This window comes from Columba livia, unplaced genomic scaffold (genome assembly GCF_036013475.1).
Source record: "Columba livia isolate bColLiv1 breed racing homer unplaced genomic scaffold, bColLiv1.pat.W.v2 Scaffold_177, whole genome shotgun sequence".
Taxonomy (NCBI): domain Eukaryota; kingdom Metazoa; phylum Chordata; class Aves; order Columbiformes; family Columbidae; genus Columba; species Columba livia.
Genome location: NW_027043077.1, coordinates 152,493 through 293,451, shown reverse-complemented (window position 1 = coordinate 293,451; position 140,959 = coordinate 152,493).

The following is a 140,959-nucleotide window of genomic DNA, read 5'->3' as shown; positions in this document are numbered from 1 at the left end:
TCTACATTCCTTCTTACTTCTTTCTTTCTTCTTTCTTACTTCTTTCTTACTTCTTTCTTCTTTCTTTCTTACTTCTTTCTTACTTCTTTCTTACTACTTTCTTACTTCTTATTTTCTTCTTTCTTACTTGTTTATTTCTTCTTTCTTACTTCTTTCTTTCTTACTTCTTTCTTACTTCTTCTTACTTCTTTCTTACTTCTTTCTTACTTGTTTCTTACTTCTTCTAACTTCTTTCTTACTTCTTTCTTACTTCTTTCTAACTTCTTTCTTACTTCTTTCTTACTCCTTTCTTTCTTACTTCTTTCTTGCTTCTTTCATACTTCTTTCTTTCTTCTTCCTTACTTCTCTCTCCTTTCTTTCTTACATCTTTTTTACTTCTTTCTTACTTCTTTCATACTTCTTTCTTACTTCTTTCTTACTACATTTTTCCTTACTTCTTTCTTATTTCTTTCTTACTTCTTTCTTACTTCTTTCTTACTTCTTTCTTACTTCTTTCTTTCTTCTTCCTTACTTCTTTCTCCTTTCTTTCTTACATATTTCTTACTTCTTTCTTACTTCTTTCATACTTCTTTCTTACTTCTTTCTTACTACATTCTTCCTTACTTCTTTCTTATTTCTTTCTTACTTCTTTCTTACTTCTTTCTTACTTCTTTCTTACTTCTTTCTTCTTTCTTTCTCACTTCTTTCTTACTTCTTTCTTCTTTCTCTTTCTTACTTCTTTCTTACTTCTTGCTTACTTCTTTCTTTCTTCTTTCTTACTTCTTCCTTTCTTCTTTCTTACTTCTTTCTTACTTCTTTCTTCATTCCTTCTTACTTCTTTCTTTCTTACTTCTTTCTTACTTCTTTCATACTTCTTTCTTTCTTCTTTCTTACTTCTTTCTTCATTCGTTCTTACTTCTTTCTTTCTTCTTTCTTCATTCCTTCTTACTTCTTTCTTTCTTATTTCTTTCTTACTTCTTTCTTACTTCTTTCTTACTTCTTTCTTTCTTCTTTCTTACTTCTTTCCTTCTTCTTTCTTACTTCTTTCTTACTTCTTTCTTTCTTACTTCTTTCTTACTTCTTTCTTACTTATTTGTAACTTCTTTCTAACTTCTTTCTTACTTCTTTCTTACTTCTTTCTAACTTCTTTCTTACTTCTTTCTTACTTCTTTCATACTTATTTGTAACTTCTTTCTAACTTCTTTCTTACTTCTTTCTTCCTTACTTCTTTCTTACTTCTTCCTTACTTCTTTCTTACTTCTTTCTTATTTCTTTCTTACTTCTTTCTTACTTCTTTCTTACTCTTTCTTACTTCATTCTTACTTCTTTCTTAATTCTTTGTTCTGTTCTTTCATACTTCTTTCTTACTTCTTTCTTACTTCTTTCTTTCTTCTTTCTTACTTCTTTCATACTTCTTTCTTACTTCTTCCTTTCTTCTTTCTTACTCCTTTCTTACTTCTTTCTTACTTCTTTCCTCTTTCTTTCTTACTTCTTTCTTACTTCTTTCTTACTTCTTTCTTACTTCTTTCTTCATTCCTTCTTACTTCTTTCTTACTTCATTCTTACTTCTTTCTTACTTCTTTCTTACTTCTTTCTTTCTTCTTTCTTCTTTCTTTCTTACTTCTTTCTTACTTCTTTCTTACTTCTTTCTTACTTCTTTCTTTCTTCTTTCTTACTTCTTTCATACTTCTTTCTTACTTCTTTCTTACTTCTTTCTTCCTTACTTCTTTCTTACTTCTTTCTTACTTCTTTCTTACTTCTTTCTTACTTCTTTCTTACTTCTTTCTTACTTCTTTCTTTCTTCTTTGTTCTTTCTTTCTTTCTTTTTACTTTCTTCTTTCTTACTTCTTTCTTACGTCTTTCTTACTTCTTTCTAACTTCTTTTTTCTTCTTTCTTACTTCTTTCTTACTTCTTTCTTACTTCTTTCTTACTTCTTTCTTACTTCTTTCTTACTTCTTTCTTTCTTACTTCTTTCTTACTTCTTTCATACTTCTTTTTTTCTTCTTCCTTACTTCTTTCTTTTTTCTTTCTTACATCTTTCTTACTTCTTTCTTACTTCTTTCTTACTTCTTTCTTCATTCCTTCTTACTTCTTTCTTACTTCTTTCTTAACTCTTTCTTACTTCTTGATTCTTTCTTACTTTCTTCTTTCTTACTTCTTTCTTTCTTACTTCTTTCTTTCTTCTTTATTACTTCTTTCTAACCTCTTTCTTACTTCTTTCTTATTTCCTTCTAACTTCTTTTTTCTTCTTTCTTACTTCTTTCTTACTTCTTTCTTACTTTTTTCTTCCTTCTCTCTTACTTCTTTCTTACTTCTTTCTTACTTCTTTCTTACTTCTTTCTTACTTCTTTCTAACTTCTTTCTTACTTCATTGTTACTTCTTTCTTTATTCTTTCTTACTTCTTTCATACTTCTTTCTTTCTTCTTTCTTACTTCTTTCTTCATTCCTTCTTACTTCTTTCTTTCTTCTTTCTTTCTTCTTTCTTACTTCTTTCTTCTTTCTTTCTTACTTCTTTCTTACTTCTTTCTTCTTTCTTTCTTACGTCTTTCTTACTTCTTTCTTTCTTCTTTCTTACTTCTTTCTTTCTTCTTTCTTACTTCTTTCTTACTTCTTTCTTTCTTACTTCTTTCTTACTTCTTTCTTACTTCTTTCATACTTATTTGTAACTTCTTTCTAACTTCTTTCTTACTTCTTTCTTCTTTCTAACTTCTTTCTAACTTCTTTCTTACTTCTTTCATACTTCTTTCTTTCTTCTTTCTTACTTCTTTCTTCATTCCTTCTTACTTCTTTCTTTCTTCTTTCTTCATTCCTTCTTACTTCTTTCTTTCTTATTTCTTTCTTACTTCTTTCTTACTTCTTTCTTACTTCTTTCTTTCTTCTTTCTTTCTTCTTTCTTACTTCTTTCTTTCTTACTTCTTTCTTACTTCTTTCATACTTATTTGTAACTTCTTTCTTACTTCTTTCTTACTTCTTTCTTACTTCTTTCTTACTTCTTTCTTTCTTACTTCTTTCTTACTTCTTTCATACTTCTTTCTTTCTTCTTTCTTACTTCTTTCTTCATTCCTTCTTACTTCTTTCTTTCTTCTTTCTTCATTCCTTCTTACTTCTTTCTTTCTTATTTCTTTCTTACTTCTTTCTTAAATCTTTCTTACTTCTTTCTTTCTTCTTTCTTACTTCCTTCCTTCTTCTTTCTTACTTCTTTCTTACTTCTTTCTTTCTTACTTCTTTCTTACTACTTTCTAACTTATTTGTAACTTCTTTCTAACTTCTTTCTTACTTCTTTCTTACTTCTTTCTATCTTCTTTCTTACTTCTTTCTTACTTCTTTCATACTTATTTGTAACTTCTTTCTAACTTCTTTCTTACTTCTTTCTTCCTTACTTCTTTCTTACTTCTTCCTTACTTCTTTCTTACTTCTTTCTTACTTCTTTCTTACTTCTTTCTTACTTCTTTCTTACTCTTTCTTACTTCATTCTTACTTCTTTCTTACTTCTTTGTTCTGTTCTTTCATACTTCTTTCTTACTTCTTTCTTACTTCTTTCTTTCTTCTATCTTACTTCTTTCATACTTCTTTCTTACTTCTTTCTTTCTTCTTTCTTACTTCTTTCTTACTTCTTTCTTAATTCTTTCTTCTTTCTTTCTTACTTCTTTCTTACTTCTTTCTTACTTCTTTCTTACTTCTTTCTTCATTCCTTCTTACTTCTTTCTTACTTCATTCTTACTTCTTTCTTACTTCTTTCTTACTTCTTTCTTTCTTCTTTCTTCTTTCTTTCTTACTTCTTTCTTACTTCTTTCTTACTTCTTTCTTACTTCTTTCTTTCTTCTTTCTTACTTCTTTCATACTTCTTTCTTACTTCTTTCTTACTTCTTTCTTCATTCCTTCTTACTTCTTTCTTTCTTCTTTCTTTCTTCTTTCTTACTTCTTTCTTTCTTACTTCTTTCTTACTTCTTTCTTACTTCTTTCATACTTATTTGTAACTTCTTTCTAACTTCTTTCTTACTTCTTTCTTACTTCTTTCTAACTTCTTTCTTACTTCTTTCTTTCTTCTTTCTTACTTCTTTCATACTTCTTTCTTACTTCTTTCTTACTTCTTTCTTCCTTACTTCTTTCTTACTTCTTTCTTACTTCTTTCTTACTTCTTTCTTACTTCTTTCTTACTTCTTTCTTACTTCTTTCTTACTTCTTTCTTACTTCTTTCTTACTTCTTTGTTCTGTTCTTTCTTTCTTCTTACTTTCTTCTTTCTTACTTCTTTCATACTTCTTTCTTTCTTCTTTCTTCCTTCTTTCTTCATTCCTTCTTACTTCTTTCTTTCTTCTTTCTTACTTCTTTCTTACTTCTTTCTTCTTTCTTTCTTACTTCTTTCTTACTTCTTTCTTACTACTTTCTTACTTCTTTCTTTCTTCTTTCTTACTTGTTTATTTCTTCTTTCTTACTTCTTTCTTTCTTACTTCTTTCTTACTTCTTCTTACTTCTTTCTTACTTCTTTCTTACTTATTTCTTACTTCTTCTAACTTCTTTCTTACTACTTTCTTACTTCTTTCTAACTTCTTTCTTACTTCTTTCTTACTCCTTTCTTTCTTACTTCTTTCTTGCTTCTTTCATACTTCTTTCTTTCTTTCTTCTTCCTTACTTCTTTCTCCTTTCTTTCTTACTTCTTTCTTACTTCTTTCTTACTTCTTTCTTACTTCTTTCTTCATTCCTTCTTACTTCTTTCTTACTTCTTTCTTACTTCTTTCTTACTTCTTTCTTACTTCTTTATACTTCTTTCTTACTTCTTTCTTCATTCCTTCTAACATCTTTCAAACTTCTTTCTTACTTCTTTCTTACTTCTTTTTTACTTCTTTCTTACTTCTTTCTTACTTCTTTCTTTCTTCTTTCTTACTTCTTTCATACTTCTTTCTTACTTCTTTCTAACCTCTTTTTTCTTCTTTCTTACTTCTTTCTTACTTCTTTCTTACTTCTTTCTTACTTCTTTCTTCTTTCTTTCTCACTTCTTTCTTACTTCTTTCTTCTTTCTCTTTCTTACTTCTTTCTTACTTCTTGCTTACTTCTTTCTTTCTTCTTTCTTACTTCTTCCTTTCTTCTTTCTTACTTCTTTCTTACTTCTTTCTTCATTCCTTCTTACTTCTTTCTTACTTCTTTCTTACTTCTTTCTTACTTCTTTCTTACTTCTTTCTTACTTCTTGATTCTTTCTTTCTTTCTTCTTTCTTACTTCTTTCTATCTTACTTCTTTCTTACTTCTTTATTACTTCATTCTAACCTCTTTCTTACTTCTTTCTTACTTCCTTGTAACTTCTTTTTTCTTCTTTCTTACTTCTTTCTTTCTTCTTTCTTACTTCTTTCATACCTCTTTCTTACTTCTTTCTTTCTTCTTTCTTACTTCTTTCTTACTTCTTTCTTTCTTCTTTCTTCTTTCTTACTTCTTTCTTACTTCTTTCTTACTTCTTTCTTACTTCTTTCTAACTTCTTTCTTACTTCTTTCTTACTTCTTTCTTACTTCTTTCTTTCTTCTTTCTTACTTCTTTCATACTTCTTTCTTTCTTCTTTCTTACTTCTTTCTTACTTCTTTCTTACTTCTTTCTTCTTTCTTTCTTACTTCTTTCTTACTTCTTTCTTACTTCTTTCTTACTTCTTTCTTCATTCCTTCTTACTTCTTTCTTACTTCATTCTTACTTCTTTCTTACTTCTTTCTTACTTCTTTCTTACTTCTTTCTTTCTTCTTTCTTCTTTCTTTCTTACTTCTTTCTTACATCTTTCTTACTTCTTTCTTTCTTCTTTCTTTCTTCTTTTTTACTTCTTTCACACTTCTTTCTTACTTCTTTCTTACTTCTTTCTTCCTTCTTTCTTACTTCTTTCTTACTTCTTTCTTACTTCTTTCTTACTTCTTTCTTACTTCTTTCTTTCTTCTTTGTTCTTTCTTTCTTTCTTCTTACTTTCTTCTTTCTTACTTCTTTCTTACGTCTTTCTTACTTCTTTCTAACTTCTTTTTTCTTTTTTCTTACTTCTTTCTTACTTCTTTCTTACTTCTTTCTTACTTCTTTCTTACTTCTTTCTTACTTCTTTCTTTCTTACTTCTTTCTTACTTCTTTCATACTTCTTTCTTTCTTCTTTCTTACTTCTTTCATACTTCTTTCTTACTTCTTTCTTTCTTCTTTCTTACTTCTTTCTTACTTCTTTCTTACTTCTTTCTTCTTTCTTTCTTACTTCTTTCTTACTTCTTTCTTACTTCTTTCTTACTTCTTTCTTCATTCCTTCTTACTTCTTTCTTACTTCATTCTTACTTCTTTCTTACTTCTTTCTTACTTCTTTCTTTCTTCTTTCTTCTTTCTTTCTTACTTCTTTCTTACTTCTTTCTTACTTCTTTCTTACTTCTTTCTTTCTTCTTTCTTACTTCTTTCATACTTCTTTCTTACTTCTTTCTTACTTCTTTCTTCCTTACTTCTTTCTTACTTCTTTCTTACTTCTTTCTTACTTCTTTCTTACTTCTTTCTTTCTTCTTTGTTCTTTCTTTCTTTCTTCTTACTTTCTTCTTTCTTAATTCTTTCTTACGTCTTTCTTACTTCTTTCTAACTTCTTTTTTCTTCTTTCTTACTTCTTTCTTACTTCTTTCTTACTTCTTTCTTACTTCTTTCTTACTTCTTTCTTACTTCTTTCTTTCTTACTTCTTTCTTACTTCTTTCATACTTCTTTCTTTCTTCTTTCTTACTTCTTTCTTCATTCCTTCTTACTTCTTTCTTTCTTCTTTCTTCATTCCTTCTTACTTCTTTCTTTCTTATTTCTTTCTTACTTCTTTCTTACTTCTTTCTTACTTCTTTCTTTCTTCTTTCTTACTTCTTTCCTTCTTCTTTCTTACTTCTTTCTTACTTCTTTCTTTCTTACTTCTTTCTTACTTCTTTCTTACTTATTTGTAACTTCTTTCTAACTTCTTTCTTACTTCTTTCTTACTTCTTTCTAACTTCTTTCTTACTTCTTTCTTACTTCTTTCATACTTATTTGTAACTTCTTTCTAACTTCTTTCTTACTTCTTTCTTCCTTACTTCTTTCTTACTTCTTCCTTACTTCTTTCTTACTTCTTTCTTACTTCTTTCTTACTTCTTTCTCACTTCTTTCTTACTCTTTCTTACTTCATTCTTACTTCTTTCTTACTTCTTTGTTCTGTTCTTTCATACTTCTTTCTTACTTCTTTCTTACTTCTTTCTTTCTTCTTTCTTACTTCTTTCATACTTCTTTCTTACTTCTTTCTTTCTTCTTTCTTACTTCTTTCTTACTTCTTTCTTACTTCTTTCTTCTTTCTTTCTTACTTCTTTCTTACTTCTTTCTTGCTTCTTTCTTACTTCTTTCTTCATTCCTTCTTACTTCTTTCTTACTTCATTCTTACTTCTTTCTTACTTCTTTCTTACTTCTTTCTTTCTTCTTTCTTCTTTCTTTCTTACTTCTTTCTTACTTCTTTCTTACTTCTTTCTTTCTTCTTTCTTACTTCTTTCATACTTCTTTCTTACTTCTTTCTTACTTCTTTCTTCCTTACTTCTTTCTTACTTCTTTCTTACTTCTTTCTTACTTCTTTATACTTCTTTCTTACTTCTTTCTTTCTTCTTTGTTCTTTCTTTCTTTCTTCTTACTTTCTTCTTTCTTACTTCTTTCTTACGTCTTTCTTACTTCTTTCTAACTTCTTTTTTCTTCTTTCTTACTTCTTTCTTACTTCTTTCTTACTTCTTTCTTACTTCTTTCTTACTTCTTTCTTACTTCTTTCTTACTTCTTTCTTACTTCTTTCTTTCTTACTTCTTTCTTAATTCTTTCATACTTCTTTTTTTCTTCTTCCTTACTTCTTTCTTTTTTCTTTCTTACATCTTTCTTACTTCTTTCTTACTTCTTTCTTACTTCTTTCTTCATTCCTTCTTACTTCTTTCTTACTTCTTTCTTAACTCTTTCTTACTTCTTGATTCTTTCTTACTTTCTTCTTTCTTACTATTTTCTTTCTTACTTCTTTCTTTCTTCTTTATTACTTCTTTCTAACCTCTTTCTTACTTCTTTCTTATTTCCTTCTAACTTCTTTTTTCTTCTTTCTTACTTCTTTCTTACTTCTTTCTTACTTTTTTCTTCCTTCTCTCTTACTTCTTTCTTACTTATTTCTTACTTCTTTCTTACTTCTTTCTTACTTCTTTCTAACTTCTTTCTTACTTCTTTCTTACTTCTTTCTAACTTCTTTCTTACTTCTTTCTTACTTCTTTCATACTTATTTGTAACTTCTTTCTAACTTCTTTCTTACTTCTTTCTTCCTTACTTCTTTCTTACTTCTTCCTTACTTCTTTCTTACTTCTTTCTTACTTCTTTCTTACTTCTTTCTCACTTCTTTCTTACTCTTTCTTACTTCATTCTTACTTCTTTCTTACTTCTTTGTTCTGTTCTTTCATACTTCTTTCTTACTTCTTTCTTACTTCTTTCTTTCTTCTTTCTTACTTCTTTCATACTTCTTTCTTACTTCTTTCTTTCTTCTTTCTTACTTCTTTCTTACTTCTTTCTTACTTCTTTCTTCTTTCTTTCTTACTTCTTTCTTACTTCTTTCTTACTTCTTTCTTACTTCTTTGTTCTGTTCTTTCTTTCTTCTTACTTTCTTCTTTCTTACTTCTTTCATACTTCTTTCTTTCTTCTTTCTTCCTTCTTTCTTCATTCCTTCTTACTTCTTTCTTTCTTCTTTCTTACTTCTTTCTTACTTCTTTCTTCTTTCTTTCTTACTTCTTTCTTACTTCTTTCTTACTACTTTCTTACTTCTTTCTTTCTTCTTTCTTACTTGTTTATTTCTTCTTTCTTACTTCTTTCTTTCTTACTTCTTTCTTACTTCTTCTTACTTCTTTCTTACTTCTTTCTTACTTATTTCTTACTTCTTCTAACTTCTTTCTTACTACTTTCTTACTTCTTTCTAACTTCTTTCTTACTTCTTTCTTACTCCTTTCTTTCTTACTTCTTTCTTGCTTCTTTCATACTTCTTTCTTTCTTTCTTCTTCCTTACTTCTTTCTCCTTTCTTTCTTACTTCTTTCTTACTTCTTTCTTACTTCTTTCTTACTTCTTTCTTCATTCCTTCTTACTTCTTTCTTACTTCTTTCTTACTTCTTTCTTACTTCTTTCTTACTTCTTTATACTTCTTTCTTACTTCTTTCTTCATTCCTTCTAACATCTTTCAAACTTCTTTCTTACTTCTTTCTTACTTCTTTTTTACTTCTTTCTTACTTCTTTCTTACTTCTTTCTTTCTTCTTTCTTACTTCTTTCATACTTCTTTCTTACTTCTTTCTAACCTCTTTTTTCTTCTTTCTTACTTCTTTCTTACTTCTTTCTTACTTCTTTCTTACTTCTTTCTTCTTTCTTTCTCACTTCTTTCTTACTTCTTTCTTCTTTCTCTTTCTTACTTCTTTCTTACTTCTTGCTTACTTCTTTCTTTCTTCTTTCTTACTTCTTCCTTTCTTCTTTCTTACTTCTTTCTTACTTCTTTCTTCATTCCTTCTTACTTCTTTCTTACTTCTTTCTTACTTCTTTCTTACTTCTTTCTTACTTCTTTCTTACTTCTTGATTCTTTCTTTCTTTCTTCTTTCTTACTTCTTTCTATCTTACTTCTTTCTTACTTCTTTATTACTTCATTCTAACCTCTTTCTTACTTCTTTCTTACTTCCTTGTAACTTCTTTTTTCTTCTTTCTTACTTCTTTCTTTCTTCTTTCTTACTTCTTTCATACCTCTTTCTTACTTCTTTCTTTCTTCTTTCTTACTTCTTTCTTACTTCTTTCTTTCTTCTTTCTTCTTTCTTACTTCTTTCTTACTTCTTTCTTACTTCTTTCTTACTTCTTTCTAACTTCTTTCTTACTTCTTTCTTACTTCTTTCTTACTTCTTTCTTTCTTCTTTCTTACTTCTTTCATACTTCTTTCTTTCTTCTTTCTTACTTCTTTCTTACTTCTTTCTTACTTCTTTCTTCTTTCTTTCTTACTTCTTTCTTACTTCTTTCTTACTTCTTTCTTACTTCTTTCTTCATTCCTTCTTACTTCTTTCTTACTTCATTCTTACTTCTTTCTTACTTCTTTCTTACTTCTTTCTTACTTCTTTCTTTCTTCTTTCTTCTTTCTTTCTTACTTCTTTCTTACATCTTTCTTACTTCTTTCTTTCTTCTTTCTTTCTTCTTTTTTACTTCTTTCACACTTCTTTCTTACTTCTTTCTTACTTCTTTCTTCCTTCTTTCTTACTTCTTTCTTACTTCTTTCTTACTTCTTTCTTACTTCTTTCTTACTTCTTTCTTTCTTCTTTGTTCTTTCTTTCTTTCTTCTTACTTTCTTCTTTCTTACTTCTTTCTTACGTCTTTCTTACTTCTTTCTAACTTCTTTTTTCTTTTTTCTTACTTCTTTCTTACTTCTTTCTTACTTCTTTCTTACTTCTTTCTTACTTCTTTCTTACTTCTTTCTTTCTTACTTCTTTCTTACTTCTTTCATACTTCTTTCTTTCTTCTTTCTTACTTCTTTCATACTTCTTTCTTACTTCTTTCTTTCTTCTTTCTTACTTCTTTCTTACTTCTTTCTTACTTCTTTCTTCTTTCTTTCTTACTTCTTTCTTACTTCTTTCTTACTTCTTTCTTACTTCTTTCTTCATTCCTTCTTACTTCTTTCTTACTTCATTCTTACTTCTTTCTTACTTCTTTCTTACTTCTTTCTTTCTTCTTTCTTCTTTCTTTCTTACTTCTTTCTTACTTCTTTCTTACTTCTTTCTTACTTCTTTCTTTCTTCTTTCTTACTTCTTTCATACTTCTTTCTTACTTCTTTCTTACTTCTTTCTTCCTTACTTCTTTCTTACTTCTTTCTTACTTCTTTCTTACTTCTTTCTTACTTCTTTCTTTCTTCTTTGTTCTTTCTTTCTTTCTTCTTACTTTCTTCTTTCTTAATTCTTTCTTACGTCTTTCTTACTTCTTTCTAACTTCTTTTTTCTTCTTTCTTACTTCTTTCTTACTTCTTTCTTACTTCTTTCTTACTTCTTTCTTACTTCTTTCTTACTTCTTTCTTTCTTACTTCTTTCTTACTTCTTTCATACTTCTTTCTTTCTTCTTTCTTACTTCTTTCTTCATTCCTTCTTACTTCTTTCTTTCTTCTTTCTTCATTCCTTCTTACTTCTTTCTTTCTTATTTCTTTCTTACTTCTTTCTTACTTCTTTCTTACTTCTTTCTTTCTTCTTTCTTACTTCTTTCCTTCTTCTTTCTTACTTCTTTCTTACTTCTTTCTTTCTTACTTCTTTCTTACTTCTTTCTTACTTATTTGTAACTTCTTTCTAACTTCTTTCTTACTTCTTTCTTACTTCTTTCTAACTTCTTTCTTACTTCTTTCTTACTTCTTTCATACTTATTTGTAACTTCTTTCTAACTTCTTTCTTACTTCTTTCTTCCTTACTTCTTTCTTACTTCTTCCTTACTTCTTTCTTACTTCTTTCTTACTTCTTTCTTACTTCTTTCTCACTTCTTTCTTACTCTTTCTTACTTCATTCTTACTTCTTTCTTACTTCTTTGTTCTGTTCTTTCATACTTCTTTCTTACTTCTTTCTTACTTCTTTCTTTCTTCTTTCTTACTTCTTTCATACTTCTTTCTTACTTCTTTCTTTCTTCTTTCTTACTTCTTTCTTACTTCTTTCTTACTTCTTTCTTCTTTCTTTCTTACTTCTTTCTTACTTCTTTCTTGCTTCTTTCTTACTTCTTTCTTCATTCCTTCTTACTTCTTTCTTACTTCATTCTTACTTCTTTCTTACTTCTTTCTTACTTCTTTCTTTCTTCTTTCTTCTTTCTTTCTTACTTCTTTCTTACTTCTTTCTTACTTCTTTCTTTCTTCTTTCTTACTTCTTTCATACTTCTTTCTTACTTCTTTCTTACTTCTTTCTTCCTTACTTCTTTCTTACTTCTTTCTTACTTCTTTCTTACTTCTTTATACTTCTTTCTTACTTCTTTCTTTCTTCTTTGTTCTTTCTTTCTTTCTTCTTACTTTCTTCTTTCTTACTTCTTTCTTACGTCTTTCTTACTTCTTTCTAACTTCTTTTTTCTTCTTTCTTACTTCTTTCTTACTTCTTTCTTACTTCTTTCTTACTTCTTTCTTACTTCTTTCTTACTTCTTTCTTACTTCTTTCTTACTTCTTTCTTTCTTACTTCTTTCTTAATTCTTTCATACTTCTTTTTTTCTTCTTCCTTACTTCTTTCTTTTTTCTTTCTTACATCTTTCTTACTTCTTTCTTACTTCTTTCTTACTTCTTTCTTCATTCCTTCTTACTTCTTTCTTACTTCTTTCTTAACTCTTTCTTACTTCTTGATTCTTTCTTACTTTCTTCTTTCTTACTATTTTCTTTCTTACTTCTTTCTTTCTTCTTTATTACTTCTTTCTAACCTCTTTCTTACTTCTTTCTTATTTCCTTCTAACTTCTTTTTTCTTCTTTCTTACTTCTTTCTTACTTCTTTCTTACTTTTTTCTTCCTTCTCTCTTACTTCTTTCTTACTTATTTCTTACTTCTTTCTTACTTCTTTCTTACTTCTTTCTAACTTCTTTCTTACTTCTTTCTTACTTCTTTCTAACTTCTTTCTTACTTCTTTCTTACTTCTTTCATACTTATTTGTAACTTCTTTCTAACTTCTTTCTTACTTCTTTCTTCCTTACTTCTTTCTTACTTCTTCCTTACTTCTTTCTTACTTCTTTCTTACTTCTTTCTTACTTCTTTCTCACTTCTTTCTTACTCTTTCTTACTTCATTCTTACTTCTTTCTTACTTCTTTGTTCTGTTCTTTCATACTTCTTTCTTACTTCTTTCTTACTTCTTTCTTTCTTCTTTCTTACTTCTTTCATACTTCTTTCTTACTTCTTTCTTTCTTCTTTCTTACTTCTTTCTTACTTCTTTCTTACTTCTTTCTTCTTTCTTTCTTACTTCTTTCTTACTTCTTTCTTGCTTCTTTCTTACTTCTTTCTTCATTCCTTCTTACTTCTTTCTTACTTCATTCTTACTTCTTTCTTACTTCTTTCTTACTTCTTTCTTTCTTCTTTCTTCTTTCTTTCTTACTTCTTTCTTACTTCTTTCTTACTTCTTTCTTTCTTCTTTCTTACTTCTTTCATACTTCTTTCTTACTTCTTTCTTACTTCTTTCTTCCTTACTTCTTTCTTACTTCTTTCTTACTTCTTTCTTACTTCTTTATACTTCTTTCTTACTTCTTTCTTTCTTCTTTGTTCTTTCTTTCTTTCTTCTTACTTTCTTCTTTCTTACTTCTTTCTTACGTCTTTCTTACTTCTTTCTAACTTCTTTTTTCTTCTTTCTTACTTCTTTCTTACTTCTTTCTTACTTCTTTCTTACTTCTTTCTTACTTCTTTCTTACTTCTTTCTTACTTCTTTCTTTCTTACTTCTTTCTTAATTCTTTCATACTTCTTTTTTTCTTCTTCCTTACTTCTTTCTTTTTTCTTTCTTACATCTTTCTTACTTCTTTCTTACTTCTTTCTTACTTCTTTCTTCATTCCTTCTTACTTCTTTCTTACTTCTTTCTTAACTCTTTCTTACTTCTTGATTCTTTCTTACTTTCTTCTTTCTTACTATTTTCTTTCTTACTTCTTTCTTTCTTCTTTATTACTTCTTTCTAACCTCTTTCTTACTTCTTTCTTATTTCCTTCTAACTTCTTTTTTCTTCTTTCTTACTTCTTTCTTACTTCTTTCTTACTTTTTTCTTCCTTCTCTCTTACTTCTTTCTTACTTATTTCTTACTTCTTTCTTACTTCTTTCTTACTTCTTTCTAACTTCTTTCTTACTTCATTGTTACTTCTTTCTTACTTCTTTCTTACTTCTTTCTTTCTTACTTCTTTCTTACTTCTTTCATACTTCTTTCTTTCTTCTTTCTTACTTCTTTCTTCATTCCTTCTTACTTCTTTCTTTCTTCTTTCTTTCTTCTTTCTTACTTCTTTCTTCTTTCTTTCTTACTTCTTTCTTACTTCTTTCTTCTTTCTTTCTTACGTCTTTCTTCTTTCTTTCTTACGTCTTTCTTACTTATTTATTACTTCTTTCTTACTTCTTTCTTTCTTCTTTCTTACTTCTTTCTTACTTCTTTCTTTCTTACTTCTTTCTTACTTCTTTCTTACTTCTTTCATACTTATTTGTAACTTCTTTCTAACTTCTTTCTTACTTCTTTCTTACTTCTTTCTAACTTCTTTCTTACTTCTTTCTTTCTTCTTTCTTACTTCTTTCATACTTCTTTCTTACTTCTCTCTTACTTCTTTCTTACTTCTTTCTTACTTCTTTCTTACTTCTTTCTTACTTCTTTCTTACTTCTTTCTTACTTCTTTGTTCTGTTCTTTCTTTCTTCTTACTTTCTTCTTTTTTACTTCTTTCATACTTCTTTCTTTCTTCTTTCTTCCTTCTTTCTTCATTCCTTCTTACTTCTTTCTTTCTTCTTTCTTACTTCTTTCTTACTTCTTTCTTCTTTCTTTCTTACTTCTTTCTTACTTCTTTCTTACTACTTTCTTACTTCTTTCTTTCTTCTTTCTTACTTGTTTATTTCTTCTTTCTTACTTCTTTCTTTCTTACTTCTTTCTTACTTCTTCTTACTTCTTTCTTACTTCTTTCTTACTTATTTCTTACTTCTTCTAACTTCTTTCTTACTACTTTCTTACTTCTTTCTAACTTCTTTCTTACTTCTTTCTTACTCCTTTCTTTCTTACTTCTTTCTTGCATCTTTCATACTTCTTTCTTTCTTTCTTCTTCCTTACTTCTTTCTCCTTTCTTTCTTACATCTTTCTTACTTCTTTCTTACTTCTTTCTTACTTCTTTCTTACTTCTTTCTTCATTCCTTCTTACTTCTTTCTTACTTCTTTCTTACTTCTTTCTTACTTCTTTCTTACTTCTTTATACTTCTTTCTTACTTCTTTCTTCATTCCTTCTAACATCTTTCAAACTTCTTTCTTACTTCTTTCTTACTTCTTTTTTACTTCTTTCTTACTTCTTTCTTACTTCTTTCTTTCTTCTTTCTTACTTCTTTCATACTTCTTTCTTACTTCTTTCTAACCTCTTTTTTCTTCTTTCTTACTTCTTTCTTACTTCTTTCTTACTTCTTTCTTCTTTCTTTCTCACTTCTTTCTTACTTCTTTCTTCGTTCTCTTTCTTACTTCTTTCTTACTTCTTGCTTACTTCTTTCTTTCTTCTTTCTTACTTCTTCCTTTCTTCTTTCTTACTTCTTTCTTACTTCTTTCTTCATTCCTTCTTACTTCTTTCATACTTCTTTCTTACTTCTTTCTTTCTTCTTTCTTACTTCTTTCTTACTACTTTCTTACTTCTTTCTTCTTTCTTACTTCTTTCTTACTTCTTTCTTACTTCTTTCTTACTTCTTTCTAACTTCTTTCTTACTTCTTTCTTACTTCTTTCTTACTTCTTTCTTACTTCTTTCTTACTTCTTTCTTCATTCCTTCTTACTTCTTTCTTACATCTTTCTTACTTCTTTCTTACTTCTTTCTCCTTTCTTCTTTCTTTCTTACTTCATTCTTACTTCTTTCTTACTTCTTTCTTACTTCTTTCTTTCTTCTTTCTTACTTCTTTCATACTTCTTTCTTACTTCTTTCTTACTTCATTCTTCCTTACTTCTTTCTTACTTCTTTCTTACTTCTTTCTTACTTCTTTCTTACTTCTTTTTTCTTCTTTCTTACTTCTTTCTTACTTCTTTCTTACTTTTTTCTTCTTTCTCTCTTACATATTTCTTACTTCTTTCTTACTCCTTTCTTACTTCTTTCTTTCTTCTTTCTTACTTCTTTCTTTCTTCTTTCTTACTTCTTTCTTACTTCTTTCTTATTTCTTTCTTACTTCTTTCTTACTTCTTTCTTACTTCTTTATTCATTCCTTCTTACTTCTTTCTTACTTCTTGCTTACTTCTTTCATTCTTCTTTCCTACTTCTTTCTTACTTCTTTCTTAATTCTTTCTTACTTCTTTCATACTTCTTTCTTACTTCTTTCTTACTGCATTCTTCCTTACTTCTTTCTTACTTCTTTCTTACTTCTTTCTTACTTCTTTCTTACTTCTTTTTTCTTCTTTCTTACTTCTTTCTTACTTCTTTCTTACTTTTTTCTTCTTTCTCTCTTACATATTTCTTACTTCTTTCTTACTCCTTTCTTACTTCTTTCTTTCTTCTTTCTTACTTCTTTCTTTCTTCTTTCTTACTTCTTTCTTACTTCTTTCTTACTTCTTTCTTCTTTCTTTCTTACTTCTTTCTTACTTCTTTCTTACTTCTTGCTTACTTCTTTCATTCTTCTTTCCTACTTCTTTCTTACTTCTTTCTTACTTCTTTATTACTTCTTTCTTCTTTCTTTCTTACTTCTTTCTTACTTCTTTCTTACTTCTTTCTTCTTTCTTTCTTTCTTCTTTCTTTCTTATTTCTTACTTCTTTCTTACTTCTTTCTTACTTCTTTCTAACTTCTTTTTTCTTCTTTCTTACTTCTTTCTTACTTCTCTCTTACTTCTTTCTTACTTCTTTCTTTCTAACTTCTTTCTTACTTCTTTCTTACTTCTTTCTTCTTTCTTTCTTTCTTCTTTCTTTCTTCTTTCTTACTTCTTTCTTACTTCTTTCTTACTTCTTTCTAACTTCTTTTTTCTTCTTTCTTACTTCTTTCTTACTTCTTTCTTACTTCTTTCTTACTTCTTTCTTTCTTACTTCTTTCTTACTTCTTTCTTACTTCTTTCTTACTTCTTTCTTTCTTCTTTCTTACCTCTTTCATACTTCTTTCTTACTTCTTTCTTTCTTCTTTCTTACTTCTTTCTTACTTCTTTCTTACTTCTTTCTTCTTTCTTACTTCTTTCTTACTTCTTTCTTACTTCTTACTTCTTTCTAACTTCTTTCTTACTTCTGTCTTACTTCTTTCTTACTTCTTTCTTACTTCTTTCTTCATTCCTTCTTACTTCTTTCTTACTTCTTTCTTACTTCTTTCTTAATTCTTTCTTACTTCTTTCTCCTTTCTTCTTTCTTTCTTACTTCTTTCTTACTTCATTCTTACTTCCTTCTTACTTCTTTCTTTCTTCTTTGTTACTTCTTTCTTTCTTACTTCTTTCTTACTTCTTTGTTCTGTTCTTTCTTCTTACTTTCTACTTTCTTACTTCTTTCTTACTTCTTTCTTACTTCTTTCTAACTACTTTTTTATTCTTTCTTACTTCTTTCTTACTTCTTTCTTACTTCTTTCTTACTTCTTTCTTTCTTACTTCTTTCTTACTTCTTTCTAACTTCTTTCTTACTTATTTCTTACTTCTTTCTTACTTCTTTCTTACTTTTTCTAACTTCTTTCTTACTTCTTTGTTACTTCTTTCTTACTTCTTTCTTACTTCTTTCTTTCTTACTTCTTTCTTACTTCTTTCATACTTCTTTCTTTCTTCTTTCTTACTTCTTTCTTCATTCCTTCTTACTTCTTTCTTTCTTTTTTCTTCATTCCTTCTTACTTCTTTCTTTCTTATTTCTTTCTTACTTCTTTCTTATTTCTTTCTTACTTCTTTCTTTCTTCTTTCTTACTTCTTTCCTTCTTCTTTCTTACTTCTTTCTTACTTCTTTCTTTCTTACTTCTTTCTTACTTCTTTCTTACTTATTTGTAACTTCTTTCTAACTTCTTTCTTACTTCTTTCTTACTTCTTTCTAACTTTTCTTACTTCTTTCTTACTTCTTTCATACTTATTTGTAACTTCTTTCTAACTTCTTTCTTACTTCTTTCTTCCTTACTTCTTTCTTACTTCTTCCTTACTTCTTTCTTACTTCTTTCTTACTTCTTTCTTACTTCTTTCTTACTTCTTTCTTACTTCTTTCTTACTCTTTCTTACTTCATTCTTACTTCTTTCTTACTTCTTTGTTCTGTTCTTTCATACTTCTTACTTACTTCTTTCTTTCCTCTTTCTTTCTTCTTTCTTACTTCTTTCATACTTCTTTCTTACTTCTTTCTTTATTCTTTCTTACTTCTTTCTTACTTCTTTCTTACTTCTTTCTTCTTTCTTTCTTACTTCTTTCTTACTTCTTTCTTACTTCTTTCTTACTTCTTTCTTCATTCCTTCTTACTTCTTTCTTACTTCATTCTTACTTCTTTCTTACTTCTTTCTTACTTCTTTCTTTCTTCTTTCTTCTTTCTTTCTTACTTCTTTCTTACTTCTTTCTTACTTCTTTCTTACTTCTTTCTTTCTTCTTTCTTACTTCTTTCATACTTCTTTCTTACTTCTTTCTTACTTCTTTCTTCCTTACTTCTTTCTTACTTCTTTCTTACTTCTTTCTTACTTCTTTCTTACTTCTTTCTTACTTCTTTCTTTCTTCTTTGTTCTTTCTTTCTTTCTTCTTACTTTCTTCTTTCTTACTTCTTTCTTACGTCTTTCTTACTTCTTTCTAACTTCTTTTTTCTTCTTTCTTACTTCTTTCTTACTTCTTTCTTACTTCTTTCTTACTTGTTTCTCTCTTACTTCTTTCTTACTTCTTTCATACTTCTTTTTTTCTTCTTCCTTACTTCTTTCTTTTTTCTTTCTTACATCTTTCTTACTTCTTTCTTACTTCTTTCTTACTTCTTTCTTCATTCCTTCTTACTTCTTTCTTACTTCTTTCTTACTTTTTCTTACTTCTTTCTTACTTCTTTCTTCATTCCTTCTTACCTCTTTCAAACTTCTTTCTTTCTTCTTTCTTACTTCTTTCTTACTTCTTTCTTACTTCTTTCTTTCTTCTTTCTTCTTTCTTCTTTCCTTCTTACTTCTTTCTTACTTCTTTCTTACTTCTTTCTTACTTCGTTCTTTCTTCTTTCTTACTTCTTTCATACTTCTTTCTTACTTCTTTCTTACTTCTTTCTTTCTTACTTCTTTCTTACTTATTTCTTACTTCTTTCTTACTTCTTTCTTACTTCTTTCTTACTTCTTTCTAACTTCTTTCTTACTTCTTTCTTACTTCTTTCTTACTTCTTTCTTTCTTACTTCTTTCTTACTTCTTTCTAACTTCTTTTTTCTTCTTTCTTACTTCTTTCTTACTTCTTTCTTACTTCTTTCTTACTTCTTTCTTTCTTACTTCTTTCTTACTTCTTTCTTACTTCTTTCTTACTTCTTTCTTACTTCTTTCTTTCTTACTTCTTTCATACTTCTTTCTTACTTCTTTCTTACTTCTTTCTTCTTTCTTCATTCCTTCTTACTTCGTTCTTACTGCTTTCTTACTTCTTTCTTTATTCCTTCTTACTTCTTTCAAACTTCTTTCTTACTTCTTTCTTACTTCTTTCTCACTTCTTCATTTCTTACTTCTTTCTTACTTCTTTCTTACTTCTTTCTTACTTCTTTCTTCTTTCTTTGTTACTTATTTCTTACTTCTTTCTTACTTCTTTCTTACTTCTTTCTTCTTTCTTTCTTTCTTCTTTCTTTCTTCTTTCTTACTTCTTTCTTCATCCTTCTTACTTCTTTCTTACTTCTTTCTTACTTCTTTCTTACTTCTTTCTTACTTCTTTCTTACTTCTTTCTTTCTTACTTCTTTCTTACTTCTTTCTTACTTCTTTCATACTTCTTTCTTACTTCTTTCTTTCTTCTTTCTTACTTCTTTCTTACTTCTTTCTGAGTTCTTTCTTCTTTCTTTCTTACTTCTTTCTTACTTCTTTCTTACTTCTTTCTTACTTCTTTCTTCATTACTTCTTACTTCTTTCTTACTTTATTCTTACTTCTTTCTTACTTCTTTCTTACTTCTTTCTTTCTTCTTTCTTCTTTCTTTCTCACTTCTTTCTTACTTCTTTCTTACTTCTTTCTTACTTATTTCTTTCTTCTTTCTTACTTCTTTCGTACTTCTTCCTTACTTCTTTCTTACTTCTTTCTTCCTTACTTCTTTCTTACTTCTTTCTTACTTCTTTCTTACTTCTTTCTTCATTCCTTCTTACTTCTTTCTTACTTCTTTCTTACTTCTTTCTTCATTCCTTCTTACTCCTTTCAAACTTCTTTCTTACTTCTTTCTTACTTCTTTCTTACTTCTTTCTTTCTTACTTCTTTATTACTTCTTTATTACTTCTTTCTAACTTCTTTTTTCTTCTTTCTTACTTCTTTCTTACTTCTTTCTTACTTCTTTCTTCATTCCTTCTTACTTCTTTCTTACTTCTTTCTTACTTATTTCTTACTTCTTTCTTCCTTCTTTCTTCATTCCTCCTTACCTCTTTCTTACTTCTTTCTTACTTCTTTCTTACTTCTTTCTTACTTCTTTCTTACTTCTTTCTTACTTCTTTCTTCTTTCTCTCTTACTTCTTTCTTACTTCTATCTTACTTCTTTCTTACTTCTTTCTTTCTTCTTTCTTACTTCTTTCTTTCTTCTTTCTTACTTCTTTCTTACTTCTTTCTTACTTCTTTATTCATTCCTTCTTACATCTTTCTTCTTTTTTACTTCTTGCTTACTTCTTTCTTTCTTCTTTCTTCTTTCTTTCTTACTTCTTTCTTACTTCTTTCTTACTTCGTTCTTTCTTCTTTCATTCTTCTTTCCTACTTCTTTCTTACTTCTTTCTTACTTCTTTATTACTTCTTTCTTCTTTCTTTCTTACTTCTTTCTTACTTCTTTCTTACTTCTTTCTTCTTTCTTTCTTTCTTCTTTCTTTCTTATTTCTTACTTCTTTCTTACTTCTTTCTTACTTCTTTCTAACTTCTTTTTTCTTCTTTCTTACTTCTTTCTTACTTCTCTCTTACTTCTTTCTTACTTCTTTCTTTCTAACTTCTTTCTTACTTCTTTCTTACTTCTTTCTTCTTTCTTTCTTTCTTCTTTCTTTCTTCTTTCTTACTTCTTTCTTACTTCTTTCTTACTTCTTTCTAACTTCTTTTTTCTTCTTTCTTACTTCTTTCTTACTTCTTTCTTACTTCTTTCTTACTTCTTTCTTTCTTACTTCTTTCTTACTTCTTTCTTACTTCTTTCTTACTTCTTTCTTTCTTCTTTCTTACCTCTTTCATACTTCTTTCTTACTTCTTTCTTTCTTCTTTCTTACTTCTTTCTTACTTCTTTCTTACTTCTTTCTTCTTTCTTACTTCTTTCTTACTTCTTTCTTACTTCTTACTTCTTTCTAACTTCTTTCTTACTTCTTTCTTACTTCTTTCTTACTTCTTTCTTACTTCTTTCTTCATTCCTTCTTACTTCTTTCTTACTTCTTTCTTACTTCTTTCTTAATTCTTTCTTACTTCTTTCTCCTTTCTTCTTTCTTTCTTACTTCTTTCTTACTTCATTCTTACTTCCTTCTTACTTCTTTCTTTCTTCTTTGTTACTTCTTTCTTTCTTACTTCTTTCTTACTTCTTTGTTCTGTTCTGTCTTCTTACTTTCTACTTTCTTACTTCTTTCTTACTTCTTTCTTACTTCTTTCTAACTACTTTTTTATTCTTTCTTACTTCTTTCTTACTTCTTTCTTACTTCTTTCTTACTTCTTTCTTTCTTACTTCTTTCTTACTTCTTTCTAACTTCTTTCTTACTTTTTCTAACTTCTTTCTTACTTCTTTGTTACTTCTTTCTTACTTCTTTCTTACTTCTTTCTTTCTTACTTCTTTCTTACTTCTTTCATACTTCTTTCTTTCTTCTTTCTTACTTCTTTCTTCATTCCTTCTTACTTCTTTCTTTCTTTTTTCTTCATTCCTTCTTACTTCTTTCTTTCTTATTTCTTTCTTACTTCTTTCTTATTTCTTTCTTACTTCTTTCTTTCTTCTTTCTTACTTCTTTCCTTCTTCTTTCTTACTTCTTTCTTACTTCTTTCTTTCTTACTTCTTTCTTACTTCTTTCTTACTTATTTGTAACTTCTTTCTAACTTCTTTCTTACTTCTTTCTTACTTCTTTCTAACCTTTCTTACTTCTTTCTTACTTCTTTCATACTTATTTGTAACTTCTTTCTAACTTCTTTCTTACTTCTTTCTTCCTTACTTCTTTCTTACTTCTTCCTTACTTCTTTCTTACTTCTTTCTTACTTCTTTCTTACTTCTTTCTTACTTCTTTCTTACTCTTTCTTACTTCATTCTTACTTCTTTCTTACTTCTTTGTTCTGTTCTTTCATACTTCTTACTTACTTCTTTCTTTCCTCTTTCTTTCTTCTTTCTTACTTCTTTCATACTTCTTTCTTACTTCTTTCTTTATTCTTTCTTACTTCTTTCTTACTTCTTTCTTACTTCTTTCTTCTTTCTTTCTTACTTCTTTCTTACTTCTTTCTTACTTCTTTCTTACTTCTTTCTTCATTCCTTCTTACTTCTTTCTTACTTCATTCTTACTTCTTTCTTACTTCTTTCTTACTTCTTTCTTTCTTCTTTCTTCTTTCTTTCTTACTTCTTTCTTACTTCTTTCTTACTTCTTTCTTACTTCTTTCTTTCTTCTTTCTTACTTCTTTCATACTTCTTTCTTACTTCTTTCTTACTTCTTTCTTCCTTACTTCTTTCTTACTTCTTTCTTACTTCTTTCTTACTACTTTCTTACTTCTTTCTTACTTCTTTCTTTCTTCTTTGTTCTTTCTTTCTTTCTTCTTACTTTCTTCTTTCTTACTTCTTTCTTACGTCTTTCTTACTTCTTTCTAACTTCTTTTTTCTTCTTTCTTACTTCTTTCTTACTTCTTTCTTACTTCTTTCTTACTTGTTTCTCTCTTACTTCTTTCTTACTTCTTTCATACTTCTTTTTTTCTTCTTCCTTACTTCTTTCTTTTTTCTTTCTTACATCTTTCTTACTTCTTTCTTACTTCTTTCTTACTTCTTTCTTCATTCCTTCTTACTTCTTTCTTACTTCTTTCTTACTTTTTCTTACTTCTTTCTTACTTCTTTCTTCATTCCTTCTTACCTCTTTCAAACTTCTTTCTTTCTTCTTTCTTACTTCTTTCTTACTTCTTTCTTACTTCTTTCTTTCTTCTTTCTTCTTTCTTCTTTCCTTCTTACTTCTTTCTTACTTCTTTCTTACTTCTTTCTTACTTCTTTCTTACTTCGTTCTTTCTTCTTTCTTACTTCTTTCATACTTCTTTCTTACTTCTTTCTTACTTCTTTCTTTCTTACTTCTTTCTTACTTATTTCTTACTTCTTTCTTACTTCTTTCTTACTTCTTTCTTACTTCTTTCTAACTTCTTTCTTACTTCTTTCTTACTTCTTTCTTACTTCTTTCTTTCTTACTTCTTTCTTACTTCTTTCTAACTTCTTTTTTCTTCTTTCTTACTTCTTTCTTACTTCTTTCTTACTTCTTTCTTACTTCTTTCTTTCTTACTTCTTTCTTACTTCTTTCTTACTTCTTTCTTACTTCTTTCTTACTTCTTTCTTTCTTACTTCTTTCATACTTCTTTCTTACTTCTTTCTTACTTCTTTCTTCTTTCTTCATTCCTTCTTACTTCGTTCTTACTTCTTTCTTACTTCTTTCTTTATTCCTTCTTACTTCTTTCAAACTTCTTTCTTACTTCTTTCTTACTTCTTTCTCACTTCTTCATTTCTTACTTCTTTCTTACTTCTTTCTTACTTCTTTCTTACTTCTTTCTTCTTTCTTTGTTACTTATTTCTTACTTCTTTCTTACTTCTTTCTTACTTCTTTCTTCTTTCTTTCTTTCTTCTTTCTTTCTTCTTTCTTACTTCTTTCTTCATCCTTCTTACTTCTTTCTTACTTCTTTCTTACTTCTTTCTTACTTCTTTCTTACTTCTTTCTTACTTCTTTCTTTCTTACTTCTTTCTTACTTCTTTCTTACTTCTTTCATACTTCTTTCTTACTTCTTTCTTACTTCTTTCTTTCTTCTTTCTTACTTCTTTCATACTTCTTTCTTACTTCTTTCTTTCTTCTTTCTTACTTCTTTCTTACTTCTTTCTGAGTTCTTTCTTCTTTCTTTCTTACTTCTTTCTTACTTCTTTCGTACTTCTTCCTTACTTCTTTCTTACTTCTTTCTTCCTTACTTCTTTCTTACTTCTTTCTTACTTCTTTCTTACTTCTTTCTTCATTCCTTCTTACTTCTTTCTTACTTCTTTCTTACTTCTTTCTTCATTCCTTCTTACTCCTTTCAAACTTCTTTCTTACTTCTTTCTTACTTCTTTCTTACTTCTTTCTTTCTTACTTCTTTATTACTTCTTTATTACTTCTTTCTAACTTCTTTTTTCTTCTTTCTTACTTCTTTCTTACTTCTTTCTTACTTCTTTCTTCATTCCTTCTTACTTCTTTCTTACTTCTTTCTTACTTCTTTCTTACTTCTTTCTTCCTTCTTTCTTCATTCCTCCTTACCTCTTTCTCACTTCTTTCTTACTTCTTTCTTACTTCTTTCTTACTTCTTTCTTACTTCTTTCTTACTTCTTTCTTCTTTCTCTCTTACTTCTTTCTTACTTCTATCTTACTTCTTTCTTACTTCTTTCTTTCTTCTTTCTTACTTCTTTCTTTCTTCTTTCTTACTTCTTTCTTACTTCTTTCTTACTTCTTTATTCATTCCTTCTTACATCTTTCTTCTTTTTTACTTCTTGCTTACTTCTTTCTTTCTTCTTTCTTCTTTCTTTCTTACTTCTTTCTTACTTCTTTCTTACTTCGTTCTTTCTTCTTTCTTACTTCTTTCATACTTCTTTCTTACTTCTTTCTTACTTCTTTCTTTCTTACTTCTTTCTTACTTATTTCTTACTTCTTTCTTACTTCTTTCTTACTTCTTTCTTACTTCTTTCTAACTTCTTTCTTACTTCTTTCTTACTTCTTTCTTACTTCTTTCTTACTTCTTTCTTTCTTACTTCTTTCTTACTTCTTTCTAACTTCTTTTTTCTTCTTTCTTACTTCTTTCTTACTTCTTTCTTACTTCTTTCTTACTTCTTTCTTTCTTACTTCTTTCTGACTTCTTTCTTACTTCTTTCTTACTTCATTCTTACTTCTTTGTTCTGTTCTTTCTTTCTTCTTACTTTCTTCTTTCTTACTTCTTTCTTACTTCTTTCTAACTTCTTTTTTCTTCTTTCTTACTTCTTTCTTACTTCTTTCATACTTCTTTCTTACTTCTTTCTTACTTCTTTCTTCATTCCTTCTTACTTCTTTCTTACTTCTTTCTTACTTCTTTCTTACTTCTTTCTTACTTCTTTCTTACTTCTTTCTTACTTCTTTCTTACTTCTTTCTTCTTTCTTACTTCTTTCTTACTTATTTCTTACTTCTTTCTTACTTCTTTCTTACTTCTTTCTTCTTTCTTTCTTTCTTCTTTCTTTCTTCTTTCTTACTTCTTTCTTCATTCCTTCTTACTTCTTTCTTACTTCTTTCTTACTTCTTTCTAACTTCTTTCTTACTTCTTTCTTACTTCTTTCTTACTTCTTTCTTTCTTACTTCTTTCTTACTTCTTTCTTACTTCTTTCTTACTTCTTTCTTCTTTCTTTCTTTCTTCTTTCTTTCTTCTTTCTTACTTCTTTCTTCATTCCTTCTTACTTCTTTCTTACTTCTTTCTTACTTCTTTCTTACTTCTTTCTTACTTCTTTCTTACTTCTTTCTTACTTCTTCATTTCTTACTTCTTTCTTACTTCTTTCCTACTTCTTTCTTACTTCTTTCTTCTTTCTTTCTTACTTATTTCTTACTTCTTTCTTACTTCTTTCTTACTTCTTTCTTCTTTCTTTCTTTCTTCTTTCTTTCTTCTTTCTTACTTCTTTCTTCATTCCTTCTTACTTCTTTCTTACTTCTTTCTTACTTCTTTCTTACTTCTTTCTTACTTCTTTCTTACTTCTTTCTTTCTTACTTCTTTCTTACTTCTTTCTTACTTCTTTCATACTTCTTTCTTACTTCTTTCTTGCTTCTTTCTTTCTTCTTTCTTACTTCTTTCATACTTCTTTCTTACTTCTTTCTTTCTTCTTTCTTACTTCTTTCTTACTTCTTTCTGACTTCTTTCTTCTTTCTTTCTTACTTCTTTCTTACTTCTTTCTTACTTCTTTCTTACTTCTTTCTTCATTCCTTCTTACTTCTTTCTTACTTTATTCTTACTTCTTTCTTACTTCTTTCTTACTTCTTTCTTTCTTCTTTCTTCTTTCTTTCTCACTTCTTTCTTACTTCTTTCTTACTTCTTTCTTACTTCTTTCTTTCTTCTTTCTTACTTCTTTCGTACTTCTTTCTTACTTCTTTCTTACTTCTTTCTTCCTTACTTCTTTCTTACATCTTTATTACTTCTTTCTTACTTCTTTCTTCATTCCTTCTTACTTCTTTCTTACTTCTTTCTTACTTCTTTCTTCATTCCTTCTTACTTCTTTCAAACTTCTTTCTTACTTCTTTCTTACTTCTTTCTTACTTCTTTCTTTCTTACTTCTTTATTACTTCTTTATTACTTCTTTCTAACTTCTTTTTTCTTCTTTCTTACTTCTTTCTTACTTCTTTCTTACTTCTTTCTTACTTCTTTCTTCATTCCTTCTTACTTCTTTCTTACTTCTTTCTTACTTCTTTCTTCCTTCTTTCTTCATTCCTTCTTACCTCTTTCTTACTTCTATCTTACTTCTTTCTTACTTCTTTCTTTCTTCTTTCTTACTTCTTTCTTTCTTCTTTCTTACTTCTTTCTTACTTCTTTCTTACTTCTTTCTTCTTTCTTTCTTACATCTTTCTTACTTCTTTCTTCTTTCTTACTTCTTTCTTACTTCTTTCTTACTTCTTTATTCATTCCTTCTTACATCTTTCTTTCTTCTTTTTTACTTCTTGCTTACTTCTTTCTTTCTTCTTCTTTCTTACTTCTTTCTTACTTCTTTCTTACTTCTTTCTTACTTCTTTCTTTCTTCTTTCTTACTTCTTTCATACTTCTTTCTTACTTCTTTCATTCTTCTTTCTTACTTCTTTCTTACTTCTTTCTTCTTTCTTTCTTTCTGCTTTCTTTCTTCTTTCTTACTTCTTTCTTACTTCTTTCCAACTTCTTTTTTCTTCTTTCTTACTTCTTTCTTACTTCTTTCTTACTTCTTTCTTCTTTCTTTCTTACTTCTTTCTTACTTATTTCTTACTTCTTTCTTCTTTCTTACTTCTTTCTTACTTCTTTCTTACTTCTTTCTTACTTCTTTCTTCTTTCTTACTTCTTTGTTCTGTTCTTTCTTTCTTCTTACTTTCTTCATTCTTACTTCTTTCTTACTTCTTTCTAACTTCTTTTTTCTTCTTTCTTACTTCTTTCTTACTTTTTTCTTACATCTTTCTTACTTCTTTCTTTCTTACTTCTTTCTTACTTCTTTCTTCTTTCTTACTTATTTCTTACTTCTTTCTTACTTCTTTCTTACTTCTTTCTAACTTCTTTTTTACTTCATTGTTACTTCTTACTTCTTTCTTACTTCTTTCTTTCTTACTTCTTTCTTACTTCTTTCATACTTCTTTCTTTCTTCTTTCTTACTTCTTTCTTTCTTACTTCTTTCTGACTTCTTTCTTCTTTCTTTCTTACTTCTTTCTTACTTCTTTCTTACTTCTTTCTTACTTCTTTCTTCTTTCTTTGTTACTTATTTCTTACTTCTTTCTTACTTCTTTCTTACTTCTTTCTTCTTTCTTTCTTTCTTCTTTCTTTCTTCTTTCTTACTTCTTTCTTCATCCTTCTTACTTCTTTCTTACTTCTTTCTTACTTCTTTCTTACTTCTTTCTTACTTCTTTCTTACTTCTTTCTTTCTTACTTCTTTCTTACTTCTTTCTTACTTCTTTCATACTTCTTTCTTACTTCTTTCTTACTTCTTTCTTTCTTCTTTCTTACTTCTTTCATACTTCTTTCTTACTTCTTTCTTTCTTCTTTCTTACTTCTTTCTTACTTCTTTCTGAGTTCTTTCTTCTTTCTTTCTTACTTCTTTCTTACTTCTTTCGTACTTCTTCCTTACTTCTTTCTTACTTCTTTCTTCCTTACTTCTTTCTTACTTCTTTCTTACTTCTTTCTTACTTCTTTCTTCATTCCTTCTTACTTCTTTCTTACTTCTTTCTTACTTCTTTCTTCATTCCTTCTTACTCCTTTCAAACTTCTTTCTTACTTCTTTCTTACTTCTTTCTTACTTCTTTCTTTCTTACTTCTTTATTACTTCTTTATTACTTCTTTCTAACTTCTTTTTTCTTCTTTCTTACTTCTTTCTTACTTCTTTCTTACTTCTTTCTTCATTCCTTCTTACTTCTTTCTTACTTCTTTCTTACTTCTTTCTTACTTTTTTCTTCCTTCTTTCTTCATTCCTCCTTACCTCTTTCTTACTTCTTTCTTACTTCTTTCTTACTTCTTTCTTACTTCTTTCTTACTTCTTTCTTACTTCTTTCTTCTTTCTCTCTTACTTCTTTCTTACTTCTATCTTACTTCTTTCTTACTTCTTTCTTTCTTCTTTCTTACTTCTTTCTTTCTTCTTTCTTACTTCTTTCTTACTTCTTTCTTACTTCTTTATTCATTCCTTCTTACATCTTTCTTCTTTTTTACTTCTTGCTTACTTCTTTCTTTCTTCTTTCTTCTTTCTTTCTTACTTCTTTCTTACTTCTTTCTTACTTCGTTCTTTCTTCTTTCTTCCTTCTTTCATACTTCTTTCTTACTTCTTTCTTACTTCTTTCTTTCTTACTTCTTTCTTACTTATTTCTTACTTCTTTCTTACTTCTTTCTTACTTCTTTCTTACTTCTTTCTAACTTCTTTCTTACTTCTTTCTTACTTCTTTCTTACTTCTTTCTTACTTCTTTCTTTCTTACTTCTTTCTTACTTCTTTCTAACTTCTTTTTTCTTCTTTCTTACTTCTTTCTTACTTCTTTCTTACTTCTTTCTTACTTCTTTCTTTCTTACTTCTTTCTGACTTCTTTCTTACTTCTTTCTTACTTCATTCTTACTTCTTTGTTCTGTTCTTTCTTTCTTCTTACTTTCTTCTTTCTTCTTTCTTTCTTACTTCTTTCTAACTTCTTTTTTCTTCTTTCTTTCTTCTTTCTTACTTCTTTCATACTTCTTTCTTACTTCTTTCTTACTTCTTTCTTCATTCCTTCTTACTTCTTTCTTACTTCTTTCTTACTTCTTTCTTACTTCTTTCTTACTTCTTTCTTACTTCTTTCTTACTTCTTTCTTCTTTCTCTCTTACTTCTTTCTTACTTCTATCTTACTTCTTTCTTACTTCTTTCTTACTTCTTTCTTACTTCTTTCTTCTTTCTTTCTTTCTTCTTTCTTTCTTCTTTCTTACTTCTTTCTTCATTCCTTCTTACTTCTTTCTTACTTCTTTCTTACTTCTTTCTAACTTCTTTCTTACTTCTTTCTTACTTCTTTCTTACTTCTTTCTTTCTTACTTCTTTCTTACTTCTTTCTTACTTCTTTCTTACTTCTTTCTTCTTTCTTTCTTTCTTCTTTCTTTCTTCTTTCTTACTTCTTTCTTCATTCCTTCTTACTTCTTTCTTACTTCTTTCTTACTTCTTTCTTACTTCTTTCTTACTTCTTTCTTACTTCTTTCTTACTTCTTCATTTCTTACTTCTTTCTTACTTCTTTCCTACTTCTTTCTTACTTCTTTCTTCTTTCTTTCTTACTTATTTCTTACTTCTTTCTTACTTCTTTCTTACTTCTTTCTTCTTTCTTTCTTTCTTCTTTCTTTCTTCTTTCTTACTTCTTTCTTCATTCCTTCTTACTTCTTTCTTACTTCTTTCTTACTTCTTTCTTACTTCTTTCTTACTTCTTTCTTACTTCTTTCTTTCTTACTTCTTTCTTACTTCTTTCTTACTTCTTTCATACTTCTTTCTTACTTCTTTCTTACTTCTTTCTTTCTTCTTTCTTACTTCTTTCATACTTCTTTCTTACTTCTTTCTTTCTTCTTTCTTACTTCTTTCTTACTTCTTTCTGACTTCTTTCTTCTTTCTTTCTTACTTCTTTCTTACTTCTTTCTTACTTCTTTCTTACTTCTTTCTTCATTCCTTCTTACTTCTTTCTTACTTTATTCTTACTTCTTTCTTACTTCTTTCTTACTTCTTTCTTTCTTCTTTCTTCTTTCTTTCTCACTTCTTTCTTACTTCTTTCTTACTTCTTTCTTACTTCTTTCTTTCTTCTTTCTTACTTCTTTCGTACTTCTTTCTTACTTCTTTCTTACTTCTTTCTTCCTTACTTCTTTCTTACATCTTTATTACTTCTTTCTTACTTCTTTCTTCATTCCTTCTTACTTCTTTCAAACTTCTTTCTTACTTCTTTCTTACTTCTTTCTTACTTCTTTCTTTCTTACTTCTTTATTACTTCTTTATTACTTCTTTCTAACTTCTTTTTTCTTCTTTCTTACTTCTTTCTTACTTCTTTCTTACTTCTTTCTTCATTCCTTCTTACTTCTTTCTTACTTCTTTCTTACTTCTTTCTTCCTTCTTTCTTCATTCCTTCTTACCTCTTTCTTACTTCTATCTTACTTCTTTCTTACTTCTTTCTTTCTTCTTTCTTACTTCTTTCTTTCTTCTTTCTTACTTCTTTCTTACTTCTTTCTTACTTCTTTCTTCTTTCTTTCTTACATCTTTCTTACTTCTTTCTTCTTTCTTACTTCTTTCTTACTTCTTTCTTACTTCTTTATTCATTCCTTCTTACATCTTTCTTTCTTCTTTTTTACTTCTTGCTTACTTCTTTCTTTCTTCTTCTTTCTTACTTCTTTCTTACTTCTTTCTTACTTCTTTCTTACTTCTTTCTTTCTTCTTTCTTACTTCTTTCATACTTCTTTCTTACTTCTTTCATTCTTCTTTCTTACTTCTTTCTTACTTCTTTCTTCTTTCTTTCTTTCTTCTTTCTTTCTTCTTTCTTACTTCTTTCTTACTTCTTTCCAACTTCTTTTTTCTTCTTTCTTACTTCTTTCTTACTTCTTTCTTACTTCTTTCTTCTTTCTTTCTTACTTCTTTCTTGCTTCTTTCTTACTTCTTTCTTCTTTCTTACTTCTTTCTTACTTCTTTCTTACTTCTTTCTTACTTCTTTCTTCTTTCTTACTTCTTTGTTCTGTTCTTTCTTTCTTCTTACTTTCTTCATTCTTACTTCTTTCTTACTTCTTTCTAACTTCTTTTTTCTTCTTTCTTACTTCTTTCTTACATTTTTCTTACATCTTTCTTACTTCTTTCTTTCTTACTTCTTTCTTACTTCTTTCTTCTTTCTTACTTATTTCTTACTTCTTTCTTACTTCTTTCTTACTTCTTTCTAACTTCTTTTTTACTTCATTGTTACTTCTTACTTCTTTCTTACTTCTTTCTTTCTTACTTCTTTCTTACTTCTTTCATACTTCTTTCTTTCTTCTTTCTTACTTCTTTCTTTCTTACTTCTTTCTGACTTCTTTCTTCTTTCTTTCTTACTTCTTTCTTACTTCTTTCTTACTTCTTTCTTACTTCTTTCTTCTTTCTTTGTTACTTATTTCTTACTTCTTTCTTACTTCTTTCTTACTTCTTTCTTCTTTCTTTCTTTCTTCTTTCTTTCTTCTTTCTTACTTCTTTCTTCATCCTTCTTACTTCTTTCTTACTTCTTTCTTACTTCTTTCTTACTTCTTTCTTACTTCTTTCTTACTTCTTTCTTTCTTACTTCTTTCTTACTTCTTTCTTACTTCTTTCATACTTCTTTCTTACTTCTTTCTTACTTCTTTCTTTCTTCTTTCTTACTTCTTTCATACTTCTTTCTTACTTCTTTCTTTCTTCTTTCTTACTTCTTTCTTACTTCTTTCTGAGTTCTTTCTTCTTTCTTTCTTACTTCTTTCTTACTTCTTTCGTACTTCTTCCTTACTTCTTTCTTACTTCTTTCTTCCTTACTTCTTTCTTACTTCTTTCTTACTTCTTTCTTACTTCTTTCTTCATTCCTTCTTACTTCTTTCTTACTTCTTTCTTACTTCTTTCTTCATTCCTTCTTACTCCTTTCAAACTTCTTTCTTACTTCTTTCTTACTTCTTTCTTACTTCTTTCTTTCTTACTTCTTTATTACTTCTTTATTACTTCTTTCTAACTTCTTTTTTCTTCTTTCTTACTTCTTTCTTACTTCTTTCTTACTTCTTTCTTCATTCCTTCTTACTTCTTTCTTACTTCTTTCTTACTTCTTTCTTACTTCTTTCTTCCTTCTTTCTTCATTCCTCCTTACCTCTTTCTTACTTCTTTCTTACTTCTTTCTTACTTCTTTCTTACTTCTTTCTTACTTCTTTCTTCTTTCTCTCTTACTTCTTTCTTACTTCTATCTTACTTCTTTCTTACTTCTTTCTCTCTTCTTTCTTACTTCTTTCTTTCTTCTTTCTTACTTCTTTCTTACTTCTTTCTTACTTCTTTATTCATTCCTTCTTACATCTTTCTTCTTTTTTACTTCTTGCTTACTTCTTTCTTTCTTCTTTCTTCTTTCTTTCTTACTTCTTTCTTACTTCTTTCTTACTTCGTTCTTTCTTCTTTCTTACTTCTTTCATACTTCTTTCTTACTTCTTTCTTACTTCTTTCTTTCTTACTTCTTTCTTACTTATTTCTTACTTCTTTCTTACTTCTTTCTTACTTCTTTCTTACTTCTTTCTAACTTCTTTCTTACTTCTTTCTTACTTCTTTCTTACTTCTTTCTTACTTCTTTCTTTCTTACTTCTTTCTTACTTCTTTCTAACTTCTTTTTTCTTCTTTCTTACTTCTTTCTTACTTCTTTCTTACTTCTTTCTTACTTCTTTCTTTCTTACTTCTTTCTGACTTCTTTCTTACTTCTTTCTTACTTCATTCTTACTTCTTTGTTCTGTTCTTTCTTTCTTCTTACTTTCTTCTTTCTTCTTTCTTTCTTACTTCTTTCTAACTTCTTTTTTCTTCTTTCTTACTTCTTTCTTACTTCTTTCATACTTCTTTCTTACTTCTTTCTTACTTCTTTCTTCATTCCTTCTTACTTCTTTCTTACTTCTTTCTTACTTCTTTCTTACTTCTTTCTTACTTCTTTCTTACTTCTTTCTTACTTCTTTCTTACTTCTTTCTTACTTATTTCTTACTTCTTTCTTACTTCTTTCTTACTTCTTTCTTCTTTCTTTCTTTCTTCTTTCTTACTTCTTTCTTCATTCCTTCTTACTTCTTTCTTACTTCTTTCTTACTTCTTTCTAACTTCTTTCTTACTTCTTTCTTACTTCTTTCTTACTTCTTTCTTTCTTACTTCTTTCTTACTTCTTTCTTACTTCTTTCTTACTTCTTTCTTCTTTCTTTCTTTCTTCTTTCTTTCTTCTTTCTTACTTCTTTCTTCATTCCTTCTTACTTCTTTCTTACTTCTTTCTTACTTCTTTCTTACTTCTTTCTTACTTCTTTCTTACTTCTTTCTTACTTCTTCATTTCTTACTTCTTTCTTACTTCTTTCCTACTTCTTTCTTACTTCTTTCTTCTTTCTTTCTTACTTATTTCTTACTTCTTTCTTACTTCTTTCTTACTTCTTTCTTCTTTCTTTCTTTCTTCTTTCTTTCTTCTTTCTTACTTCTTTCTTCATTCCTTCTTACTTCTTTCTTACTTCTTTCTTACTTCTTTCTTACTTCTTTCTTACTTCTTTCTTTCTTACTTCTTTCTTACTTCTTTCTTACTTCTTTCATACTTCTTTCTTACTTCTTTCTTACTTCTTTCTTTCTTCTTTCTTACTTCTTTCATACTTCTTTCTTACTTCTTTCTTTCTTCTTTCTTACTTCTTTCTTACTTCTTTCTGACTTCTTTCTTCTTTCTTTCTTACTTCTTTCTTACTTCTTTCTTACTTCTTTCTTACTTCTTTCTTCATTCCTTCTTACTTCTTTCTTACTTTATTCTTACTTCTTTCTTACTTCTTTCTTACTTCTTTCTTTCTTCTTTCTTCTTTCTTTCTCACTTCTTTCTTACTTCTTTCTTACTTCTTTCTTACTTCTTTCTTTCTTCTTTCTTACTTCTTTCGTACTTCTTTCTTACTTCTTTCTTACTTCTTTCTTCCTTACTTCTTTCTTACATCTTTATTACTTCTTTCTTACTTCTTTCTTCATTCCTTCTTACTTCTTTCTTACTTCTTTCTTACTTCTTTCTTCATTCCTTCTTACTTCTTTCAAACTTCTTTCTTACTTCTTTCTTACTTCTTTCTTACTTCTTTCTTTCTTACTTCTTTATTACTTCTTTATTACTTCTTTCTAACTTCTTTTTTCTTCTTTCTTACTTCTTTCTTACTTCTTTCTTACTTCTTTCTTACTTCTTTCTTCATTCCTTCTTACTTCTTTCTTACTTCTTTCTTCCTTCTTTCTTCATTCCTTCTTACCTCTTTCTTACTTCTATCTTACTTCTTTCTTACTTCTTTCTTTCTTCTTTCTTACTTCTTTCTTTCTTCTTTCTTACTTCTTTCTTACTTCTTTCTTACTTCTTTCTTCTTTCTTTCTTACATCTTTCTTACTTCTTTCTTCTTTCTTACTTCTTTCTTACTTCTTTCTTACTTCTTTATTCATTCCTTCTTACATCTTTCTTTCTTCTTTTTTACTTCTTGCTTACTTCTTTCTTTCTTCTTCTTTCTTACTTCTTTCTTACTTCTTTCTTACTTCTTTCTTACTTCTTTCTTTCTTCTTTCTTACTTCTTTCATACTTCTTTCTTACTTCTTTCATTCTTCTTTCTTACTTCTTTCTTACTTCTTTCTTCTTTCTTTCTTTCTTCTTTCTTTCTTCTTTCTTACTTCTTTCTTACTTCTTTCCAACTTCTTTTTTCTTCTTTCTTACTTCTTTCTTACTTCTTTCTTACTTCTTTCTTCTTTCTTTCTTACTTCTTTCTTACTTCTTTCTTACTTCTTTCTTCTTTCTTACTTCTTTCTTACTTCTTTCTTACTTCTTTCTTACTTCTTTCTTCTTTCTTACTTCTTTGTTCTGTTCTTTCTTTCTTCTTACTTTCTTCATTCTTACTTCTTTCTTACTTCTTTCTAACTTCTTTTTTCTTCTTTCTTACTTCTTTCTTACTTTTTTCTTACATCTTTCTTACTTCTTTCTTTCTTACTTCTTTCTTACTTCTTTCTTCTTTCTTACTTATTTCTTACTTCTTTCTTACTTCTTTCTTACTTCTTTCTAACTTCTTTTTTACTTCATTGTTACTTCTTACTTCTTTCTTACTTCTTTCTTTCTTACTTCTTTCTTACTTCTTTCATACTTCTTTCTTTCTTCTTTCTTACTTCTTTCTTTCTTACTTCTTTCTGACTTCTTTCTTCTTTCTTTCTTACTTCTTTCTTACTTCTTTCTTACTTCTTTCTTACTTCTTTCTTCATTCCTTCTTACTTCTTTCTTACTTCTTTCTTACTTCTTTCTTCCTTCTTTCTTCATTCCTCCTTACCTCTTTCTTACTTCTTTCTTACTTCTTTCTTACTTCTTTCTTACTTCTTTCTTACTTCTTTCTTACTTCTTTCTTCTTTCTCTCTTACTTCTTTCTTAATTCTATCTTACTTCTTTCTTACTTCTTTCTTTCTTCTTTCTTACTTCTTTCTTTCTTCTTTCTTACTTCTTTCTTACTTCTTTCTTACTTCTTTATTCATTCCTTCTTACATCTTTCTTCTTTTTTACTTCTTGCTTACTTCTTTCTTTCTTCTTTCTTCTTTCTTTCTTACTTCTTTCTTACTTCTTTCTTACTTCGTTCTTTCTTCTTTCTTACTTCTTTCATACTTCTTTCTTACTTCTTTCTTACTTCTTTCTTTCTTACTTCTTTCTTACTTATTTCTTACTTCTTTCTTACTTCTTTCTTACTTCTTTCTTACTTCTTTCTAACTTCTTTCTTACTTCTTTCTTACTTCTTTCTTACTTCTTTCTTACTTCTTTCTTTCTTACTTCTTTCTTACTTCTTTCTAACTTCTTTTTTCTTCTTTCTTACTTCTTTCTTACTTCTTTCTTACTTCTTTCTTACTTCTTTCTTTCTTACTTCTTTCTGACTTCTTTCTTACTTCTTTCTTACTTCATTCTTACTTCTTTGTTCTGTTCTTTCTTTCTTCTTACTTTCTTCTTTCTTACTTCTTTCTTACTTCTTTCTAACTTCTTTTTTCTTCTTTCTTACTTCTTTCTTACTTCTTTCATACTTCTTTCTTACTTCTTTCTTACTTCTTTCTTCATTCCTTCTTACTTCTTTCTTACTTCTTTCTTACTTCTTTCTTACTTCTTTCTTACTTCTTTCTTACTTCTTTCTTACTTCTTTCTTACTTCTTTCTTACTTATTTCTTACTTATTTCTTACTTCTTTCTTACTTCTTTCTTCTTTCTTTCTTTCTTCTTTCTTTCTTCTTTCTTACTTCTTTCTTCATTCCTTCTTACTTCTTTCTTACTTCTTTCTTACTTCTTTCTAACTTCTTTCTTACTTCTTTCTTACTTCTTTCTTACTTCTTTCTTTCTTACTTCTTTCTTACTTCTTTCATACTTCTTTCTTACTTCTTTCTTCTTTCTTTCTTTCTTTCTTCTTTCTTTCTTCTTTCTTACTTCTTTCTTCATTCCTTCTTACTTCTTTCTTACTTCTTTCTTACTTCTTTCTTACTTCTTTCTTACTTCTTTCTTACTTCTTTCTTACTTCTTCATTTCTTACTTCTTTCTTACTTCTTTCCTACTCCTTTCTTACTTCTTTCTTCTTTCTTTCTTACTTATTTCTTACTTCTTTCTTACTTCTTTCTTACTTCTTTCTTCTTTCTTTCTTTCTTCTTTCTTTCTTCTTTCTTACTTCTTTCTTCATTCCTTCTTACTTCTTTCTTACTTCTTTCTTACTTCTTTCTTACTTCTTTCTTACTTCTTTCTTACTTCTTTCTTTCTTACTTCTTTCTTACTTCTTTCTTACTTCTTTCATACTTCTTTCTTACTTCTTTCTTACTTCTTTCTTTCTTCTTTCTTACTTCTTTCATACTTCTTTCTTACTTCTTTCTTTCTTCTTTCTTACTTCTTTCTTACTTCTTTCTGACTTCTTTCTTCTTTCTTTCTTACTTCTTTCTTACTTCTTTCTTACTTCTTTCTTACTTCTTTCTTCATTCCTTCTTACTTCTTTCTTACTTTATTCTTACTTCTTTCTTACTTCTTTCTTACTTCTTTCTTTCTTCTTTCTTCTTTCTTTCTCACTTCTTTCTTACTTCTTTCTTACTTCTTTCTTACTTCTTTCTTTCTTCTTTCTTACTTCTTTCGTACTTCTTTCTTACTTCTTTCTTACTTCTTTCTTCCTTACTTCTTTCTTACATCTTTATTACTTCTTTCTTACTTCTTTCTTCATTCCTTCTTACTTCTTTCTTACTTCTTTCTTACTTCTTTCTTCATTCCTTCTTACTTCTTTCAAACTTCTTTCTTACTTCTTTCTTACTTCTTTCTTACTTCTTTCTTACTTCTTTATTACTTCTTTATTACTTCTTTCTAACTTCTTTTTTCTTCTTTCTTACTTCTTTCTTACTTCTTTCTTACTTCTTTCTTACTTCTTTCTTCATTCCTTCTTACTTCTTTCTTACTTCTTTCTTACTTCTTTCTTCCTTCTTTCTTCATTCCTTCTTACCTCTTTCTTACTTCTATCTTACTTCTTTCTTACTTCTTTCTTTCTTCTTTCTTACTTCTTTCTTTCTTCTTTCTTACTTCTTTCTTACTTCTTTCTTACTTCTTTCTTCTTTCTTTCTTACATCTTTCTTACTTCTTTCTTCTTTCTTACTTCTTTCTTACTTCTTTCTTACTTCTTTATTCATTCCTTCTTACATCTTTCTTTCTTCTTTTTTACTTCTTGCTTACTTCTTTCTTTCTTCTTCTTTCTTACTTCTTTCTTACTTCTTTCTTACTTCTTTCTTACTTCTTTCTTTCTTCTTTCTTACTTCTTTCATACTTCTTTCTTACTTCTTTCATTCTTCTTTCTTACTTCTTTCTTACTTCTTTCTTCTTTCTTTCTTTCTTCTTTCTTTCTTCTTTCTTACTTCTTTCTTACTTCTTTCCAACTTCTTTTTTCTTCTTTCTTACTTCTTTCTTACTTCTTTCTTACTTCTTTCTTCTTTCTTTCTTACTTCTTTCTTACTTCTTTCTTACTTCTTTCTTCTTTCTTACTTCTTTCTTACTTCTTTCTTACTTCTTTCTTACTTCTTTCTTCTTTCTTACTTCTTTGTTCTGTTCTTTCTTTCTTCTTACTTTCTTCATTCTTACTTCTTTCTTACTTCTTTCTAACTTCTTTTTTCTTCTTTCTTACTTCTTTCTTACTTTTTTCTTACATCTTTCTTACTTCTTTCTTTCTTAATTCTTTCTTACTTCTTTCTTACTTCTTTCTTACTTATTTCTTACTTCTTTCTTACTTCTTTCTTACTTCTTTCTAACTTCTTTTTTACTTCATTGTTACTTCTTACTTCTTTCTTACTTCTTTCTTTCTTACTTCTTTCTTACTTCTTTCATACTTCTTTCTTTCTTCTTTCTTACTTCTTTCTTTCTTACTTCTTTCTGACTTCTTTCTTCTTTCTTTCTTACTTCTTTCTTACTTCTTTCTTACTTCTTTCTTACTTCTTTCTTCATTCCTTCTTACTTCTTTCTTACTTCTTTCTTACTTCTTTCTTCCTTCTTTCTTCATTCCTCCTTACCTCTTTCTTACTTCTTTCTTACTTCTTTCTTACTTCTTTCTTACTTCTTTCTTACTTCTTTCTTACTTCTTTCTTACTTCTTTCTTCTTTCTCTCTTACTTCTTTCTTACTTCTATCTTACTTCTTTCTTACTTCTTTCTTTCTTCTTTCTTACTTCTTTCTTTCTTCTTTCTTACTTCTTTCTTACTTCTTTCTTACTTCTTTATTCATTCCTTCTTACATCTTTCTTCTTTTTTACTTCTTGCTTACTTCTTTCTTTCTTCTTTCTTCTTTCTTTCTTACTTCTTTCTTACTTCTTTCTTACTTCGTTCTTTCTTCTTTCTTACTTCTTTCATACTTCTTTCTTACTTCTTTCTTACTTCTTTCTTTCTTACTTCTTTCTTACTTATTTCTTACTTCTTTCTTACTTCTTTCTTACTTCTTTCTTACTTCTTTCTAACTTCTTTCTTACTTCTTTCTTACTTCTTTCTTACTTCTTTCTTCTTTCTTACTTCTTTGTTCTGTTCTTTCTTTCTTCTTACTTTCTTCATTCTTACTTCTTTCTTACTTCTTTCTAACTTCTTTTTTCTTCTTTCTTACTTCTTTCTTACTTTTTTCTTACATCTTTCTTACTTCTTTCTTTCTTACTTCTTTCTTACTTCTTTCTTACTTCTTTCTTACTTATTTCTTACTTCTTTCTTACTTCTTTCTTACTTCTTTCTAACTTCTTTTTTACTTCATTGTTACTTCTTACTTCTTTCTTACCTCTTTCTTTCTTACTTCTTTCTTACTTCTTTCATACTTCTTTCTTTCTTCTTTCTTACTTCTTTCTTTCTTACTTCTTTCTGACTTCTTTCTTCTTTCTTTCTTACTTCTTTCTTACTTCTTTCTTACTTCTTTCTTACTTCTTTCTTCATTCCTTCTTACTTCTTTCTTACTTCTTTCTTACTTCTTTCTTACTTCTTTCTTCCTTCTTTCTTCATTCCTCCTTACCTCTTTCTTACTTCTTTCTTACTTCTTTCTTACTTCTTTCTTACTTCTTTCTTACTTCTTTCTTACTTCTTTCTTCTTTCTCTCTTACTTCTTTCTTACTTCTATCTTACTTCTTTCTTACTTCATTCTTTCTTCTTTCTTACTTCTTTCTTTCTTCTTTCTTACTTCTTTCTTACTTCTTTCTTACTTCTTTATTCATTCCTTCTTACATCTTTCTTCTTTTTTACTTCTTGCTTACTTCTTTCTTTCTTCTTTCTTCTTTCTTTCTTACTTCTTTCTTACTTCTTTCTTACTTCGTTCTTTCTTCTTTCTTACTTCTTTCATACTTCTTTCTTACTTCTTTCTTACTTCTTTCTTTCTTACTTCTTTCTTACTTATTTCTTACTTCTTTCTTACTTCTTTCTTACTTCTTTCTTACTTCTTTCTAACTTCTTTCTTACTTCTTTCTTACTTCTTTCTTACTTCTTTCTTACTTCTTTCTTTCTTACTTCTTTCTTACTTCTTTCTAACTTCTTTTTTCTTCTTTCTTACTTCTTTCTTACTTCTTTCTTACTTCTTTCTTACTTCTTTCTTTCTTACTTCTTTCTGACTTCTTTCTTACTTCTTTCTTACTTCATTCTTACTTCTTTGTTCTGTTCTTTCTTTCTTCTTACTTTCTTCTTTCTTACTTCTTTCTTACTTCTTTCTAACTTCTTTTTTCTTCTTTCTTACTTCTTTCTTACTTCTTTCATACTTCTTTCTTACTTCTTTCTTACTTCTTTCTTCATTCCTTCTTACTTCTTTCTTACTTCTTTCTTACTTCTTTCTTACTTCTTTCTTACTTCTTTCTTACTTCTTTCTTACTTCTTTCTTACTTCTTTCTTACTTCTTTCTTCTTTCTTTCTTACTTATTTCTTACTTCTTTCTTACTTCTTTCTTACTTCTTTCTTCTTTCTTTCTTTCTTCTTTCTTTCTTCTTTCTTACTTCTTTCTTCATTCCTTACTTCTTTCTTACTTCTTTCTTACTTCTTTCTAACTTCTTTCTTACTTCTTTCTTACTTCTTTCTTACTTCTTTCTTTCTTACTTCTTTCTTACTTCTTTCATACTTCTTTCTTACTTCTTTCTTCTTTCTTTCTTTCTTCTTTCTTTCTTCTTTCTTACTTCTTTCTTCATTCCTTCTTACTTCTTTCTTACTTCTTTCTTACTTCTTTCTTACTTCTTTCTTACTTCTTTCTTACTTCTTTCTTACTTCTTCATTTCTTACTTCTTTCTTACTTCTTTCCTACTTCTTTCTTACTTCTTTCTTCTTTCTTTCTTACTTATTTCTTACTTCTTTCTTACTTCTTTCTTACTTCTTTCTTCTTTCTTTCTTTCTTCTTTCTTTCTTCTTTCTTACTTCTTTCTTCATTCCTTCTTACTTCTTTCTTACTTCTTTCTTACTTCTTTCTTACTTCTTTCTTTCTTACTTCTTTCTTACTTCTTTCTTACTTCTTTCATACTTCTTTCTTACTTCTTTCTTACTTCTTTCTTTCTTCTTTCTTACTTCTTTCATACTTCTTTCTTACTTCTTTCTTTCTTCTTTCTTACTTCTTTCTTACTTCTTTCTGACTTCTTTCTTCTTTCTTTCTTACTTCTTTCTTACTTCTTTCTTACTTCTTTCTTACTTCTTTCTTCATTCCTTCTTACTTCTTTCTTACTTTATTCTTACTTCTTTCTTACTTCTTTCTTACTTCTTTCTTTCTTCTTTCTTCTTTCTTTCTCACTTCTTTCTTACTTCTTTCTTACTTCTTTCTTACTTCTTTCTTTCTTCTTTCTTACTTCTTTCGTACTTCTTTCTTACTTCTTTCTTACTTCTTTCTTCCTTAATTCTTTCTTACCTCTTTATTACTTCTTTCTTACTTCTTTCTTCATTCCTTCTTACTTCTTTCTTACTTCTTTCTTACTTCTTTCTTCATTCCTTCTTACTTCTTTCAAACTTCTTTCTTACTTCTTTCTTACTTCTTTCTTACTTCTTTCTTTCTTACTTCTTTATTACTTCTTTATTACTTCTTTCTAACTTCTTTTTTCTTCTTTCTTACTTCTTTCTTACTTCTTTCTTACTTCTTTCTTCATTCCTTCTTACTTCTTTCTTACTTCTTTCTTACTTCTTTCTTACTTCTTTCTTCCTTCTTTCTTCATTCCTTCTTACCTCTTTCTTACTTCTATCTTACTTCTTTCTTACTTCTTTCTTTCTTCTTTCTTACTTCTTTCTTTCTTCTTTCTTACTTCTTTCTTACTTCTTTCTTACTTCTTTCTTCTTTCTTTCTTACATCTTTCTTACTTCTTTCTTCTTTCTTACTTCTTTCTTACTTCTTTCTTACTTCTTTATTCATTCCTTCTTACATCTTTCTTTCTTCTTTTTTACTTCTTGCTTACTTCTTTCTTTCTTCTTCTTTCTTACTTCTTTCTTACTTCTTTCTTACTTCTTTCTTACTTCTTTCTTTCTTCTTTCTTACTTCTTTCATACTTCTTTCTTACTTCTTTCATTCTTCTTTCTTACTTCTTTCTTACTTCTTTCTTACTTCTTTCTTCTTTCTTTCTTTCTTCTTTCTTTCTTCTTTCTTACTTCTTTCTTACTTCTTTCCAACTTCTTTTTTCTTCTTTCTTACTTCTTTCTTACTTCTTTCTTACTTCTTTCTTCTTTCTTTCTTACTTCTTTCTTACTTCTTTCTTACTTCTTTCTTCTTTCTTACTTCTTTCTTACTTCTTTCTTACTTCTTTCTTACTTCTTTCTTCTTTCTTACTTCTTTGTTCTGTTCTTTCTTTCTTCTTACTTTCTTCATTCTTACTTCTTTCTTACTTCTTTCTAACTTCTTTTTTCTTCTTTCTTACTTCTTTCTTACTTTTTTCTTACATCTTTCTTACTTCTTTCTTTCTTACTTCTTTCTTACTTCTTTCTTACTTCTTTCTTACTTATTTCTTACTTCTTTCTTACTTCTTTCTTACTTCTTTCTAACTTCTTTTTTACTTCATTGTTACTTCTTACTTCTTTCTTACTTCTTTCTTTCTTACTTCTTTCTTACTTCTTTCATACTTCTTTCTTTCTTCTTTCTTACTTCTTTCTTTCTTACTTCTTTCTGACTTCTTTCTTCTTTCTTTCTTACTTCTTTCTTACTTCTTTCTTACTTCTTTCTTACTTCTTTCTTCATTCCTTCTTACTTCTTTCTTACTTTATTCTTACTTCTTTCTTACTTCTTTCTTACTTCTTTCTTACTTCTTTCTTTCTTCTTTCTTCTTTCTTTCTCACTTCTTTCTTACTTCTTTCTTACTTCTTTCTTACTTATTTCTTTCTTCTTTCTTACTTCTTTCGTACTTCTTCCTTACTTCTTTCTTACTTCTTTCTTCCTTACTTCTTTCTTACTTCTTTCTTACTTCTTTCTTACTTCTTTCTTCATTCCTTCTTACTTCTTTCTTACTTCTTTCTTACTTCTTTCTTCATTCCTTCTTAATTCTTTCTTACTTCTTTCTTACTTCTTTCTTACTTCTTTCTTCCTTCTTTCTTCATTCCTTCTTACCTCTTTCTTACTTCTTTCTTACTTCTTTCTTACTTCTTTCTTACTTCTTTCTTACTTCTTTCTTACTTTTTTCTTCTTTCTCTCTTACTTCTTTCTTACTTCTATCTTACTTCTTTCTTACTTCTTTCTTTCTTCTTTCTTACTTCTTTCTTTCTTCTTTCTTACTTCTTTCTTACTTCTTTCTTACTTCTTTATTCATTCCTTCTTACATCTTTCTTCTTTTTTACTTCTTGCTTGCTTCTTTCTTTCTTCTTTCTTCTTTCTTTCTTACTTCTTTCTTACTTCTTTCTTACTTCTTTCTTACTTCGTTCTTTCTTCTTTCTTACTTCTTTCATACTTCTTTCTTACTTCTTTCTTACTTCCTTCTTTCTTACTTCTTTCTTACTTATTTCTTACTTCTTTCTTACTTCTTTCTTACTTCTTTCTTACTTCTTTCTAACTTCTTTCTTACTTCTTTCTTACTTCTTTCTTACTTCTTCATTTCTTACTTCTTTCTTACTTCTTTCCTACTTCTTTCTTACTTCTTTCTTCTTTCTTTCTTACTTATTTCTTACTTCTTTCTTACTTCTTTCTTACTTCTTTCTTCTTTCTTTCTTTCTTCATTCCTTCTTACTTCTTTCTTACTTCTTTCTTCATTCCTTCTTACTTCTTTCTTACTTCTTTCTTACTTCTTTCTTACTTCTTTCTTACTTCTTTCTTTCTTACTTCTTTCTGACTTCTTTCTTCTTTCTTTCTTACTTCTTTCTTACTTCTTTCTTACTTCTTTCTTCATTCCTTCTTACTTCTTTCTTACTTTATTCTTACTTCTTTCTTTCTTCTTTCTTACTTCTTTCGTACTTCTTTCTTACTTCTTTCTTACTTCTTTCTTCCTTACTTCTTTCTTACTTCTTTCTTACTTCTTTCTTACTTCTTTCTTCATTCCTTCTTACTTCTTTCTTACTTCTTTCTTACTTCTTTCTTCATTCCTTCTTACTTCTTTCAAACTTCTTTCTTACTTCTTTCTTACTTCTTTCTTACTTCTTTCCTTCTTACTTCTTTATTACTTCTTTATTACTTCTTTCTAACTTCTTTTTTCTTCTTTCTTACTTCTTTCTTACTTCTTTCTTACTTCTTTCTTCATTCCTTCTTACTTCTTTCTTACTTCTTTCTTACTTCTTTCTTACTTCTTTCTTCCTTCTTTCTTCATTCCTTCTTACCTCTTTCTTACTTCTTTCTTACTTCTTTCTTACTTCTTTCTTAATTCTTTCTTACTTCTTTCTTACTTTTTTCTTCTTTCTCTCTTACTTCTTTCTTACTTCTATCTTACTTCTTTCTTACTTCTTTCTTTCTTCTTTCTTACTTCTTTCTTTCTTCTTTCTTACTTCTTTCTTACTTCTTTCTACTTTCTTTCTTACATCTTTCTTACTTCTTTCTTCTTTCTTACTTCTTTCTTACTTCTTTCTTACTTCTTTATTCATTCCTTCTTACATCTTTCTTTCTTCTTTTTTACTTCTTGCTTACTTCTTTCTTTCTTCTTCTTTCTTACTTCTTTCTTACTTCTTTCTTACTTCTTTCTTACTTCTTTCTTTCTTCTTTCTTACTTCTTTCATACTTCTTTCTTACTTCTTTCATTCTTCTTTCTTACTTCTTTCTTACTTCTTTCTTACTTCTTTCTTCTTTCTTTCTTTCTTCTTTCTTTCTTCTTTCTTACTTCTTTCTTACTTCTTTCCAACTTCTTTTTTCTTCTTTCTTACTTCTTTCTTGCTTCTTTCTTACTTCTTTCTTCTTTCTTTCTTACTTCTTTCTTACTTCTTTCTTACTTCTTTCTTCTTTCTTACTTCTTTCTTACTTCTTTCTTACTTCTTTCTTACTTCTTTCTTACTTCTTTCTTACTTCTTTGTTCTGTTCTTTCTTTCTTCTTACTTTCTTCTTTCTTACTTCTTTCTTACTTCTTTCTAACTTCTTTTTTCTTCTTTCTTACTTCTTTCTTACTTTTTTCTTACATCTTTCTTACTTCTTTCTTTCTTACTTCTTTCTTACTTCTTTCTTTCTTCTTTCTTACTTATTTCTTACATCTTTCTTACTTCTTTCTTACTTCTTTCTAACTTCTTTTTTACTTCATTGTTACTTCTTACTTCTTTCTTACTTCTTTCTTTCTTACTTCTTTCTTACTTCTTTCATACTTCTTTCTTTCTTCTTTCTTACTTCTTTCTTCATTCCTTCTTACTTCTTTCTTTCTTCTTTCTTACTACGTTCTTACTTCTTTCTTCTTTCTTTCTTACTTCTTTCTTAGTTCTTTCTTACTTCATTCTTACTTCTTTCTTTCTTCTTTCTTACTTCTTTCTTTCTTCTTTCTTACTTCTTTCTTACTTCTTTCTTTCTTACTTCTTTCTGACTTCTTTCTTCTTTCTTTCTTACTTCTTTCTTACTTCTTTCTTACTTCTTTCTTACTTCTTTCTTCATTCCTTTTTACTTCTTTCTTACTTTATTCTTACTTCTTTCTTACTTCTTTCTTACTTCTTTCTTTCTTCTTTCTTCTTTCTTTCTCACTTCTTTCTTACTTCTTTCTTACTTCTTTCTTACTTATTTCTTTCTTCTTTCTTACTTCTTTCGTACTTCTTCCTTACTTCTTTCTTACTTCTTTCTTCCTTACTTCTTTCTTACTTCTTTCTTACTTCTTCCTTACTTCTTTCTTCATTCCTTCTTACTTCTTTCTTACTTCTTTCTTACTTCTTTCTTCATTCCTTCTTACTTCTTTCAAACTTCTTTCTTACTTCTTTCTTACTTCTTTCTTACTTCTTTCTTTCTTACTTCTTTATTACTTCTTTCTAACTTCTTTTTTCTTCTTTCTTACTTCTTTCTTACTTCTTTCTTACTTCTTTCTTCATTCCTCCTTACTTCTTTCTTACTTCTTTCTCACTTCTTTCTTACTTCTTTCTTCCTTCTTTCTTCATTCCTTCTTACCTCTTTCTTACTTCTTTCTTACTTCTTTCTTACTTCTTTCTTACTTCTTTCTTACTTCTTTCTTACTTTTTTCTTCTTTCTCTCTTACTTCTTTCTTACTTCTATCTTACTTCTTTCTTACTTCTTTCTTTCTTCTTTCTTACTTCTTTCTTTCTTCTTTCTTACTTCTTTATTACTTCTTTCTTACTTCTTTATTCATTCCTTCTTACATCTTTCTTTCTTCTTTTTTACTTCTTGCTTACTTCTTTCTTTCTTCTTTCTTCTTTCTTTCTTACTTCTTTCTTACTTCTTTCTTCATTCCTTCTTACTTCTTTCAAACTTCTTTCTTACTTCTTTCTTACTTCTTTCTTAATTCTTTCTTACTTCTTTCTTTCTTACTTCTTTATTCCTTCTTTATTACTTCTTTCTAACTTCTTTCTTCTTCTTTCTTACTTCTTTCTTACTTCTTTCTTACTTCTTTCTTCATTCCTTCTTACTTCTTTCTTACTTCTTTCTTACTTCTTTCTTACTTCTTTCTTCCTTCTTTCTTCATTCCTTCTTACCTCTTTCTTACTTCTATCTTACTTCTTTCTTACATCTTTCTTTCTTCTTTCTTACTTCTTTCTTTCTTCTTTCTTACTTCTTTCTTACTTCTTTCTTACTTCTTTCTTCTTTCTTTCTTACATCTTTCTTACTTCTTTCTTCTTTCTTACTTCTTTCTTACTTCTTTCTTACTTCTTTATTCATTCCTTCTTACATCTTTCTTTCTTCTTTTTTACTTCTTGCTTACTTCTTTCTTTCTTCTTCTTTCTTACTTCTTTCTTACTTCTTTCTTACTTCTTTCTTACTTCTTTCTTTCTTCTTTCTTACTTCTTTCATACTTCTTTCTTACTTCTTTCATTCTTCTTTCTTACTTCTTTCTTACTTCTTTCTTACTTCTTTCTTCTTTCTTTCTTTCTTCTTTCTTTCTTCTTTCTTACTTCTTTCTTACTTCTTTCCAACTTCTTTTTTCTTCTTTCTTACTTCTTTCTTACTTCTTTCTTACTTCTTTCTTCTTTCTTTCTTACTTCTTTCTTACTTCTTTCTTACTTCTTTCTTCTTTCTTACTTCTTTCTTACTTCTTTCTTACTTCTTTCTTACTTCTTTCTTACTTCTTTCTTCTTTCTTACTTCTTTGTTCTGTTCTTTCTTTCTTCTTACTTTCTTCTTTCTTACTTCTTTCTTACTTCTTTCTAACTTCTTTTTTCTTCTTTCTTACTTCTTTCTTACTTTTTTCTTACATCTTTCTTACTTCTTTCTTTCTTACTTCTTTCTTACTTCTTTCTTACTTCTTTCTTACTTATTTCTTACTTCTTTCTTACTTCTTTCTTACTTCTTTCTAACTTCTTTTTTACTTCATTGTTACTTCTTACTTCTTTCTTACTTCTTTCTTTCTTACTTCTTTCTTACTTCTTTCATACTTCTTTCTTTCTTCTTTCTTACTTCTTTCTTTCTTACTTCTTTCTGACTTCTTTCTTCTTTCTTTCTTACTTCTTTCTTACTTCTTTCTTACTTCTTTCTTACTTCTTTCTTCATTCCTTCTTACTTCTTTCTTACTTTATTCTTACTTCTTTCTTACTTCTTTCTTACTTCTTTCTTACTTCTTTCTTCATTCCTTCTTACTTCTTTCTTACTTTATTCTTACTTCTTTCTTACTTCTTTCTTACTTCTTTCTTTCTTCTTTCTTCTTTCTTTCTCACTTCTTTCTTACTTCTTTCTTACTTCTTTCTTACTTATTTCTTTCTTCTTTCTTACTTCTTTCGTACTTCTTCCTTACTTCTTTCTTACTTCTTTCTTCCTTACTTCTTTCTTACTTCTTTCTTACTTCTTCCTTACTTCTTTCTTCATTCCTTCTTACTTCTTTCTTACTTCTTTCTTACTTCTTTCTTCATTCCTTCTTACTTCTTTCAAACTTCTTTCTTACTTCTTTCTTACTTCTTTCTTACTTCTTTCTTTCTTACTTCTTTATTACTTCTTTCTAACTTCTTTTTTCTTCTTTCTTACTTCTTTCTTACTTCTTTCTTACTTCTTTCTTCATTCCTCCTTACTTCTTTCTTACTTCTTTCTCACTTCTTTCTTACTTCTTTCTTCCTTCTTTCTTCATTCCTTCTTACCTCTTTCTTACTTCTTTCTTACTTCTTTCTTACTTCTTTCTTACTTCTTTCTTACTTCTTTCTTACTTTTTTCTTCTTTCTCTCTTACTTCTTTCTTACTTCTATCTTACTTCTTTCTTACTTCTTTCTTTCTTCTTTCTTACTTCTTTCTTTCTTCTTTCTTACTTCTTTATTACTTCTTTCTTACTTCTTTATTCATTCCTTCTTACATCTTTCTTTCTTCTTTTTTACTTCTTGCTTACTTCTTTCTTTCTTCTTTCTTCTTTCTTTCTTACTTCTTTCTTACTTCTTTCTTCATTCCTTCTTACTTCTTTCAAACTTCTTTCTTACTTCTTTCTTACTTCTTTCTTAATTCTTTCTTACTTCTTTCTTTCTTACTTCTTTATTACTTCTTTATTACTTCTTTCTAACTTCTTTCTTCTTCTTTCTTACTTCTTTCTTACTTCTTTCTTACTTCTTTCTTCATTCCTTCTTACTTCTTTCTTACTTCTTTCTTACTTCTTTCTTACTTCTTTCTTCCTTCTTTCTTCATTCCTTCTTACCTCTTTCTTACTTCTATCTTACTTCTTTCTTACTTCTTTCTTTCTTCTTTCTTACTTCTTTCTTTCTTCTTTCTTACTTCTTTCTTACTTCTTTCTTACTTCTTTCTTCTTTCTTTCTTACATCTTTCTTACTTCTTTCTTCTTTCTTACTTCTTTCTTACTTCTTTCTTACTTCTTTATTCATTCCTTCTTACATCTTTCTTTCTTCTTTTTTACTTCTTGCTTACTTCTTTCTTTCTTCTTCTTTCTTACTTCTTTCTTACTTCTTTCTTACTTCTTTCTTACTTCTTTCTTTCTTCTTTCTTACTTCTTTCATACTTCTTTCTTACTTCTTTCATTCTTCTTTCTTACTTCTTTCTTACTTCTTTCTTACTTCTTTCTTCTTTCTTTCTTTCTTCTTTCTTTCTTCTTTCTTACTTCTTTCTTACTTCTTTCCAACTTCTTTTTTCTTCTTTCTTACTTCTTTCTTACTTCTTTCTTACTTCTTTCTTCTTTCTTTCTTACTTCTTTCTTACTTCTTTCTTACTTCTTTCTTCTTTCTTACTTCTTTCTTACTTCTTTCTTACTTCTTTCTTACTTCTTTCTTACTTCTTTCTTCTTTCTTACTTCTTTGTTCTGTTCTTTCTTTCTTCTTACTTTCTTCTTTCTTACTTCTTTCTTACTTCTTTCTAACTTCTTTTTTCTTCTTTCTTACTTCTTTCTTACTTTTTTCTTACATCTTTCTTACTTCTTTCTTTCTTACTTCTTTCTTACTTCTTTCTTACTTCTTTCTTACTTATTTCTTACTTCTTTCTTACTTCTTTCTTACTTCTTTCTAACTTCTTTTTTACTTCATTGTTACTTCTTACTTCTTTCTTACTTCTTTCTTTCTTACTTCTTTCTTACTTCTTTCATACTTCTTTCTTTCTTCTTTCTTACTTCTTTCTTTCTTACTTCTTTCTGACTTCTTTCTTCTTTCTTTCTTACTTCTTTCTTACTTCTTTCTTACTTCTTTCTTACTTCTTTCTTCATTCCTTCTTACTTCTTTCTTACTTTATTCTTACTTCTTTCTTACTTCTTTCTTACTTCTTTCTTTCTTCTTTCTTCTTTCTTTCTCACTTCTTTCTTACTTCTTTCTTACTTCTTTCTTACTTATTTCTTTCTTCTTTCTTACTTCTTTCGTACTTCTTCCTTACTTCTTTCTTACTTCTTTCTTCCTTACTTCTTTCTTACTTCTTTCTTACTTCTTTCTTACTTCTTTCTTCATTCCTTCTTACTTCTTTCTTACTTCTTTCTTACTTCTTTCTTCATTCCTTCTTACTTCTTTCAAACTTCTTTCTTACTTCTTTCTTACTTCTTTCTTACTTCTTTCTTTCTTACTTCTTTATTACTTCTTTATTACTTCTTTCTAACTTGTTTTTTCTTCTTTCTTACTTCTTTCTTACTTCTTTCTTACTTCTTTCTTCATTCCTTCTTACTTCTTTCTTACTTCTTTCTTACTTCTTTCTTACTTCTTTCTTCCTTCTTTCTTCATTCCTTCTTACCTCTTTCTTACTTCTTTCTTACTTCTTTCTTACTTCTTTCTTACTTCTTTCTTACTTCTTTCTTACTTTTTTCTTCTTTCTCTCTTACTTCTTTCTTACTTCTATCTTACTTCTTTCTTACTTCTTTCTTTCTTCTTTCTTACTTCTTTCTTTCTTCTTTCTTACTTCTTTCTTACTTCTTTCTTACTTCTTTATTCATTCCTTCTTACATCTTTCTTTCTTCTTTTTTACTTCTTGCTTGCTTCTTTCTTTCTTCTTTCTTCTTTCTTTCTTACTTCTTTCTTACTTCTTTCTTACTACTTTCTTACTTCGTTCTTTCTTCTTTCTTACTTCTTTCATACTTCTTTCTTACTTCTTTCTTACTTCCTTCTTTCTTACTTCTTTCTTACTTATTTCTTACTTCTTTCTTACTTCTTTCTTACTTCTTTCTTACTTCTTTCTAACTTCTTTCTTACTTCTTTCTTACTTCTTTCTTACTTCTTCATTTCTTACTTCTTTCTTACTTCTTTCCTACTTCTTTCTTACTTCTTTCTTCTTTCTTTCTTACTTTTTTCTTACTTCTTTCTTACTTCTTTCTTACTTCTTTCTTCTTTCTTTCTTTCTTCTTTCTTTCTTCTTTCTTACTTCTTTCTTCATTCCTTCTTACTTCTTTCTTACTTCTTTCTTACTTCTTTCTTACTTCTTTCTTACTTCTTTCTTACTTCTTTCTTTCTTACTTCTATCTTACTTCTTTCTTACTTCTTTTATACTTCTTTCTTACTTCTTTCTTTCTTCTTTCTTACTTCTTTCATACTTCTTTCTTACTTCTTTCTTTCTTCTTTCTTACTTCTTTCTTACTTCTTTCTGACTTCTTTCTTCTTTCTTTCTTACTTCTTTCTTACTTCTTTCTTACTTCTTTCTTACTTCTTTCTTCATTCCTTCTTACTTCTTTCTTACTTTATTCTTACTTCTTTCTTTCTTCTTTCTTACTTCTTTCGTACTTCTTTCTTACTTCTTTCTTACTTCTTTCTTCCTTACTTCTTTCTTACTTCTTTCTTACTTCTTTCTTACTTCTTTCTTCATTCCTTCTTACTTCTTTCTTACTTCTTTCTTACTTCTTTCTTCATTCCTTCTTACTTCTTTCAAACTTCTTTCTTACTTCTTTCTTACTTCTTTCTTACTTCTTTCCTTCTTACTTCTTTATTACTTCTTTATTACTTCTTTCTAACTTCTTTTTTCTTCTTTCTTACTTCTTTCTTACTTCTTTCTTACTTCTTTCTTCATTCCTTCTTACTTCTTTCTTACTTCTTTCTTACTTCTTTCTTACTTCTTTCTTCCTTCTTTCTTCATTCCTTCTTACCTCTTTCTTACTTCTTTCTTACTTCTTTCTTACTTCTTTCTTAATTCTTTCTTACTTCTTTCTTACTTTTTTCTTCTTTCTCTCTTACTTCTTTCTTACTTCTATCTTACTTCTTTCTTACTTCTTTCTTTATTCTTTCTTACTTCTTTCTTTCTTCTTTCTTACTTCTTTCTTACTTCTTTCTTACTTCTTTCTTCTTTCTTTCTTACATCTTTCTTACTTCTTTCTTCTTTCTTACTTCTTTCTTACTTCTTTCTTACTTCTTTATTCATTCCTTCTTACATCTTTCTTTCTTCTTTTTTACTTCTTGCTTACTTCTTTCTTTCTTCTTCTTTCTTACTTCTTTCTTACTTCTTTCTTACTTCTTTCTTACTTCTTTCTTTCTTCTTTCTTACTTCTTTCATACTTCTTTCTTACTTCTTTCATTCTTCTTTCTTACTTCTTTCTTACTTCTTTCTTACTTCTTTCTTCTTTCTTTCTTTCTTCTTTCTTTCTTCTTTCTTACTTCTTTCTTACTTCTTTCCAACTTCTTTTTTCTTCTTTCTTACTTCTTTCTTACTTCTTTCTTACTTCTTTCTTCTTTCTTTCTTACTTCTTTCTTACTTCTTTCTTACTTCTTTCTTCTTTCTTACTTCTTTCTTACTTCTTTCTTACTTCTTTCTTACTTCTTTCTTACTTCTTTGTTCTGTTCTTTCTTTCTTCTTACTTTCTTCTTTCTTACTTCTTTCTTACTTCTTTCTAACTTCTTTTTTCTTCTTTCTTACTTCTTTCTTACTTTTTTCTTACATCTTTCTTACTTCTTTCTTTCTTACTTCTTTCTTACTTCTTTCTTACTTCTTTCTTACTTATTTCTTACTTCTTTCTTACTTCTTTCTTACTTCTTTCTAACTTCTTTTTTACTTCATTGTTACTTCTTACTTCTTTCTTACTTCTTTCTTTCTTACTTCTTTCTTACTTCTTTCATACTTCTTTCTTTCTTCTTTCTTACTTCTTTCTTCATTCCTTCTTACTTCTTTCTTTCTTCTTTCTTACTACTTTCTTACTTCTTTCTTCTTTCTTTCTTACTTCTTTCTTAGTTCTTTCTTACTTCATTCTTACTTCTTTCTTTCTTCTTTCTTACTTCTTTCTTTCTTCTTTCTTACTTCTTTCTTACTTCTTTCTTTCTTACTTCTTTCTGACTTCTTTCTTCTTTCTTTCTTACTTCTTTCTTACTTCTTTCTTACTTCTTTCTTACTTCTTTCTTCATTCCTTCTTACTTCTTTCTTACTTTATTCTTACTTCTTTCTTACTTCTTTCTTACTTCTTTCTTTCTTCTTTCTTCTTTCTTTCTCACTTCTTTCTTACTTCTTTCTTACTTCTTTCTTACTTATTTCTTTCTTCTTTCTTACTTCTTTCGTACTTCTTCCTTACTTCTTTCTTACTTCTTTCTTCCTTACTTCTTTCTTACTTCTTTCTTACTTCTTTCTTACTTCTTTCTTCATTCCTTCTTACTTCTTTCTTACTTCTTTCTTACTTCTTTCTTCATTCCTTCTTACTTCTTTCAAACTTCTTTCTTACTTCTTTCTTACTTCTTTCTTACTTCTTTCTTTCTTACTTCTTTATTACTTCTTTCTAACTTCTTTTTTCTTCTTTCTTACTTCTTTCTTACTTCTTTCTTACTTCTTTCTTCATTCCTCCTTACTTCTTTCTTACTTCTTTCTCACTTCTTTCTTACTTCTTTCTTACTTCTTTCTTACTTCTTTCTTACTTCTTTCTTCATTCCTCCTTACTTCTTTCTTACTTCTTTCTTACTTCTTTCATACTTCTTTCTTTCTTCTTTCTTACTTCTTTCTTCATTCCTTCTTACTTCTTTCTTTCTTCTTTCTTACTACTTTCTTACTTCTTTCTTCTTTCTTTCTTACTTCTTTCTTAGTTCTTTCTTACTTCATTCTTACTTCTTTCTTTCTTCTTTCTTACTTCTTTCTTTCTTCTTTCTTCTTTCTTACTTCTTTCTTTCTTACTTCTTTCTGACTTCTTTCTTCTTTCTTTCTTACTTCTTTCTTACTTCTTTCTTACTTCTTTCTTACTTCTTTCTTCATTCCTTCTTACTTCTTTCTTACTTTATTCTTACTTCTTTCTTACTTCTTTCTTACTTCTTTCTTTCTTCTTTCTTCTTTCTTTCTCACTTCTTTCTTACTTCTTTCTTACTTCTTTCTTACTTATTTCTTTCTTCTTTCTTACTTCTTTCGTACTTCTTCCTTACTTCTTTCTTACTTCTTTCTTCCTTACTTCTTTCTTACTTCTTTCTTACTTCTTTCTTCATTCCTTCTTACTTCTTTCTTACTTCTTTCTTACTTCTTTCTTCATTCCTTCTTACTTCTTTCAAACTTCTTTCTTACTTCTTTCTTACTTCTTTCTTACTTCTTTCTTTCTTACTTCTTTATTACTTCTTTCTAACTTCTTTTTTCTTCTTTCTTACTTCTTTCTTACTTCTTTCTTACTTCTTTCTTCATTCCTCCTTACTTCTTTCTTACTTCTTTCTCACTTCTTTCTTACTTCTTTCTTCCTTCTTTCTTCATTCCTTCTTACCTCTTTCTTACTTCTTTCTTACTTCTTTCTTACTTCTTTCTTACTTCTTTCTTACTTCTTTCTTACTTTTTTCTTCTTTCTCTCTTACTTCTTTCTTACTTCTATCTTACTTCTTTCTTACTTCTTTCTTTCTTCTTTCTTACTTCTTTCTTTCTTCTTTCTTACTTCTTTCTTACTTCTTTCTTACTTCTTTATTCATTCCTTCTTACATCTTTCTTTCTTCTTTTTTACTTCTTGCTTACTTCTTTCTTTCTTCTTTCTTCTTTCTTTCTTACTTCTTTCTTACTTCTTTCTTCATTCCTTCTTACTTCTTTCAAACTTCTTTCTTACTTCTTTCTTACTTCTTTCTTACTTCTTTCTTTCTTACTTCTTTATTACTTCTTTATTACTTCTTTCTAACTTCTTTTTTCTTCTTTCTTACTTCTTTCTTACTTCTTTCTTACTTCTTTTCATTCCTTCTTACTTCTTTCTTACTTCTTTCTTACTTCTTTCTTACTTCTTTCTTCCTTCTTTCTTCATTCCTTCTTACCTCTTTCTTACTTCTATCTTACTTCTTTCTTACTTCTTTCTTTCTTCTTTCTTACTTCTTTCTTTCTTCTTTCTTACTTCTTTCTTACTTCTTTCTTACTTCTTTCTTCTTTCTTTCTTACATCTTTCTTACTTCTTTCTTCTTTCTTACTTCTTTCTTACTTCTTTCTTACTTCTTTATTCATTCCTTCTTACATCTTTCTTTCTTCTTTTTTACTTCTTGCTTACTTCTTTCTTTCTTCTTCTTTCTTACTTCTTTCTTACTTCTTTCTTACTTCTTTCTTACTTCTTTCTTTCTTCTTTCTTACTTCTTTCATACTTCTTTCTTACTTCTTTCATTCTTCTTTCTTACTTCTTTCTTACTTCTTTCTTACTTCTTTCTTCTTTCTTTCTTTCTTCTTTCTTTCTTCTTTCTTACTTCTTTCTTACTTCTTTCCAACTTCTTTTTTCTTCTTTCTTACTTCTTTCTTACTTCTTTCTTACTTCTTTCTTCTTTCTTTCTTACTTCTTTCTTACTTCTTTCTTACTTCTTTCTTCTTTCTTACTTCTTTCTTACTTCTTTCTTACTTCTTTCTTACTTCTTTATTACTTCTTTCTTCTTTCTTACTTCTTTGTTCTGTTCTTTCTTTCTTCTTACTTTCTTCTTTCTTACTTCTTTCTTACTTCTTTCTAACTTCTTTTTTCTTCTTTCTTACTTCTTTCTTACTTTTTTCTTACATCTTTCTTACTTCTTTCTTTCTTACTTCTTTCTTACTTCTTTCTTACTTCTTTCTTACTTATTTCTTACTTCTTTCTTACTTCTTTCTTACTTCTTTCTAACTTCTTTTTTACTTCATTGTTACTTCTTACTTCTTTCTTACTTCTTTCTTTCTTACTTCTTTCTTACTTCTTTCATACTTCTTTCTTTCTTCTTTCTTACTTCTTTCTTTCTTACTTCTTTCTGACTTCTTTCTTCTTTCTTTCTTACTTCTTTCTTACTTCTTTCTTACTTCTTTCTTACTTCTTTCTTCATTCCTTCTTACTTCTTTCTTACTTTATTCTTACTTCTTTCTTACTTCTTTCTTTCTTCTTTCTTCTTTCTTTCTCACTTCTTTCTTACTTCTTTCTTACTTCTTTCTTACTTATTTCTTTCTTCTTTCTTACTTCTTTCGTAATTCTTCCTTACTTCTTTCTTACTTCTTTCTTCCTTACTTCTTTCTTACTTCTTTCTTACTTCTTTCTTACTTCTTTCTTCATTCCTTCTTACTTCTTTCTTACTTCTTTCTTACTTCTTTCTTCATTCCTTCTTACTTCTTTCAAACTTCTTTCTTACTTCTTTCTTACTTCTTTCTTACTTCTTTCTTTCTTACTTCTTTATTACTTCTTTATTACTTCTTTCTAACTTCTTTTTTCTTCTTTCTTACTTCTTTCTTACTTCTTTCTTACTTCTTTCTTCATTCCTTCTTCCTTCTTTCTTACTTCTTTCTTACTTCTTTCTTACTTCTTTCTTCCTTCTTTCTTCATTCCTTCTTACCTCTTTCTTACTTCTTTCTTACTTCTTTCTTACTTCTTTCTTACTTCTTTCTTACTTCTTTCTTACTTTTTTCTTCTTTCTCTCTTACTTCTTTCTTACTTCTATCTTACTTCTTTCTTACTTCTTTCTTTCTTCTTTCTTACTTCTTTCTTTCTTCTTTCTTACTTCTTTCTTACTTCTTTCTTACTTCTTTATTCATTCCTTCTTACATCTTTCTTTCTTCTTTTTTACTTCTTGCTTGCTTCTTTATTTCTTCTTTCTTCTTTCTTTCTTACTTCTTTCTTACTTCTTTCTTACTACTTTCTTACTTCGTTCTTTCTTCTTTCTTACTTCTTTCATACTTCTTTCTTACTTCTTTCTTACTTCCTTCTTTCTTACTTCTTTCTTACTTATTTCTTACTTCTTTCTTACTTCTTTCTTACTTCTTTCTTACTTCTTTCTAACTTCTTTCTTACTTCTTTCTTACTTCTTTCTTACTTCTTCATTTCTTACTTCTTTCTTACTTCTTTCCTACTTCTTTCTTACTTCTTTCTTCTTTCTTTCTTACTTTTTTCTTACTTCTTTCTTACTTCTTTCTTACTTCTTTCTTCTTTCTTTCTTTCTTCTTTCTTTCTTCTTTCTTACTTCTTTCTTCATTCCTTCTTACTTCTTTCTTACTTCTTTCTTACTTCTTTCTTACTTCTTTCTTACTTCTTTCTTACTTCTTTCTTACTTCTTTCTTTCTTACTTCTATCTTACTTCTTTCTTACTTCTTTCATACTTCTTTCTTACTTCTTTCTTTCTTCTTTCTTACTTCTTTCATACTTCTTTCTTACTTCTTTCTTTCTTCTTTCTTACTTCTTTCTTACTTCTTTCTGACTTCTTTCTTCTTTCTTTCTTACTTCTTTCTTACTTCTTTCTTACTTCTTTCTTACTTCTTTCTTCATTCCTTCTTACTTCTTTCTTACTTTATTCTTACTTCTTTCTTTCTTCTTTCTTACTTCTTTCGTACTTCTTTCTTACTTCTTTCTTACTTCTTTCTTCCTTACTTCTTTCTTACTTCTTTCTTACTTCTTTCTTACTTCTTTCTTCATTCCTTCTTACTTCTTTCTTACTTCTTTCTTACTTCTTTCTTCATTCCTTCTTACTTCTTTCAAACTTCTTTCTTACTTCTTTCTTACTTCTTTCTTACTTCTTTCCTTCTTACTTCTTTATTACTTCTTTATTACTTCTTTCTAACTTCTTTTTTCTTCTTTCTTACTTCTTTCTTACTTCTTTCTTACTTCTTTCTTCATTCCTTCTTACTTCTTTCTTACTTCTTTCTTACTTCTTTCTTCCTTCTTTCTTCATTCCTTCTTACCTCTTTCTTACTTCTTTCTTACTTCTTTCTTACTTCTTTCTTAATTCTTTCTTACTTCTTTCTTACTTTTTTCTTCTTTCTCTCTTACTTCTTTCTTACTTCTATCTTACTTCTTTCTTACTTCTTTCTTTATTCTTTCTTACTTCTTTCTTTCTTCTTTCTTACTTCTTTCTTACTTCTTTCTTACTTCTTTCTTCTTTCTTTCTTACATCTTTCTTACTTCTTTCTTCTTTCTTACTTCTTTCTTACTTCTTTCTTACTTCTTTATTCATTCCTTCTTACATCTTTCTTTCTTCTTTTTTACTTCTTGCTTACTTCTTTCTTTCTTCTTCTTTCTTACTTCTTTCTTACTTCTTTCTTACTTCTTTCTTACTTCTTTCTTTCTTCTTTCTTACTTCTTTCATACTTCTTTCTTACTTCTTTCATTCTTCTTTCTTACTTCTTTCTTACTTCTTTCTTACTTCTTTCTTCTTTCTTTCTTTCTTCTTTCTTTCTTCTTTCTTACTTCTTTCTTACTTCTTTCCAACTTCTTTTTTCTTCTTTCTTACTTCTTTCTTACTTCTTTCTTACTTCTTTCTTCTTTCTTTCTTACTTCTTTCTTACTTCTTTCTTACTTCTTTCTTCTTTCTTACTTCTTTCTTACTTCTTTCTTACTTCTTTCTTACTTCTTTCTTACTTCTTTGTTCTGTTCTTTCTTTCTTCTTACTTTCTTCTTTCTTACTTCTTTCTTACTTCTTTCTAACTTCTTTTTTCTTCTTTCTTACTTCTTTCTTACTTTTTTCTTACATCTTTCTTACTTCTTTCTTTCTTACTTCTTTCTTACTTCTTTCTTACTTCTTTCTTACTTATTTCTTACTTCTTTCTTACTTCTTTCTTACTTCTTTCTAACTTCTTTTTTACTTCATTGTTACTTCTTACTTCTTTCTTACTTCTTTCTTTCTTACTTCTTTCTTACTTCTTTCATACTTCTTTCTTTCTTCTTTCTTACTTCTTTCTTCATTCCTTCTTACTTCTTTCTTTCTTCTTTCTTACTACTTTCTTACTTCTTTCTTCTTTCTTTCTTACTTCTTTCTTAGTTCTTTCTTACTTCATTCTTACTTCTTTCTTTCTTCTTTCTTACTTCTTTCTTTCTTCTTTCTTACTTCTTTCTTACTTCTTTCTTTCTTACTTCTTTCTGACTTCTTTCTTCTTTCTTTCTTACTTCTTTCTTACTTCTTTCTTACTTCTTTCTTACTTCTTTCTTCATTCCTTCTTACTTCTTTCTTACTTTATTCTTACTTCTTTCTTACTTCTTTCTTACTTCTTTCTTTCTTCTTTCTTCTTTCTTTCTCACTTCTTTCTTACTTCTTTCTTACTTCTTTCTTACTTATTTCTTTCTTCTTTCTTACTTCTTTCGTACTTCTTCCTTACTTCTTTCTTACTTCTTTCTTCCTTACTTCTTTCTTACTTCTTTCTTACTTCTTTCTTACTTCTTTCTTCATTCCTTCTTACTTCTTTCTTACTTCTTTCTTACTTCTTTCTTCATTCCTTCTTACTTCTTTCAAACTTCTTTCTTACTTCTTTCTTACTTCTTTCTTACTTCTTTCTTTCTTACTTCTTTATTACTTCTTTCTAACTTCTTTTTTCTTCTTTCTTACTTCTTTCTTACTTCTTTCTTACTTCTTTCTTCATTCCTCCTTACTTCTTTCTTACTTCTTTCTCACTTCTTTCTTACTTCTTTCTTACTTCTTTCTTACTTCTTTCTTACTTCTTTCTTCATTCCTCCTTACTTCTTTCTTACTTCTTTCTTACTTCTTTCATACTTCTTTCTTTCTTCTTTCTTACTTCTTTCTTCATTCCTTCTTACTTCTTTCTTTCTTCTTTCTTACTACTTTCTTACTTCTTTCTTCTTTCTTTCTTACTTCTTTCTTAGTTCTTTCTTACTTCATTCTTACTTCTTTCTTTCTTCTTTCTTACTTCTTTCTTTCTTCTTTCTTCTTTCTTACTTCTTTCTTTCTTACTTCTTTCTGACTTCTTTCTTCTTTCTTTCTTACTTCTTTCTTACTTCTTTCTTACTTCTTTCTTACTTCTTTCTTCATTCCTTCTTACTTCTTTCTTACTTTATTCTTACTTCTTTCTTACTTCTTTCTTACTTCTTTCTTTCTTCTTTCTTCTTTCTTTCTCACTTCTTTCTTACTTCTTTCTTACTTCTTTCTTACTTATTTCTTTCTTCTTTCTTACTTCTTTCGTACTTCTTCCTTACTTCTTTCTTACTTCTTTCTTCCTTACTTCTTTCTTACTTCTTTCTTACTTCTTTCTTCATTCCTTCTTACTTCTTTCTTACTTCTTTCTTACTTCTTTCTTCATTCCTTCTTACTTCTTTCAAACTTCTTTCTTACTTCTTTCTTACTTCTTTCTTACTTCTTTCTTTCTTACTTCTTTATTACTTCTTTCTAACTTCTTTTTTCTTCTTTCTTACTTCTTTCTTACTTCTTTCTTACTTCTTTCTTCATTCCTCCTTACTTCTTTCTTACTTCTTTCTCACTTCTTTCTTACTTCTTTCTTCCTTCTTTCTTCATTCCTTCTTACCTCTTTCTTACTTCTTTCTTACTTCTTTCTTACTTCTTTCTTACTTCTTTCTTACTTCTTTCTTACTTTTTTCTTCTTTCTCTCTTACTTCTTTCTTACTTCTATCTTACTTCTTTCTTACTTCTTTCTTTCTTCTTTCTTACTTCTTTCTTTCTTCTTTCTTACTTCTTTCTTACTTCTTTCTTACTTCTTTATTCATTCCTTCTTACATCTTTCTTTCTTCTTTTTTACTTCTTGCTTACTTCTTTCTTTCTTCTTTCTTCTTTCTTTCTTACTTCTTTCTTACTTCTTTCTTCATTCCTTCTTACTTCTTTCAAACTTCTTTCTTACTTCTTTCTTACTTCTTTCTTACTTCTTTCTTTCTTACTTCTTTATTACTTCTTTATTACTTCTTTCTAACTTCTTTTTTCTTCTTTCTTACTTCTTTCTTACTTCTTTCTTACTTCTTTTCATTCCTTCTTACTTCTTTCTTACTTCTTTCTTACTTCTTTCTTACTTCTTTCTTCCTTCTTTCTTCATTCCTTCTTACCTCTTTCTTACTTCTATCTTACTTCTTTCTTACTTCTTTCTTTCTTCTTTCTTACTTCTTTCTTTCTTCTTTCTTACTTCTTTCTTACTTCTTTCTTACTTCTTTCTTCTTTCTTTCTTACATCTTTCTTACTTCTTTCTTCTTTCTTACTTCTTTCTTACTTCTTTCTTACTTCTTTATTCATTCCTTCTTACATCTTTCTTTCTTCTTTTTTACTTCTTGCTTACTTCTTTCTTTCTTCTTCTTTCTTACTTCTTTCTTACTTCTTTCTTACTTCTTTCTTACTTCTTTCTTTCTTCTTTCTTACTTCTTTCATACTTCTTTCTTACTTCTTTCATTCTTCTTTCTTACTTCTTTCTTACTTCTTTCTTACTTCTTTCTTCTTTCTTTCTTTCTTCTTTCTTTCTTCTTTCTTACTTCTTTCTTACTTCTTTCCAACTTCTTTTTTCTTCTTTCTTACTTCTTTCTTACTTCTTTCTTACTTCTTTCTTCTTTCTTTCTTACTTCTTTCTTACTTCTTTCTTACTTCTTTCTTCTTTCTTACTTCTTTCTTACTTCTTTCTTACTTCTTTCTTACTTCTTTATTACTTCTTTCTTCTTTCTTACTTCTTTGTTCTGTTCTTTCTTTCTTCTTACTTTCTTCTTTCTTACTTCTTTCTTACTTCTTTCTAACTTCTTTTTTCTTCTTTCTTACTTCTTTCTTACTTTTTTCTTACATCTTTCTTACTTCTTTCTTTCTTACTTCTTTCTTACTTCTTTCTTACTTCTTTCTTACTTATTTCTTACTTCTTTCTTACTTCTTTCTTACTTCTTTCTAACTTCTTTTTTACTTCATTGTTACTTCTTACTTCTTTCTTACTTCTTTCTTTCTTACTTCTTTCTTACTTCTTTCATACTTCTTTCTTTCTTCTTTCTTACTTCTTTCTTTCTTACTTCTTTCTGACTTCTTTCTTCTTTCTTTCTTACTTCTTTCTTACTTCTTTCTTACTTCTTTCTTACTTCTTTCTTCATTCCTTCTTACTTCTTTCTTACTTTATTCTTACTTCTTTCTTACTTCTTTCTTTCTTCTTTCTTCTTTCTTTCTCACTTCTTTCTTACTTCTTTCTTACTTCTTTCTTACTTATTTCTTTCTTCTTTCTTACTTCTTTCGTAATTCTTCCTTACTTCTTTCTTACTTCTTTCTTCCTTACTTCTTTCTTACTTCTTTCTTACTTCTTTCTTACTTCTTTCTTCATTCCTTCTTACTTCTTTCTTACTTCTTTCTTACTTCTTTCTTCATTCCTTCTTACTTCTTTCAAACTTCTTTCTTACTTCTTTCTTACTTCTTTCTTACTTCTTTCTTTCTTACTTCTTTATTACTTCTTTATTACTTCTTTCTAACTTCTTTTTTCTTCTTTCTTACTTCTTTCTTACTTCTTTCTTACTTCTTTCTTCATTCCTTCTTCCTTCTTTCTTACTTCTTTCTTACTTCTTTCTTACTTCTTTCTTCCTTCTTTCTTCATTCCTTCTTACCTCTTTCTTACTTCTTTCTTACTTCTTTCTTACTTCTTTCTTACTTCTTTCTTACTTCTTTCTTACTTTTTTCTTCTTTCTCTCTTACTTCTTTCTTACTTCTATCTTACTTCTTTCTTACTTCTTTCTTTCTTCTTTCTTACTTCTTTCTTTCTTCTTTCTTACTTCTTTCTTACTTCTTTCTTACTTCTTTATTCATTCCTTCTTACATCTTTCTTTCTTCTTTTTTACTTCTTGCTTGCTTCTTTCTTTCTTCTTTCTTCTTTCTTTCTTACTTCTTTCTTACTTCTTTCTTACTTCTTTCTTACTTCGTTCTTTCTTCTTTCTTACTTCTTTCATACTTCTTTCTTACTTCTTTCTTACTTCCTTCTTTCTTACTTCTTTCTTACTTATTTCTTACTTCTTTCTTACTTCTTTCTTACTTCTTTCTTACTTCTTTCTAACTTCTTTCTTACTTCTTTCTTACTTCTTTCTTACTTCTTCATTTCTTACTTCTTTCTTACTTCTTTCCTACTTCTTTCTTACTTCTTTCTTCTTTCTTTCTTACTTATTTCTTACTTCTTTCTTACTTCTTTCTTACTTGTTTCTTCTTTCTTTCTTTCTTCTTTCTTTCTTCTTTCTTACTTCTTTCTTCATTCCTTCTTACTTCTTTCTTACTTCTTTCTTACTTCTTTCTTACTTCTTTCTTACTTCTTTCTTACTTCTTTCTTTCTTACTTCTTTCTTACTTCTTTCTTACTTCTTTCATACTTCTTTCTTACTTCTTTCTTTCTTCTTTCTTACTTCTTTCATACTTCTTTCTTACTTCTTTCTTTCTTCTTTCTTACTTCTTTCTTACTTCTTTCTGACTTCTTTCTTCTTTCTTTCTTACTTCTTTCTTACTTCTTTCTTACTTCTTTCTTACTTCTTTCTTCATTCCTTCTTACTTCTTTCTTACTTCTTTCTTACTTCTTTCTTTCTTCTTTCTTCTTTCTTTCTCACTTCTTTCTTACTACTTTCTTACTTCTTTCTTACTTATTTCTTTCTTCTTTCTTACTTCTTTCGTAATTCTTCCTTACTTCTTTCTTACTTCTTTCTTCCTTACTTCTTTCTTACTTCTTTCTTACTTCTTTCTTACTTCTTTCTTCATTCCTTCTTACTTCTTTCTTCCTTCTTTCTTACTTCTTTCTTCATTCCTTCTTACTTCTTTCAAACTTCTTTCTTACTTCTTTCTTACTTCTTTCTTACTTCTTTCTTTCTTACTTCTTTATTACTTCTTTATTACTTCTTTCTAACTTCTTTTTTCTTCTTTCTTACTTCTTTCTTACTTCTTTCTTACTTCTTTCTTCATTCCTTCTTCCTTCTTTCTTACTTCTTTCTTACTTCTTTCTTACTTCTTTCTTCCTTCTTTCTTCATTCCTTCTTACCTCTTTCTTACTTCTTTCTTACTTCTTTCTTACTTCTTTCTTACTTCTTTCTTACTTCTTTCTTACTTTTTTCTTCTTTCTCTCTTACTTCTTTCTTACTTCTATCTTACTTCTTTCTTACTTCTTTCTTTCTTCTTTCTTACTTCTTTCTTTCTTCTTTCTTACTTCTTTCTTACTTCTTTCTTACTTCTTTATTCATTCCTTCTTACATCTTTCTTTCTTCTTTTTTACTTCTTGCTTGCTTCTTTCTTTCTTCTTTCTTCTTTCTTTCTTACTTCTTTCTTACTTCTTTCTTACTTCTTTCTTACTTCGTTCTTTCTTCTTTCTTACTTCTTTCATACTTCTTTCTTACTTCTTTCTTACTTCCTTCTTTCTTACTTCTTTCTTACTTATTTCTTACTTCTTTCTTACTTCTTTCTTACTTCTTTCTTACTTCTTTCTAACTTCTTTCTTACTTCTTTCTTACTTCTTTCTTACTTCTTCATTTCTTACTTCTTTCTTTCTTCTTTCCTACTTCTTTCTTACTTCTTTCTTCTTTCTTTCTTACTTATTTCTTACTTCTTTCTTACTTCTTTCTTACTTGTTTCTTCTTTCTTTCTTTCTTCTTTCTTTCTTCTTTCTTACTTCTTTCTTCATTCCTTCTTACTTCTTTCTTACTTCTTTCTTACTTCTTTCTTACTTCTTTCTTACTTCTTTCTTACTTCTTTCTTTCTTACTTCTTTCTTACTTCTTTCTTACTTCTTTCATACTTCTTTCTTACTTCTTTCTTTCTTCTTTCTTACTTCTTTCATACTTCTTTCTTACTTCTTTCTTTCTTCTTTCTTACTTCTTTCTTACTTCTTTCTGACTTCTTTCTTCTTTCTTTCTTACTTCTTTCTTACTTCTTTCTTACTTCTTTCTTACTTCTTTCTTCATTCCTTCTTACTTCTTTCTTACTTCTTTCTTACTTCATTCTTCATTCCTTCTTACTTCTTTCTTACTTTATTCTTACTTCTTTCTTTCTTCTTTCTTACTTCTTTCGTACTTCTTTCTTACTTCTTTCTTACTTCTTTCTTCCTTACTTCTTTCTTACTTCTTTCTTACTTCTTTCTTACTTCTTTCTTCATTCCTTCTTACTTCTTTCTTACTTCTTTCTTACTTCTTTCTTCATTCCTTCTTACTTCTTTCAAACTTCTTTCTTACTTCTTTCTTACTTCTTTCTTACTTCTTTCCTTCTTACTTCTTTATTACTTCTTTATTACTTCTTTCTAACTTCTTTTTTTTTCTTTCTTACTTCTTTCTTACTTCTTTCTTACTTCTTTCTTCATTCCTTCTTACTTCTTTCTTACTTCTTTCTTACTTCTTTCTTACTTCTTTCTTCCTTCTTTCTTCATTCCTTCTTACCTCTTTCTTACTTCTTTCTTACTTCTTTCTTACTTCTTTCTTAATTCTTTCTTACTTCTTTCTTACTTTTTTCTTCTTTCTCTCTTACTTCTTTCTTACTTCTATCTTACTTCTTTCTTACTTCTTTCTTTCTTCTTTCTTTCTTCTTTCTTTCTTCTTTCTTACTTCTTTCTTACTTCTTTCTTACTTCTTTCTTCTTTCTTTCTTACATCTTTCTTACTTCTTTCTTCTTTCTTACTTCTTTCTTACTTCTTTCTTACTTCTTTATTCATTCCTTCTTACATCTTTCTTTCTTCTTTTTTACTTCTTGCTTACTTCTTTCTTTCTTCTTCTTTCTTACTTCTTTCTTACTTCTTTCTTACTTCTTTCTTACTTCTTTCTTTCTTCTTTCTTACTTCTTTCATACTTCTTTCTTACTTCTTTCATTCTTCTTTCTTACTTCTTTCTTACTTCTTTCTTACTTCTTTCTTCTTTCTTTCTTTCTTCTTTCTTTCTTCTTTCTTACTTCTTTCTTACTTCTTTCCAACTTCTTTTTTCTTCTTTCTTACTTCTTTCTTACTTCTTTCTTACTTCTTTCTTCTTTCTTTCTTACTTCTTTCTTACTTCTTTCTTACTTCTTTCTTCTTTCTTACTTCTTTCTTACTTCTTTCTTACTTTTTTCTTACATCTTTCTTACTTCTTTCTTTCTTACTTCTTTCTTACTTCTTTCTTTCTTCTTTCTTACTTATTTCTTACATCTTTCTTACTTCTTTCTTACTTCTTTCTAACTTCTTTTTTACTTCATTGTTACTTCTTACTTCTTTCTTACTTCTTTCTTTCTTACTTCTTTCTTACTTCTTTCATACTTCTTTCTTTCTTCTTTCTTACTTCTTTCTTCATTCCTTCTTACTTCTTTCTTTCTTCTTTCTTACTACGTTCTTACTTCTTTCTTCTTTCTTTCTTACTTCTTTCTTAGTTCTTTCTTACTTCATTCTTACTTCTTTCTTTCTTCTTTCTTACTTCTTTCTTTCTTCTTTCTTACTTCTTTCTTACTTCTTTCTTTCTTACTTCTTTCTGACTTCTTTCTTCTTTCTTTCTTACTTCTTTCTTACTTCTTTCTTACTTCTTTCTTACTTCTTTCTTCATTCCTTCTTACTTCTTTCTTACTTTATTCTTACTTCTTTCTTACTTCTTTCTTACTTCTTTCTTTCTTCTTTCTTCTTTCTTTCTCACTTCTTTCTTACTTCTTTCTTACTTCTTTCTTACTTATTTCTTTCTTCTTTCTTACTTCTTTCGTACTTCTTCCTTACTTCTTTCTTACTTCTTTCTTCCTTACTTCTTTCTTACTTCTTTCTTACTTCTTTCTTACTTCTTTCTTCATTCCTTCTTACTTCTTTCTTACTTCTTTCTTACTTCTTTCTTCATTCCTTCTTACTTCTTTCAAACTTCTTTCTTACTTCTTTCTTACTTCTTTCTTACTTCTTTCTTTCTTACTTCTTTATTACTTCTTTCTAACTTCTTTTTTCTTCTTTCTTACTTCTTTCTTACTTCTTTCTTACTTATTTCTTCATTCCTCCTTACTTCTTTCTTACTTCTTTCTCACTTCTTTCTTACTTCTTTCTTCCTTCTTTCTTCATTCCTTCTTACCTCTTTCTTACTTCTTTCTTACTTCTTTCTTACTTCTTTCTTACTTCTTTCTTACTTCTTTCTTACTTTTTTCTTCTTTCTCTCTTACTTCTTTCTTACTTCTATCTTACTTCTTTCTTACTTCTTTCTTTCTTCTTTCTTACTTCTTTCTTTCTTCTTTCTTACTTCTTTCTTACTTCTTTCTTACTTCTTTATTCATTCCTTCTTACATCTTTCTTTCTTCTTTTTTACTTCTTGCTTACTTCTTTCTTTCTTCTTTCTTCTTTCTTTCTTACTTCTTTCTTACTTCTTTCTTACTTCTTTCTTACTTCGTTCTTTCTTCTTTCTTACTTCTTTCATACTTCTTTCTTACTTCTTTCTTACTTCTTTCTTTCTTACTTCTTTCTTACTTATTTCTTACTTCTTTCTTACTTCTTTCTTACTTCTTTCTTACTTCTTTCTAACTTCTTTCTTACTTCTTTCTTACTTCTTTCTTACTTCTTCATTTCTTACTTCTTTCTTACTTCTTTCCTACTTCTTTCTTACTTCTTTCTTCTTTCTTTCTTACTTATTTCTTACTTCTTTCTTACTTCTTTCTTACTTCTTTCTTCTTTCTTTCTTTCTTCTTTCTTTCTTCTTTCTTACTTCTTTCTTCATTCCTTCTTACTTCTTTCTTACTTCTTTCTTACTTCTTTCTTACTTCTTTCTTACTTCTTTCTTACTTCTTTCTTTCTTACTTCTTTCTTACTTCTTTCTTACTTCTTTCATACTTCTTTCTTACTTCTTTCTTTCTTCTTTCTTACTTCTTTCATACTTCTTTCTTACTTCTTTCTTTCTTCTTTCTTACTTCTTTCTTACTTCTTTCTGACTTCTTTCTTCTTTCTTTCTTACTTCTTTCTTACTTCTTTCTTACTTCTTTCTTACTTCTTTCTTCATTCCTTCTTACTTCTTTCTTACTTTATTCTTACTTCTTTCTTTCTTCTTTCTTACTTCTTTCGTACTTCTTTCTTACTTCTTTCTTACTTCTTTCTTCCTTACTTCTTTCTTACTTCTTTCTTACTTCTTTCTTACTTCTTTCTTCATTCCTTCTTACTTCTTTCTTACTTCTTTCTTACTTCTTTCTTCATTCCTTCTTACTTCTTTCAAACTTCTTTCTTACTTCTTTCTTACTTCTTTCTTACTTCTTTCCTTCTTACTTCTTTATTACTTCTTTATTACTTCTTTCTAACTTGTTTTTTCTTCTTTCTTACTTCTTTCTTACTTCTTTCTTACTTCTTTCTTCATTCCTTCTTACTTCTTTCTTACTTCTTTCTTACTTCTTTCTTGCTTCTTTCTTCCTTCTTTCTTCATTCCTTCTTACCTCTTTCTTACTTCTTTCTTACTTCTTTCTTACTTCTTTCTTAATTCTTTCTTACTTCTTTCTTACTTTTTTCTTCTTTCTCTCTTACTTCTTTCTTACTTCTATCTTACTTCTTTCTTACTTCTTTCTTTCTTCTTTCTTACTTCTTTCTTTCTTCTTTCTTACTTCTTTCTTACTTCTTTCTTACTTCTTTCTTCTTTCTTACATCTTTCTTACTTCTTTCTTCTTTCTTACTTCTTTCTTACTTCTTTCTTACTTCTTTATTCATTCCTTCTTACATCTTTCTTTCTTCTTTTTTACTTCTTGCTTACTTCTTTCTTTCTTCTTCTTTCTTACTTCTTTCTTACTTCTTTCTTACTTCTTTCTTACTTCTTTCTTTCTTCTTTCTTACTTCTTTCATACTTCTTTCTTACTTCTTTCATTCTTCTTTCTTACTTCTTTCTTACTTCTTTCTTACTTCTTTCTTCTTTCTTTCTTTCTTCTTTCTTTCTTCTTTCTTACTTCTTTCTTACTTCTTTCCAACTTCTTTTTTCTTCTTTCTTACTTCTTTCTTACTTCTTTCTTACTTCTTTCTTCTTTCTTTCTTACTTCTTTCTTACTTCTTTCTTACTTCTTTCTTCTTTCTTACTTCTTTCTTACTTCTTTCTTACTTTTTTCTTACATCTTTCTTACTTCTTTCTTTCTTACTTCTTTCTTACTTCTTTCTTTCTTCTTTCTTACTTATTTCTTACATCTTTCTTACTTCTTTCTTACTTCTTTCTAACTTCTTTTTTACTTCATTGTTACTTCTTACTTCTTTCTTACTTCTTTCTTTCTTACTTCTTTCTTACTTCTTTCATACTTCTTTCTTTCTTCTTTCTTACTTCTTTCTTCATTCCTTCTTACTTCTTTCTTTCTTCTTTCTTACTACGTTCTTACTTCTTTCTTCTTTCTTTCTTACTTCTTTCTTAGTTCTTTCTTACTTCATTCTTACTTCTTTCTTTCTTCTTTCTTACTTCTTTCTTTCTTCTTTCTTACTTCTTTCTTACTTCTTTCTTTCTTACTTCTTTCTGACTTCTTTCTTCTTTCTTTCTTACTTCTTTCTTACTTCTTTCTTACTTCTTTCTTACTTCTTTCTTCATTCCTTCTTACTTCTTTCTTACTTTATTCTTACTTCTTTCTTACTTCTTTCTTACTTCTTTCTTTCTTCTTTCTTCTTTCTTTCTCACTTCTTTCTTACTTCTTTCTTACTTCTTTCTTACTTATTTCTTTCTTCTTTCTTACTTCTTTCGTACTTCTTCCTTACTTCTTTCTTACTTCTTTCTTCCTTACTTCTTTCTTACTTCTTTCTTACTTCTTTCTTACTTCTTTCTTCATTCCTTCTTACTTCTTTCTTACTTCTTTTTTACTTCTTGCTTACTTCTTTCTTTCTTCTTTCTTCTTTCTTTCTTACTTCTTTCTTACTTCTTTCTTACTTCTTTCTTACTTCGTTCTTTCTTCTTTCTTACTTCTTTCATACTTCTTTCTTACTTCTTTCTTACTTCTTTCTTTCTTACTTCTTTCTTACTTATTTCTTACTTCTTTCTTACTTCTTTCTTACTTCTTTCTTACTTCTTCATTTCTTACTTCTTTCTTACTTCTTTCCTACTTCTTTCTTACTTCTTTCTTCTTTCTTTCTTACTTATTTCTTACTTCTTTCTTACTTCTTTCTTACTTCTTTCTTCTTTCTTTCTTTCTTCTTTCTTTCTTCTTTCTTACTTCTTTCTTCATTCCTTCTTACTTCTTTCTTACTTCTTTCTTACTTCTTTCTTACTTCTTTCTTACTTCTTTCTTACTTCTTTCTTTCTTACTTCTTTCTTACTTCTTTCTTACTTCTTTCATACTTCTTTCTTACTTCTTTCTTTCTTCTTTCTTACTTCTTTCATACTTCTTTCTTACTTCTTTCTTTCTTCTTTCTTACTTCTTTCTTACTTCTTTCTGACTTCTTTCTTCTTTCTTTCTTACTTCTTTCTTACTTCTTTCTTACTTCTTTCTTACTTCTTTCTTCATTCCTTCTTACTTCTTTCTTACTTTATTCTTACTTCTTTCTTTCTTCTTTCTTACTTCTTTCGTACTTCTTTCTTACTTCTTTCTTACTTCTTTCTTCCTTACTTCTTTCTTACTTCTTTCTTACTTCTTTCTTTCTTCTTTCTTCATTCCTTCTTACTTCTTTCTTACTTCTTTCTTACTTCTTTCTTCATTCCTTCTTACTTCTTTCAAACTTCTTTCTTACTTCTTTCTTACTTCTTTCTTACTTCTTTCCTTCTTACTTCTTTATTACTTCTTTATTACTTCTTTCTAACTTGTTTTTTCTTCTTTCTTACTTCTTTCTTACTTCTTTCTTACTTCTTTCTTCATTCCTTCTTACTTCTTTCTTACTTCTTTCTTACTTCTTTCTTGCTTCTTTCTTCCTTCTTTCTTCATTCCTTCTTACCTCTTTCTTACTTCTTTCTTACTTCTTTCTTACTTCTTTCTTAATTCTTTCTTACTTCTTTCTTACTTTTTTCTTCTTTCTCTCTTACTTCTTTCTTACTTCTATCTTACTTCTTTCTTACTTCTTTCTTTCTTCTTTCTTACTTCTTTCTTTCTTCTTTCTTACTTCTTTCTTACTTCTTTCTTACTTCTTTCTTCTTTCTTACATCTTTCTTACTTCTTTCTTCTTTCTTACTTCTTTCTTACTTCTTTCTTACTTCTTTATTCATTCCTTCTTACATCTTTCTTTCTTCTTTTTTACTTCTTGCTTACTTCTTTCTTTCTTCTTCTTTCTTACTTCTTTCTTACTTCTTTCTTACTTCTTTCTTACTTCTTTCTTTCTTCTTTCTTACTTCTTTCATACTTCTTTCTTACTTCTTTCATTCTTCTTTCTTACTTCTTTCTTACTTCTTTCTTCTTTCTTTCTTCTTTCTTTCTCCTTTCTTACTTCTTTCTTACTTCTTTCCAACTTGTTTTTTCTTCTTTCTTACTTCTTTCTTACTTCTTTCTTACTTCTTTCTTCTTTCTTTCTTACTTCTTTCTTACTTCTTTCTTACTTCTTTCTTCTTTCTTACTTCTTTCTTACTTCTTTCTTACTTCTTTCTTACTTCTTTCTTACTTCTTTCTTACTTCTTTGTTCTGTTCTTTCTTTCTTCTTACTTTCTTCTTTCTTACTTCTTTCTTACTTCTTTCTAACTTCTTTTTTCTTCTTTCTTACTTCTTTCTTACTTTTTTCTTACATCTTTCTTTCTTACTTCTTTCTTACTTCTTTCTTACTTCTTTCTTACTTATTTCTTACTTCTTTCTTACTTCTTTCTTACTTCTTTCTAACTTCTTTTTTACTTCATTGTTACTTCTTACTTCTTTCTTACTTCTTTCTTTCTTACTTCTTTCTTACTTCTTTCATACTTCTTTCTTTCTTCTTTCTTACTTCTTTCTTCATTCCTTCTTACTTCTTTCTTTCTTCTTTCTTACTACTTTCTTACTTCTTTCTTCTTTCTTTCTTACTTCTTTCTTAGTTCTTTCTTACTTCATTCTTACTTCTTTCTTTCTTCTTTCTTACTTCTTTCTTTCTTCTTTCTTACTTCTTTCTTACTTCTTTCTTTCTTACTTCTTTCTGACTTCTTTCTTCTTTCTTTCTTACTTCTTTCTTACTTCTTTCTTACTTCTTTCTTACTTCTTTCTTCATTCCTTCTTACTTCTTTCTTACTTTATTCTTACTTCTTTCTTACTTCTTTCTTACTTCTTTCTTTCTTCTTTCTTCTTTCTTTCTCACTTCTTTCTTACTTCTTTCTTACTTCTTTCTTACTTATTTCTTTCTTCTTTCTTACTTCTTTCGTACTTCTTCCTTACTTCTTTCTTACTTCTTTCTTCCTTACTTCTTTCTTACTTCTTTCTTACTTCTTTCTTACTTCTTTCTTCATTCCTTCTTACTTCTTTCTTACTTCTTTCTTACTTCTTTCTTCATTCCTTCTTACTTCTTTCAAACTTCTTTCTTACTTCTTTCTTACTTCTTTCTTACTTCTTTCTTTCTTACTTCTTTATTACTTCTTTCTAACTTCTTTTTTCTTCTTTCTTACTTCTTTCTTACTTCTTTCTTACTTCTTTCTTCATTCCTTCTTACTTCTTTCTTACTTCTTTCTTACTTCTTCCTTACTTCTTTCTTCCTTCTTTCTTCATTCCTTCTTACCTCTTTCTTACTTCTTTCTTACTTCTTTCTTACTTCTTTCTTACTTCTTTCTTACTTCTTTCTTACTTTTTTCTTCTTTCTCTCTTACTTCTTTCTTACTTCTGTCTTACTTCTTTCTTACTTCTTTCTTTCTTCTTTCTTACTTCTTTCTTTCTTCTTTCTTACTTCTTTCTTACTTCTTTCTTACTTCTTTATTCATTCCTTCTTACATCTTTCTTTCTTCTTTTTTACTTCTTGCTTACTTCTTTCTTTCTTCTTTCTTCTTTCTTTCTTACTTCTTTCTTACTTCTTTCTTACTTCTTTCTTACTTCTTTCTTACTTCGTTCTTTCTTCTTTCTTACTTCTTTCATACTAATTTCTTACTTCTTTCTTACTTCTTTCTTTCTTACTTCTTTCTTACTTATTTCTTACTTCTTTCTTACTTCTTTCTTACTTCTTTCTTACTTCTTTCTAACTTCTTTCTTACTTCTTTCTTACTTCTTTCTTACTTCATTCTTACTTCTTTCTTTCTTACTTCTTTCTTACTTCTTTCTAACTTCTTTTTTCTTCTTTCTTACTTCTTTCTTACTTCTTTCTTACTTCTTTCTTACTTCTTTCTTTCTTACTTCTTTCTTACTTCTTTCTTACTTCTTTCTTACTTATTTCTTACTTCTTTCTTACTTCTTTCTTACTTCTTTCTTACTTCTTTCTAACTTCTTTCTTACTTCTTTCTTACTTCTTTCTTACTTCTTTCTTTCTTACTTCTTTCTTACTTCTTTCATACTTCTTTCTTACTTCTTTCTTACTTCTTTCTTCATTCCTTCTTACTTCTTTCTTACTTCTTTCTTACTTCTTTCTTACTTCTTTCTTACTTCTTTCAAACTTCTTTCTTACTTCTTTCTTACTTCTTTCTTACTTCTTCATTTCTTACTTCTTTCTTAATTCTTTCTTCTTTCTTTCTTACTTATTTCTTACTTCTTTCTTACTTCTTTCTTACTTCTTTCTTCTTTCTTTCTTTCTTCTTTCTTTCTTCTTTCTTACTTCTTTCTTCATTCCTTCTTACTTCTTTCTTACTTCTTTCTTACTTCTTTCTAACTTCTTTCTTACTTCTTTCTTACTTCTTTCTTACTTCTTTCTTTCTTACTTCTTTCTTACTTCTTTCTTACTTCTTTCTTACTTCTTTCTTACTTCTTTCTTCATTCCTTCTTACTTCTTTCAAACTTCTTTCTTACTTCTTTCTTACTTCTTTCTTACTTCTTCATTTCTTACTTCTTTCTTACTTCTTTCCTACTTCTTTCTTACTTCTTTCTTCTTTCTTTCTTACTTATTTCTTACTTCTTTCTTACTTCTTTCTTACTTCTTTCTTCTTTCTTTCTTTCTTCTTTCTTTCTTCTTCCTTTCTTCTTTCTTCATTCCTTCTTACTTCTTTCTTACTTCTTTCTTACTTCTTTCTTACTTCTTTCTTACTTCTTTCTTTCTTACTTCTATCTTACTTCTTTCTTACTTCTTTCATACTTCTTTCTTACTTCTTTCTTACTTCTTTCTTTCTTCTTTCTTACTTCTTTCATACTTCTTTCTTACTTCTTTCTTTCTTCTTTCTTTCTTCTTTCTTACTTCTTTCTGACTTCTTTCTTCTTTCTTTCTTACTTCTTTCTTACTTCTTTCTTACTTCTTTCTTACTTCTTTCTTCATTCCTTCTTACTTCTTTCTTACTTTATTCTTACTTCTTTCTTACTTCTTTCTTACTTCTTTCTTACTTCTTTCTTCTTTCTTTCTTACATCTTTCTTACTTCTTTCTTCTTTCTTACTTCTTTCTTACTTCTTTCTTACTTCTTTATTCATTCCTTCTTACATCTTTCTTTCTTCTTTTTTACTTCTTGCTTACTTCTTTCTTTCTTCTTCTTTCTTACTTCTTTCTTACTTCTTTCTTACTTCTTTCTTACTTCTTTCTTTCTTCTTTCTTACTTCTTTCATACTTCTTTCTTACTTCTTTCATTCTTCTTTCTTACTTCTTTCTTACTTCTTTCTTACTTCTTTCTTCTTTCTTTCTTTCTTCTTTCTTTCTTCTTTCTTACTTCTTTCTTACTTCTTTCCAACTTCTTTTTTCTTCTTTCTTACTTCTTTCTTACTTCTTTCTTACTTCTTTCTTCTTTCTTTCTTACTTCTTTCTTACTTCTTTCTTACTTCTTTCTTCTTTCTTACTTCTTTCTTACTTCTTTCTTACTTCTTTCTTACTTCTTTATTACTTCTTTCTTCTTTCTTACTTCTTTGTTCTGTTCTTTCTTTCTTCTTACTTTCTTCTTTCTTACTTCTTTCTTACTTCTTTCTAACTTCTTTTTTCTTCTTTCTTACTTCTTTCTTACTTTTTTCTTACATCTTTCTTACTTCTTTCTTTCTTACTTCTTTCTTACTTCTTTCTTACTTCTTTCTTTCTTCTTTCTTACTTCTTTCTTTCTTCTTTCTTACTTCTTTCTTACTTCTTTCTTACTTCTTTATTCATTCCTTCTTACATCTTTCTTTCTTCTTTTTTACTTCTTGCTTGCTTCTTTCTTTCTTCTTTCTTCTTTCTTTCTTACTTCTTTCTTACTTCTTTCTTACTTCTTTCTTACTTCGTTCTTTCTGCTTTCTTACTTCTTTCATACTTCTTTCTTACTTCTTTCTTACTTCCTTCTTTCTTACTTCTTTCTTACTTATTTCTTACTTCTTTCTTACTTCTTTCTTACTTCTTTCTTACTTCTTTCTAACTTCTTTCTTACTTCTTTCTTACTTCTTTCTTACTTCTTCATTTCTTACTTCTTTCTTACTTCTTTCCTACTTCTTTCTTACTTCTTTCTTCTTTCTTTCTTACTTATTTCTTACTTCTTTCTTACTTCTTTCTTACTTGTTTCTTCTTTCTTTCTTTCTTCTTTCTTTCTTCTTTCTTACTTCTTTCTTCATTCCTTCTTACTTCTTTCTTACTTCTTTCTTACTTCTTTCTTACTTCTTTCTTACTTCTTTCTTACTTCTTTCTTTCTTACTTCTTTCTTACTTCTTTCTTACTTCTTTCATACTTCTTTCTTACTTCTTTCTTTCTTCTTTCTTACTTCTTTCATACTTCTTTCTTACTTCTTTCTTTCTTCTTTCTTACTTCTTTCTTACTTCTTTCTGACTTCTTTCTTCTTTCTTTCTTACTTCTTTCTTACTTCTTTCTTACTTCTTTCTTACTTCTTTCTTCATTCCTTCTTACTTCTTTCTTACTTCTTTCTTACTTCTTTCTTTCTTCTTTCTTCTTTCTTTCTCACTTCTTTCTTACTTCTTTCTTACTTCTTTCTTACTTATTTCTTTCTTCTTTCTTACTTCTTTCGTAATTCTTCCTTACTTCTTTCTTACTTCTTTCTTCCTTACTTCTTTCTTCCTTCTTTCTTACTTCTTTCTTCATTCCTTCTTACGTCTTTCAAACTTCTTTCTTACTTCTTTCTTACTTCTTTCTTACTTCTTTCTTTCTTACTTCTTTATTACTTCTTTATTACTTCTTTCTAACTTCTTTTTTCTTCTTTCTTACTTCTTTCTTACTTCTTTCTTACTTCTTTCTTCATTCCTTCTTCCTTCTTTCTTACTTCTTTCTTACTTCTTTCTTACTTCTTTCTTCCTTCTTTCTTCATTCCTTCTTACCTCTTTCTTACTTCTTTCTTACTTCTTTCTTACTTCTTTCTTACTTCTTTCTTACTTCTTTCTTACTTTTTTCTTCTTTCTCTCTTACTTCTTTCTTACTTCTATCTTACTTCTTTCTTAGTTCTTTCTTTCTTCTTTCTTACTTCTTTCTTTCTTCTTTCTTACTTCTTTCTTACTTCTTTCTTACTTCTTTATTCATTCCTTCTTACATCTTTCTTTCTTCTTTTTTACTTCTTGCTTGCTTCTTTCTTTCTTCTTTCTTCTTTCTTTCTTACTTCTTTCTTACTTCTTTCTTACTTCTTTCTTACTTCGTTCTTTCTTCTTTCTTACTTCTTTCATACTTCTTTCTTACTTCTTTCTTACTTCCTTCTTTCTTACTTCTTTCTTACTTATTTCTTACTTCTTTCTTACTTCTTTCTTACTTCTTTCTTACTTCTTTCTAACTTCTTTCTTACTTCTTTCTTACTTCTTTCTTACTTCTTCATTTCTTACTTCTTTCTTTCTTCTTTCCTACTTCTTTCTTACTTCTTTCTTCTTTCTTTCTTACTTATTTCTTACTTCTTTCTTACTTCTTTCTTACTTCTTTCTTCTTTCTTTCTTTCTTCTTTCTTTCTTCTTTCTTACTTCTTTCTTCATTCCTTCTTACTTCTTTCTTACTTCTTTCTTACTTCTTTCTTACTTCTTTCTTACTTCTTTCTTACTTCTTTCATACTTCTTTCTTACTTCTTTCTTTCTTCTTTCTTACTTCTTTCATACTTCTTTCTTACTTCTTTCTTTCTTCTTTCTTACTTCTTTCTTACTTCTTTCTGACTTCTTTCTTCTTTCTTTCTTACTTCTTTCTTACTTCTTTCTTACTTCTTTCTTACTTCATTCTTCATTCCTTCTTACTTCTTTCTTACTTTATTCTTACTTCTTTCTTTCTTCTTTCTTACTTCTTTCGTACTTCTTTCTTACTTCTTTCTTACTTCTTTCTTCATTCCTTCTTACTTCTTTCAAACTTCTTTCTTACTTCTTTCTTACTTCTTTCTTACTTCTTCATTTCTTACTTCTTTCTTACTTCTTTCCTACTTCTTTCTTACTTCTTTCTTCTTTCTTTCTTACTTATTTCTTACTTCTTTCTTACTTCTTTCTTACTTCTTTCTTCTTTCTTTCTTTCTTCTTTCTTTCTTCTTCCTTTCTTCTTTCTTCATTCCTTCTTACTTCTTTCTTACTTCTTTCTTACTTCTTTCTTACTTCTTTCTTACTTCTTTCTTTCTTACTTCTATCTTACTTCTTTCTTACTTCTTTCATACTTCTTTCTTACTTCTTTCTTACTTCTTTCTTTCTTCTTTCTTACTTCTTTCATACTTCTTTCTTACTTCTTTCTTTCTTCTTTCTTTCTTCTTTCTTACTTCTTTCTGACTTCTTTCTTCTTTCTTTCTTACTTCTTTCTTACTTCTTTCTTACTTCTTTCTTACTTCTTTCTTCATTCCTTCTTACTTCTTTCTTACTTTATTCTTACTTCTTTCTTACTTCTTTCTTACTTCTTTCTTACTTCTTTCTTCTTTCTTTCTTACATCTTTCTTACTTCTTTCTTCTTTCTTACTTCTTTCTTACTTCTTTCTTACTTCTTTATTCATTCCTTCTTACATCTTTCTTTCTTCTTTTTTACTTCTTGCTTACTTCTTTCTTTCTTCTTCTTTCTTACTTCTTTCTTACTTCTTTCTTACTTCTTTCTTACTTCTTTCTTTCTTCTTTCTTACTTCTTTCATACTTCTTTCTTACTTCTTTCATTCTTCTTTCTTACTTCTTTCTTACTTCTTTCTTACTTCTTTCTTCTTTCTTTCTTTCTTCTTTCTTTCTTCTTTCTTACTTCTTTCTTACTTCTTTCCAACTTCTTTTTTCTTCTTTCTTACTTCTTTCTTACTTCTTTCTTACTTCTTTCTTCTTTCTTTCTTACTTCTTTCTTACTTCTTTCTTACTTCTTTCTTCTTTCTTACTTCTTTCTTACTTCTTTCTTACTTCTTTCTTACTTCTTTATTACTTCTTTCTTCTTTCTTACTTCTTTGTTCTGTTCTTTCTTTCTTCTTACTTTCTTCTTTCTTACTTCTTTCTTACTTCTTTCTAACTTCTTTTTTCTTCTTTCTTACTTCTTTCTTACTTTTTTCTTACATCTTTCTTACTTCTTTCTTTCTTACTTCTTTCTTACTTCTTTCTTACTTCTTTCTTTCTTCTTTCTTACTTCTTTCTTTCTTCTTTCTTACTTCTTTCTTACTTCTTTCTTACTTCTTTATTCATTCCTTCTTACATCTTTCTTTCTTCTTTTTTACTTCTTGCTTGCTTCTTTCTTTCTTCTTTCTTCTTTCTTTCTTACTTCTTTCTTACTTCTTTCTTACTTCTTTCTTACTTCGTTCTTTCTGCTTTCTTACTTCTTTCATACTTCTTTCTTACTTCTTTCTTACTTCCTTCTTTCTTACTTCTTTCTTACTTATTTCTTACTTCTTTCTTACTTCTTTCTTACTTCTTTCTTACTTCTTTCTAACTTCTTTCTTACTTCTTTCTTACTTCTTTCTTACTTCTTCATTTCTTACTTCTTTCTTACTTCTTTCCTACTTCTTTCTTACTTCTTTCTTCTTTCTTTCTTACTTATTTCTTACTTCTTTCTTACTTCTTTCTTACTTGTTTCTTCTTTCTTTCTTTCTTCTTTCTTTCTTCTTTCTTACTTCTTTCTTCATTCCTTCTTACTTCTTTCTTACTTCTTTCTTACTTCTTTCTTACTTCTTTCTTACTTCTTTCTTACTTCTTTCTTTCTTACTTCTTTCTTACTTCTTTCTTACTTCTTTCATACTTCTTTCTTACTTCTTTCTTTCTTCTTTCTTACTTCTTTCATACTTCTTTCTTACTTCTTTCTTTCTTCTTTCTTACTTCTTTCTTACTTCTTTCTGACTTCTTTCTTCTTTCTTTCTTACTTCTTTCTTACTTCTTTCTTACTTCTTTCTTACTTCTTTCTTCATTCCTTCTTACTTCTTTCTTACTTCTTTCTTACTTCTTTCTTTCTTCTTTCTTCTTTCTTTCTCACTTCTTTCTTACTTCTTTCTTACTTCTTTCTTACTTATTTCTTTCTTCTTTCTTACTTCTTTCGTAATTCTTCCTTACTTCTTTCTTACTTCTTTCTTCCTTACTTCTTTCTTCCTTCTTTCTTACTTCTTTCTTCATTCCTTCTTACGTCTTTCAAACTTCTTTCTTACTTCTTTCTTACTTCTTTCTTACTTCTTTCTTTCTTACTTCTTTATTACTTCTTTATTACTTCTTTCTAACTTCTTTTTTCTTCTTTCTTACTTCTTTCTTACTTCTTTCTTACTTCTTTCTTCATTCCTTCTTCCTTCTTTCTTACTTCTTTCTTACTTCTTTCTTACTTCTTTCTTCCTTCTTTCTTCATTCCTTCTTACCTCTTTCTTACTTCTTTCTTACTTCTTTCTTACTTCTTTCTTACTTCTTTCTTACTTCTTTCTTACTTTTTTCTTCTTTCTCTCTTACTTCTTTCTTACTTCTATCTTACTTCTTTCTTAGTTCTTTCTTTCTTCTTTCTTACTTCTTTCTTTCTTCTTTCTTACTTCTTTCTTACTTCTTTCTTACTTCTTTATTCATTCCTTCTTACATCTTTCTTTCTTCTTTTTTACTTCTTGCTTGCTTCTTTCTTTCTTCTTTCTTCTTTCTTTCTTACTTCTTTCTTACTTCTTTCTTACTTCTTTCTTACTTCGTTCTTTCTTCTTTCTTACTTCTTTCATACTTCTTTCTTACTTCTTTCTTACTTCCTTCTTTCTTACTTCTTTCTTACTTATTTCTTACTTCTTTCTTACTTCTTTCTTACTTCTTTCTTACTTCTTTCTAACTTCTTTCTTACTTCTTTCTTACTTCTTTCTTACTTCTTCATTTCTTACTTCTTTCTTTCTTCTTTCCTACTTCTTTCTTACTTCTTTCTTCTTTCTTTCTTACTTATTTCTTACTTCTTTCTTACTTCTTTCTTACTTCTTTCTTCTTTCTTTCTTTCTTCTTTCTTTCTTCTTTCTTACTTCTTTCTTCATTCCTTCTTACTTCTTTCTTACTTCTTTCTTACTTCTTTCTTACTTCTTTCTTACTTCTTTCTTACTTCTTTCATACTTCTTTCTTACTTCTTTCTTTCTTCTTTCTTACTTCTTTCATACTTCTTTCTTACTTCTTTCTTTCTTCTTTCTTACTTCTTTCTTACTTCTTTCTGACTTCTTTCTTCTTTCTTTCTTACTTCTTTCTTACTTCTTTCTTACTTCTTTCTTACTTCATTCTTCATTCCTTCTTACTTCTTTCTTACTTTATTCTTACTTCTTTCTTTCTTCTTTCTTACTTCTTTCGTACTTCTTTCTTACTTCTTTCTTACTTCTTTCTTCCTTACTTCTTTCTTACTTCTTTCTTACTTCTTTCTTACTTCTTTCTTCATTCCTTCTTACTTCTTTCTTACTTCTTTCTTACTTCTTTCTTCATTCCTTCTTACTTCTTTCAAACTTCTTTCTTACTTCTTTCTTACTTCTTTCTTACTTCTTTCCTTCTTACTTCTTTATTACTTCTTTATTACTTCTTTCTAACTTCTTTTTTCTTCTTTCTTACTTCTTTCTTACTTCTTTCTTACTTCTTTCTTCATTCCTTCTTACTTCTTTCTTACTTCTTTCTTACTTCTTTCTTACTTCTTTCTTCCTTCTTTCTTCATTCCTTCTTACCTCTTTCTTACTTCTTTCTTACTTCTTTCTTACTTCTTTCTTAATTCTTTCTTACTTCTTTCTTACTTTTTTCTTCTTTCTCTCTTACTTCTTTCTTACTTCTATCTTACTTCTTTCTTACTTCTTTCTTTCTTCTTTCTTACTTCTTTCTTTCTTCTTTCTTACTTCTTTCTTACTTCTTTCTTACTTCTTTCTTCTTTCTTTCTTACATCTTTCTTACTTCTTTCTTCTTTCTTACTTCTTTCTTACTTCTTTCTTACTTCTTTATTCATTCCTTCTTACATCTTTCTTTCTTCTTTTTTACTTCTTGCTTACTTCTTTCTTTCTTCTTCTTTCTTACTTCTTTCTTACTTCTTTCTTACTTCTTTCTTACTTCTTTCTTTCTTCTTTCTTACTTCTTTCATACTTCTTTCTTACTTCTTTCATTCTTCTTTCTTACTTCTTTCTTACTTCTTTCTTACTTCTTTCTTCTTTCTTTCTTTCTTCTTTCTTTCTTCTTTCTTACTTCTTTCTTACTTCTTTCCAACTTCTTTTTTCTTCTTTCTTACTTCTTTCTTACTTCTTTCTTACTTCTTTCTTCTTTCTTTCTTACTTCTTTCTTACTTCTTTCTTACTTCTTTCTTCTTTCTTACTTCTTTCTTACTTCTTTCTTACTTTTTTCTTACATCTTTCTTTCTTCTTTCTTTCTTACTTCTTTCTTACTTCTTTCTTACTTCTTTCTTACTTATTTCTTACTTCTTTCTTACTTCTTTCTTACTTCTTTCTAACTTCTTTTTTACTTCATTGTTACTTCTTACTTCTTTCTTACTTCTTTCTTTCTTACTTCTTTCTTACTTCTTTCATACTTCTTTCTTTCTTCTTTCTTACTTCTTTCTTCATTCCTTCTTACTTCTTTCTTTCTTCTTTCTTACTACTTTCTTACTTCTTTCTTCTTTCTTTCTTACTTCTTTCTTAGTTCTTTCTTACTTCATTCTTACTTCTTTCTTTCTTCTTTCTTACTTCTTTCTTTCTTCTTTCTTACTTCTTTCTTACTTCTTTCTTTCTTACTTCTTTCTGACTTCTTTCTTCTTTCTTTCTTACTTCTTTCTTACTTCTTTCTTACTTCTTTCTTACTTCTTTCTTCATTCCTTCTTACTTCTTTCTTACTTTATTCTTACTTCTTTCTTACTTCTTTCTTACTTCTTTCTTTCTTCTTTCTTCTTTCTTTCTCACTTCTTTCTTACTTCTTTCTTACTTCTTTCTTACTTATTTCTTTCTTCTTTCTTACTTCTTTCGTACTTCTTCCTTACTTCTTTCTTACTTCTTTCTTCCTTACTTCTTTCTTACTTCTTTCTTACTTCTTTCTTACTTCTTTCTTCATTCCTTCTTACTTCTTTCTTACTTCTTTCTTACTTCTTTCTTCATTCCTTCTTACTTCTTTCAAACTTCTTTCTTACTTCTTTCTTACTTCTTTCTTACTTCTTTCTTTCTTACTTCTTTATTACTTCTTTCTAACTTCTTTTTTCTTCTTTCTTACTTCTTTCTTACTTCTTTCTTACTTATTTCTTCATTCCTCCTTACTTCTTTCTTACTTCTTTCTCACTTCTTTCTTACTTCTTTCTTCCTTCTTTCTTCATTCCTTCTTACCTCTTTCTTACTTCTTTCTTACTTCTTTCTTACTTCTTTCTTACTTCTTTCTTACTTCTTTCTTACTTTTTTCTTCTTTCTCTCTTACTTCTTTCTTACTTCTATCTTACTTCTTTCTTACTTCTTTCTTTCTTCTTTCTTACTTCTTTCTTTCTTCTTTCTTACTTCTTTCTTACTTCTTTCTTACTTCTTTATTCATTCCTTCTTACATCTTTCTTTCTTCTTTTTTACTTCTTGCTTACTTCTTTCTTTCTTCTTTCTTCTTTCTTTCTTACTTCTTTCTTACTTCTTTCTTACTTCTTTCTTACTTCGTTCTTTCTTCTTTCTTACTTCTTTCATACTTCTTTCTTACTTCTTTCTTACTTCTTTCTTTCTTCTTTCTTACTTATTTCTTACTTCTTTCTTACTTCTTTCTTACTTCTTTCTTACTTCTTTCTAACTTCTTTCTTACTTCTTTCTTACTTCTTTCTTACTTCTTCATTTCTTACTTCTTTCTTACTTCTTTCCTACTTCTTTCTTACTTCTTTCTTCTTTCTTTCTTACTTATTTCTTACTTCTTTCTTACTTCTTTCTCACTTCTTTCTTCTTTCTTTCTTTCTTCTTTCTTTCTTCTTTCTTACTTCTTTCTTCATTCCTTCTTACTTCTTTCTTACTTCTTTCTTACTTCTTTCTTACTTCTTTCTTACTTCTTTCTTACTTCTTTCTTACTTCTTTCTTTCTTACTTCTTTCTTACTTCTTTCTTACTTCTTTCATACTTCTTTCTTACTTCTTTCTTTCTTCTTTCTTACTTCTTTCATACTTCTTTCTTACTTCTTTCTTTCTTCTTTCTTACTTCTTTCTTACTTCTTTCTGACTTCTTTCTTCTTTCTTTCTTACTTCTTTCTTACTTCTTTCTTACTTCTTTCTTACTTCTTTCTTCATTCCTTCTTACTTCTTTCTTACTTTATTCTTACTTCTTTCTTTCTTCTTTCTTACTTCTTTCGTACTTCTTTCTTACTTCTTTCTTACTTCTTTCTTCCTTACTTCTTTCTTACTTCTTTCTTACTTCTTTCTTACTTCTTTCTTCATTCCTTCTTACTTCTTTCTTACTTCTTTCTTACTTCTTTCTTCATTCCTTCTTACTTCTTTCAAACTTCTTTCTTACTTCTTTCTTACTTCTTTCTTACTTCTTTCCTTCTTACTTCTTTATTACTTCTTTATTACTTCTTTCTAACTTGTTTTTTCTTCTTTCTTACTTCTTTCTTACTTCTTTCTTACTTCTTTCTTCATTCCTTCTTACTTCTTTCTTACTTCTTTCTTACTTCTTTCTTGCTTCTTTCTTCCTTCTTTCTTCATTCCTTCTTACCTCTTTCTTACTTCTTTCTTACTTCTTTCTTACTTCTTTCTTAATTCTTTCTTACTTCTTTCTTACTTTTTTCTTCTTTCTCTCTTACTTCTTTCTTACTTCTATCTTACTTCTTTCTTACTTCTTTCTTTCTTCTTTCTTACTTCTTTCTTTCTTCTTTCTTACTTCTTTCTTACTTCTTTCTTACTTCTTTCTTCTTTCTTACATCTTTCTTACTTCTTTCTTCTTTCTTACTTCTTTCTTACTTCTTTCTTACTTCTTTATTCATTCCTTCTTACATCTTTCTTTCTTCTTTTTTACTTCTTGCTTACTTCTTTCTTTCTTCTTCTTTCTTACTTCTTTCTTACTTCTTTCTTACTTCTTTCTTACTTCTTTCTTACTTCTTTCTTTCTTCTTTCTTACTTCTTTCATACTTCTTTCTTACTTCTTTCATTCTTCTTTCTTACTTCTTTCTTACTTCTTTCTTCTTTCTTTCTTCTTTCTTTCTTCTTTCTTACTTCTTTCTTACTTCTTTCCAACTTGTTTTTTCTTCTTTCTTACTTCTTTCTTACTTCTTTCTTACTTCTTTCTTCTTTCTTTCTTACTTCTTTCTTACTTCTTTCTTACTTCTTTCTTCTTTCTTACTTCTTTCTTACTTCTTTCTTACTTCTTTCTTACTTCTTTCTTACTTCTTTCTTACTTCTTTGTTCTGTTCTTTCTTTCTTCTTACTTTCTTCTTTCTTACTTCTTTCTTACTTCTTTCTAACTTCTTTTTTCTTCTTTCTTACTTCTTTCTTACTTTTTTCTTACATCTTTCTTTCTTACTTCTTTCTTACTTCTTTCTTACTTCTTTCTTACTTATTTCTTACTTCTTTCTTACTTCTTTCTTACTTCTTTCTAACTTCTTTTTTACTTCATTGTTACTTCTTACTTCTTTCTTACTTCTTTCTTTCTTACTTCTTTCTTACTTCTTTCATACTTCTTTCTTTCTTCTTTCTTACTTCTTTCTTCATTCCTTCTTACTTCTTTCTTTCTTCTTTCTTACTACTTTCTTACTTCTTTCTTCTTTCTTTCTTACTTCTTTCTTAGTTCTTTCTTACTTCATTCTTACTTCTTTCTTTCTTCTTTCTTACTTCTTTCTTTCTTCTTTCTTACTTCTTTCTTACTTCTTTCTTTCTTACTTCTTTCTGACTTCTTTCTTCTTTCTTTCTTACTTCTTTCTTACTTCTTTCTTACTTCTTTCTTACTTCTTTCTTCATTCCTTCTTACTTCTTTCTTACTTTATTCTTACTTCTTTCTTACTTCTTTCTTACTTCTTTCTTTCTTCTTTCTTCTTTCTTTCTCACTTCTTTCTTACTTCTTTCTTACTTCTTTCTTACTTATTTCTTTCTTCTTTCTTACTTCTTTCGTACTTCTTCCTTACTTCTTTCTTACTTCTTTCTTCCTTACTTCTTTCTTACTTCTTTCTTACTTCTTTCTTACTTCTTTCTTCATTCCTTCTTACTTCTTTCTTACTTCTTTCTTACTTCTTTCTTCATTCCTTCTTACTTCTTTCAAACTTCTTTCTTACTTCTTTCTTACTTCTTTCTTACTTCTTTCTTTCTTACTTCTTTATTACTTCTTTCTAACTTCTTTTTTCTTCTTTCTTACTTCTTTCTTACTTCTTTCTTACTTCTTTCTTCATTCCTTCTTACTTCTTTCTTACTTCTTTCTTACTTCTTCCTTACTTCTTTCTTCCTTCTTTCTTCATTCCTTCTTACCTCTTTCTTACTTCTTTCTTACTTCTTTCTTACTTCTTTCTTACTTCTTTCTTACTTCTTTCTTACTTTTTTCTTCTTTCTCTCTTACTTCTTTCTTACTTCTGTCTTACTTCTTTCTTACTTCTTTCTTTCTTCTTTCTTACTTCTTTCTTTCTTCTTTCTTACTTCTTTCTTACTTCTTTCTTACTTCTTTATTCATTCCTTCTTACATCTTTCTTTCTTCTTTTTTACTTCTTGCTTACTTCTTTCTTTCTTCTTTCTTCTTTCTTTCTTACTTCTTTCTTACTTCTTTCTTACTTCTTTCTTACTTCTTTCTTACTTCGTTCTTTCTTCTTTCTTACTTCTTTCATACTAATTTCTTACTTCTTTCTTACTTCTTTCTTTCTTACTTCTTTCTTACTTATTTCTTACTTCTTTCTTACTTCTTTCTTACTTCTTTCTTACTTCTTTCTAACTTCTTTCTTACTTCTTTCTTACTTCTTTCTTACTTCATTCTTACTTCTTTCTTTCTTACTTCTTTCTTACTTCTTTCTAACTTCTTTTTTCTTCTTTCTTACTTCTTTCTTACTTCTTTCTTACTTCTTTCTTACTTCTTTCTTTCTTACTTCTTTCTTACTTCTTTCTTACTTCTTTCTTACTTATTTCTTACTTCTTTCTTACTTCTTTCTTACTTCTTTCTTACTTCTTTCTAACTTCTTTCTTACTTCTTTCTTACTTCTTTCTTACTTCTTTCTTTCTTACTTCTTTCTTACTTCTTTCATACTTCTTTCTTACTTCTTTCTTACTTCTTTCTTCATTCCTTCTTACTTCTTTCTTACTTCTTTCTTACTTCTTTCTTACTTCTTTCTTACTTCTTTCAAACTTCTTTCTTACTTCTTTCTTACTTCTTTCTTACTTCTTCATTTCTTACTTCTTTCTTAATTCTTTCTTCTTTCTTTCTTACTTATTTCTTACTTCTTTCTTACTTCTTTCTTACTTCTTTCTTCTTTCTTTCTTTCTTCTTTCTTTCTTCTTTCTTACTTCTTTCTTCATTCCTTCTTACTTCTTTCTTACTTCTTTCTTACTTCTTTCTAACTTCTTTCTTACTTCTTTCTTACTTCTTTCTTACTTCTTTCTTTCTTACTTCTTTCTTACTTCTTTCATACTTCTTTCTTACTTCTTTCTTACTTCTTTCTTCATTCCTTCTTACTTCTTTCTTACTTCTTTCTTACTTCTTTCTTACTTCTTTCTTACTTCTTTCTTACTTCTTTCTTCATTCCTTCTTACTTCTTTCAAACTTCTTTCTTACTTCTTTCTTACTTCTTTCTTACTTCTTCATTTCTTACTTCTTTCTTACTTCTTTCCTACTTCTTTCTTACTTCTTTCTTCTTTCTTTCTTACTTATTTCTTACTTCTTTCTTACTTCTTTCTTACTTCTTTCTTCTTTCTTTCTTTCTTCTTTCTTTCTTCTTCCTTTCTTCTTTCTTCATTCCTTCTTACTTCTTTCTTACTTCTTTCTTACTTCTTTCTTACTTCTTTCTTACTTCTTTCTTTCTTACTTCTATCTTACTTCTTTCTTACTTCTTTCATACTTCTTTCTTACTTCTTTCTTACTTCTTTCTTTCTTCTTTCTTACTTCTTTCATACTTCTTTCTTACTTCTTTCTTTCTTCTTTCTTTCTTCTTTCTTACTTCTTTCTGACTTCTTTCTTCTTTCTTTCTTACTTCTTTCTTACTTCTTTCTTACTTCTTTCTTACTTCTTTCTTCATTCCTTCTTACTTCTTTCTTACTTTATTCTTACTTCTTTCTTACTTCTTTCTTACTTCTTTCTTACTTCTTTCTTCTTTCTTTCTTACATCTTTCTTACTTCTTTCTTCTTTCTTACTTCTTTCTTACTTCTTTCTTACTTCTTTATTCATTCCTTCTTACATCTTTCTTTCTTCTTTTTTACTTCTTGCTTACTTCTTTCTTTCTTCTTCTTTCTTAATTCTTTCTTACTTCTTTCTTACTTCTTTCTTACTTCTTTCTTTCTTCTTTCTTACTTCTTTCATACTTCTTTCTTACTTCTTTCATTCTTCTTTCTTACTTCTTTCTTAATTCTTTCTTACTTCTTTCTTCTTTCTTTCTTTCTTCTTTCTTTCTTCTTTCTTACTTCTTTCTTACTTCTTTCCAACTTCTTTTTTCTTCTTTCTTACTTCTTTCTTACTTCTTTCTTACTTCTTTCTTCTTTCTTTCTTACTTCTTTCTTACTTCTTTCTTACTTCTTTCTTCTTTCTTACTTCTTTCTTACTTCTTTCTTACTTCTTTCTTACTTCTTTATTACTTCTTTCTTCTTTCTTACTTCTTTGTTCTGTTCTTTCTTTCTTCTTACTTTCTTCTTTCTTACTTCTTTCTTACTTCTTTCTAACTTCTTTTTTCTTCTTTCTTACTTCTTTCTTACTTTTTTCTTACATCTTTCTTACTTCTTTCTTTCTTACTTCTTTCTTACTTCTTTCTTACTTCTTTCTTTCTTCTTTCTTACTTCTTTCTTTCTTCTTTCTTACTTCTTTCTTACTTCTTTCTTACTTCTTTATTCATTCCTTCTTACATCTTTCTTTCTTCTTTTTTACTTCTTGCTTGCTTCTTTCTTTCTTCTTTCTTCTTTCTTTCTTACTTCTTTCTTACTTCTTTCTTACTTCTTTCTTACTTCGTTCTTTCTGCTTTCTTACTTCTTTCATACTTCTTTCTTACTTCTTTCTTACTTCCTTCTTTCTTACTTCTTTCTTACTTATTTCTTACTTCTTTCTTACTTCTTTCTTACTTCTTTCTTACTTCTTTCTAACTTCTTTCTTACTTCTTTCTTACTTCTTTCTTACTTCTTCATTTCTTACTTCTTTCTTACTTCTTTCCTACTTCTTTCTTACTTCTTTCTTCTTTCTTTCTTACTTATTTCTTACTTCTTTCTTACTTCTTTCTTACTTGTTTCTTCTTTCTTTCTTTCTTCTTTCTTTCTTCTTTCTTACTTCTTTCTTCATTCCTTCTTACTTCTTTCTTACTTCTTTCTTACTTCTTTCTTACTTCTTTCTTACTTCTTTCTTACTTCTTTCTTTCTTACTTCTTTCTTACTTCTTTCTTACTTCTTTCATACTTCTTTCTTACTTCTTTCTTTCTTCTTTCTTACTTCTTTCATACTTCTTTCTTACTTCTTTCTTTCTTCTTTCTTACTTCTTTCTTACTTCTTTCTGACTTCTTTCTTCTTTCTTTCTTACTTCTTTCTTACTTCTTTCTTACTTCTTTCTTACTTCTTTCTTCATTCCTTCTTACTTCTTTCTTACTTCTTTCTTACTTCTTTCTTTCTTCTTTCTTCTTTCTTTCTCACTTCTTTCTTACTTCTTTCTTACTTCTTTCTTACTTATTTCTTTCTTCTTTCTTACTTCTTTCGTAATTCTTCCTTACTTCTTTCTTACTTCTTTCTTCCTTACTTCTTTCTTCCTTCTTTCTTACTTCTTTCTTCATTCCTTCTTACGTCTTTCAAACTTCTTTCTTACTTCTTTCTTACTTCTTTCTTACTTCTTTCTTTCTTACTTCTTTATTACTTCTTTATTACTTCTTTCTAACTTCTTTTTTCTTCTTTCTTACTTCTTTCTTACTTCTTTCTTACTTCTTTCTTCATTCCTTCTTCCTTCTTTCTTACTTCTTTCTTACTTCTTTCTTACTTCTTTCTTCCTTCTTTCTTCATTCCTTCTTACCTCTTTCTTACTTCTTTCTTACTTCTTTCTTACTTCTTTCTTACTTTTTTCTTCTTTCTCTCTTACTTCTTTCTTACTTCTATCTTACTTCTTTCTTAGTTCTTTCTTTCTTCTTTCTTACTTCTTTCTTTCTTCTTTCTTACTTCTTTCTTACTTCTTTCTTACTTCTTTATTCATTCCTTCTTACATCTTTCTTTCTTCTTTTTTACTTCTTGCTTGCTTCTTTCTTTCTTCTTTCTTCTTTCTTTCTTACTTCTTTCTTACTTCTTTCTTACTTCTTTCTTACTTCGTTCTTTCTTCTTTCTTACTTCTTTCATACTTCTTTCTTACTTCTTTCTTACTTCCTTCTTTCTTACTTCTTTCTTACTTATTTCTTACTTCTTTCTTACTTCTTTCTTACTTCTTTCTTACTTCTTTCTAACTTCTTTCTTACTTCTTTCTTACTTCTTTCTTACTTCTTCATTTCTTACTTCTTTCTTTCTTCTTTCCTACTTCTTTCTTACTTCTTTCTTCTTTCTTTCTTACTTATTTCTTACTTCTTTCTTACTTCTTTCTTACTTCTTTCTTCTTTCTTTCTTTCTTCTTTCTTTCTTCTTTCTTACTTCTTTCTTCATTCCTTCTTACTTCTTTCTTACTTCTTTCTTACTTCTTTCTTACTTCTTTCTTACTTCTTTCTTACTTCTTTCATACTTCTTTCTTACTTCTTTCTTTCTTCTTTCTTACTTCTTTCATACTTCTTTCTTACTTCTTTCTTTCTTCTTTCTTACTTCTTTCTTACTTCTTTCTGACTTCTTTCTTCTTTCTTTCTTACTTCTTTCTTACTTCTTTCTTACTTCTTTCTTACTTCATTCTTCATTCCTTCTTACTTCTTTCTTACTTTATTCTTACTTCTTTCTTTCTTCTTTCTTACTTCTTTCGTACTTCTTTCTTACTTCTTTCTTACTTCTTTCTTCCTTACTTCTTTCTTACTTCTTTCTTACTTCTTTCTTACTTCTTTCTTCATTCCTTCTTACTTCTTTCTTACTTCTTTCTTACTTCTTTCTTCATTCCTTCTTACTTCTTTCAAACTTCTTTCTTACTTCTTTCTTACTTCTTTCTTACTTCTTTCCTTCTTACTTCTTTATTACTTCTTTATTACTTCTTTCTAACTTCTTTTTTCTTCTTTCTTACTTCTTTCTTACTTCTTTCTTACTTCTTTCTTCATTCCTTCTTACTTCTTTCTTACTTCTTTCTTACTTCTTTCTTACTTCTTTCTTCCTTCTTTCTTCATTCCTTCTTACCTCTTTCTTACTTCTTTCTTACTTCTTTCTTACTTCTTTCTTAATTCTTTCTTACTTCTTTCTTACTTTTTTCTTCTTTCTCTCTTACTTCTTTCTTACTTCTATCTTACTTCTTTCTTACTTCTTTCTTTCTTCTTTCTTACTTCTTTCTTTCTTCTTTCTTACTTCTTTCTTACTTCTTTCTTACTTCTTTCTTCTTTCTTTCTTACATCTTTCTTACTTCTTTCTTCTTTCTTACTTCTTTCTTACTTCTTTCTTACTTCTTTATTCATTCCTTCTTACATCTTTCTTTCTTCTTTTTTACTTCTTGCTTACTTCTTTCTTTCTTCTTCTTTCTTACTTCTTTCTTACTTCTTTCTTACTTCTTTCTTACTTCTTTCTTTCTTCTTTCTTACTTCTTTCATACTTCTTTCTTACTTCTTTCATTCTTCTTTCTTACTTCTTTCTTACTTCTTTCTTACTTCTTTCTTCTTTCTTTCTTTCTTCTTTCTTTCTTCTTTCTTACTTCTTTCTTACTTCTTTCCAACTTCTTTTTTCTTCTTTCTTACTTCTTTCTTACTTCTTTCTTACTTCTTTCTTCTTTCTTTCTTACTTCTTTCTTACTTCTTTCTTCTTTCTTACTTCTTTCTTACTTCTTTCTTACTTTTTTCTTACATCTTTCTTTCTTCTTTCTTTCTTACTTCTTTCTTACTTCTTTCTTACTTCTTTCTTACTTATTTCTTACTTCTTTCTTACTTCTTTCTTACTTCTTTCTAACTTCTTTTTTACTTCATTGTTACTTCTTACTTCTTTCTTACTTCTTTCTTTCTTACTTCTTTCTTACTTCTTTCATACTTCTTTCTTTCTTCTTTCTTACTTCTTTCTTCATTCCTTCTTACTTCTTTCTTTCTTCTTTCTTACTACTTTCTTACTTCTTTCTTCTTTCTTTCTTACTTCTTTCTTAGTTCTTTCTTACTTCATTCTTACTTCTTTCTTTCTTCTTTCTTACTTCTTTCTTTCTTCTTTCTTACTTCTTTCTTACTTCTTTCTTTCTTACTTCTTTCTGACTTCTTTCTTCTTTCTTTCTTACTTCTTTCTTACTTCTTTCTTACTTCTTTCTTACTTCTTTCTTCATTCCTTCTTACTTCTTTCTTACTTTATTCTTACTTCTTTCTTACTTCTTTCTTACTTCTTTCTTTCTTCTTTCTTCTTTCTTTCTCACTTCTTTCTTACTTCTTTCTTACTTCTTTCTTACTTATTTCTTTCTTCTTTCTTACTTCTTTCGTACTTCTTCCTTACTTCTTTCTTACTTCTTTCTTCCTTACTTCTTTCTTACTTCTTTCTTACTTCTTTCTTACTTCTTTCTTCATTCCTTCTTACTTCTTTCTTACTTCTTTCTTACTTCTTTCTTCATTCCTTCTTACTTCTTTCAAACTTCTTTCTTACTTCTTTCTTACTTCTTTCTTACTTCTTTCTTTCTTACTTCTTTATTACTTCTTTCTAACTTCTTTTTTCTTCTTTCTTACTTCTTTCTTACTTCTTTCTTACTTATTTCTTCATTCCTCCTTACTTCTTTCTTACTTCTTTCTCACTTCTTTCTTACTTCTTTCTTCCTTCTTTCTTCATTCCTTCTTACCTCTTTCTTACTTCTTTCTTACTTCTTTCTTACTTCTTTCTTACTTCTTTCTTACTTCTTTCTTACTTTTTTCTTCTTTCTCTCTTACTTCTTTCTTACTTCTATCTTACTTCTTTCTTACTTCTTTCTTTCTTCTTTCTTACTTCTTTCTTTCTTCTTTCTTACTTCTTTCTTACTTCTTTCTTACTTCTTTATTCATTCCTTCTTACATCTTTCTTTCTTCTTTTTTACTTCTTGCTTACTTCTTTCTTTCTTCTTTCTTCTTTCTTTCTTACTTCTTTCTTACTTCTTTCTTACTTCTTTCTTACTTCGTTCTTTCTTCTTTCTTACTTCTTTCATACTTCTTTCTTACTTCTTTCTTACTTCTTTCTTTCTTCTTTCTTACTTATTTCTTACTTCTTTCTTACTTCTTTCTTACTTCTTTCTTACTTCTTTCTAACTTCTTTCTTACTTCTTTCTTACTTCTTTCTTACTTCTTCATTTCTTACTTCTTTCTTACTTCTTTCCTACTTCTTTCTTACTTCTTTCTTCTTTCTTTCTTACTTATTTCTTACTTCTTTCTTACTTCTTTCTTACTTCTTTCTTCTTTCTTTCTTTCTTCTTTCTTTCTTCTTTCTTACTTCTTTCTTCATTCCTTCTTACTTCTTTCTTACTTCTTTCTTACTTCTTTCTTACTTCTTTCTTACTTCTTTCTTACTTCTTTCTTTCTTACTTCTTTCTTACTTCTTTCTTACTTCTTTCATACTTCTTTCTTACTTCTTTCTTTCTTCTTTCTTACTTCTTTCATACTTCTTTCTTACTTCTTTCTTTCTTCTTTCTTACTTCTTTCTTACTTCTTTCTGACTTCTTTCTTCTTTCTTTCTTACTTCTTTCTTACTTCTTTCTTACTTCTTTCTTACTTCTTTCTTCATTCCTTCTTACTTCTTTCTTACTTTATTCTTACTTCTTTCTTTCTTCTTTCTTACTTCTTTCGTACTTCTTTCTTACTTCTTTCTTACTTCTTTCTTCCTTACTTCTTTCTTACTTCTTTCTTACTTCTTTCTTACTTCTTTCTTCATTCCTTCTTACTTCTTTCTTACTTCTTTCTTACTTCTTTCTTCATTCCTTCTTACTTCTTTCAAACTTCTTTCTTACTTCTTTCTTACTTCTTTCTTACTTCTTTCCTTCTTACTTCTTTATTACTTCTTTATTACTTCTTTCTAACTTGTTTTTTCTTCTTTCTTACTTCTTTCTTACTTCTTTCTTACTTCTTTCTTCATTCCTTCTTACTTCTTTCTTACTTCTTTCTTACTTCTTTCTTGCTTCTTTCTTCCTTCTTTCTTCATTCCTTCTTACCTCTTTCTTACTTCTTTCTTACTTCTTTCTTACTTCTTTCTTAATTCTTTCTTACTTCTTTCTTACTTTTTTCTTCTTTCTCTCTTACTTCTTTCTTACTTCTATCTTACTTCTTTCTTACTTCTTTCTTTCTTCTTTCTTACTTCTTTCTTTCTTCTTTCTTACTTCTTTCTTACTTCTTTCTTACTTCTTTCTTCTTTCTTACATCTTTCTTACTTCTTTCTTCTTTCTTACTTCTTTCTTACTTCTTTCTTACTTCTTTATTCATTCCTTCTTACATCTTTCTTTCTTCTTTTTTACTTCTTGCTTACTTCTTTCTTTCTTCTTCTTTCTTACTTCTTTCTTACTTCTTTCTTACTTCTTTCTTACTTCTTTCTTTCTTCTTTCTTACTTCTTTCATACTTCTTTCTTACTTCTTTCATTCTTCTTTCTTACTTCTTTCTTACTTCTTTCTTCTTTCTTTCTTCTTTCTTTCTTCTTTCTTACTTCTTTCTTACTTCTTTCCAACTTGTTTTTTCTTCTTTCTTACTTCTTTCTTACTTCTTTCTTACTTCTTTCTTCTTTCTTTCTTACTTCTTTCTTACTTCTTTCTTACTTCTTTCTTCTTTCTTACTTCTTTCTTACTTCTTTCTTACTTCTTTCTTACTTCTTTCTTACTTCTTTCTTACTTCTTTGTTCTGTTCTTTCTTTCTTCTTACTTTCTTCTTTCTTACTTCTTTCTTACTTCTTTCTAACTTCTTTTTTCTTCTTTCTTACTTCTTTCTTACTTTTTTCTTACATCTTTCTTTCTTACTTCTTTCTTACTTCTTTCTTACTTCTTTCTTACTTATTTCTTACTTCTTTCTTACTTCTTTCTTACTTCTTTCTAACTTCTTTTTTACTTCATTGTTACTTCTTACTTCTTTCTTACTTCTTTCTTTCTTACTTCTTTCTTACTTCTTTCATACTTCTTTCTTTCTTCTTTCTTACTTCTTTCTTCATTCCTTCTTACTTCTTTCTTTCTTCTTTCTTACTACTTTCTTACTTCTTTCTTCTTTCTTGCTTACTTCTTTCTTAGTTCTTTCTTACTTCATTCTTACTTCTTTCTTTCTTCTTTCTTACTTCTTTCTTTCTTCTTTCTTACTTCTTTCTTACTTCTTTCTTTCTTACTTCTTTCTGACTTCTTTCTTCTTTCTTTCTTACTTCTTTCTTACTTCTTTCTTACTTCTTTCTTACTTCTTTCTTCATTCCTTCTTACTTCTTTCTTACTTTATTCTTACTTCTTTCTTACTTCTTTCTTACTTCTTTCTTTCTTCTTTCTTCTTTCTTTCTCACTTCTTTCTTACTTCTTTCTTACTTCTTTCTTACTTATTTCTTACTTCTTTATTCATTCCTTCTTACATCTTTCTTTCTTCTTTTTTACTTCTTGCTTACTTCTTTCTTTCTTCTTTCTTCTTTCTTTCTTACTTCTTTCTTACTTCTTTCTTACTTCTTTCTTACTTCGTTCTTTCTTCTTTCTTACTTCTTTCATACTAATTTCTTACTTCTTTCTTACTTCTTTCTTTCTTACTTCTTTCTTACTTATTTCTTACTTCTTTCTTACTTCTTTCTTACTTCTTTCTTACTTCTTTCTAACTTCTTTCTTACTTCTTTCTTACTTCTTTCTTACTTCATTCTTACTTCTTTCTTTCTTACTTCTTTCTTACTTCTTTCTAACTTCTTTTTTCTTCTTTCTTACTTCTTTCTTACTTCTTTCTTACTTCTTTCTTACTTCTTTCTTTCTTACTTCTTTCTTACTTCTTTCTTACTTCTTTCTTACTTATTTCTTACTTCTTTCTTACTTCTTTCTTACTTCTTTCTTACTTCTTTCTAACTTCTTTCTTACTTCTTTCTTACTTCTTTCTTACTTCTTTCTTTCTTACTTCTTTCTTACTTCTTTCATACTTCTTTCTTACTTCTTTCTTACTTCTTTCTTCATTCCTTCTTACTTCTTTCTTACTTCTTTCTTACTTCTTTCTTACTTCTTTCTTACTTCTTTCAAACTTCTTTCTTACTTCTTTCTTACTTCTTTCTTACTTCTTCATTTCTTACTTCTTTCTTAATTCTTTCTTCTTTCTTTCTTACTTATTTCTTACTTCTTTCTTACTTCTTTCTTACTTCTTTCTTCTTTCTTTCTTTCTTTCTTCTTTCTTTCTTCTTTCTTACTTCTTTCTTCATTCCTTCTTACTTCTTTCTTACTTCTTTCTTACTTCTTTCTAACTTCTTTCTTACTTCTTTCTTACTTCTTTCTTACTTCTTTCTTTCTTACTTCTTTCTTACTTCTTTCATACTTCTTTCTTACTTCTTTCTTACTTCTTTCTTCATTCCTTCTTACTTCTTTCTTACTTCTTTCTTACTTCTTTCTTACTTCTTTCTTCTTTCTTTCTTTCTTCTTTCTTTCTTCTTCCTTTCTTCTTTCTTCATTCCTTCTTACTTCTTTCTTACTTCTTTCTTACTTCTTTCTTACTTCTTTCTTACTTCTTTCTTTCTTACTTCTATCTTACTTCTTTCTTACTTCTTTCATACTTCTTTCTTACTTCTTTCTTACTTCTTTCTTTCTTCTTTCTTACTTCTTTCATACTTCTTTCTTACTTCTTTCTTTCTTCTTTCTTTCTTCTTTCTTACTTCTTTCTGACTTCTTTCTTCTTTCTTTCTTACTTCTTTCTTACTTCTTTCTTACTTCTTTCTTACTTCTTTCTTCATTCCTTCTTACTTCTTTCTTACTTTATTCTTACTTCTTTCTTACTTCTTTCTTACTTCTTTCTTTCTTCTTTCTTCTTTCTTTCTCACTTCTTTCTTACTTCTTTCTTACTTCTTTCTTACTTCTTTCTTTCTTCTTTCTTACTTCTTTCGTACTTCTTTCTTACTTCTTTCTTACTTCTTTCTTCCTTACTTCTTTCTTACTTCTTTCTTACTACTTTCTTACTTCTTTCTTCATTCCTTCTTACTTCTTTCATACTTCTTTCTTACTTCTTTCTTCATTCCTTCTTACTTCTTTCAAACTTCTTTCTTACTTCTTTCTTACTTCTTTCTTACTTCTTTCTTTCTTACTTCTTTATTACTTCTTTATTACTTCTTTCTAACTTCTTTTTTCTTCTTTCTTACTTCTTTCTTACTTCTTTCTTACTTCTTTCTTCATTCCTTCTTACTTCTTTCTTACTTCTTTCTTACTTCTATCTTACTTCTTTCTTACTTCTTTCTTTCTTCTTTCTTACTTCTTTCTTTCTTCTTTCTTACTTCTTTCTTACTTCTTTCTTACTTGTTTCTTCTTTCTTTCTTACATCTTTCTTACTTCTTTCTTCTTTCTTACTTCTTTCTTACTTCTTTCTTACTTCTTTATTCATTCCTTCTTACATCTTTCTTTCTTCTTTTTTACTTCTTGCTTACTTCTTTCTTTCTTCTTCTTTCTTACTTCTTTCTTACTTCTTTCTTACTTCTTTCTTACTTCTTTCTTCTTTCTTTCTTTCTTCTTTCTTTCTTCTTTCTTACTTCTTTCTTCATTCCTTCTTACTTCTTTCTTACTTCTTTCTTACTTCTTTCTTACTTCTTTCTTACTTCTTTCTTACTTCTTTCTTTCTTACTTCTTTCTTACTGCTTTCTTACTTCTTTCATACTTCTTTCTTACTTCTTTCTTACTTCTTTCTTTCTTCTTTCTTACTTCTTTCATACTTCTTTCTTACTTCTTTCTTTCTTCTTTCTTACTTCTTTCTTACTTCTTTCTTAATTCTTTCTTCTTTCTTTCTTACTTATTTCTTACTTCTTTCTTACTTCTTTCTTACTTCTTTCTTACTTCTTTCTTCTTTCTTTCTTTCTTCTTTCTTTCTTCTTTCTTACTTCTTTCTTCATTCCTTCTTACTTCTTTCTTACTTCTTTCTTACTTCTTTCTAACTTCTTTCTTACTTCTTTATTCATTCCTTCTTACATCTTTCTTTCTTCTTTTTTACTTCTTGCTTACTTCTTTCTTTCTTCTTCTTTCTTACTTCTTTCTTACTTCTTTCTTACTTCTTTCTTTCTTCTTTCTTACTTCTTTCATACTTCTTTCTTACTTCTTTCATTCTTCTTTCTTACTTCTTTCTTACTTCTTTCTTACTTCTTTCTTTTTTCTTTCTTTCTTCTTTCTTTCTTCTTTCTTACTTCTTTCTTACTTCTTTCCAACTTCTTTTTTCTTCTTTCTTACTTCTTTCTTACTTCTTTCTTACTTCTTTCTTCTTTCTTTCTTACTTCTTTCTTACTTCTTTCTTACTTCTTTCTTCTTTCTTAATTCTTTCTTACTTCTTTCTTACTTCTTTCTTACTTCTTTCTTACTTCTTTCTTACTTCTTTGTTCTGTTCTTTCTTTCTTCTTACTTTCTTCTTTCTTACTTCTTTCTAACTTCTTTTTTCTTCTTTCTTACTTCTTTCTTACTTTTTTCTTACATCTTTCTTACTTCTTTCTTTCTTACTTCTTTCTTACTTCTTTCTTACTTCTTTCTTACTTATTTCTTACTTCTTTCTTACTTCTTTCTTACTTCTTTCTAACTTCTTTTTTACTTCATTGTTACTTCTTACTTCTTTCTTACTTCTTTCTTTCTTACTTCTTTCTTACTTCTTTCATACTTCTTTCTTTGTTCTTTCTTACTTCTTTCTTCATTCCTTCTTACTTCTTTCTTTCTTCTTTCTTACTACTTTCTTACTTCTTTCTTCTTTCTTTCTTAATTCTTTCTTAGTTCTTTCTTACTTCATTCTTACTTCTTTCTTTCTTCTTTCTTACTTCTTTCTTTCTTCTTTCTTACTTCTTTCTTACTTCTTTCTTTCTTACTTCTTTCTGACTTCTTTCTTCTTTCTTTCTTACTTCTTTCTTACTTCTTTCTTACTTCTTTCTTACTTCTTTCTTCATTCCTTCTTACTTCTTTCTTACTTTATTCTTACTTCTTTCTTACTTCTTTCTTACTTCTTTCTTTCTTCTTTCTTCTTTCTTTCTCACTTCTTTCTTACTTCTTTCTTACTTCTTTCTTACTTATTTCTTTCTTCTTTCTTACTTCTTTCGTACTTCTTCCTTACTTCTTTCTTACTTCTTTCTTACTTCTTTCTTAATTCTTTCTTCTTTCTTTCTTACTTATTTCTTACTTCTTTCTTACTTCTTTCTTACTTCTTTCTTCTTTCTTTCTTTCTTTTTTCTTTCTTCTTTCTTACTTCTTTCTTCATTCCTTCTTACTTCTTTCTTACTTCTTTCTTACTTCTTTCTAACTTCTTTCTTACTTCTTTCTTACTTCTTTCTTACTTCTTTCTTTCTTACTTCTTTCTTACTTCTTTCATACTTCTTTCTTACTTCTTTCTTACTTCTTTCTTCATTCCTTCTTACTTCTTTCTTACTTCTTTCTTACTTCTTTCTTACTTCTTTCTTACTTCTTTCTTACTTCTTTCTTCATTCCTTCTTACTTCTTTCTTACTTCTTTCTTTCTTACTTCTATCTTACTTCTTTCTTACTTCTTTCATACTTCTTTCTTACTTCTTTCTTACTTCTTTCTTTCTTCTTTCTTACTTCTTTCATACTTCTTTCTTACTTCTTTCTTTCTTCTTTCTTTCTTCTTTCTTACTTCTTTCTGACTTCTTTCTTCTTTCTTTCTTACTGCTTTCTTACTTCTTTCTTACTTCTTTCTTACTTCTTTCTTTATTCCTTCTTACTTCTTTCTTACTTTATTCTTACTTCTTTCTTACTTCTTTCTTACTTCTTTCTTTCTTCTTTCTTCTTTCTTTCTCACTTCTTTCTTACTTCTTTCTTACTTCTTTCTTACTTCTTTCTTTCTTCTTTCTTACTTCTTTCGTACTTCTTTCTTACTTCTTTCTTACTTCTTTCTTCCTTACTTCTTTCTTACTTCTTTCTTACTTCTTTCTTACTTCTTTCTTCATTCCTTCTTACTTCTTTCATACTTCTTTCTTACTTCTTTCTTCATTCCTTCTTACTTCTTTCAAACTTCTTTCTTACTTCTTTCTTACTTCTTTCTTACTTCTTTCTTTCTTACTTCTTTATTACTTCTTTATTACTTCTTTCTAACTTCTTTTTTCTTCTTTCTTACTTCTTTCTTACTTCTTTCTTACTTCTTTCTTCATTCCTTCTTACTTCTTTCTTACTTCTTTCTTACTTCTATCTTACTTCTTTCTTACTTCTTTCTTTCCTCTTTCTTACTTCTTTCTTTCTTCTTTTTTACTTCTTTCTTACTTCTTTCTTACTTCTTTCTTCTTTCTTTCTTACATCTTTCTTACTTCTTTCTTCTTTCTTACTTCTTTCTTTCTTCTTTCTTACTTCTTTCTTCATTCCTTCTTACTTCTTTCTTACTTCTTTCTTACTTCTTTCTTACTTCTTTCTTACTTCTTTCTTACTTCTTTCTTTCTTACTTCTTTCTTACTTCTTTCTTACTTCTTTCATACTTCTTTCTTACTTCTTTCTTACTTCTTTCTTTCTTCTTTCTTACTTCTTGCATACTTCTTTCTTACTTCTTTCTTTCTTCTTTCTTACTTCTTTCTTACTTCTTTCTTACTTCTTTCTTAATTCTTTCTTCTTTCTTTCTTACTTATTTCTTACTTCTTTCTTACTTCTTTCTTACTTCTTTCTTCTTTCTTTCTTTCTTCTTTCTTTCTTCTTTCTTACTTCTTTCTTCATTCCTTCTTACTTCTTTCTTACTTCTTTCTTACTTCTTTCTAACTTCTTTCTTACTTCTTTCTTACTTCTTTCTTACTTCTTTCTTTCTTACTTCTTTCTTACTTCTTTCATACTTCTTTCTTACTTCTTTCTTACTTCTTTCTTCATTCCTTCTTACTTCTTTCTTACTTCTTTCTTACTTCTTTCTTACTTCTTTCTTACTTCTTCATTTCTTACTTCTTTCTTACTTCTTTCCTACTTCTTTCTTACTTCTTTCTTCTTTCTTTCTTACTTATTTCTTACTTCTTTCTTACTTCTTTCTTACTTCTTTCTTCTTTCTTTCTTTCTTCTTTCTTTCTTCTTTCTTACTTCTTTCTTCGTTCCTTCTTACTTCTTTCTTACTTCTTTCTTACTTCTTTCTTACTTCTTTCTTACTTCTTTCTTACTTCTTTCTTACTTCTTTCTTTCTTACTTCTTTCTTACTTCTTTCTTACTTCTTTCATACTTCTTTCTTACTTCTTTCTTACTTCTTTCTTTCTTCTTTCTTACTTCTTTCATACTTCTTTCTTACTTCTTTCTTTCTTCTTTCTTTCTTCTTTCTTACTTCTTTCTGACTTCTTTCTTCTTTCTTTCTTACTTCTTTCTTACTTCTTTCTTACTTCTTTCTTACTTCTTTCTTCATTCCTTCTTACTTCTTTCTTACTTTATTCTTACTTCTTTCTTACTTCTTTCTTACTTCTTTCTTTCTTCTTTCTTCTTTCTTTCTCACTTCTTTCTTACTTCTTTCTTACTTCTTTCTTACTTCTTTCTTTCTTCTTTCTTACTTCTTTCGTACTTCTTTCTTACTTCTTTCTTACTTCTTTCTTCATTCCTTCTTACTTCTTTCATACTTCTTTCTTACTCCTTTCTTCATTCCTTCTTACTTCTTTCAAACTTCTTTCTTACTTCTTTCTTACTTCTTTCTTACTTCTTTCTTTCTTACTTCTTTATTACTTCTTTATTACTTCTTTCTAACTTCTTTTTTCTTCTTTCTTACTTCTTTCTTACTTCTTTCTTACTTCTTTCTTCATTCCTTCTTACTTCTTTCTTACTTCTTTCTTACTTCTATCTTACTTCTTTCTTACTTCTTTCTTTCTTCTTTCTTACTTCTTTCTTTCTTCTTTCTTACTTCTTTCTTACTTCTTTCTTACTTCTTTCTTCTTTCTTTCTTACATCTTTCTTACTTCTTTCTTCTTTCTTACTTCTTTCTTACTTCTTTATTCATTCCTTCTTACATCTTTCTTTCTTCTTTTTTACTTCTTGCTTACTTCTTTCTTTCTTCTTCTTTCTTACTTCTTTCTTACTTCTTTCTTACTTCTTTCTTACTTCTTTCTTTCTTCTTTCTTACTTCTTTCATACTTCTTTCTTACTTCTTTCATTCTTCTTTCTTACTTCTTTCTTACTTCTTTCTTACTTCTTTCTTCTTTCTTTTTTTCTTCTTTCTTTCTTCTTTCTTACTTCTTTCTTACTTCTTTCCAACTTCTTTTTCTTCTTTCTTACTTCTTTCTTACTTCTTTCTTACTTCTTTCTTCTTTCTTTCTTACTTCTTTCTTACTTCTTTCTTACTTCTTTCTTCTTTCTTACTTCTTTCTTACTTCTTTCTTACTTCTTTCTTACTTCTTTTTTCTTCTTTCTTACTTCTTTCTTACTTTTTTCTTACATCTTTCTTACTTCTTTCTTTCTTACTTCTTTCTTACTTCTTTCTTACTTCTTTCTTACTTATTTCTTACTTCTTTCTTATTCTTTCTTACTTCTTTCTAACTTCTTTTTTACTTCATTGTTACTTCTTACTTCTTTCTTACTTCTTTCTTTCTTACTTCTTTCTTACTTCTTTCATACTTCTTTCTTTCTTCTTTCTTACTTCTTTCTTCATTCCTTCTTACTTCTTTCTTTCTTCTTTCTTACTACTTTCTTATTTCTTTCTTCTTTCTTTCTTACTTCTTTCTTACTTCTTTCTTACTTCTTTCTTAATTCTTTCTTACTTCTTTCTTCATTCCTTCTTACTTCTTACTTACTTCTTTCTTACTTCTTACTTCTTTCTAAATTCTTTCTTCATTCCTTCTTACTTCTTTCAAAATTCTTTCTTATTTCTTTCTTACTTCTTTCTACTTCTTTCTTTCTTACTTCTTTATTACTTCTTTATTACTTCTTTCTAACTTCTTTTTTCTTCTTTATTACTTCTTTCTTAATTCTTTGTTACTTCTTTCTTCATTTCTTCTTACTTCTTTCTTACTTCTTTCTTACTTCTTTCATACTTCTTTCTTACTTCTTTCTTTCTTCTTTCTTTCTTCTTTCTTACTTCTTTCTGACTTCTTTCTTCTTTCTTTCTTACTTCTTTCTTACTTCTTTCTTACTTCTTTCTTACTTCTTTCTTCATTCCTTCTTACTTCTTTCTTACTTTATTCTTACTTCTTTCTTACTTCTTTCTTACTTCTTTCTTTCTTCTTTCTTCTTTCTTTCTCACTTCTTTCTTACTTCTTTCTTACTTCTTTCTTACTTCTTTCTTTCTTCTTTCTTACTTCTTTCGTACTTCTTTCTTACTTCTTTCTTACTTCTTTCTTCCTTACTTCTTTCTTACTTCTTTCTTACTACTTTCTTACTTCTTTCTTCATTCCTTCTTACTTCTTTCATACTTCTTTCTTACTTCTTTCTTCATTCCTTCTTACTTCTTTCAAACTTCTTTCTTACTTCTTTCTTACTTCTTTCTTACTTCTTTCTTTCTTACTTCTTTATTACTTCTTTATTACTTCTTTCTAACTTCTTTTTTCTTCTTTCTTACTTCTTTCTTACTTCTTTCTTACTTCTTTCTTCATTCCTTCTTACTTCTTTCTTACTTCTTTCTTACTTCTATCTTACTTCTTTCTTACTTCTTTCTTTCTTCTTTCTTACTTCTTTCTTTCTTCTTTCTTACTTCTTTCTTACTTCTTTCTTACTTGTTTCTTCTTTCTTTCTTACATCTTTCTTACTTCTTTCTTCTTTCTTACTTCTTTCTTACTTCTTTCTTACTTCTTTATTCATTCCTTCTTACATCTTTCTTTCTTCTTTTTTACTTCTTGCTTACTTCTTTCTTTCTTCTTCTTTCTTACTTCTTTCTTACTTCTTTCTTACTTCTTTCTTACTTCTTTCTTCTTTCTTTCTTTCTTCTTTCTTTCTTCTTTCTTACTTCTTTCTTCATTCCTTCTTACTTCTTTCTTACTTCTTTCTTACTTCTTTCTTACTTCTTTCTTACTTCTTTCTTACTTCTTTCTTTCTTACTTCTTTCTTACTGCTTTCTTACTTCTTTCATACTTCTTTCTTACTTCTTTCTTACTTCTTTCTTTCTTCTTTCTTACTTCTTTCATACTTCTTTCTTACTTCTTTCTTTCTTCTTTCTTACTTCTTTCTTACTTCTTTCTTAATTCTTTCTTCTTTCTTTCTTACTTATTTCTTACTTCTTTCTTACTTCTTTCTTACTTCTTTCTTACTTCTTTCTTCTTTCTTTCTTTCTTCTTTCTTTCTTCTTTCTTACTTCTTTCTTCATTCCTTCTTACTTCTTTCTTACTTCTTTCTTACTTCTTTCTAACTTCTTTCTTACTTCTTTATTCATTCCTTCTTACATCTTTCTTTCTTCTTTTTTACTTCTTGCTTACTTCTTTCTTTCTTCTTCTTTCTTACTTCTTTCTTACTTCTTTCTTACTTCTTTCTTACTTCTTTCTTTCTTCTTTCTTACTTCTTTCATACTTCTTTCTTACTTCTTTCATTCTTCTTTCTTACTTCTTTCTTACTTCTTTCTTACTTCTTTCTTTTTTCTTTCTTTCTTCTTTCTTTCTTCTTTCTTACTTCTTTCTTACTTCTTTCCAACTTCTTTTTTCTTCTTTCTTACTTCTTTCTTACTTCTTTCTTACTTCTTTCTTCTTTCTTTCTTACTTCTTTCTTACTTCTTTCTTACTTCTTTCTTCTTTCTTACTTCTTTCTTACTTCTTTCTTACTTCTTTCTTACTTCTTTCTTACTTCTTTGTTCTGTTCTTTCTTTCTTCTTACTTTCTTCTTTCTTACTTCTTTCTAACTTCTTTTTTCTTCTTTCTTACTTCTTTCTTACTTTTTTCTTACATCTTTCTTACTTCTTTCTTTCTTACTTCTTTCTTACTTCTTTCTTACTTCTTTCTTACTTATTTCTTACTTCTTTCTTACTTCTTTCTTACTTCTTTCTAACTTCTTTTTTACTTCATTGTTACTTCTTACTTCTTTCTTACTTCTTTCTTTCTTACTTCTTTCTTACTTCTTTCATACTTCTTTCTTTGTTCTTTCTTACTTCTTTCTTCATTCCTTCTTACTTCTTTCTTTCTTCTTTCTTACTACTTTCTTACTTCTTTCTTCTTTCTTTCTTACTTCTTTCTTAGTTCTTTCTTACTTCATTCTTACTTCTTTCTTTCTTCTTTCTTACTTCTTTCTTTCTTCTTTCTTACTTCTTTCTTACTTCTTTCTTTCTTACTTCTTTCTGACTTCTTTCTTCTTTCTTTCTTACTTCTTTCTTACTTCTTTCTTACTTCTTTCTTACTTCTTTCTTCATTCCTTCTTACTTCTTTCTTACTTTATTCTTACTTCTTTCTTACTTCTTTCTTACTTCTTTCTTTCTTCTTTCTTCTTTCTTTCTCACTTCTTTCTTACTTCTTTCTTACTTCTTTCTTACTTATTTCTTTCTTCTTTCTTACTTCTTTCGTACTTCTTCCTTACTTCTTTCTTACTTCTTTCTTACTTCTTTCTTAATTCTTTCTTCTTTCTTTCTTACTTATTTCTTACTTCTTTCTTACTTCTTTCTTACTTCTTTCTTCTTTCTTTCTTTCTTCTTTCTTTCTTCTTTCTTACTTCTTTCTTCATTCCTTCTTACTTCTTTCTTACTTCTTTCTTACTTCTTTCTAACTTCTTTCTTACTTCTTTCTTACTTCTTTCTTACTTCTTTCTTTCTTACTTCTTTCTTACTTCTTTCATACTTCTTTCTTACTTCTTTCTTACTTCTTTCTTCATTCCTTCTTACTTCTTTCTTACTTATTTCTTACTTCTTTCTTACTTCTTTCTTACTTCTTTCTTACTTCTTTCTTCATTCCTTCTTACTTCTTTCAAACTTCTTTCTTACTTCTTTCTTACTTCTTTCTTACTTCTTCATTTCTTACTTCTTTCTTACTTCTTTCCTACTTCTTTCTTACTTCTTTCTTCTTTCTTTCTTACTTATTTCTTACTTCTTTCTTACTTCTTTCTTACTTCTTTCTTCTTTCTTTCTTTCTTCTTTCTTTCTTCTTCCTTACTTCTTTCTTCATTCCTTCTTACTTCTTTCTTACTTCTTTCTTACTTCTTTCTTACTTCTTTCTTACTTCTTTCTTTCTTACTTCTATCTTACTTCTTTCTTACTTCTTTCATACTTCTTTCTTACTTCTTTCTTACTTCTTTCTTTCTTCTTTCTTACTTCTTTCATACTTCTTTCTTACTTCTTTCTTTCTTATTTCTTTCTTCTATCTTACTTCTTTCTGACTTCTTTCTTCTTTCTTTCTTACTGCTTTCTTACTTCTTTCTTACTTCTTTCTTACTTCTTTCTTTATTCCTTCTTACTTCTTTCTTACTTTATTCTTACTTCTTTCTTACTTCTTTCTTACTTCTTTCTTTCTTCTTTCTTCTTTCTTTCTCACTTCTTTCTTACTTCTTTCTTACTTCTTTCTTACTTCTTTCTTTCTTCTTTCTTACTTCTTTCGTACTTCTTTCTTACTTCTTTCTTACTTCTTTCTTCCTTACTTCTTTCTTACTTCTTTCTTACTTCTTTCTTACTTCTTTCTTCATTCCTTCTTACTTCTTTCATACTTCTTTCTTACTTCTTTCTTCATTCCTTCTTACTTCTTTCAAACTTCTTTCTTACTTCTTTCTTACTTCTTTCTTACTTCTTTCTTTCTTACTTCTTTATTACTTCTTTATTACTTCTTTCTAACTTCTTTTTTCTTCTTTCTTACTTCTTTCTTACTTCTTTCTTACTTCTTTCTTCATTCCTTCTTACTTCTTTCTTACTTCTTTCTTACTTCTATCTTACTTCTTTCTTACTTCTTTCTTTCCTCTTTCTTACTTCTTTCTTACATCTTTCTTACTTCTTTCTTCTTTCTTACTTCTTTCTTTCTTCTTTCTTACTTCTTTCTTCATTCCTTCTTACTTCTTTCTTACTTCTTTCTTACTTCTTTCTTACTTCTTTCTTACTTCTTTCTTACTTCTTTCTTTCTTACTTCTTTCTTACTTCTTTCTTACTTCTTTCATACTTCTTTCTTACTTCTTTCTTACTTCTTTCTTTCTTCTTTCTTACTTCTTGCATACTTCTTTCTTACTTCTTTCTTTCTTCCTTCTTACTTCTTTCTTACTTCTTTCTTAATTCTTTCTTCTTTCTTTCTTACTTATTTCTTACTTCTTTCTTACTTCTTTCTTACTTCTTTCTTCTTTCTTTCTTTCTTCTTTCTTTCTTCTTTCTTACTTCTTTCTTCATTCCTTCTTACTTCTTTCTTACTTCTTTCTTACTTCTTTCTAACTTCTTTCTTACTTCTTTCTTACTTCTTTCTTACTTCTTTCTTTCTTAATTCTTTCTTACTTCTTTCATACTTCTTTCTTACTTCTTTCTTACTTCTTTCTTCATTCCTTCTTACTTCTTTCTTACTTCTTTCTTACTTCTTTCTTACTTCTTTCTTACTTCTTTCTTACTTCTTTCTTCATTCCTTCTTACTTCTTTCAAACTTCTTTCTTACTTCTTTCTTACTTCTTTCTTACTTCTTCATTTCTTACTTCTTTCTTACTTCTTTCCTACTTCTTTCTTACTTCTTTCTTCTTTCTTTCTTACTTCTTTCTTACTTCTTTCTTACTTCTTTCTTACTTCTTTCTTCATTCCTTCTTACTTCTTTCTTACTTCTTTCTTACTTCTATCTTACTTCTTTCTTACTTCTTTCTTTCTTCTTTCTTACTTCTTTCTTTCTTCTTTCTTACTTCTTTCTTACTTCTTTCTTACTTGTTTCTTCTTTCTTTCTTACATCTTTCTTACTTCTTTCTTCTTTCTTACTTCTTTCTTACTTCTTTCTTACTTCTTTATTCATTCCTTCTTACATCTTTCTTTCTTCTTTTTTACTTCTTGCTTACTTCTTTCTTTCTTCTTCTTTCTTACTTCTTTCTTACTTCTTTCTTACTTCTTTCTTACTTCTTTCTTCTTTCTTTCTTTCTTCTTTCTTTCTTCTTTCTTACTTCTTTCTTCATTCCTTCTTACTTCTTTCTTACTTCTTTCTTACTTCTTTCTTACTTCTTTCTTACTTCTTTCTTACTTCTTTCTTTCTTACTTCTTTCTTACTGCTTTCTTACTTCTTTCATACTTCTTTCTTACTTCTTTCTTACTTCTTTCTTTCTTCTTTCTTACTTCTTTCATACTTCTTTCTTACTTCTTTCTTTCTTCTTTCTTCTTTCTTTCTCACTTCTTTCTTACTTCTTTCTTACTTCTTTCTTACTTATTTCTTTCTTCTTTCTTACTTCTTTCGTACTTCTTCCTTACTTCTTTCTTACTTCTTTCTTACTTCTTTCTTAATTCTTTCTTCTTTCTTTCTTACTTATTTCTTACTTCTTTCTTACTTCTTTCTTACTTCTTTCTTCTTTCTTTCTTTCTTCTTTCTTTCTTCTTTCTTACTTCTTTCTTCATTCCTTCTTACTTCTTTCTTACTTCTTTCTTACTTCTTTCTAACTTCTTTCTTACTTCTTTCTTACTTCTTTCTTACTTCTTTCTTTCTTACTTCTTTCTTACTTCTTTCATACTTCTTTCTTACTTCTTTCTTACTTCTTTCTTCATTCCTTCTTACTTCTTTCTTACTTATTTCTTACTTCTTTCTTACTTCTTTCTTACTTCTTTCTTACTTCTTTCTTCATTCCTTCTTACTTCTTTCAAACTTCTTTCTTACTTCTTTCTTACTTCTTTCTTACTTCTTCATTTCTTACTTCTTTCTTACTTCTTTCCTACTTCTTTCTTACTTCTTTCTTCTTTCTTTCTTACTTATTTCTTACTTCTTTCTTACTTCTTTCTTACTTCTTTCTTCTTTCTTTCTTTCTTCTTTCTTTCTTCTTCCTTACTTCTTTCTTCATTCCTTCTTACTTCTTTCTTACTTCTTTCTTACTTCTTTCTTACTTCTTTCTTACTTCTTTCTTTCTTACTTCTATCTTACTTCTTTCTTACTTCTTTCATACTTCTTTCTTACTTCTTTCTTACTTCTTTCTTTCTTCTTTCTTACTTCTTTCATACTTCTTTCTTACTTCTTTCTTTCTTCTTTCTTTCTTCTATCTTACTTCTTTCTGACTTCTTTCTTCTTTCTTTCTTACTGCTTTCTTACTTCTTTCTTACTTCTTTCTTACTTCTTTCTTTATTCCTTCTTACTTCTTTCTTACTTTATTCTTACTTCTTTCTTACTTCTTTCTTACTTCTTTCTTTCTTCTTTCTTCTTTCTTTCTCACTTCTTTCTTACTTCTTTCTTACTTCTTTCTTACTTCTTTCTTTCTTCTTTCTTACTTCTTTCGTACTTCTTTCTTACTTCTTTCTTACTTCTTTCTTCCTTACTTCTTTCTTACTTCTTTCTTACTTCTTTCTTACTTCTTTCTTCATTCCTTCTTACTTCTTTCATACTTCTTTCTTACTTCTTTCTTCATTCCTTCTTACTTCTTTCAAACTTCTTTCTTACTTCTTTCTTACTTCTTTCTTACTTCTTTCTTTCTTACTTCTTTATTACTTCTTTATTACTTCTTTCTAACTTCTTTTTTCTTCTTTCTTACTTCTTTCTTACTTCTTTCTTACTTCTTTCTTCATTCCTTCTTACTTCTTTCTTACTTCTTTCTTACTTCTATCTTACTTCTTTCTTACTTCTTTCTTACTTCTTTCTTCTTTCTTTCTTACATCTTTCTTACTTCTTTCTTCTTTCTTACTTCTTTCTTTCTTCTTTCTTACTTCTTTCTTCATTCCTTCTTACTTCTTTCTTACTTCTTTCTTACTTCTTTCTTACTTCTTTCTTACTTCTTTCTTACTTCTTTCTTTCTTACTTCTTTCTTACTTCTTTCTTACTTCTTTCATACTTCTTTCTTACTTCTTTCTTACTTCTTTCTTTCTTCTTTCTTACTTCTTGCATACTTCTTTCTTACTTCTTTCTTTCTTCTTTCTTACTTCTTTCTTACTTCTTTCTTAATTCTTTCTTCTTTCTTTCTTACTTATTTCTTACTTCTTTCTTACTTCTTTCTTACTTCTTTCTTCTTTCTTTCTTTCTTCTTTCTTTCTTCTTTCTTACTTCTTTCTTCATTCCTTCTTACTTCTTTCTTACTTCTTTCTTACTTCTTTCTAACTTCTTTCTTACTTCTTTCTTACTTCTTTCTTACTTCTTTCTTTCTTACTTCTTTCTTACTTCTTTCATACTTCTTTCTTACTTCTTTCTTACTTCTTTCTTCATTCCTTCTTACTTCTTTCTTACTTCTTTCTTACTTCTTTCTTACTTCTTTCTTACTTCTTTCTTACTTCTTTCTTCATTCCTTCTTACTTCTTTCAAACTTCTTTCTTACTTCTTTCTTACTTCTTTCTTACTTCTTCATTTCTTACTTCTTTCTTACTTCTTTCCTACTTCTTTCTTACTTCTTTCTTCTTTCTTTCTTACTTATTTCTTACTTCTTTCTTACTTCTTTCTTACTTCTTTCTTCATTCCTTCTTACTTCTTTCATACTTCTTTCTTACTTCTTTCTTCATTCCTTCTTACTTCTTTCAAACTTCTTTCTTACTTCTTTCTTACTTCTTTCTTACTTCTTTCTTCATTCCTTCTTACTTCTTTCTTACTTCTTTCTTACTTCTATCTTACTTCTTTCTTACTTCTTTCTTCATTCCTTCTTACTTCTTTCTTTCTTCTTTCTTACTTCTTTCTTACTTCTTTCTTACTTCTTTCTTCTTTCTTTCTTACATCTTTCTTACTTCTTTCTTCTTTCTTACTTCTTTCTTACTTCTTTATTCATTCCTTCTTACATCTTTCTTTCTTCTTTTTTACTTCTTGCTTACTTCTTTCTTTCTTCTTCTTTCTTACTTCTTTCTTACTTCTTTCTTACTTCTTTCTTACTTCTTTCTTTCTTCTTTCTTACTTCTTTCATACTTCTTTCTTACTTCTTTCATTCTTCTTTCTTACTTCTTTCTTACTTCTTTCTTACTTCTTTCTTCTTTCTTTTTTTCTTCTTTCTTTCTTCTTTCTTACTTCTTTCTTACTTCTTTCCAACTTCTTTTTTCTTCTTTCTTACTTCTTTCTTACTTCTTTCTTACTTCTTTCTTCTTTCGTTCTTACTTCTTTCTTACTTCTTTCTTACTTCTTTCTTCTTTCTTACTTCTTTCTTACTTCTTTCTTACTTCTTTCTTACTTCTTTCTTACTTCTTTTTTCTTCTTTCTTACTTCTTTCTTACTTTTTTCTTACATCTTTCTTACTTCTTTCTTTCTTACTTCTTTCTTACTTCTTTCTTACTTCTTTCTTACTTATTTCTTACTTCTTTCTTATTCTTTCTTACTTCTTTCTAACTTCTTTTTTACTTCATTGTTACTTCTTACTTCTTTCTTACTTCTTTCTTTCTTACTTCTTTCTTACTTCTTTCATACTTCTTTCTTTCTTCTTTCTTACTTCTTTCTTCATTCCTTCTTACTTCTTTCTTTCTTCTTTCTTACTACTTTCTTATTTCTTTCTTCTTTCTTTCTTACTTCTTTCTTACTTCTTTCTTACTTCTTTCTTACTTCTTTCTTACTTCTTTCTTCATTCCTTCTTACTTCTTACTTACTTCTTTCTTACTTCTTACTTCTTTCTAAATTCTTTCTTCATTCCTTCTTACTTCTTTCAAAATTCTTTCTTATTTCTTTCTTACTTCTTTCTACTTCTTTCTTTCTTACTTCTTTATTACTTCTTTATTACTTCTTTCTAACTTCTTTTTTCTTCTTTTTTAATTCTTTCTTAATTCTTTGTTACTTCTTTCTTCATTTCTTCTTACTTCTTTCTTACTTCTTTCTTACTTCTTTCTTACCTCTTTCTTACTTCTTTCTTTCTTCTTTCTTCTTTCTTTCTAACTTCTTTCTTGTTTCTTTCCTACTTCTTTCTTATTTCTTTCTTTCTTCTTTCTTACTTCTTTCTTTCTTCCTTCTTTCTTCTTTCATACTTCTTTCTTCTTTCTTTCTTCTTTCTTTCTTATTTCTTTCTTACTTCTTTCTTACTTCTTTCTTACTTCTTTCTTACTTCTTTCTTACTTCTTTCTTACTTCTTCTTTCTTACTTCTTTCTTACTTCTTTCTTACTTCTTTCTTTCTTTCTTTCTTCTTTCTTACTTCTTTCTTACTTCTTTCTTACTTCTTTCTTAATTCTTTCTTACTTCTTTCTTACTTCTTTCTTTCTTCTTTCTTACTTCTTTCTTACTTCTTTCTTACTTCATTCTAACTTCTTTTTTCTTCTTTCTTACTTCTTTCTTACTTCTTTCTTCTTTCTTTCTTACATCTTTCTTACTTCTAACTTTCTTCTATTTTACTTCTTTCTTTCTTCTTTCTTAATTCTTTCTTTCTTGTTTCTTACTTCTTTCTTGCTTCTTTATTACTTCTTTCTTACTTCTTTCTTCTTTCTTTCTTCTTTCTTACTTCTTTCTTACTTCTTTCTTACTTCTTTCTTTCTTCTTTCTTAATTCTTTCTTTCTTCTTTCTTCTTTCTTTCTTGTTTCTTTCTTCATTCCTTCTTACTTCTTTCTTACTTCTTTCTTACTTCTTTCTTACTTCATTCTTTCTTCTTCCTTACTTCTTTCTTACTTCTTTCTTCATTCCTTGTTACTTCTTTCTTACTTCTTTCTTACTTCTTTCTTACTTCTTTCTTACTTCTTTCTTCATTCCTTCTTACTTCTTTCAAACTTCTTTCTTACTTCTTTCTTACTTCTTTCTTACTTCTTTCTTACTTCTTTCTTTCTTACTTCTTTATTACTTCTTTATTACTTCTTTATTACTTCTTTTTTCTTCTTTCTTACTTCTTTCTTACTTCTTTCTTACTTCTTTCTTCATTCCTTCTTACTTCCTTCTTACCTCTTTCTTACTTCTTTCTTACTTCTTTCTTACTTCTTTCTTACTTTTTTCTTCTTTCTCTCTTACTTCTTTCTTACTTCTATCTTACTTCTTTCTTACTTCTTTCTTTCTTCTTTCTTACTTCTTTCTTTCTTCTTTCTTACTTCTTTCTTACTTCTTTCTTACTTCTTTCTTCTTTCTTTCTTACTTCTTTCTTACTTCTTTCTTACTTCTTTCTTACTTATTTATTCATTCCTTCTTACATCTTTCTTTCTTCTTTTTTACTTCTTGCTTACTTCTTTCTTTCTTCTTCTTTCTTTCTTACTTCTTTCTTACTTCTTTCTTACTTCTTTCTTACTTCTTTGTTCTGTTCTTTCTTTCTTGTTACTTTCTTCTTTCTTCTTTCTTACTTCTTTCTTACTTCTTTCTAACTTCTTTTTTCTTCTTTCTTACTTCTTTATTACTTCTTTCTTACTTCTTTCTTACTTCTTTCTTTCTTACTTCTTTCTAACTTCTTTCTTACTTCTTTCTTACTTCTTTCTTTCTTCTTTCTTACTTCTTTCTTACTTCTTTCTTACTTCATTGTTACTTCTTACTTCTTTCTTACTTCTTTCTTTCTTACTTCTTTCTTACTTCTTTCATACTTCTTTCTTTCTTCTTTCTTACTTCTTTCTTTATTCCTTCTTACTTCTTTCTTTCTTCTTTCTTACTACTTTCTTACTTCTTTCTTCTTTCTTTCTTACTTCTTTCTTACTTCTTTCTTACTACTTTCTTTCTTCTTTCTTACTTCTTTCTTACTTCTTTCTTTCTTACTTCTTTCTTACTTCCTTCTTACTTATTTGTAACTTCTTTCTAACTTCTTTCTTACTTCTTTCTTACTTCTTTCTAACTTCTTTCTTACTTCTTTCTTACTTCTTTCTTTCTTACTTCTTTCTTACTTCTTTCATACTTCTTTCTTTCTTCTTCATTACTTCTTTCTTTTTTCTTTCTTACATCTTTCTTACTTTTCTTACTTCTTTCTTACTTCTTTCTTACTTCTTTCTTACTTCCTTCTTCATTCCTTCTTACTTCTTTCTTACTTCTTTCTTACTTCTTTCTTACTTCTTTCTTCATTCCTTCTTACTTCTTTCAAACTTCTTTCTTACTTCTTTCTACTTCTTTCTTTCTTACTTCTTTATTACTTCTTTATTACTTCTTTCTAACTTCTTTTTTCTTCTTTCTTACTTCTTTCTTACTTCTTTCTTACTTCTTTCTTCATTCCTTCTTACTTCTTTCTTACTTCTTTCTTACTTCTTTCTTACCTCTTTCTTACTTATTTCTTTCTTCTTTCTTCTTTCTTTCTTACTTCTTTCTTCTTTCTTTCCTACTTCTTTCTTTCTTCTTTCTTTCTTCTTTCTTAATTCTTTCTTTCTTCCTTCTTTCTACTTTCATACTTCTTTCTTCTTTCTTCTTATTTCTTTCTTCTTTCTTTCTTACTTCTTTCTTACTTCTTTCTTACTTCTTTCTTACTTCTTCCTTACTTCTTTCTTACTTCTTTCTTACTTCTTTCTTACTTCTTTCTTACTTCTTTCTTACTTTTTTCTTCTTTCTCTCTTACTTCTTTCTTACTTCTATCTTACTTCTTTCTTACTTCTTTCTTTCTTCTTTCTTACTTCTTTCTTTCTTCTTTCTTACTTCTTTCTTTCTTCTTTCTTACTTCTTTCTTACTTCTTTCTTACTTCTTTCTTCTTTCTTTCTTACTTCTTTCTTACTTCTTTCTTACTTCTTTCTTACTTCTTTCTTACTTCTTTCTTACTTCTTTATTCATTCCTTCTTACATCTTTCTTTCTTCTTTTTTACTTCTTGCTTACTTCTTTCTTTCTTCTTCTTTCTTTCTTACTTCTTTCTTACTTCTTTCTTACTTCTTTCTTACTTCTTTGTTCTGTTCTTTCTTTCTTGTTACTTTCTTCTTTCTTCTTTCTTACTTCTTTCTTACTTCTTTCTAACTTCTTTTTTCTTCTTTCTTACTTCTTTCTTACTTTTTTCTTACTTATTTCTTACTTCTTTCTTTCTTACTTCTTTCTAACTTCTTTCTTACTTCTTTATTACTTATTTCATACTTGTTTCTTACTTCTTTCTTACTTCTTTCTAACTTCTTTCTTACTTCATTGTTACTTCTTACTTCTTTCTTACTTCTTTCTTTCTTACTTCTTTCTTACTTCTTTCATACTTCTTTCTTTCTTCTTTCTTACTTCTTTCTTCATTCCTTCTTACTTCTTTCTTTCTTCTTTCTTACTACTTTCTTACTTCTTTCTTCTTTCTTTCTTACTTCTTTCTTACTTCTTTCTTACTACTTTCTTACTTCTTTCTTTCTTCTTTCTTACTTCTTTCTTTCTTCTTTCTTACTCCTTTCTTACTTCTTTCTTTCTTACTTCTTTCTTACTTCTTTCTTACTTCCTTCTTACTTATTTGTAACTTCTTTCTAACTTCTTTCTTACTTCTTTCTTACTTCTTTCTAACTTCTTTCTTACTTCTTTCTTACTTCTTTCTTTCTTACTTCTTTCTTACTTCTTTCATACTTCTTTCTTTCTTCTTCATTACTTCTTTCTTTTTCTTTCTTACATCTTTCTTACTTTTCTTACTTCTTTCTTACTTCTTTATTACTTCTTTCTAACTTCTTTTTCTTCTTTCTTACTTCTTTCTTACTCTTTCTTCATTCCTTCTTACTTCTTTCTTACTTCTTTCTTACTTCTTTCTTACCTCTTTCTTACTTCTTTCTTTCTTCTTTCTTCTTTCTTTCTTACTTCTTTCTTCTTTCTTTCTCCTTCTTTCTTTCTTCTTTCTTTCTTCTTTCTTACTTCTTTCTTTCTTCCTTCTTTCTTCTTTCATACTTCTTTCTTCTTTCTTTCTTACTTCTTTCTTCTTTCTTTCTTACATCTTTCTTACTTCTTTCTTACTTCTTTCTTACTTCTTTCTTACTTCTTTCTTACTTCTTTATTCATTCCTTCTTACATCTTTCTTTCTTCTTTTTTACTTCTTTCTTCATTCCTTCTTACTTCTTTCTTTCTTCTTTCTTACTACTTTCTTAATTCTTTCTTCTTTCTTTCTTACTTCTTTCTTACTTCTTTCTTACTACATTCTTACTTCTTTCTTTCTTCTTTCTTACTTCTTTCTTTTTTCTTTCTTACATCTTTCTTACTTCTTTCTTGCTTCTTTCTAAGATCTTTCTTACTTCTTTATTACTTCTTTCTTACTTCTTTCTTTCTTACTTCTTTCTTACTTCTTTCCTACTTCTTTCTTACTTCTTTCTTACTTCTTTCTTTCTTCTTTCTTACTTCTTTCTTTCTTCTTTCTACTTCTTTCTTCTTTCTTTCTTACTTCTTTCTTACTTCTTTTTTACTTCTTTCTTCTTTCTTACTTCTTTCTTTCTTCTTTCTTACTTCTTTCACACTTCTTCCTTACTTCTTTCTAACTTCTTTTTTCTTCTTTCTTACTTCTTTCTTACTTCTTTCTTACTTCTTTCTGACTTCTTTCTTCTTTCTTACTTCTTTTTTACTTCTTTCTTACTTCTTTCTTTCTTACTTCTTTCTTACTTCTTTCGTACTTCTTTCTTACTTCTTTCTTACTCCTTTCTTTCTTCTTTCTTACTTCTTTCTTACTTCTTTCTTACTTCTTTCTTTCTTCTCTCTTACTTCTTTCTTACTTCTTTCTTACTTCTTTCTTACTTCTTTCTTCTATCTTTCTTTCTTCTTTCTTACTTCTTTTTTTCTTCTTTCTTACTTCTTTCTTTCTTCTTTCTTACTTCTTTCTAACTTCTTTTTCTTCTTTCTACTTCTTTCTTACTTCTTTCTTACTTCTTTCTTACTTCTTTCTTCTTTCTTTCTTACTTCTTTCTTACTTCTTTCTTACTTTTTTCTTCTTTCTTTCTTCTTTCTTTCTTCTTTCTTTCTTCTTTCTTACTTCTTTCTTACTTATTTCTTACTTCTTTCTACTTCTTTCTTACTTCTTTCTTCATTTCTTCTTACTTCTTTCTTACTTCTTTCTTACTTCTTTCTTACTTCTTTTTTCTTCTTTCTTACTTCTTTCATACTTCTTTCTTACTTCTTTCTTTCTTCTTTTTTCTTCTTTCTTACTTCTTTCTTTCTTCTTTCTTTCTTCTTTCTTTCTTCTTTCTTTCTTACTTCTTTCTTACTTCTTTCTTACTTCTTTCTTACTTCTTTCTTACTTCTTCTTACTTCTTTCTAACTTCTTTCTTACTTCTTTCTTACTTCTTTCTTACTTCTTTCTTTCTTCTTTCTTACTTCTTTCATACTTCATTCTTACTTCTTTCTTACTTCTTTCTTCTTTCTTTCTTACTTCTTTCTTACATCTTTCTTACTTCTTTCTTAGTTCTTTCTTACTTCTTTCTTACTTCTTTCTTCTTTCTTTCTTACTTCTTTCTTTCTTCTTTCTTACTTCTTTCTTACTTCTTTCTTACTTCTTTCTACTTTACTTCTTTCTATCTTCTTTCTTACTTTTTCTTGCTTCTTTCTAACTTCTTTCTTACTTCTTTCTTACTTCTTTCATACTTCTTTCTTTCTTCTTTCTTACTTCTTCCTTCTTTCTTTCTTACTTCTTTCTTACTTCTTTCTTGCTTCTTTCTAAGATCTTTCTTACTTCTTTATTACTTCTTTCTTACTTCTTTCTTTCTTACTTCTTTCTTACTTCTTCCCTACTTCTTTCTTACTTCTTTCTTACTTCTTTCTTTCTTCTTTCTTACTTCTTTCTTTCTTCTTTCTTACTTCTTTCTTCTTTCTTTCTTACTTCTTTCTTACTTCTTTTTTACTTCTTTCTTCTTTCTTACTTCTTTCTTTCTTCTTTCTTACTTCTTTCATACTTCTTCCTTACTTCTTTCTAACTTCTTTTTCTTCTTTCTTACTTCTTTCTTACTTCTTTCTTACTTCTTTCTGACTTCTTTCTTCTTTCTTACTTCTTTCTTACTTCTTTCTTACTTCTTTCTTTCTTACTTCTTTCTTACTTCTTTCGTACTTCTTTCTTACTTCTTTCTTACTTCTTTCTTTCTTCTTTCTTACTTCTTTCTTACTTCTTTCTTACTTCTTTCTTTCTTCTTTCTTACTTCTTTCTTTCTTCTTTCTTCTTTCTTTCTTACTTCTTTCTTCTATCTTTCTTTCTTCTTTCTTACTTCTTTCTTTCTTCTTTCTTACTTCTTTCTTTCTTCTTTCTTACTTCTTTCTTACATCTTTCTTACTTCTTTCTAACTTCTTTTTTCTTCTTTCTTACTTCTTTATTACTTCTTTCTTACTTCTTTCTTACTTCTTTCTTCTTTCTTTCTTACTTCTTTCTTACTTCTTTCTTACTTCTTTCTTTCTTCTTACTTTCTTCTTTCTTTCTTCTTTCGTTCTTCTTTCTTACTTCTTTCTTACTTCTTTCTTACTTCTTTCTCTTTCTTTCTTCTTTCTTTCTTACTTCTTTCTCACTTCTTTCTTACTTCTTTCTTACTTCTTTCTTACTTCTTTCTTCATTCCTTCTTACTTCTTTCTTACTTCGTTCTTACTTTTTCTTACTTCTTTCTTACTTCTTTCTTACTTCTTTCTTACTTCTTTCTTACTTCTTTCTTACTTCTTTTTTTCTTCTTTCTTTCTTCTTTCTTACTTCTTTCTTACTACTTTCTTACTTATTTCTTACTTCTTTCTTACTTCTTTCTTACTTCTTTCTAACTTCTTTCTTACTTCTTTGTTACTTCTTTCTTACTTCTTTCTTATTTCTTTCTTTCTTACTTCTTTCTTACTTCTTTCATACTTCTTTCTTTCTTCTTCTTTCTTTCTTACTTCTTTCTTACTTCTTTCTTTCTTACTTCTTTCTTACTTCTTTCTTCTTTCTTCTTTCTTTCTTACTTCTTTCTTACTACTTTCTTACTTCTTTTTTACTTCTTTCTTACTTCTTTCTTTCTTCTTTCTTAATTCTTTCTTTCTTCTTTCTTACTTCTTTCTTACTTCTTTCTTTCTTACTTCTTTCTTACTTCTTTCTTACTTCTTTCTTACTTATTTGTAACTTCTTTCTAACTTCTTTCTTACTTCTTTCTTTCTTCTTTCTTACTTCTTTCATACTTCTTTCTTACTTCTTTCTTACTTCTTTCTTCCTTACTTCTTTCTTACTTCTTCCTTACTTCTTTCTTACTTCTTTCTTACTTCTTTCTTACTTCTTTCTTACTTCTTTCTTACTTCTTTCTTACTTCTTTCTTACTTCTTTCTTACTTCTTTCTTACTTCTTTCTTACTTCTTTCTTACTTCTTTGTTCTGTTCTTTCTTTCTTCTTACTTTCTTCTTTCTTACTTCTTTCTTACTTTTTTCTTACTTCTTTCTTACTTCTTTCTTTCTTACTTCTTTCTTACTTCTTTCTTACTTCTTTCTTACTTCTTTCTTTCTTCTTTCTTACTTCTTTCATACTTCATTCTTACTTCTTTCTTACTTCTTTCTTCTTTCTTTCTTACTTCTTTCTTTCTTCTTTCTTACTTCTTTCTTACTTCTTTCTTACTTCTTTCTTACTTCTTTCTATCTTCTTTCTTACTTTTTCTTGCTTCTTTCTAACTTCTTTCTTACTTCTTTCTTACTTCTTTCATACTTCTTTCTTTCTTCTTTCTTACTTCTTCCTTCTTTCTTTCTTACTTCTTTCTTACTTCTTTCTTGCTTCTTTCTAAGATCTTTCTTACTTCTTTATTACTTCTTTCTTACTTCTTTCTTTCTTACTTCTTTCTTACTTCTTTCCTACTTCTTTCTTACTTCTTTCTTACTTCTTTCTTTCTTCTTTCTTACTTCTTTCTTTCTTCTTTCTTACTTCTTTCTTCTTTCTTTCTTACTTCTTTCTTACTTCTTTTTTATTCTTTCTTCTTTCTTACTTCTTTCTTTCTTCTTTCTTACTTCTTTCATACTTCTTCCTTACTTCTTTCTAACTTCTTTTTCTTCTTTCTTACTTCTTTCTTACTTCTTTCTTACTTCTTTCTGACTTCTTTCTTCTTTCTTACTTCTTTCTTTCTTCTTTCTTACTTCTTTCTTTCTTCTTTCTTACTTCTTTCTTACATCTTTCTTACTTCTTTCTAACTTCTTTTTTCTTCTTTCTTACTTCTTTATTACTTCTTTCTTACTTCTTTCTTACTTCTTTCTTCTTTCTTTCTTACTTCTTTCTTACTTCTTTCTTACTTCTTTCTTTCTTCTTTCTTTCTTCTTTCTTTCTTCTTTCTTACTTCTTTCTTACTTCTTTCTTACTTCTTTCTTCTTTCTTTCTTCTTTCTTTCTTACTTCTTTCTCACTTCTTTCTTACTTCTTTCTTCTTTCTTACTTCTTTCATACTTCTTTCTTACTTCTTTCTTACTTCTTTCTTCCTTATTTCTTTCTTACTTCTTCCTTACTTCTTTCTTACTTCTTTCTTACTTCTTTCTTACTTCTTTCTTACTTCTTTCTTACTTCTTTCTTACTTCTTTCTTACTTCTTTCTTACTTCTTTCTTACTTCTTTCTTCCTTACTTCTTTCTTACTTCTTTCTAACTTCTTTCTTACTTCATTGTTACTTCTTACTTCTTTCTTACTTCTTTCTTTCTTACTTCTTTCTTACTTCTTTCATACTTCTTTCTTTCTTTTTTCTTACTTATTTCTTACTTCTTTCTTTCTTACTTCTTTCTTACTTCTTTCTTACTTCCTTCTTACTTATTTGTAACTTCTTTCTAACTTCTTTCTTACTTCTTTCTTACTTCTTTCTAACTTCTTTCTTACTTCTTTCTTACTTCTTTCTTTCTTACTTCTTTCTTACTTCTTTCATACTTCTTTCTTTCTTCTTCCTTACTTCTTTCTTTTTTCTTTCTTACATCTTCCTTACTTTTCTTACTTCTTTCTTACTTCTTTCTTACTTCTTTCTTACTTCTTTCTTCATTCCTTCTTACTTCTTTCTTAATTCTTTCTTACTTCTTTCTTACTTCTTTCTTCATTCCTTCTTACTTCTTTCTTACTTAGTTCTTACTTCTTTCTTACTTCTTTCTTACTTCTTTCTTACTTCTTTCTTACTTCTTTCTTACTTCTTTTTTTTTCTTTCTTACTTCTTTCATACTTCTTTCTTACTTCTTTCTTACTTCTTTCTTACTTCTTTTTTTCTTCTTTCTTTCTTCTTTCTTACTTCTTTCTTACTTCTTTCTTACTTATTTCTTACTTCTTTCTTACTTCTTTCTTACTTCTTTCTAACTTCTTTCTTACCTCTTTGTTACTTCTTTCTTACTTCTTTCTTATTTCTTTCTTTCTTACTTCTTTCTTACTTCTTTCATACTTCTTTCTTTCTTCTTCTTTCTTTCTTACTTCTTTCTTACTTCTTTCTTACTTCTTTCTTACTTCTTTCTTTCTTCTTTCTTACTTCTTTCTTTCTTCTTTCTTACTTCTTTCTTACTTCTTTCTTTCTTACTTCTTTCTTACTTCTTTCTTCTTTCTTCTTCTTTCTTACTTCTTTCTTACTTCTTTCTTACTTCTTTCTTACTTCTTTCTTTCTTCTTTCTTACTTCTTTCTTTCTTCTTTCTTACTTCTTTCTTACTTCTTTCTTTCTTACTTCTTTCATACTTCTTTCTTACTTCTTTCTTCCTTACTTCTTTCTTACTTCTTTCTTTCTTCTTTCTTACTTCTTTCTTACTTCTTTCTTACTTCTTTCTTACTTCTTTCTTACTTCTTTGTTCTGTTCTTTCTTTCTTCTTACTTTCTTCTTTCTTACTTCTTTCTTACTTTTTTCTTACTTCTTTCTTACTTCTTTCTTTCTTACTTCTTTCTTACTTCTTTCTTACTTCTTTCTTACTTATTTCATACTTCTTTCTTACTTCTTTCTTACTTCTTTCTAACTTCTTTCTTACTTCATTGTTACTTCTTACTTCTTTCTTACTTCTTTCCTTCTTACTTCTTTCTTACTTCTTTCATACTTCTTTCTTTCTTCTTTCTTACTTCTTTCTTCATTCCTTCTTACTTCTTTCTTTCTTCTTTCTTACTACTTTCTTACTTCTTTCTTCTTTCTTTCTTACTTCTTTCTTACTTCTTTCTTACTACTTTCTTACTTCTTTCTTTCTTCTTTCTTACTTCTTTCTTTCTTCTTTCTTACTTCTTTCTTACTTCTTTCTTTCTTACTTCTTTCTTACTTCTTTCTTACTTCCTTCTTACTTATTTGTAACTTCTTTCTAACTTCTTTCTTACTTCTTTCTTACTTCTTTCTAACTTCTTTCTTACTTCTTTCTTACTTCTTTCTTTCTTACTTCTTTCTTACTTCTTTCATACTTCTTTCTTTCTTCTTCCTTACTTCTTTCTTTTTTCTTTCTTACATCTTTCTTACTTTTCTTACTTCTTTCTTACTTCTTTCTTACTTCTTTCTTACTTCTTTCTTCATTCCTTCTTACTTCTTTCAAACTTCTTTCTTACTTCTTTCTTACTTCTTTCTTCATTCCTTCTTACTTCTTTCAAACTTCTTTCTTACTTCTTTCTTACTTCTTTCTACTTCTTTCTTTCTTACTTCTTTCTTACTTCTTTCTTACTTCTTTCTTACTTCTTTCTTTCTTCTTTCTTACTTCTTTCTTACTTCTTTCTTACTTCTTTCTTCATTCCTTCTTACTTCTTTCTTACTTCTTTCTTACTTCTTTCTTACCTCTTTCTTACTTCTTTCTTTCTTCTTTCTTCTTTCTTTCTTACTTCTTTCTTCTTTCTTTCCTACTTCTTTCTTAATTCTTTCTTTCTTCTTTCTTACTTCTTTCTTTCTTCCTTCTTTCTTCTTTCATACTTCTTTCTTCTTTCTTTCTTATTTCTTTCTTCTTTCTTTCTTACTTCTTTCTTACTTCTTTCTTACTTCTTTCTTACTTCTTTCTTACTTCTTTCTTACTTCTTTCTTACTTCTTTCTTTCTTCTTTCTTTCTTCTTTCTTACTTCTCTCTTACTTCTTTCTTACTTCTTTCTTAATTCTTTCTTACTTCTTTCTTCTTTCTCTTTTACTTCTTTCTTACTTCTATCTTACTTCTTTCTTACTTCTTTCTTTCTTCTTTCTTACTTCTTTCTTTCTTCTTTCTTACTTCTTTCTTACTTCTTTCTTACTTCTTTCTTCTTTCTTTCTTACTTCTTTCTTACTACTTTCTTACTTCTTTCTTACTTCTTTCTTACTTCTTTCTTACTTCTTTATTCATTCCTTCTTACATCTTTCTTTATTCTTTTTTACTTCTTGCTTACTTCTTTCTTTCTTCTTCTTTCTTTCTTACTTCTTTCTTACTTCTTTCTTACTTCTTTCTTACTTCTTTCTTACTTCTTTGTTCTGTTCTTTCTTTCTTGTTACTTTCTTCTTTCTTCTTTCTTACTTCTTTCTTACTTCTTTCTAACTTCTTTTTTCTTCTTTCTTACTTCTTTCTTACTTTTTTCTTACTTATTTCTTAGTTCTTTCTTTCTTACTTCTTTCTTACTTCTTTCTTACTTCTTTCTTACTTATTTCATACTTCTTTCTTACTTCTTTCTTTCTTCTTTCTAACTTCTTTCTTACTTCATTGTTACTTCTTACTTCTTTCTTACTTCTTTCTTTCTTACTTCTTTCTTACTTCTTTCATACTTCTTTCTTTCTTCTTTCTTACTTCTTTCTTCATTCCTTCTTACTTCTTTCTTTCTTCTTTCTTACTACTTTCTTACTTCTTTCTTCTTTCTTTCTTACTTCTTTCTTACTTCTTTCTTACTACTTTCTTACTTCTTTCTTTCTTCTTTCTTACTTCTTTCTTTCTTCTTTCTTACTTCTTTCTTACTTCTTTCTTTCTTACTTCTTTCTTATTTCTTTCTTACTTCCTTCTTACTTATTTGTAACTTCTTTCTAACTTCTTTCTTACTTCTTTCTTACTTCTTTCTAACTTCTTTCTTACTTCTTTCTTACTTCTTTCTTTCTTACTTCTTTCTTACTTCTTTCATACTTCTTTCTTTCTTCTTCCTTACTTCTTTCTTTTTTCTTTCTTACATCTTTCTTACTTTCTTACTTCTTTCTTACTTCTTTCTTACTTCTTTCTTACTTCTTTCTTCATTCCTTCTTACTTCTTTCTTACTTCTTTCTTCATTCCTTCTTACTTCTTTCAAACTTCTTTCTTACTTCTTTCTTACTTCTTTCTACTTCTTTCTTTCTTACTTCTTTATTACTTCTTTCTAACTTCTTTTTTCTTCTTTCTTACTTCTTTCTTACTTCTTTCTTCATTCCTTCTTACTTCTTTCTTACTTCTTTCTTACTTCTTTCTTTCTTCCTTCTTTCTTCTTTCATACATCTTTCTTCTTTCTTTCTTATTTCTTTCTTCTTTCTTTCTTACTTCTTTCTTACTTCTTTCTTACTTCTTTCTTACTTCTTTCTTCTTTCTTTCTTACATCTTTCTTACTTCTTTCTTACTTCTTTCTTACTTCTTTCTTACTTCTTTCTTACTTCTTTATTCATTCCTTCTTACATCTTTCTTTCTTCTTTTTTACTTCTTGCTTACTTCTTTCTTCTTCTTTCTTTCTTACTTCTTTCTTACTTCTTTCTTACTTCTTTCTTACTTCTTTCTTACTTCTTTCTTACTTCTTTGTTCTGTTCTTTCTTTCTTCTTACTTTCTTCTTTCTTACTTCTTTCTTACTTCTTTCTTACTTCTTTCTAACTTCTTTTTTCTTCTTTCTTACTTCTTTCTTACTTTTTTCTTACTTCTTTCTTACTTCTTTCTTTCTTACTTCTTTCTTACTTCTTTCTTACTTCTTTCTTACTTATTTCATACTGCTTTCTTACTTCTTTCTTACTTCTTTCTAACTTCTTTCTTACTTCATTGTTACTTGTTACTTCTTTCTTACTTCTTTCTTTCTTACTTCTTTCTTACTTCTTTCATACTTCTTTCTTTCTTCTTTCTTACTTCTTTCTTCATTCCTTCTTACTTCTTTCTTTCTTCTTTCTTACTACTTTTTTACTTCTTTCTTCTTTCTTTCTTACTACTTTCTTACTTCTTTCTTACTACTTTCTTACTTCTTTCTTTCTTCATTCTTACTTCTTTCTTTTTTCTTTCTTACTTCTTTCTTGCTTCTTTCTAAGATCTTTCTTACTTCTTTATTACTTCTTTCTTACTTCTTTCTTACTTCTTTCTAACTTCTTTCTTACTTCTTTGTTACTTCTTTCTTACTTCTTTCTTATTTCTTTCTTTCTTACTTCTTTCTTACTTCTTTCATAATTCTTTCTTTCTTCTTCTTTCTTTCTTACTTCTTTCTTACTTCTTTTTTACTTCTTTCTTACTTCTTTCTTTCTTCTTTCTTACTTCTTTCTTTCTTCTTTCTTACTTCTTTCTTACTTCTTTCTTTCTTACTTCTTTCTTACTTCTTTCTTCTTTCTTCTTTCTTTCTTACTTCTTTCTTACTTCTTTCTTACTTCTTTCTTACTTCTTTCTTTCTTCTTTCTTACTTCTTTCTTTCTTCTTTCTTACTTCTTTCTTACTTCTTTCTTTCTTACTTCTTTCTTACTTCTTTCTTACTTCTTTCTTACTTCTTTCTTACTTCTTTCTTACTTCTTTCTTACTTCTTTCTTACTTCTTTCTTACTTCTTTCTTACTTCTTTGTTCTGTTCTTTCTTTCTTCTTACTTTCTTCTTTCTTACTTCTTTCTTACTTATTTCTTACTTCTTTCTTACTTCTTTCTTTCTTACTTCTTTATTACTTCTTTCTTACTTCTTTCTTACTTATTTCATACTTCTTTCTTACTTCTTTCTTACTTCTTTCTAACTTCTTTCTTACTTCATTGTTACTTCTTACTTCTTTCTTACTTCTTACTTTCTTACTTCTTTCTTACTTCTTTCATACTTCTTTCTTTCTTCTTTCTTACTTCTTTCTTCATTCCTTCTTACTTCTTTCTTTCTTCTTTCTTACTACTTTCTTACTTCTTTCTTCTTTCTTTCTTACTTCTTTCTTACTTCTTTCTTACTACTTTCTTACTTCTTTCTTTCTTCTTTCTTACTTCTTACTTTTTTCTTTCTTACTTCTTTCTTACTTCTTTCTTGCTTCTTTCTAAGATCTTTCTTACTTCTTTATTACTTCTTTCTTACTTCTTTCTTTCTTACTTCTTTCTTACTTCTTTCCTACTTCTTTCTTACTACTTTCTTACTTCTTTCTTTCTTCTTTCTTACTTCTTTCTTTCTTCTTTCTTACTTCTTTCTTCTTTCTTTCTTACTTCTTTCTTACTTCTTTTTTACTTCTTTCTTCTTTCTTACTTCTTTCTTTCTCCTTTCTTACTTCTTTCATACTTCTTCCTTACTTCTTTCTAACTTCTTTTTTCTTCTTTCTTACTTCTTTCTTACTTCTTTCTTACTTCTTTCTGACTTCTTTCTTCTTTCTTACTTCTTTCTTACTTCTTTCTTACTTCTTTCTTTCTTACTTCTTTCTTACTTCTTTCGTACTTCTTTCTTACTTCTTTCTTACTTCTTTCTTTCTTCTTTCTTACTTCTTTCTTACTTCTTTCTTACTTCTTTCTTTCTTCTTTCTTACTTCTTTCTTTCTTCTTTCTTCTTTCTTTCTTACTTCTTTCTTCTATCTTTCTTTCTTCTTTCTTCTTTCTTTCTTCTTTCTTACTTCTTTCTTTCTTCTTTCTTACTTCTTTCTTACATCTTTCTTACTTCTTTCTAACTTCTTTTTTCTTCTTTCTTATTTCTTTATTACTTCTTTCTTACTTCTTTCTTACTTCTTTCTTCTTTCTTTCTTACTTCTTTCTTACTTCTTTCTTACTTCTTTCTTCTATCTTTCTTTCTTCTTTCTTACTTCTTTTTTTCTTCTTTCTTACTTCTTTCTTTCTTCTTTCTTACTTCTTTCTAACTTCTTTTTTCTTCTTTCTTACTTCTTTCTTACTTCTTTCTTACTTCTTTCTTACTTCTTTCTTACTTCTTTCTTTCTTACTTCTTTATTACTTCTTTCTTACTTCTTTCTTACTTATTTCATACTTCTTTCTTACTTCTTTCTTACTTCTTTCTAACTTCTTTCTTACTTCATTGTTACTTCTTACTTCTTTCTTACTTCTTACTTTCTTACTTCTTTCTTACTTCTTTCATACTTCTTTCTTTCTTCTTTCTTACTTCTTTCTTCATTCCTTCTTACTTCTTTCTTTCTTCTTTCTTACTACTTTCTTACTTCTTTCTTCTTTCTTTCTTACTTCTTTCTTACTTCTTTCTTACTACTTTCTTACTTCTTTCTTTCTTCTTTCTTACTTCTTTCTTTTTTCTTTCTTACTTCTTTCTTACTTCTTTCTTGCTTCTTTCTAAGATCTTTCTTACTTCTTTATTACTTCTTTCTTACTTCTTTCTTTCTTACTTCTTTCTTACTTCTTTCCTACTTCTTTCTTACTACTTTCTTACTTCTTTCTTTCTTCTTTCTTACTTCTTTCTTTCTTCTTTCTTACTTCTTTCTTCTTTCTTTCTTACTTCTTTCTTACTTCTTTTTTACTTCTTTCTTCTTTCTTACTTCTTTATTTCTTCTTTCTTACTTCATTCATACTTCTTCCTTACTTCTTTCTAACTTCTTTTTTCTTCTTTCTTACTTCTTTCTTACTTCTTTCTTACTTCTTTCTGACTTCTTTCTTCTTTCTTACTTCTTTCTTACTTCTTTCTTACTTCTTTCTTTCTTACTTCTTTCTTACTTCTTTCGTACTTCTTTCTTACTTCTTTCTTACTTCTTTCTTTCTTCTTTCTTACTTCTTTCTTACTTCTTTCTTACTTCTTTCTTTCTTCTTTCTTACTTCTTTCTTTCTTCTTTCTTCTTTCTTTCTTACTTCTTTCTTCTATCTTTCTTTCTTCTTTCTTCTTTCTTTCTTCTTTCTTACTTCTTTCTTTCTTCTTTCTTACTTCTTTCTTACATCTTTCTTACTTCTTTCTTACTTCTTTTTTCTTCTTTCTTATTTCTTTATTACTTCTTTCTTACTTCTTTCTTACTTCTTTCTTCTTTCTTTCTTACTTCTTTCTTACTTCTTTCTTACTTCTTTCTTCTATCTTTCTTTCTTCTTTCTTACTTCTTTTTTTCTTCTTTCTTACTTCTTTCTTTCTTCTTTCTTACTTCTTTCTAACTTCTTTTTTCTTCTTTCTTACTTCTTTATTACTTCTTTCTTACTTCTTTCTTACTTCTTTCTTCTTTCTTTCTTACTTCTTTCTTACTTCTTTCTTACTTCTTTCTTCTTTCTTTCTTCTTTCTTTCTTCTTTCTATCTTCTTTCTTACTTCTTTCTTACTTCTTTCTTACTTCTTTCTTCTTTCTTTCTTCTTTCTTTCTTACTTCTTTCTCACTTCTTTCTTACTTCTTTCTTACTTCTTTCTTCATTTCTTCTTACTTCTTTCTTACTTCTTTCTTACTTCTTTCTTACTTCTTTCTTACTTCTTTCTTACTTCTTTTTTTCTTCTTTCTTACTTCTTTCATACTTCTTTCTTACTTCTTTCTTTCTTCTTTTTTCTTCTTTCTTACTTCTTTCTTACTTCTTTCTTTCTTCTTTCTTCTTTCTTTCTTACTTCTTTCTTACTTCTTTCTTACTTCTTTCTTCTTTCTTACTTCTTTCTTACTTCTTTCTAACTTCTTTCTTACTTCTTTCTTACTTCTTTCTTACTTCTTTCTTTCTTCTTTCTTACTTCTTTCATACTTCTTTCTTACTTCTTTCTTACTTCTTTCTTCTTTCTTTCTTACTTCTTTCTTACATTTTTCTTACTTCTTTCTTAGTTCTTTCTTACTTCTTTCTTACTTTTTTCTTCTTTCTTTCTTACTTCTTTCTTTCTTCTTTCTTACTTCTTTCTTACTTCTTTCTTACTTATTTCTAACTGCTTTTTTCTTTTTTCTTTCTTCTTTCTTACTTCTTTCTTACTTCTTTCTTACATCTTTCTAACTTCTTTCTTTTTCTTGCTTCTTTCTAACTTCTTTCTTACTTCTTTCTTACTTCTTTCTTTCTTACTTCTTTCATACTTCTTTCTTTCTTCTTTCTTACTTCTTTCTTCTTTCTTTCTTACTTCTTTCTTACTTCTTTCTTGCTTCTTTCTAAGATCTTTCTTACTTCTTTATTACTTCTTTCTTACTTCTTTCTTTCTTACTTCTTTCTTACTTCTTTCCTACTTCTTTCTTACTTCTTTCTTACTTCTTTCTATCTTCTTTCTTACTTCTTTCTTTCTTCTTTCTTACTTCTTTCTTCTTTCTTTTTTACTTATTTCTTACTTCTTTTTTACTTCTTTCTTCTTTCTTACTTCTTTCTTTCTTCTTTCTTACTTCTTTCATACTTCTTCCTTACTTCTTTCTAACTTCTTTTTTCTTCTTTCTTACTTCTTTCTTACTTCTTTCTTACTTCTTTCTGACTTCTTTCTTCTTTCTTACTTCTTTCTTACTTCTTTCTTACTTCTTTCTTTCTTACTTCTTTCTTACTTCTTTCGTACTTCTTTCTTACTTCTTTCTTACTTCTTTCTTTCTTCTTTCTTACTCCTTTCTTACTTCTTTCTTACTTCTTTCTTTCTTCTTTCATACTTCTTTCTTTCTTCTTTCTTCTTTCTTTCTTACTTCTTTCTTCTATCTTTCTTTCTTCTTTCTTACTTCTTTCTTTCTTCTTTCTTACTTCTTTCTTTCTTCTTTCTTACTTCTTTCTTACATCTTTCTTACTTCTTTCTAACTTCTTTTTTGTTCTTTCTTACTTCTTTATTACTTCTTTCTTACTTCTTTCTTACTTCTTTCTTCTTTCTTTCTTACTTCTTTCTTACTTCTTTCTTTCTTCTTTCTTTCTTCTTTATTTCTTCTTTCTTTCTTCTTTCTTACTTCTTTCTTACTTCTTTCTTCTTTCTTTCTTCTTTCTTTCTTACTTCTTTCTCACTTCTTTCTTACTTCTTTCTTACTTCTTTCTTACTACTTTCTTCATTCCTTCTTACTTCTTTCTTACTTCGTTCTTACTTCTTTCTTACTTCTTTCTTACTTCTTTCTTACTTCTTTCTTACTTCTTTCTTACTTCTTTCTTACTTCTTTTTTTCTTCTTTCTTACTTCTTTCATAATTCTTTCTTACTTCTTTCTTACTTCTTTCTTACTTCTTTCTTACTTCTTTCTTACTTCTTTCTAACTTCTTTCTTACTTCTTTGTTACGTCTTTCTTACTTCTTTCTTATTTCTTTCTTTCTTACTTCTTTCTTACTTCTTTCATACTTCTTTCTTTCTTCTTCTTTCTTTCTTACTTCTTTCTTACTTCTTTCTTACTTCTTTCTTACTTCTTTCTTTCTTCTTTCTTACTTCTTTCTTTCTTCTTTCTTACTTCTTTCTTACTTCTTTCTTTCTTACTTCTTTCTTACTTCTTTCTTCTTTTTTCTTTCTTTCTTACTTCTTTCTTACTTCTTTCTTACTTCTTTCTTACTTCTTTCTTTCTTCTTTCTTACTTCTTTCTTTCTTCTTTCTTACTTCTTTCTTACTTCTTTCTTTCTTACTTCTTTCTTACTTCTTTCTTACTTCTTTCTTACTTATTTGTAACTTCTTTCTAACTTCTTTCTTACTTCTTTCTTTCTTCTTTCTTACTTCTTTCATACTTCTTTCTTACTTCTTTCTTACTTCTTTCTTCCTTACTTCTTTCTTACTTCTTCCTTACTTCTTTCTTACTTCTTTCTTACTTCTTTCTTACTTCTTTCTTACTTCTTTCTTACTTCTTTCTTACTTCTTTCTTACTTCTTTGTTCTGTTCTTTCTTTCTTCTTACTTTCTTCTTTCTTACTTCTTTCTTACTTTTTTCTTACTTCTTTCTTACTTCTTTCTTTCTTACTTCTTTCTTACTTCTTTCTTACTTCTTTCTTACTTATTTCATACTTCTTTCTTACTTCTTTCTTACTTCTTTCTAACTTCTTTCTTACTTCTTTCTTACTTCTTACTTCTTTCTTACTTCTTCCTTTCTTACTTCTTTCTTACTTCTTTCATACTTCTTTCATTCTTCTTTCTTACTTCTTTCTTCATTCCTTCTTACTTCTTTCTTTCTTCTTTCTTACTACTTTCTTACTTCTTTCTTCTTTCTTTCTTACTTCTTTCTTACTTCTTTCTTACTACTTTCTTACTTCTTTCTTTCTTCTTTCTTACTTCTTTCTTTCTTCTTTCTTACTTCTTTCTTACTTCTTTCTTTCTTACTTCTTTCTTACTTCTTTCTTACTTCCTTCTTACTTATTTGTAACTTCTTTCTAACTTCTTTCTTACTTCTTTCTTACTTCTTTCTAACTTCTTTCTTACTTCTTTCTTACTTCTTTCTTTCTTACTTCTTTCTTACTTCTTTCATACTTCTTTCTTTCTTCTTCCTTACTTCTTTCTTTTTTCTTTCTTACATCTTTCTTACTTTCCTTACTTCTTTCTTACTTCTTTCTTACTTCTTTCTTACTTCTTTCTTCATTCCTTCTTACTTCTTTCTTACTTCTTTCTTACTTCTTTCTTACTTCTTTCTTACTTCTTTCTTCATTCCTTCTTACTTCTTTCAAACTTCTTTCTTACTTCTTTCTTACTTCTTTCTACTTCTTTCTTTCTTACTTCTTTATTACTTCTTTATTACTTCTTTCTAACTTCTTTTTTCTTCTTTCTTACTTCTTTCTTACTTCTTTCTTACTTCTTTCTTCATTCCTTCTTACTTCTTTCTTACTTCTTTCTTACTTCTTTCTTACCTCTTTCTTACTTCTTTCTTTCTTCTTTCTTCTTTCTTTCTTACTTCTGTCTTCTTTCTTTCCTACTTCTTTCTTATTTCTTTCTTTCTTCTTTCTTACTTCTTTCTTTCTTCCTTCTCTCTTCTTTCATACTTCTTTCTTCTTTCTTTCTTCTTTCTTTCTTCTTTCTTTCTTTCTTCTTTCTTACTTCTTTCTTACTTCTTTCTTACTTCATTCTTACTTCTTTCTTACTTCTTTCTTACTTCTTTCTTACTTCTTTCTTTCTTACTTCTTTCTTTCTTACTTCTTTCTTACTTCTTTCTTACTTCTTTCTTACTTCTTTCTTACTTCTTTCTTTCTTCTTTCTTACTTCTTTCTTACTTCTTTCATACTTCTTTCTTAATTCTTTCTTACTTCTTTCTTACTTCTTTTTTTCTTCTTTCTTACTTCTTTCTTACTTCTTTCTTACTTCATTCTAACTTCTTTTTTCTTCTTTCTGTCTTCTTTCTTACTTCTTTCTACTTTCTTTCTTACATCTTTCTTACTTCTAACTTTCTTCTATTTTACTTCTTTCTTTCTTCTTTCTTAATTCTGTCTTTCTTCTTTCTTACTTCTTTCTTGCTTCTATCTTACTTCTTTCTTACTTCTTTTTTCTTTCTTTCTTACATCTTTCTTACTTCTAACTTTCTTCTATTTTACTTCTTTCTTTCTTCTTTCTTAATTCTTTCTTTCTTCTTTCTTACTTCTTTCTTGCTTCTTTCTTACTTCTTTCTTACTTCTTTCTTCTTTCTTTCTTACTTCTTTCTTACTTCTTTCTTACTTCTTTCTTACTTCTTTCTTTCTTACTTATTTCTTACTTCTCTCTTACTTCTTTCTTACTTCTTTCTTAATTCTTTCTTACTTCTTTCTTACTTCTTTCTTTCTTCTTTCTTACTTCTTTCTTACTTCTTTCTTACTTCATTCTAACTTCTTTTTTCTTCTTTCTTACTTCTTTCTTACATCTTTCTTCTTTCTTTCTTACATCTTTCTTACTTCTAACTTTCTTCTATTTTACTTCTTTCTTTCTTCTTTCTTAATTCTTTCTTTCTTCTTTCTTACTTCTTTCTTGCTTCTTTATTACTTCTTTCTTACTTCTTTCTTCTTTCTTTCTTCTTTCTTACTTCTTTCTTACTTCTTTCTTACTTCTTTCTTTCTTCTTTCTTACTTCTTTCTTTCTTCTTTCTTCTTTCTTTCTTGTTTCTTTCTTCATTCCTTCTTACTTCTTTCTTACTTCTTTCTTACTTCTTTCTTTCTTCTTTCTTACTTCTTTCATACTTCTTTCTTACTTCTTTCTTACTTCTTTCTTCTATCTTTCTTTCTTCTTTCTTACTTCTTTTTTTCTTCTTTCTTACTTCTTTCTTTCTTCTTTCTTACTTCTTTCATATTCTTTTTTCTTCTTTCTTACTTCTTTATTACTTCTTTCTTACTTCTTTCTTACTTCTTTCTTTCTTACTTCTTTCTTACTTCTTTCGTACTTCTTTCTTACTTCTTTCTTACTTCTTTCTTTCTTCTTTCTTACTCCTTTCTTACTTCTTTCTTAATTCTTTCTTTCTTCTTTCATACTACTTTCTTTCTTCTTTCTTCTTTCTTTCTTACTTCTTTCTTCTATCTTTCTTTCTTCTTTCTTACTTCTTTCTTTCTTCTTTCTTACTTCTTTCTTTCTTCTTTCTTACTTCTTTCTTACATCTTTCTTACTTCTTTCTAACTTCTTTTTTGTTCTTTCTTACTTCTTTATTACTTCTTTCTTACTTCTTTCTTACTTCTTTCTTCTTTCTTTCTTACTTCTTTCTTACTTCTTTCTTTCTTCTTTCTTTCTTCTTTATTTCTTCTTTCTTTCTTCTTTCTTACTTCTTTCTTACTTCTTTCTTACTTCTTTCTTCTTTCTTTCTTCTTTCTTTCTTACTTCTTTCTCACTTCTTTCTTACTTCTTTCTTACTTCTTTCTTACTTCTTTCTTCATTCCTTCTTACTTCTTTCTTACTTCGTTCTTACTTCTTTCTTACTTCTTTCTTACTTCTTTCTTACTTCTTTCTTACTTCTTTCTTACTTCTTTTTTTCTTCTTTCTTACTTCTTTCATACTTCTTTCTTACTTCTTTCTTACTTCTTTCTTACTTCTTTCTTACTTCTTTCTTACTTCTTTCTAACTTCTTTCTTACTTCTTTGTTACGTCTTTCTTACTTCTTTCTTATTTCTTTCTTTCTTACTTCTTTCTTACTTCTTTCATACTTCTTTCTTTCTTCTTCTTTCTTTCTTACTTCTTTCTTACTTCTTTCTTACTTCTTTCTTAATTCTTTCTTTCTTCTTTCTTACTTCTTTCTTTCTTCTTTCTTACTTCTTTCTTACTTCTTTCTTTCTTACTTCTTTCTTACTTCTTTCTTACTTCTTTCTTACTTATTTGTAACTGCTTTCTAACTTCTTTCTTACTTCTTTCTTTCTTCTTTCTTACTTCTTTCATACTTCTTTCTTACTTCTTTCTTACTTCTTTCTTCCTTACTTCTTTCTTACTTCTTCCTTACTTCTTTCTTACTTCTTTCTTACTTCTTTCTTACTTCTTTCTTACTTCTTTCTTACTTCTTTCTTACCTCTTTCTTACTTCTTTCTTTCTTCCTTGTTCTGTTCTTTCTTTCTTCTTACTTTCTTCTTTCTTACTTCTTTCTTACTTTTTTCTTACTTCTTTCTTACTTCTTTCTTTCTTACTTCTTTCTTACTTCTTTCTTACTTCTTTCTTACTTATTTCATACTACTTTCTTACTTCTTTCTTTCTTCTTTCTTACTTCTTACTTTTTTCTTTCTTACTTCTTTCTTACTTCTTTCTTGCTTCTTTCTAAGATCTTTCTTACTTCTTTATTACTTCTTTCTTACTTCTTTCTTTCTTACTTCTTTCTTACTTCTTTCCTACTTCTTTCTTACTACTTTCTTACTTCTTTCTTTCTTCTTTCTTACTTCTTTCTTTCTTCTTTCTTACTTCTTTCTTCTTTCTTTCTTACTTCTTTCTTACTTCTTTTTTACTTCTTTCTTCTTTCTTACTTCTTTCTTTCTCCTTTCTTACTTCTTTCATACTTCTTCCTTACTTCTTTCTAACTTCTTTTTTCTTCTTTCTTACTTCTTTCTTACTTCTTTCTTACTTCTTTCTGACTTCTTTCTTCTTTCTTACTTCTTTCTTACTTCTTTCTTACTTCTTTCTTTCTTACTTCTTTCTTACTTCTTTCGTACTTCTTTCTTACTTCTTTCTTACTTCTTTCTTTCTTCTTTCTTACTTCTTTCTTACTTCTTTCTTACTTCTTTCTTTCTTCTTTCTTACTTCTTTCTTTCTTCTTTCTTCTTTCTTTCTTACTTCTTTCTTCTATCTTTCTTTCTTCTTTCTTCTTTCTTTCTTCTTTCTTACTTCTTTCTTTCTTCTTTCTTACTTCTTTCTTACATCTTTCTTACTTCTTTCTAACTTCTTTTTTCTTCTTTCTTATTTCTTTATTACTTCTTTCTTACTTCTTTCTTACTTCTTTCTTCTTTCTTTCTTACTTCTTTCTTACTTCTTTCTTACTTCTTTCTTCTATCTTTCTTTCTTCTTTCTTACTTCTTTTTTTCTTCTTTCTTACTTCTTTCTTTCTTCTTTCTTACTTCTTTCTAACTTCTTTTTTCTTCTTTCTTACTTCTTTCTTACTTCTTTCTTACTTCTTTCTTACTTCTTTCTTACTTCTTTCTTTCTTACTTCTTTATTACTTCTTTCTTACTTCTTTCTTACTTATTTCATACTTCTTTCTTACTTCTTTCTTACTTCTTTCTAACTTCTTTCTTACTTCATTGTTACTTCTTACTTCTTTCTTACTTCTTACTTTCTTACTTCTTTCTTACTTCTTTCATACTTCTTTCTTTCTTCTTTCTTACTTCTTTCTTCATTCCTTCTTACTTCTTTCTTTCTTCTTTCTTACTACTTTCTTACTTCTTTCTTCTTTCTTTCTTACTTCTTTCTTACTTCTTTCTTACTACTTTCTTACTTCTTTCTTTCTTCTTTCTTACTTCTTTCTTTTTTCTTTCTTACTTCTTTCTTACTTCTTTCTTGCTTCTTTCTAAGATCTTTCTTACTTCTTTATTACTTCTTTCTTACTTCTTTCTTTCTTACTTCTTTCTTACTTCTTTCCTACTTCTTTCTTACTACTTTCTTACTTCTTTCTTTCTTCTTTCTTACTTCTTTCTTTCTTCTTTCTTACTTCTTTCTTCTTTCTTTCTTACTTCTTTCTTACTTCTTTTTTACTTCTTTCTTCTTTCTTACTTCTTTCTTTCTTCTTTCTTACTTCTTTCATACTTCTTCCTTACTTCTTTCTAACTTCTTTTTTCTTCTTTCTTACTTCTTTCTTACTTCTTTCTTACTTCTTTCTGACTTCTTTCTTCTTTCTTACTTCTTTCTTACTTCTTTCTTACTTCTTTCTTTCTTACTTCTTTCTTACTTCTTTCGTACTTCTTTCTTACTTCTTTCTTACTTCTTTCTTTCTTCTTTCTTACTTCTTTCTTACTTCTTTCTTACTTCTTTCTTTCTTCTTTCTTACTTCTTTCTTTCTTCTTTCTTCTTTCTTTCTTACTTCTTTCTTCTATCTTTCTTTCTTCTTTCTTCTTTCTTTCTTCTTTCTTACTTCTTTCTTTCTTCTTTCTTACTTCTTTCTTACATCTTTCTTACTTCTTTCTTACTTCTTTTTTCTTCTTTCTTATTTCTTTATTACTTCTTTCTTACTTCTTTCTTACTTCTTTCTTCTTTCTTTCTTACTTCTTTCTTACTTCTTTCTTACTTCTTTCTTCTATCTTTCTTTCTTCTTTCTTACTTCTTTTTTTCTTCTTTCTTACTTCTTTCTTTCTTCTTTCTTACTTCTTTCTAACTTCTTTTTTCTTCTTTCTTACTTCTTTATTACTTCTTTCTTACTTCTTTCTTACTTCTTTCTTCTTTCTTTCTTACTTCTTTCTTACTTCTTTCTTACTTCTTTCTTCTTTCTTTCTTCTTTCTTTCTTCTTTCTATCTTCTTTCTTACTTCTTTCTTACTTCTTTCTTACTTCTTTCTTCTTTCTTTCTTCTTTCTTTCTTACTTCTTTCTCACTTCTTTCTTACTTCTTTCTTACTTCTTTCTTCATTTCTTCTTACTTCTTTCTTACTTCTTTCTTACTTCTTTCTTACTTCTTTCTTACTTCTTTTTTTCTTCTTTCTTACTTCTTTCATACTTCTTTCTTACTTCTTTCTTTCTTCTTTTTTCTTCTTTCTTACTTCTTTCTTACTTCTTTCTTTCTTCTTTCTTCTTTCTTTCTTACTTCTTTCTTACTTCTTTCTTACTTCTTTCTTCTTTCTTACTTCTTTCTTACTTCTTTCTAACTTCTCTCTTACTTCTTTCTTACTTCTTTCTTACTTCTTTCTTTCTTCTTTCTTACTTCTTTCATACTTCTTTCTTACTTCTTTCTTACTTCTTTCTTCTTTCTTTCTTACTTCTTTCTTACATTTTTCTTACTTCTTTCTTAGTTCTTTCTTACTTCTTTCTTACTTTTTTCTTCTTTCTTTCTTACTTCTTTCTTTCTTCTTTCTTACTTCTTTCTTACTTCTTTCTTACTTATTTCTAACTGCTTTTTTCTTTTTTCTTTCTTCTTTCTTACTTCTTTCTTACTTCTTTCTTACATCTTTCTAACTTCTTTCTTTTTCTTGCTTCTTTCTAACTTCTTTCTTACTTCTTTCTTACTTCTTTCTTTCTTACTTCTTTCATACTTCTTTCTTTCTTCTTTCTTACTTCTTTCTTCTTTCTTTCTTACTTCTTTCTTACTTCTTTCTTGCTTCTTTCTAAGATCTTTCTTACTTCTTTATTACTTCTTTCTTACTTCTTTCTTTCTTACTTCTTTCTTACTTCTTTCCTACTTCTTTCTTACTTCTTTCTTACTTCTTTCTATCTTCTTTCTTACTTCTTTCTTTCTTCTTTCTTACTTCTTTCTTCTTTCTTTTTTACTTATTTCTTACTTCTTTTTTACTTCTTTCTTCTTTCTTACTTCTTTCTTTCTTCTTTCTTACTTCTTTCATACTTCTTCCTTACTTCTTTCTAACTTCTTTTTTCTTCTTTCTTACTTCTTTCTTACTTCTTTCTTACTTCTTTCTGACTTCTTTCTTCTTTCTTACTTCTTTCTTACTTCTTTCTTACTTCTTTCTTTCTTACTTCTTTCTTACTTCTTTCGTACTTCTTTCTTACTTCTTTCTTACTTCTTTCTTTCTTCTTTCTTACTCCTTTCTTACTTCTTTCTTACTTCTTTCTTTCTTCTTTCATACTTCTTTCTTTCTTCTTTCTTCTTTCTTTCTTACTTCTTTCTTCTATCTTTCTTTCTTATTTCTTACTTCTTTCTTTCTTCTTTCTTACTTCTTTCTTTCTTCTTTCTTACTTCTTTCTTACATCTTTCTTACTTCTTTCTAACTTCTTTTTTGTTCTTTCTTACTTCTTTATTACTTCTTTCTTACTTCTTTCTTACTTCTTTCTTCTTTCTTTCTTACTTCTTTCTTACTTCTTTCTTTCTTCTTTCTTTCTTCTTTATTTCTTCTTTCTTTCTTCTTTCTTACTTCTTTCTTACTTCTTTCTTCTTTCTTTCTTCTTTCTTTCTTACTTCTTTCTCACTTCTTTCTTACTTCTTTCTTACTTCTTTCTTACTACTTTCTTCATTCCTTCTTACTTCTTTCTTACTTCGTTCTTACTTCTTTCTTACTTCTTTCTTCTTTCTTACTTCTTTCTTACTTCTTTCTTACTTCTTTCTTACTTCTTTTTTTCTTCTTTCTTACTTCTTTCATAATTCTTTCTTACTTCTTTCTTACTTCTTTCTTACTTCTTTCTTACTTCTTTCTTACTTCTTTCTAACTTCTTTCTTACTTCTTTGTTACGTCTTTCTTACTTCTTTCTTATTTCTTTCTTTCTTACTTCTTTCTTACTTCTTTCATACTTCTTTCTTTCTTCTTCTTTCTTTCTTACTTCTTTCTTACTTCTTTCTTACTTCTTTCTTACTTCTTTCTTTCTTCTTTCTTACTTCTTTCTTTCTTCTTTCTTACTTCTTTCTTACTTCTTTCTTTCTTACTTCTTTCTTACTTCTTTCTTCTTTTTTCTTTCTTTCTTACTTCTTTCTTACTTCTTTCTTACTTCTTTCTTACTTCTTTCTTTCTTCTTTCTTACTTCTTTCTTTCTTCTTTCTTACTTCTTTCTTACTTCTTTCTTTCTTACTTCTTTCTTACTTCTTTCTTACTTCTTTCTTACTTATTTGTAACTTCTTTCTAACTTCTTTCTTACTTCTTTCTTTCTTCTTTCTTACTTCTTTCATACTTCTTTCTTACTTCTTTCTTACTTCTTTCTTCCTTACTTCTTTCTTACTTCTTCCTTACTTCTTTCTTACTTCTTTCTTACTTCTTTCTTACTTCTTTCTTACTTCTTTCTTACTTCTTTCTTACTTCTTTCTTACTTCTTTGTTCTGTTCTTTCTTTCTTCTTACTTTCTTCTTTCTTACTTCTTTCTTACTTTTTTCTTACTTCTTTCTTACTTCTTTCTTTCTTACTTCTTTCTTACTTCTTTCTTACTTCTTTCTTACTTATTTCATACTTCTTTCTTACTTCTTTCTTACTTCTTTCTAACTTCTTTCTTACTTCTTTCTTACTTCTTACTTCTTTCTTACTTCTTCCTTTCTTACTTCTTTCTTACTTCTTTCATACTTCTTTCATTCTTCTTTCTTACTTCTTTCTTCATTCCTTCTTACTTCTTTCTTTCTTCTTTCTTACTACTTTCTTACTTCTTTCTTCTTTCTTTCTTACTTCTTTCTTACTTCTTTCTTACTACTTTCTTACTTCTTTCTTTCTTCTTTCTTACTTCTTTCTTTCTTCTTTCTTACTTCTTTCTTACTTCTTTCTTTCTTACTTCTTTCTTACTTCTTTCTTACTTCCTTCTTACTTATTTGTAACTTCTTTCTAACTTCTTTCTTACTTCTTTCTTACTTCTTTCTAACTTCTTTCTTACTTCTTTCTTACTTCTTTCTTTCTTACTTCTTTCTTACTTCTTTCATACTTCTTTCTTTCTTCTTCCTTACTTCTTTCTTTTTTCTTTCTTACATCTTTCTTACTTTCCTTACTTCTTTCTTACTTCTTTCTTACTTCTTTCTTACTTCTTTCTTCATTCCTTCTTACTTCTTTCTTACTTCTTTCTTACTTCTTTCTTACTTCTTTCTTACTTCTTTCTTCATTCCTTCTTACTTCTTTCAAACTTCTTTCTTACTTCTTTCTTACTTCTTTCTACTTCTTTCTTTCTTACTTCTTTATTACTTCTTTATTACTTCTTTCTAACTTCTTTTTTCTTCTTTCTTACTTCTTTCTTACTTCTTTCTTACTTCTTTCTTCATTCCTTCTTACTTCTTTCTTACTTCTTTCTTACTTCTTTCTTACCTCTTTCTTACTTCTTTCTTTCTTCTTTCTTCTTTCTTTCTTACTTCTGTCTTCTTTCTTTCCTACTTCTTTCTTATTTCTTTCTTTCTTCTTTCTTACTTCTTTCTTTCTTCCTTCTCTCTTCTTTCATACTTCTTTCTTCTTTCTTTCTTCTTTCTTTCTTCTTTCTTTCTTTCTTCTTTCTTACTTCTTTCTTACTTCTTTCTTACTTCATTCTTACTTCTTTCTTACTTCTTTCTTACTTCTTTCTTACTTCTTTCTTTCTTACTTCTTTCTTTCTTACTTCTTTCTTACTTCTTTCTTACTTCTTTCTTACTTCTTTCTTACTTCTTTCTTTCTTCTTTCTTACTTCTTTCTTACTTCTTTCATACTTCTTTCTTAATTCTTTCTTACTTCTTTCTTACTTCTTTTTTTCTTCTTTCTTACTTCTTTCTTACTTCTTTCTTACTTCATTCTAACTTCTTTTTTCTTCTTTCTGTCTTCTTTCTTACTTCTTTCTACTTTCTTTCTTACATCTTTCTTACTTCTAACTTTCTTCTATTTTACTTCTTTCTTTCTTCTTTCTTAATTCTGTCTTTCTTCTTTCTTACTTCTTTCTTGCTTCTATCTTACTTCTTTCTTACTTCTTTTTTCTTTCTTTCTTACATCTTTCTTACTTCTAACTTTCTTCTATTTTACTTCTTTCTTTCTTCTTTCTTAATTCTTTCTTTCTTCTTTCTTACTTCTTTCTTGCTTCTTTCTTACTTCTTTCTTACTTCTTTCTTCTTTCTTTCTTACTTCTTTCTTACTTCTTTCTTACTTCTTTCTTACTTCTTTCTTTCTTACTTATTTCTTACTTCTCTCTTACTTCTTTCTTACTTCTTTCTTAATTCTTTCTTACTTCTTTCTTACTTCTTTCTTTCTTCTTTCTTACTTCTTTCTTACTTCTTTCTTACTTCATTCTAACTTCTTTTTTCTTCTTTCTTACTTCTTTCTTACATCTTTCTTCTTTCTTTCTTACATCTTTGTTACTTCTAACTTTCTTCTATTTTACTTCTTTCTTTCTTCTTTCTTAATTCTTTCTTTCTTCTTTCTTACTTCTTTCTTGCTTCTTTATTACTTCTTTCTTACTTCTTTCTTCTTTCTTTCTTCTTTCTTACTTCTTTCTTACTTCTTTCTTACTTCTTTCTTTCTTCTTTCTTACTTCTTTCTTTCTTCTTTCTTCTTTCTTTCTTGTTTCTTTCTTCATTCCTTCTTACTTCTTTCTTACTTCTTTCTTACTTCTTTCTTTCTTCTTTCTTACTTCTTTCATACTTCTTTCTTACTTCTTTCTTACTTCTTTCTTCTATCTTTCTTTCTTCTTTCTTACTTCTTTTTTTCTTCTTTCTTACTTCTTTCTTTCTTCTTTCTTACTTCTTTCATATTCTTTTTCTTCTTTCTTACTTCTTTATTACTTCTTTCTTACTTCTTTCTTACTTCTTTCTTTCTTACTTCTTTCTTACTTCTTTCGTACTTCTTTCTTACTTCTTTCTTACTTCTTTCTTTCTTCTTTCTTACTCCTTTCTTACTTCTTTCTTAATTCTTTCTTTCTTCTTTCATACTACTTTCTTTCTTCTTTCTTCTTTCTTTCTTACTTCTTTCTTCTATCTTTCTTTCTTCTTTCTTACTTCTTTCTTTCTTCTTTCTTACTTCTTTCTTTCTTCTTTCTTACTTCTTTCTTACATCTTTCTTACTTCTTTCTAACTTCTTTTTTGTTCTTTCTTACTTCTTTATTACTTCTTTCTTACTTCTTTCTTACTTCTTTCTTCTTTCTTTCTTACTTCTTTCTTACTTCTTTCTTTCTTCTTTCTTTCTTCTTTATTTCTTCTTTCTTTCTTCTTTCTTACTTCTTTCTTACTTCTTTCTTACTTCTTTCTTCTTTCTTTCTTCTTTCTTTCTTACTTCTTTCTCACTTCTTTCTTACTTCTTTCTTACTTCTTTCTTACTTCTTTCTTCATTCCTTCTTACTTCTTTCTTACTTCGTTCTTACTTCTTTCTTACTTCTTTCTTACTTCTTTCTTACTTCTTTCTTACTTCTTTCTTACTTCTTTTTTTCTTCTTTCTTACTTCTTTCATACTTCTTTCTTACTTCTTTCTTACTTCTTTCTTACTTCTTTCTTACTTCTTTCTTACTTCTTTCTAACTTCTTTCTTACTTCTTTGTTACGTCTTTCTTACTTCTTTCTTATTTCTTTCTTTCTTACTTCTTTCTTACTTCTTTCATACTTCTTTCTTTCTTCTTCTTTCTTTCTTACTTCTTTCTTACTTCTTTCTTACTTCTTTCTTAATTCTTTCTTTCTTCTTTCTTACTTCTTTCTTTCTTCTTTCTTA